Here is a 133,325-nt window from a genome sequence, read left to right as displayed (position 1 = left end):
TCTAGGTAAAACATGGTTACTAGGTGCCTAAGGTAATTCATGCCATCGTATTCCCAATTACTATGTATGGGTGTGAAAGCTGGACAATGAAGAAAGCTGACAGGAAGAAAGTAGACTCCTTTGAAATGTGGCGTTGGAGGAGTGTGTTACGGATACCGTGGACTGCCAAAAAAAAAAACAAATCAGTGGGTTAGAGATCAAATCGAGCCTGAACTGACCCTAGAAGCTAAAATGACTAAACTGAGGCTATCGTATTTTGGTCACATTATGAGAAGACAAGAGTCATTGGAAAAGGCAATCATGCTAGGAAAAGTTGGGGCAGCAGGAAAAGAGGAAGACCCAACAAGAGATGGATTGACTCAATAAAGGAAGCCACGGAAAAACTTCCGGTTGGGCAAGATGGCGGAGCGGCCGCACCTTTAGGAGCGGGTGTGAAATTCACCGTTGCTGTGGCTAAAAACACAATACTTTTAGCCCTGAGTCAGAGAATTTTCTCTGAATCTCAACTCTCTACGAGAGGAGGAACGTTGCTGCCCCCCAAAAAAGGGGTCTGGACGTCCCAGCAGGCGAAACTCAGGCAAGTCCTATAAAGCTCCGACCTCCCAACTGACTACCCCCCCAAACCTTTTCCCCTTCTTCCTTTCCCCTTTTGTCTTAACTAATACCCCTTTAGCTATCTGTATAAACAATAATAATATAGTCAGATTATTAAATGATAAGAGCTTACTAACTATTTCTTTTTCTTTATTTTCTGCGGCTGTGTGGCACTCCGGGGGAGGAGGAAGGCACTGGAGCTCAGCGACGAGGGAGCCAGCAGTGGCGGCGTGGCGGCGAGATTAGCGGCAGCTGAGGTAGCGGAGAAGCGGCGGGACCTGCGGAGGCAGCGGCGAAAAACAGCTGCGTTGTATTGAGAACGGTACCGCAGACCGACCGGCGGGAGAGAGAACCGGCCAAAGAGGGCGGAACGAGCAGCGAGGGACAAGCTGGGCAGAAAGAGACCCGCGAAGGGGGTTTCCGACGGCAGCTCAGAAGGGGACCCCTAACATAGAAGGGGAGCCCAGACGGACAACTAGCTGGGATACTTCCGAAGGCGAACTCGGGGACCAAGGCAAGCCAAGATAAACCGACTGTTTGGTAGCCCCTGTGACGTCAACTGGTGCTACTTAGGACTACATTCCCCAGAATTCATAGCTGCTTGCCTGAACAGAGTTAAACTGGGGGGCCAAAGTACTCGCATACTATCTATGGAGATATAACTGAGTTAATTAATACATTCTTAAGTTCATAGGGGGTGTCACAAATATCTAGAAGCTTTGGAAAATAAGGAGTATTGAATTTATTAATGCCAAATAAATTCAATTCATGTAAGCCAACTCCTATAAAAAAAAAAATCAAAATACTCATACTCTTGTGTTGAAATTAAGGTGCTGGTACTGAACTAATAATTGTAGGTGATCTGGCTGGAATATTTAAATAAGACTGACTAATATTTAACGAAATAATTAAGCATATAAAAACCATTAACTTGCCACTCTATAGTTGTGCATGTCTGGTAACTACACAGAGTTACAAACTAGAAGAAAAATATATAGGTACAATCTAATGAAAAAAAATAGAAAAACAGATAAAGCTGGAAATTTGACCTCAAGAAAAAATCTAGAAGAAGAGGAAAAGGAAGAAGAGATTGATAGTGCAGAAGAAGCAACAAATCACCACCCCCAACAGGAAAAAGCAAACATATCACAAAATAATATGGAGAAAGCACTGGAAAAATTGGCAGTCCAACTGACAGCGTTAACATCCCAATTAACCAGAACGGAACAAAAACTAGAAGCAAAAGTGGATCAAATAAATAGTAAAATGGATAAAGTAAATAAAGACCTAGAAAGACTGACCAAAGAATGTAATTTGGTCAAAACAGATGTGCGAACAGTGCAAATGGAGGTACAGACAGTTAAACAGGAGTTGGCAACTGGTCTCCAGGATATTAAGCAAAAAATAGAGGAGAATGCCAAGGATATACTGGACAACAGGGAAGACATCAAAAAACTTAAAATCAAACAAATGAAGACAGAGAGAACACAACAGGAGCATAAAGCATGGACAGAGGAAGCAGAAAACAGACTAGCTACGATGGAAATGCAAGCAAGAGAGAACAACTTGCGTTTCCAACATGTATCTGAAGATATGCCCCAAGAGAACTTAGAAGAAAGCATGACCCAACTACTCACTACTTATCTTGAGGTTGATGAAGAAGCGGTCGAGATTAGGGAAATCTATAGAGTTAATTCCAAATATGCAACCTCTAAAAAACTCCCACGGGAAATCTTAATAAAATTTGCAGACACACGGATAAAAGAGGATATACTGAACAAACAAAGAGATGATCCACTACTATATAAAGGAAAAGAGATACAGATCTTTCCGGACCTACCCTTTGTAGTAAGGAAAAAAAGACGTGAACTGGAATCCTTACGTAAATTGTTACGCGAACGGGAGATAAGGTATAGATGGGTGGGCCCGTACTTCTTAAGCGTTCAACTATCCACTGGCAGAATATTAATACGAACACTAGAAGAAGCACACGACTTAGAAGAAGAAATCAAAACAAAAACCAAAGGAAACAGCTCTAGAATGGATAGATCAAGTTCGCCACGGGAAAAGAAGAATTCCGCGACAAGTCAAGACGATCTGATGGATGAGGCGGCAGCCTTTAAATAAGAAGCAACATGACAAGTGGCTTAGAAATAATATCCATTAATATAAATGGTTTAAATACACCTCAAAAAAGAAATAAAACTTTTCATGCACTCTCTAAATATAAAGCGAACATAATATGCCTGCAAGAAACTCACATACAAAGAAGGTATAACTATTTACTAAATAACAAACGGCTTGGTACAGTATACACATCATCAGCGATAGAAAAGAAAAGGGGCATTGCTATCTATATTAGAGACCCCACTATTATTGGAAACTATAAAAGACACTCAAGGTAGGCAGTTAACACTTAAATTGCAGCTTCCAACAGGAGAAATAAAATTATTAACTTCTATATACGCACCGCTGACATCAAGAGAAAAATTTTTTACAGATCTTTTTTCGTCACTGGAAGAACAACTGGAGTACGAGATTATTATTATTGGGGACATGAATGGAGTCTTGGACACTAAGCTGGATAGATCAAAAAACCAAAAAAGTGGCAAACTCCCAAAGAAGGTAAAATTAAACATGAAACATTTCAACCTGGTGGATATTTGGAGAATTAAAAATCCTAATGTCAAAGACTATACATTTTACTCAGATAGACATAGAACATTCTCAAGAATTGATATGTGCTGGGCATCGACTAACTTAGTGAAAAATTTAGACTATGTTAAAATATTACCTCGGATCCTATCAGATCATAACCCAATACTAATAAAATGGCATCATCAAAAGAAGAAAATATTCAGATGGAGACTAAATGATGCATTACTGAACAAAGAGAGGGATCTCAACATAGGCCGTGAAGAACTTAGGGAATTCCTACTGAGAAACGAAACGCAAGGAATGAGCCAAGCAACAATCTGGGACTGTTCAAAGGCTTATATGAGAGGCATCTATATTTCACTAGGCTCAAAAAACAAAAAAGAGCGGGAAAAACGCCTGACGGATCTTCAAATCAACCTTGCCCAATTGGAACAAACTCACTTGCGAACAAATAGCAAAAAAATCCTAAAAGAGCTGAAAAAGACTAGACATGAAATCGATATACTCTATGCTGACGAAATGGCAAAAAAATTAAAATTTATAAAGCAAAAACATTTCGCTTATGCAAATAAACCGGGCAAACATCTGGCAGCTATGCTAAAAACAGAGAAATGGAAAAGAATAATACAGGCGGCAAAATTGAAAGGACAGATAACATATAAAGATGATGAAATTGCACAGTGCTTCTTGGATTACTTCGAGGAGCTATACAAAGAGAAAGGGCAAAAAGAACAAACGGAAGAAATAAAAACCTATATTCAGCAGAATCATTTAAATTATCTTTCCAAGGAGGATATATCCTGTCTAAATCAAGAAATCACCTTGGAAGAAGTAACACAGGCTATCAAGAAACTAAAGAGTGGAAAGGCACCAGGGCCCGATGGCTTTACGGCCTTATACTATAAATCACTCATGGAAGAAGTAGCGCCGACGTTAATGAAAGTTATGAATGAAATACATAAGAAAAAGAAAGTACCGGACTCCTGGAAAGAAGCATTTATAACACTTATCCCTAAAGAAGGAACAGATCGGATGCTTCCCTCTTCATATAGGCCAATATCATTACTTAACACAGACTACAAAATATTTACTACAATACTGGCACAAAGATTGTTAGCTCAGGCAGACAAGCTGATACACCCAGACCAGACTGGCTTTTTACCTAAACGACATATGGCGGACAATATCAGGTTTTTGATCAATGCACGAGAACTGGTAAAACACAGAAAAGAAAAAATGGCCTTTATCTTTGTGGACGCGGAAAAAGCCTTCGACAATATATCATGGAATTTCATGAGTCAGGTGATCCACATAATAAGCAAAGATGGTAATTTATTTAACTGGATATCTAGTATTTATGCCGAACAAAAGGCAAAACTAATAATTAATGGTACCCTGACTAAAGACTTCAATATCGAAAAAGGAACTAGGCAAGGCTGTCCTTTATCACCTCTACTTTTTAATCTAACATTAGAAGTATTGGCAAATAAAATCAGAACAAACCAGAAAATATCCGGTCTACAGGTCCAAGGAGAGGAATTTAAAATTAGAGCATACGCAGATGATGTTTTACTAACAATCTCACAACCAAAACCCAGTATTAAAGAACTTATGAAGGACATCCAAGCTTATGGACAATTGGCAGGTTATAAAATTAACAAGACTAAAACAAAAACTTTCTTAGAGCATCTATCAAAAGAGGAAGAATTGGAAATAACAAATACCTCAGGATTTATAAACTCAACAAAACCAATAAAATATCTGGGAATAAATATTCCAAAAAAATCCCAAGAGTTATATAATTATAACTATCAAAAGAATTGGAATAAGATCGAATATGACCTCCAAACATGGACTAAATTTAAAATTTCCTGGTTGGGCAGAATATCCTTAATCAAAATGAATGTACTCCCGAGATTCAATTTTTTATTTCAATTGATCCCCATTAAGATCTCCGAAAAGATATTAAAATCCTGGCAAAGACAAATTAATAGATTTATCTGGGACAAAAAGCGTCCCCGAATAAAATTCAAAATTATGACGGATGCAAAGAAGAGAGGGGGTATGTCTCTCCCAAATCTAAAGATTTACCATCAAGCGGCGACATTGGTGTGGGTTAAAGATTGGATTTTGCAAAATAATGAAAGAACCACCAAGTTAGAATTAGCAAACTTACAAGGTGGAGCACATCAACTATTATGGGGGAAAGACTGGAAGAAAAGACTAGAAGAAATGAAAGGCCATCCTATTGTAGAAAATATCGTGGAGGTGTGGCGAAAATTGAAACCCAGACTAAGTTTTGAAAAATCTTTGTTGATGGCACCATTTAACGCCTATGGATCAATAATTGAGAGGAAAATATACGGGACAATACAGTACCAGGACCTGATAAAAACAGATGGAGCTTTTAAGACATTAACTGAAATTCAAACTGACCACCCACAGATGCCCTGGCTGATATATTATCAACTAATCTCAAGATTTAAAGAGGATTGCTGGAACCGAGGAATTTTGCAAGGCAAAACAGATTTTGAACAACTGATAAGTAAGCCAACAGATCATTTATTAGGCAAAATTTATCGGTTGCTGCTGACATATGATACAGAAGATGAACAAATAAAAACATGCCAAATCAAGTGGATGGAAAATTTCAACGAGGTTATAACTACGGACGAATGGGAACAGTTATTCCGGGGAAATCTCAAATTCACTCTCAACTACGGAATTCAAGAAAATTGGCTAAAAATGTTACACAGATGGTACATCACCCCGAGTGACATTCAAAATATAAATAGCTCAACATCCGGTCAGTGTTGGAAATGTAGGAAAGCGAGAGGCACTTTTTATCATTGTTGGTGGACGTGCACGTTAGTGCAAAAATATTGGAAAAAGATTCATAAGAATATGGAAACTATAATTGGTCAACCTATTGTATATGATCCTAAACTCTTCCTTCTAAGCAAAGTACCAGACAGATATAGTAAAGATCATCAGACTATATTAAAATACTTAATAACGGCGGCAAGAATAGTCCTAGCATCACTGTGGAAAACAGAAAACATACCAAAAACCAAACTCTGGATCGACAAAGCATATGAATTTATAACAATGGCCCATTTAACAGAACTTTTACAGCCAGATACTCAAAAATCACATAAAGACAAATGGCAAACTTTCTATGAATTTATTAAAACCAAAAAAACAATAATATAATCTTCTAATATGAAAATAAAGCTAGTGATTAAATATAGCCTATTAAAAAAAATGAGAATATCCAACAGAAATACTTCAATTAAATATCTAAAATTTAACAAAGACAAACGATGCAATATTTAGGAATCTATTAAAACCAGAAAACAGTAAACAACTCGTTTAAATGTTATGAAAATGATACTGGTAATTATATTTGTTTGTATATCATCGTTTGTTTAAAAAATGATGACTATGTAAACTATATCAGGGGGTAAATGTACTTTCTTTTTGTTAATACTCTCCCTACCCTTCTCCCTTCCTGTTTACCCATGTATTTCCAAAACTAATAAAAAATATTTAAAAAAAATAAATAAAAATAAAGGAAGCCACAACCCTCAATTTGCAAGACCAGAGCAAGGCTGTCAAAGATAGGACGTTTTGGAGGATATTGATTCAAAGGGTCGCCATGAGTTGGAAGCGACTTGACGGCACTTAACACACACAAGCTCTGAAGATCAGATCTTTACACCATGGCCGAAGAAGTCTGCTTTCCACCCTCTCTTTTAAAATCTTGTATAATCAAGCCTGATGAACAGTCCTGGTGGGCTAATTTGGCTGGTCCAGCAGAAATGAGCAAGAGTCCAGTAGCACCTTAAAGACTAACAAAATTTCTGGCAGGGTATGAGCTTTCGTGAGTCACAGCTCACTTCATCAGATACCTGGCTCACCAAAGCTCATACCCTGCCAGAAATGTTGTTAGTCTTTAAGTTGCTGCTGGACTCTTGCTCATTTTTACAGTTATTGACAGACTAACATGGCCACCCATTGTGATCTATCTCCTTGGTTGGTCCAGTAAAAGGTATTCCATAGATTTTGTTCATCTTTGGGGGATTTAGCCTGGACTATCAACTTTTCCATGCTCAAAGATCATGTGCGAAACAGGCTTATGTATATTAGGGCTTCTGTGTCACATTACACACTAAGTGCATGGTGGAAGGCACCCCCCTCGCCGAGGAATTAGATTGCTGTCACAACAGAATATGAATTAGGCACATGAGACGCAGTCTATACCCACATGGAAATAAGTCACAGCTGTAGGGGATTATCTTCCTGACAAGTCCACTTAGGACCGCTGCATCACTGTATCAAGAGCATAAGCAAGGAGCCAAAGGGTCGTGCCACACTAAATTCATGCCCAGTACTTTACAGGAAATCTGAAATATCACGCATAAAATATAGTCCTTCGCGGGATCATAAAAATTCATAATCCAAGTACAAGTAAGTAAATCAGTTCACTGACAAGCTGCTCTAGCACAAGGGGGGGATGTTCCAGAGCCCGTTCTATTAATCCCCTTTGCCGCTATTTGGACAGAGTGGGATGCTTAGAACAAAATAAGAACATAAGAAAAGCCCTGCTAGATCAGACCAAGGTCCATCAAGTCCAGCAGTCTGTTCACACAGTGGCCAACCAGGTACCTCTAGGAAGCCCACAAACTAGACAACTGCAGCAGCATTGTCCTGCTTGTGTTCCACAGTACCTAATATAATAGGCATGCTCCTCTGATCCTGGAGAGAATAGGTATGCATCATGACTAGTATCCATCTTGACTAGTAGCCATGGATAGCCCCCTACTCCATGGGCTTGCTCTTCTATATGCTTCACAATTCTTTCTTTAATAATGCTTTCCATCAGTTTACCTAGAACAGACATTAAGCTAATTGGCCTGTAATTTCCTGGGTCCCCCTGGAAACTTTTTTATAAATGGGTGTTTCATTGGCCATTCTCCAGTCCTCTGGTACAGAAGCTGATCTAAGAGACATGTTACATATCAAGATAGTCAAGATAGGGAGGAGCACAGAGAATATGAGTGCTGAGAGAGAGAGGAAGGGTGCCATAGTACATCTGGGGACAGCTGACAGAAGAAGAGGGGAAGGGCTGTGGCTCAGTGGTAAAGCATTTGCTTGGCATGCAGAAGGTCCCAAATTCAATCCCTGGCATCTCCAGTTAAAGGGATTAGGCAAGGAGGTGATGTGAAAGACCTCTCTGCCTGAGACCCTGGAGAGCTGCTGCCAGTCTGAGTAGACAATACTGACTTTGATGGACCAAGGGTTTGATTCAGTATAAGGCAGTTCCATGTGTGTTCAAGAGGAAGAGTTGGTTTTTATACTCTGATTTTCTCTACCTTTAAGGAGTCTCAAACTGGTTTATACTCACCTTCCCTTCCTCTCCCCACAACAAACACTTTGTGAGGCCAGTGGGGCTGAGAGAGTTTGGAGAGAACTGTGACTAGCCCAAGGTCACCCAGCAGGCTTCATGTGGAGGAGTGGGGAAACCAACCCGGTTCACCAGAGTAGAGTCCGCTGCTCATGTGGAGGAGAGGGGCATCAAACCTGGTTCTCCAGATTAGAGTCCACCACTCTTAGCCACCACTCTTAACACCACACTGGCATGTGACAGGAAGTCTGCATTATACAAGAAAGATTCACTTTTGTAAAAAAATGGCAGCACTAGCTAACAGTTCATGGGATGCTGGCATGGGGATGGGAGCTTTTGAGCTGTGCATGGACTTGTATCTCTTGCTTTGAAATCTGAAGAAAGTGGGACTGAAGTGGAAAGGAACAGGCATCCTGAGCTGTAAACAGACCCTGCAGAGAATAAAGCAGCCTGCTGCCAGGATGCAGGATTAACACATTCTGCCCTCCACGGCCAGCATTCTTGCCTGGTATCTATTTTGATTCTCCAGCTTCCAAACAAGGTACCGGCATGCTCTCAAGGAACAAGAGGTGGGGCTGGTCACGATCAAAAACAATCACACAGGGAACAATGAACAGAGCAGTGCAATATTTAGCGTCAGTAAAGGTCCTTCGTTCAGGACAATCAAAAGCGCCTGGCGGAAAGGGCCGTAGATAACGCGGTTATGCCGAGTACCTCATGTGTGATGTTCATTAGAACATTTCAGAAAGCTACAACCAAGCCAAGAGCAGCCAAATAAGATCTGCACAGAGTTTGTTTCCCTTCTGCTTGGAGGTGTTGGCCTCTGATTACACCCAGGCTGGAGCCTTTTGACAAAGGGGGAGCTCTCTCGCCAGGCTAACCTGTGGTCTGCATGGGCCAGACCAGTGGATCTAGGACCAGCCCAAGCTGGGGTTTAGTGCATTGCCCCCCGCTTGATTTAAATTGCATTTTGTTTCAATTACTTAGAAGGTATTTTGGAATTTTATATGACGTTAGCCACCCTGAGCCTGGTTCTGCCAGGGGAAGGCAGGATGTAAATAATTTTTTTTAAAAATTATATATATTTTTTAAAGTTTATATTTTATTTATATGGAGAGCCAGAGTGGTGTAGTGGTTAAGAGCGGTGGTTTGGAGCAGTGGACTCTGATCTAGAGAACCGGGTTTGATTCCCCACTCCTCCACAGGAGAGGCGGAGGCTAATCTGGTGAACTGGATTGGTTTCCCCACTCCCACACACGGAGCCTGCTGGGTGACCTTGGGCTAGTCACAGTTCTCTTAGAGCTCTCTCAGCCCCACCTACCTCACAGGGTGTCTGTTGTGGGGAAGGTGATTGTAAGCTGGTCTGGTTCTCCTTAAAAAGATAGAGTCGGCATATAAAAACCAACTCTTCTTCAAATAGCTTACACATGTACAGGCAGGTTGTACATGCATTCACTGTAACATGTGAACAGGGCTGACCTGGGAGTGTTCCCTTACTTAGCAATTAGGTATGATGCTGACAGACCTGTGTACCACAGCACAGATTGTAGAGATTTCCTATCAGATGAGGGGGCCTTTTAAAGCTGTAGCACAGGCTACAGCTTGGTTGCTTTCCCCACTCCTTGGGCTAGTCACAGCTCTCTGAAAATTCTCAGCCCCACTTACCTCACACAGTGTCTGCTGTGGGGAGGGGAAGGGGAGATAATTGTAAGCCGGTTTGATTCTTCCTTAAGTGGTAGAGAAAGTCGGCATATAAAAACCATGTCTTCTTCTAAGCCACTTGGGGTCGTAAAATGAGATAAAATAAAATATCTACCTCCTCCAGCAGGGAGGTATCCCAGTTTACCAATATGTATGTGTGTGTGTGTGTGGGGAGTAGTTTGAGGAGGAAAAGAGCAGAATGCAAGCTCCAGGCAGAAGCAGAAGCCGACCATCTCTTTCCATTAACCCCCACCCCGCTGCTCTTTTCCTAGCTATCACTTCTCTTCACCTAGAACGCTTTGAAATAAAAAAGGTCTTTTATTTAAAAGCACATTTGAGGGCACTTGTGTTTTGCCAACAGCCATTCACGCAGCTGTACAAACTGCACTTCGTCCAGGGGCCCGGCTGCGCAATGTTCTTTGCTCTTTTGTCCCCTTTTCCTTTCGCTTGTCTTGCAAGGCTGGGTAATTTTAGTCATCCCGGATGCCTCTGCAGAATAAATGAGGCCGCGTTTTCCTCCTCCTCGCAGCCTCCCCATTTTGCGACTACATCGTTTGACTCAGAAGAAACCTCCTCGGGGCACACTGTCAAGAGCTGCCTCTTACTCCATGGCTGGCTTGAAGGCGGCGGCCCCTGATTTAGGCAGGCGGTTCAACGCGAGGGCGGTCTAGTTTACACAAAGCAGCAGAGGAACTCTGTTCAATTAGCCGCACATATGAATTGAGATCAATCTCATTATAGTCAAACAATCCGCTTTAGGTCTCATTCCCCAATTTGGCATACGCTGGTTTAAAGCAGCAGAAGACGAAGTGAGGCTGGTCCGTGCTGATGCCTAAGAACATAACATACTGTGTGAAGATTAAATCATCACTTTCTCCAGTTATCTTGTCTTTGATGGATAGGCCCATATGCTTCAAAGACACTGACAGCATAATGTATTGCAATCCTCTGCAGCACCAACCTTATGGAAGGAGGAGGAGTAGGAGAAGTTGGTTTTTATATGCTGACTTTCTCTACCACTTAACGGAGACTCAAACCGGCTTACAATCACCTTCCTTCCCCCTCCCCACAACAGACACCCTGTGAGGTAGGTGAGGCTGAGAGTGATTGCCCCAAGGTCACCCAGCTGGCTTCGTGTGTAGGAGGGGGGAAACAAATCCAGTTCACCAGATTAGCCTCTGCCGCTCATGTGGAGGAGTGGGGAATCAAACCCGGTTCTCCAGATCAGAGTCTATCACTTCTAACCACTACACCACGCTGACTCTGGTATTAATGGACACTTCAAAATGTGAAGAAGAGTTGGTTTTTATACCCCGATTTTCTGTACTTTTAAGGAGTCTCAGACTGGTTTATAATCACCTTCCCTTCCTCTCCCCACAACAGACACCTTGTGAGGTTGGTGGGGTTGAGAGAGTGGAGGCCTTTAGCAAGTACTTGTACATATGCAGACATATAGACAACGAAACAAGTAAGTGACCAGCCCCCGCCCCACACCCCTACTCTAAGTCACCGATCATTTTCAAATCTGTTCATCTGATTCAGTATCTGGCCGCTAAGAAGTCAGGCTTCGCTGTTGGCATCATATGCTTTCTGGCCTGCGGCTTCATATGTACATTAGATGGCCTCCCCCGACCCCTGCTTTCTGGGACATGGAACCTCCTCTAACGTGACTGACTATTTCTTTGGGCGTTCCCACAAATATCCTTCGGGTCCAGCAAACCAGCACTTCATCCAGAGTACAAGCAGAAAACAGCAAAAAAGAGCTAACAAACTTTCTGTGCACAGGGACAATGGTCACAAGCTTAGCTGAAGGGTGCATATCCCAAAGTACCTAGCCTACCTGAAGGAGACTGAAGATGACTCATTCATGATCAGTTCAGAGAAAGTTGGAAAACTTCGCTTCGTTACCTCTTTTTATTTGGAAGGACTGATTCTTGAGCCTCTGAAGAGAGCCAAAACAAGTAAACGCTGAAGCAAACATTCTTGTCAGTTGCCAAGCTTGTAGCTGATTAACTCCTGAATGCCTTTTCCCCAGCCAGCAGTTCCAAGCCCATTCTAAGAGCAGATCCATTTATTACAGCAGCCTTCTATTTAGTGCATTGTAACTAAACCGAGAAAGTGAATGATGCATCAGTTACCAGTGACCGGCCTCGTTGCCGGACTGCTTTTTGGAATTCAGAATACTCTGAATGGTAATAAAAGCTCTGACCTGTGGCAGCTGGATTTTATACTGGACTTTATTGGAAAAAAGGTATAAAACAGAAATTCATAAAATTTAAAACAGCAAAATTATGCCGCAAAGCTCCAGTTATCACAAATAATGTTGCCTAAATTGCAGTCTGAATAAACACTATTTGCTAAGATTCTTTTAAAACCTAAGGCAAGGATGCATAGCAATTTCTTAGAAGAACACAGTGATGAATTTTCCTTTGAATGCTGAGGGGGGGAAACATGCAGCCACTTACCACACAACACCCTGGCTGGTGCGAGCAACTTTTATTGGACTCTTGTAGCCAAGTACACAAGGAGCATTAAAATCCTTGGGCTCGAGAACATAATCAGTTCTCTTCATGGCGCACCATGCATCCCGCCCAGTTTCCTTTGTGCTGCCTTCCCACGGGCACCCGTGGAAATCCTAACAGAAAGGCCGACTGGTAAAGGCTGGGAAACATTCGAAGTGCGAGAGCAGGCACATGACTTGCTTACCTCTGCAATATAGCTCCAATTTGCACACTCTTAAGAGGTAACCTGGAACCCAGCCATTCAGACAAACACACCAGTGTGTTCAGTTTCAAATAACAAAGGCAAGATTGCTTAAATTAAAAAGGAATGCTACAGTATATTACTTTGTCAAATCATTTTTCTACAGTTGTCTTAGTGTTATAAACAGCAACCAGAGTTTTTTCTTCTTCTTCAATTTAACGGTCATTTCAACATACAAAGCTTACCTCTTTACCCACTCCAAAGAATGTAATATACTTGAATAAATCCCAGGAGTTCTATATATGTTCGAGTTGGGAAGACCCGCCTTACTATACTTTGAAAGGAATGACATGATCCAGCTACATGAATGATTAAATGTTACCATAAATTCATCTTTGGTTACACTATAAAATTTTAAAGCAGGATTTGTTACTTTAAAAGTCAGCTAGAAAAAAGTGACAAATCTAAACAGCATTTCCATACTAAAATTAACCCATTTGCAGAATTTAAAAGTTGTATTGTCATGCTTCACAGACCTGATTACCCTCCCTTTTACCCTAAAGGATTCTATCAACATATTAAAGTAAATTAATTTTAACGAAACACATTGAATATCGGAAGAAAATGAGGGGCAACCCAGATTTCTCCTGTCTAAATGCTCTCCATCGCTTTGAATTCGCTGAGCGCTTGCACCGGGTTCACGTGCTTCTTCTGGGAGGCCCGCTTGATCTTGGTCTGTGTCTCGTCTTGCTTCTCGCGCTTGACCAGTGGCTTCTTCTCGGGCGCCTTCATCTTCCAAGACACTGCTGGTAGGTTCAGAGATGCCATCCCTTGTGACTTCTGGTACTTGGTGGACGCCACATAGGAGGCCTTCACGGTTTGTACCACGGCGTTCATCAGGTTCTTTGCCGCCTGTATCAACGACATGGCGCTATCCACCTAAAACCAGATAAGTGGAAGAGGGCTTTGTTTTAGAGAGTGCCTGTGTGACACGGCTTATACAAAAAAAACCTGGATGCAGAACAGAAGAGGAAGAAGAGTTGGTTTTTATATGCTGACTGTCTCTACCACTTAAGGAAGAATCGAACTGGCTTACAGTCACCTTCCTTTCCCCTCCCCACAACAGACACCCTGTGAGGTAGGTGAGGCTGAAAGAGTGTGACTAAGGTCATCCAGCATTTTTGGGAATACCACCACCATGTGCTTTGCCCACTTATACTTATTATTGGACAACTCCTCGTCTTTCTAGAGCCTTCTGTTTAGCTAGAGTGAATGCTAGCCCCTCTATGGCTATGAAAGGCAGAATTTTGAACATACCATACCCAGACAGGACCTGTCCTTGCTCTTCTGGCTCTCTTGATTCATTAGCTCATGCCCTTTTGGAATGCCGCTTTTATGAGGAACTTAGATCCCGACCCGTTATATCTCTCCCTTTTTAACATATAAATCTAATGCCTCTGTGTCTGACATAATGGCTTTTTTATATTAAGTGACAGGGATCCCAAGGCTACATTGTCAGTGGCAAGATTTATTTCAGTCCTTATATCCTTCAAACATTAGATTTAAAATTATGCTGCTCAAGATCAATGGATTAAGGAGCTTCTAAGGGATAAAGGAAAGGCTTCGTGTGTAAGAGGGCTTCACGTGTAAGAGTGGGGAAACAAATCCAGTTCACCAGATTAGCCTCTGCCGCTCATGTGCAGGAGTGGGGAATAAAATAACCGTTTGCAGCAATTGCAAGAGCGGCAAAATAGGATTTCTCTAAGCATTTCAGGATTTCATGTCTTTGTTATTTATAGTCCGCCTTTATCACAGTTACAATATTGTTCGCACCCCAGATACGACCAGTTCTCCACCAAGGTTCTGCACTTCTGCCTTCACTTTGCTGCAGATGTTCAGCTGATGGCAATACAAAGCAATACGCTGTAGGTAAGCCAGCAGGTCCTGCTTGCAAGCAGAATCTGGACACTGAAAAGAGAAAAAAAAAAGTGCTTAATTCTGAGAAGTTTGAAATGTGATTAGTGTTTTACTCGTAGCTCAAATCTCACTAGACAGAAATAATCCTAGGCAAGATCCGCCATAGTATTTTCCAACACGACATTGAGTATGCTTCGCTTACGAGACACATACATATGATTTAAAGCCTGTCACCCAACTTGTTCCAACAAGCTGTCATTCAAGAGAAGGTTGGTTTTTATACCCCGCTTTTCTCTAACATTAAGGATCAGAACAAACTACGCTAACAAAGAAGAAACAGAAGAGTTGGTTTTTATATGCCGACTTTCTCTTCCACTTAAGGAAGAATCAAACTGGCTTACAATCACCTTCCTTTCCCCTCCCCACAACAGATATTCTGTGAGGTAGGTGGGGCTGAGAGAGCTCAAAGAGAGCTGTGACTAGCCCAAGATCACCCAGCTGGATTCATATGGAGGAGTGGGGAAACCAACCCGGTTCACCAGATTAGAGTGCACCGCTCATGTGGCGGGGTGGGGAATCAAACCCGGTTCTCCAGATCACAGTTCCCCACTCTTAACCACTATGCCACACTGGTGTAGAGCATGATAGCATGGAGAGCTTACATCTTTAACCAAATAATCACTCATACGCCCATCCACCCTCAGTCTGTGAAATCTCTGCCTGCTCAGGCCCACTGTGGCAGCAGGGCAGATTGGCCAATGGCATCAACAAGCAAGGCAGGCAGAGGTCAGAAGCTGAGGAAAATACAAGACGTGACAGGCCTTGAAGACACTGAAACAGGCAGCCTGACGAATGCGCATTAAAAAAAATTCTATGCCAAGTTTGAAGTAGCTTACAAATGAAATAACATGCCATAATAAAACTGACCGCATAACGTGACAGCTGAACCTCACGAGAGCTGAAGTACAGCACAAGAACCGAGAACAAAAACGGTAACAAGAAGAAGAGTTGGTTTTTATATGCCAACTTTCTCTACCACTTAAGGCAGACTCAAACCGGCTTACAATCCCCTTCCCTTCCCTTCCCTTCAACAAGACACCCTGTGAGGTAGGTGAGGCTGAGAGAGCTCTAAGAGCTGTGACTAGCCCAAGGTCACCCAGCTGGCTTCATGTGGAGGAGTGGGGAAACCAACCTGGTTCACCAGATTAGCCTCTGCCGCTAATGTGGAGGAGTGGAGAATCAAACCCGGTTCTCAAGATTAGAGTCCACTGCTCCACAACACCGCTCTTAACCACTACACCACGCTGGTAAGATCAGTAAATAGCAGCAAAACCATCAAATCACAGCAACTTCACCACCAAACAATGAAAAAGGCGGCTGGTCACCTCTGACCTGTTTGCATGAGGCAGAAGCAGGCGACATTCACAGCTTCTCGTTCGTCCATATTTGCCCTAAGAAATTCTTGCTGTAGAATTAACAAGTGAACATTCGGCTTGATTTTCTCAGGGACTAGGGAAACAGCCTAAGCTACCTCACAGGTTTGTTGTGAGAATAAAACAGGGCTGGGGAGAGCCATGTATGGTGTCTTGAGTGCCTTGGAAAAGGGGTGGGATAAAAACGAGAGACATAACTGATCGGCAGTGGGATCAATGTTGTCAAAAGCCGATGCAGGGATGTGACAATGAATTCAGATGACACTGGAAACGATAGTCAATAGAAGAACCCAGTCCTTAAGACACCACGGAGCAAATCTCTTATGGCCCTGTAGCTAAAGTATTAAATATGCCTTCAACTTTCCCCAGAATGTGCCAATGGGAGGCCTGAGAAGGTAACTTGATCAATGCTGCGTATTACTAGGTTCCATGTGGCCAAGTTCTTCCAGAGCATTTTGAAGAGGCAAACACTGAATAGCTTCCCCCTTTGGAGCAATTTTCTACCTCTTTTTAAGAGAAGAATTTGCACTGAAACAGAGTTTCACACTGTTTAACAAAGACCCCCCCAAAAAAAAAATCTATTATGCCCTAGAAATTAGCCAAATCATCAGTTATGAGGGTATTATCCTGCATGCTGATTGCGGCCCATTGTTCTAAAATAGGGGGAAGGAAGCTTTAATACAAATTTCAGAGAGTACAAAGATCAATGGAACCGGCAGGGCCCACTTCAGCAGCTCTTAACTGGAGAGCCACATGGTGGGAGGGGAAAGGCAGAGAATGGACGAGCTGCACAGACAGACTCTCCTGTTCCAGCTCATCTAGCTACAAAATATGTATGCCCTTACTTTTGAGGACAGCATGCATGTGCTGCGGAAAGAAACAAATTTCGCAAGGAAAAGCATCAGAACAAACTACGGTAATGAAGAAGAATTGGTTTTTATATGCCGACTTTCTCTACCACTTAAGGGAGAATCAAACCGACTTACAATCACCTTCCCTTCCCCTCTCCATAACAGTCACCCTGTGAGGTAGGTGGGACTGAGAGAGCTCTAAGAGCTGTGACTAGCCCAAGGTCACCCAGCTGGCTTCATGTGGAGGAGTGGGGAAACCAACCCGGTTCACTAGATTAGCATCAGCCACTCATGTGGAGGGGTGGGGAATCAAACCCGGTTCTCCAGATCAGACTCCTTCGCTCCAAACCACCGCTCCTAACCACTACACCACGCTGACTCTCAAAGGGACAGAGTACTAAATTAATTACATTCTTAGAAAGGGTGAAGTATTTGTCTAATAGCTGAGAAAGTGCCTTAAACTGCAAAGTGAAAGATTGATTTAATATACTTAATTTGCAACCCGCTTTTCTCCCCAGTAAGGACATGAAGTGGTTTACATTGTTTTCCCCATCTCCCTTTTCATACTCACAAACACCCTGTGAGGTAGGTTAGGCTTGATACTGTGTGACTGGCCCAAGGTGACCCAGCAGGCTTTCTCGGCAAAGTCGGAATTTGAACCTGGGGCTCCCAAATCCTAGTCTCGGCACTCTAGCCACCATACCCCACTGGCCACTTTTATTTGGGCCCTCTGTCAGAGATAGCTACTGGGTTCAAAACGTTGACAACACTGTTAGTGGTAGGGTCAATGTCTAATTCCACTATGGATCAAAAGCATATACATAAGAACATAAGAAAGGCCGTGCTGGATCAGACCAAGGCCCATCAAGTCCAGCAGTCTGTTCACACAGTGGCCAACCAGGTGCCTCTAGGAAGCCCACCAGCAAGACGAGTGTAGCAGCATTGTCCTGCCTGTGTTCCAAAGCACCTAATATAATAGGGATGCTCCTATAATCCTGGAGAGAGTAGGTATGCATCATGACTAGCATCCATTTTGACTAGTAGCCACAAATACCCCTCTCCTCCATGAACATGTCCACTCCCCTCTTAAAGCCTTCCAAATTGGAAATTTAGCACCCCATGACTGCTTCCCCCACGTCATCTTTCACATGGTCAGCCTATGCCAAGGGGGAAAAAAATGGAGGGGGGGCAAATTAAACTCAACCAAAATGTTGAATCCAAACCGAAAGGGTTGAGCTGAAGAACGTTAAAATCACAAATATATAAATTTTAATATGGTGCACAGTAAAGTTAAAAACACAGGGCCTATACAGTAGGCTAGTAATTCACAATAAATAAATACATAAAACACATACACAGCTGATGTATAACCATACAATGACCAAAGTAGGACCAAATTAGGTTCTAGTTTGTTCCTACTTTGGTCCTTGTATGGTTGTACATCAACTGTGTATGTGTTTTATGTATTTATTTATTGTGAATTACTAGGCTACTATATAGGCCTGTGTTTTTAACTTTACTGTGCAGCCTATGCCAAACCCTTGTTCTGTAAGCAACTGGGAGGTCTGCCCATGCAGGACTTGATGGCACATGTATTTTTCCACCTCAGATCTGAGTGCCTACAGAGTTAGAGACTGAGAAGCTGAAAAAGCACAGAAAAACTGACAGATCACGGTGGGCAGCCCTGTTTGTCTGTCTGTGGCAGTAGAAAAGAGCAAGAAGCCAGTAGCACCTTAAAGGCTAACAAAATTTCTGGCAGGGTGTGAGCTTTCGTGAGCCACAGCTCACTTCTTCCGAAAAAACTTATGACCACTGACAACAAGTGGCGAACATCCTTTAAAAAGGGAGGGGGGGGGACACCCCAGCTGCTACAAACTGGGAACACCTGTAAACTGATGAGAAAAAAAAGGCAAAGTGAAAGCAAGTGACTTTATGAGTGCCGGGGCCTCTTCCCTCAGAAATGGCAACTTTCTGCAGCAAAAAGGGAGCCTCGCGGAAAATTCAAAGCAATACTAGGAAAGACGTCCGCGTATACAACGCTTATTGAGAAGAATAAGGAATGGGGAATTTTATTTGGGAAGAGGCCATATGAAAAGTGGATAGCTGCAAAATTATCTTCTGTGAACCAACAACCCGAAATGACAACCCGAAACGACTTGCAACACCAGTAATTGTCCATCCTATCTTGTCAATTTCTTTTATTAAAGAATCAAAATTTTAGCATCTCATTCACATCAAGGAAAAACACACATCCAGCACTACAAACGGCGTGTAATAAAATACTGTATTTTTCGCTCCATAAGACGCACCTAGTTTTTAGAGGAGGAAAACAAGTTTTTAGAGGAGGCTTTAAAGCAGAGTCCCTGGAAGCCGGGCGGGGGGTCTTGAAAGTTCTCCACGCTGCCATCCCAGGCAGCACAGAGCACTTTCAAGACCCCCCCCCGCCCGGCTTCCAGGGAGTCTTCTGGACTCCAGCGCGGGGAGAGGGGGGAGGTTAAACTGCTCTGCAGGCAGCGCAGAGCAGTTTAAATACCCCCCGCCCGGCTTCCAGGGAGTCCCTGGAAGCCGGGCGGGGGGGTCTTGAAAGTTCTCCATGCTGTCTGCCCAGGCAGCGCAGAGCAGTTTAACCTCCGCACCCCCCCCCCCCCCCGCGCTTCCTGGTCCCGAGCCTCGGGACCGGGAAGCGCGGGGGGAGGTTAAACTGCTCTGCGCTGCCTGCCCAGGCAGCACAGAGCAGTTTAAAGACCCACCGCCCCCCTTCCCGGGAAGCGGGGCGGTAGGGGTTTAAACTGCTCTGAGCTGCCTAGGCAGTTTTGCCCTTCTCCCCGGGGCCGGATTCACACACATTCGCTCCATAAGACGCACAGACATTTCCCCTCACTTTTGAGGAGGAAAAAAGTGCATCTTATGGAGCGAAAAATACGGTATACACGTTACTGTGCCATCCGATTAATTAAGGGAACTCATAAGGAATCAAGCTGAAGCAAGCACTTCCCTCTTTGTTAAGTAAGTAAGCTTAAAAGTGAATTTCCTTGATTTTCTCTAGCCAGTCATGGATATTTAGGGTTATATACTGCTTCCAGAATCCAGTAAAGACAATTCTGGCTGCTGAAATTAGGTAAAGTAAAATTACCCAAAACCTCTTAGGAAATCTTCAGTACAGAAGTTGTACTGAAGTCTTGTAAAAATCCATCATGACTTACATGATCTGCAATTGTCCGCCCTAGCTTGTCCATTCTTGACCCAGCTTCTGCAATTTTCTTTGCTGCACTAATAACATCGGATGTATTCTTTAATGGCCCTTTACCCCTGCAAAAAGAAAACGGCGTTAGTCTTCTGGAGTCGAAAACCGCAAACCAGATATATTTTTCCTAGCCAACTATTTCCCTGTTGTATAGCGGTTATATTTAGATTGTACAGGAGCCAAGCTACACACAACACTTAGGATTCATGTCTGGATCCCCAAGCACATAATTTAGCAGCAAGAAGCAGCTGCTAGGTTGCGGGGAGGGGAGGAAAAGAGAAAAAGAATATGGATTAAAGTTTCAACATGGGGGGTTTACTCCTTCCCCCCACCCATTTTAAGGCTCAGGAAGGAAAAAGGACAGGGTAGGAGCTATGGCTCAGTGGTAGAGCATCTGCTTGGCATGCAGAATGTCCCAGGTTCAATCCCTGGCATCTCCAGTTAAAGGGACTAGGCAAGTAGGTGATGTGAAAGACCTCTCTGCCTGAGACTAGAGTGAACACACAAGGAGTGGGCACTGCGGTATATAGCCAGAGACAAAATGGAACCTTTCTGGCATCCATCTTTGTGACAGACTCCAGAGCTGACCGGGTAAGCCCAGTCTTGTCTGCCTGCCTGCTTCCCTTCAGGTGCGACATGGAGCAATGAGACAGAAACACACCTTGTTCAGAATATGTTTAGCTTTCTCCTGCAGCTGGTAAGGAAACCGTGGTAATCTTCTCAAATAATTAGGGAAACTGGAATCTTTACTCAACATGGCCAGATATCCAGAAAACAAACACATCAAGCTGCACAATAGCCAGGAACCAAACCCCTCTGAATCATCCCCTCCTTCCTGAGAAACATCTCCCTTCATCTAGAAATCTATAGCAGAACTTGATCAAGAAGAACCTAAGTATTGTTTCCATCTCCTGTCTTTTCTCACTACTAAGCTGATAAAAGAGCAATCAAGCCTTTGTCCACCAATAATGTTTGGTTACTGGTAACTTCACAGCGCCCCAGGACACATTTCAGGTAGAAATATCTCCCCTTTAGCCATGGCGAAGTGAGAGCATTTTCTTGGATCCAAAACGTGCACCCTGTTCTTGTGTGTACAGCTCCTTTTGCTTTCCTTTGGGAAACGCTGGTCGCTCCTTACTACACGCAACTGCCTTCTCTTGAACATTAACCCTCTGATTTGTAACTATATTTTTTCCTCTTAGCCCTGTGTCCAACCCCACCCTACCTTTTATTTTCTAGTTCTTGAATATATTGGGTTTTGTGTGTTTTTCTGTGTGTGTTTCAAAGTTGCTTTATGATAAAAACCAATTAATCATTACAATACATCTCCTCTTTATTAAAGGTTTTCCACAGGGATTTGATCTATGTATACAAAGGGGAAATATTCCGATTACCTCTGCCTCTTGCAAAATATAGTCTCCTCAGCTAATTCTCCAACCAAAAAGGGAGACTAGGGTAACAAAGGCTTGTATTTCTTGAACTGCAACACTCCAGCCCCACCCCCACCCACTGAAACGACACCCACTTCTGAAACTTAAAGGAGTTTTCAGAATAGCTTGATGTGGCATGGGGATGTAAGTGGAAGGGATTCTGCCTGCACGTGCCCAAGCCCTTGATTACACTTAAAGTGGCACCTCTGCCACAAACCTATAAAAAACCAAAATTCAGATAATCATCTTGAATGAGACTGACTAAATCACTGCAATATGCACCGTAAAACACTTTATATTTAAATTTCTGAGTGCAATCAAAACCTTGCAGGGTTTTCTACTCTGTTCTAGCTTTAAAACTACCTAAATTTTAGTTCAGAATGAGAACACAGGCAGGATAATGCTGGTGCAGTTGTCTTGTTTGTGGGTTTCCTAGAGGGACCTGTTTGGCCACTGTGTGAACAGACTGCTGGACTTGATGGGCCTTGGTCTAATCCAGCAGGGCTTTCCTTATGTTCTTACAGACCAACCAGCTACTGTGCACAGTTTTCCACTAGTTCCTTGGAGGATGCATGCAAACTGCAATTAATAGGTATGGGCAGTCACACACACTTGAATCTTTAGAAGATGTAGGGATTTCAAATCACTTTATATTTAGGTTAAGTATTCCACTAATGGACATGCAAGGCAGACAGTTCCTGACAAGACTGAGTGGCTGTTAAAAGTAATACTAATCAGCATCAGTCAACAGCATCCAGTAAGGACCAGTGCCATCTAAAACGACCTCATTGGACAAGTTACCCCTGAAGTGCTGGCTTAAAGAGAACGGCCATGAAGAATCCTTACCTGGTGAAGTCTGTCATCTCCATCATAATCATGCACATTTGTTTTGCCAGAACAATAATGTCATTACCGCTGTCATCCCATTTGGAAACTTCTGCATCCAGTTTACTCTTTTCTTCCTGGAAGCTGGCTACCTGTTCAGCAATTTTTGCTTTCTGCTCTTGAGGGAGCTGAGCCATGATAGCCTGGAATGAAGAGTTGCTCCATGTAATTCTAGCCATTCGTCAGCGGGGATTCTTTTCAAGGCATATTTTGCACCAGCCAATCTTATTCATGGAGGTAGGATTAAATTATACCTGAAGGGCTGATGAGACTATTTCATCCCACTTTGATCTAAAGCTTGTGACTATGGTGAATTACCTAGTAACACTGTAAGTAAACACTGTGTGTGTGTTAAGTGCCGTCAAGTCGCTTCTGACTCACGGCGACCCTATGAATGAAAGTCCTCCAAAATGTCCTATCTTTGACAGCCTTTCTCAGATCTTGCAAATTGAAGCTGTGGCTTCCTTTATTGAGTCAATCCATCTCTTGTTGGGTCTTCCTCTCAGTAAACACTACTGAGAAATAAAGCCCTTGGTAAAAAGGCTGATTTCTGAAGCAGTGCAGTGAGAAAAATTGCCACAATCCCAAAAAAAGGTTTGCTTTCTTTTCCTCTTTTCTACTGTAAAGAATAGTGGCTTTCACAGCAAATTATGTACTATTTCAAATTGTTACAGAGTTCATAGAACAGTTATCATGCAGCCCTTCAGGCAGATAAACGAAGTGGACAAGTTTAAGCATTTGTTTATTGCACAAAGGCACCTATTATTCAGGGGACCCAAAGTTTTTAAAGTTAAGGTACACCCTGTTTAGGTCAGCGTGTATCATACTGGTCTGTAAATCGCCAAAACTCAGGGGGCTCAAGCGAAGATCTTAAATTTACTGGAGCAGCCAACACAGATGGGTGAGGCTGTAACTACCATCCTCTGTTGGTTAAACAACCTTATGGTTAAAGATGAACTGGTGTGACCAGAAAGGTGGGGGGCGGGAGAGGCGGATTGACTGAAGCTGAGCAGTAGGACACCTGCTTTGTAACTCATGCTATCATTTAAGATCATACTGATGATGCAACTTCTGCTGTGGGTCTTTAAAAGAAAAAGCAATGGAGAGAAGGAAAAGGGGACCACAAAAGGAAGCCCAACATATGGTAAGGAAGTAGGTCCCTTCTTTTCAAGTCAGGGCTGAAGGCACAGTGTCTATAAGCAGACGATGATTCAATGTTTCACACTGGGAGGAGAGTCCAAAAGGTATAGCGAATGTAGAAGAGGACTGCGGTTTCTTCAGATTTGAGAAACTAATGCTCAATTGGTAAAGATCTATATTTAAATAATCCCCAGTATAGACGTTTCTACTTCTTAAAATGAAAAGTAGTCTGCTGATTTTATTGTGATTTTTGTGTAGTTCAACATTGTGTAGTTCAACATTTTAAATGAATTTCACTAGTAGCGATCAGAATTGCTTGTCTTACCCTTGCACTTTGGCCAGCAATGAGTTGATCATCTTCCGTCTGAACGCTTGTTCTGCTTCGAACATCGAAGTCTTCCGTCTCAAAGTCCGAGTCATCCAATTCTTCGGGAGTCTGAGAAAGCAAAATTTAAACACAAATCAAACCCAAGATCAGTAAAAGGGAACACTCATCTCCAGAATTAGGTTTACTTTGGAATGCAATTCAAACTTTCAACTAAACAAAACTGGGGATTTGTATTTGTAGCTAGCTGCTGAAAGGAGGTAATTTGCTGGTAAATCTGATGGAAAATTGGGATGTAGGGTTTTAACTAACCAACTGACCATCAGCAGTAAGAGGTGTGGAGTTTAGATTTGGGGAAAACGATGAATTAATCTACAAAGGTTTGTATAGCAACCATGCATTTCTGTCAACCACACCCCCAAAGGGAATTTTTGGGTTTCCTCAAGCCAGTACTGGAGAATTCTGGTCTTTTACTGTAGAACAGGCTACAACAGGAACACAGCACTCAGAATACCATTAGCTTTTCAAGTACAGGCAAGAGTTTAAGCAACTGTGGGGATTAACGCATGGGCAGAATGTTCTTGGTTCGTTCCTCCCTTATCTCACAATATTTTAATCCGAGACTGGATAGTCAAACACATGACAGTAGTTCATCCCACTATAAGTCCGAAGCAAGTAGCTGCTGGAGGCTCCCCATGAGTTTGAGCCACCCATATAAAGTGGGATAGTAGGGGAGTGACTGCCGTGTCATTGCCCAAGGATTGGCTGAGGGGTTATCCAATCAAAGGCCGATTGTCCCTTTTTTTTCCCTTGGGACACCAGCGTTCCGGTATACTATCGTGACGGTGTTAAGCACCCCCCTACAGGGCTGGTCGGGGGGGGGCGGCGTCTGTCTGGCCTGGAGGGTCGGGGCTTGAGGCGCCTCTTCAGCCTCAGACCAGTCCGAGGGAGAGTCTGAGCTTTCCTCTCCCTTGGAGGCTACCCGGGTGGCTCTATGCTCAGTCAGCCTGGGTCACAGCCTGCTTCCTTCCTGGCTACAGCTCTCCTCTGGCCTTTTATACTCTTCAGGCCAGAGAAGCTCCACCCCTTCCACCCTCTGCCCTCCTTCCGGAAGTCCATAAAAGGAGCTCTCCTTCCCCTTCACGTCACTTCCCTTCCTATCCAGCAGCGCGGCTCACACCTGCCCCGCCCTTGCTCATCCGCAGCTCAGCTGTTTGTCGGGGCTGGAAGCTTGAACAAAAGGAGGTTAGTAGCGGGCTAGTCGTGTGATTACACGCACGCCGGCATTCTGGTAATGTAGCGAAATGAAAAAAAAGTAGCAGTTTAGCACAGAAAAGATCGCTAGAAACCAGGGATTGCTTAACCCGTTTTTTTTTTTTTTTGGCTTAATTCGCGCCTAAGGTGGGTCCGATGCGCAGCCCTTGGATGGTCGTGCGTTTAGACCACGGGAATTCACTACTTTTAAGGCACAAAGGCAAGACAAATTGGCCATGCGTTAAATCCCTGTGTGTTTTATTTGGACTTCGGTCTATTATGACCGCTCAGAAATCGGAAGTTGACAGAAATAGAGCCAAGTACAATGCAACAACTGCTTCGCTTGGAATTATAGCCGAATGGGAGGGATCTACAGGCATAACTTGGAGATATTGCAGGTTCGGTTTCAGACCACTGCAATAAAGCGAATATCGCAATAAAGCAAGTCACGTGAATTTTTTGGTTTCCTGGTGCATATAAAAGTTATGTTTACACTATACTGTAGTCTGTAGTGTGCAATAGCATTATGTTTAAAAAAATGTACATACTTTTTAATTAAAAATACTTTATTGCTACAAATCACCATAACAGATATACTAATAAGGAAAAAGTTTGAAATATTGCGAGAATTACCAAAATGCGACACAGAGACACGAAGTGAGACTTGCTTGACGCAAGGTTGCCACAAATCTTCAATTTGTAAAAATGTAGTATCTGCGAAGCGCAATAAAGCAACGCGCAAACAGAACGAAGTATGCCTGTATATCATTCTTTATGCAGGGGTGGGGAATCAACATTAGGGGGAAAAATTCATGCTAAAATACAAAACAACCCTCAGAGTCCTTGATGAAAATGCATGAGAGTTCACATTCTGGAAAGTAAATATTATTGTGTCCCAGCCGTCAAATTAATCTCACAGCCATCTTTTTACCTAGAGCCATATTTCAATATACAAGAAAAAAGGAAAGATTGGTCCTCAGCTGCCCTGTAGTTAATCTAGGAAGAATACTTAAGGCAGGGGTTCCTCAACATGGTGCCCATGGGTTCCATGGTGCCTGCCAACACTTTTCCTGGCAACTGCTAAGTGTTTTTAGGAAGTGGGTGGGGCCAGGTAGGGCTTTTGCCCAGCAAGGCTTCTGATTGGCTGTGCAGATTTTTTTTAAAAAATGTTGCCTCGGCAGCAGCTGCCACCACAACACAATGATCTACACTGTGTCACTGAAGTTAAGCTGTGGCAATCATGTTGTGGCTGACTCTGCCTCCTGCGGCAACCATTTTGTCGCTGCGCCCACCATGACATGTCAGAATTCCAAATGTAAATCAATCAACCAATCAAATGTGCCCGTAGGCTCAAAAAGGTTGGGGACCCATCTTAAGGTATTTCATTGTAGCAGGTATTTTTTATTATGTACTTGTTTAATTCAAAGTGCACACCAACTGCAGAATATTCTTATGCTTCATGTTCCAATATTTAATTTTACTTTGATGTTGATCCTTTCTACCACTTTACTGATATGGGCTTTCACCTTCAGCTGAAGAAAATTAAGAGGCACTTAGACTTTAACAGCTGACGCGTTCATGAAAAATCTGAGTAAACACTACCAAATGCAAACAAAACATTTGGCTTTTGAGTTTTGCTTGCCAAAGTGCTAGATCTAATCTCATTTTAGAAGGCTCTCTTCATTCAGCATTTTCTCCTTGTGAAGCAGGGAATCTTCTGCTCTCCAGCACAAGAGTCACTAAGTGCTGCTTGATCGCCTTTGATGCCTGTCCATATTTTGTCAACCCCGAAATCATTACCATAATATTTATATCCCACTCTTAAAGAATCAAAGAAACTTATAAGAAGCAAGACATTAGAACAATTGTAAAACTAGACAAAACTCTTGCTGAAATCGGAGGAAGCATGCAAACTTCTAAAAAAGGAAGGCCAAAAGAATGACATGGTGAACGCTCTTCCCAAGGAAGCCTTGCCTAACACACAGGGACCAGAGAGACTTTTCTCTACTCTCTAGCTCAATGCATGCCTGAAGGTTGGCATTAGGAAAACCCTCACAGATGTTAAGAGGCAAGAGGGTCTGAACAGGAGAAAAGGGATTCCTTAGGTTTACTCTGCCAAGGTATTTATGGATTGTTAAACTCAAGACCTTTGGTCAAAGGAGGTAGTAAATAAATGGAAATGGACTAGCTTTCGGTATTTATGGATTTACAGCACCTTAAACTGGGCTCGACAATCAGCAACAACTCAATATTGTTCAAAGCCTCATGATGCCTTTTTTGGGTTCCCATAAAGGGTCAAGGCAGCATTCTATAGAACAGCTGCGACTTCTGAACACTCAAGGACAGCCCCAATTGAAACACAGGATAGTAGTCAATCCTCAGTGATGGAAAGCAGATGAACTAAAATCCTTCAGCTAGCAAATGAACTGCTTCAGCTCTGAGATACTGTAGATTGTCTGCAGCGATTAGGGAATAATTCCTTTCAGATTTTTTTTTTAAATGTTGGGGTTTGTAATATTGGTGGATCACTCTCAGTTACTAGGATATGATGGCTACCTTCACAAAGCTCTATATTAAAGCCAGCAGTATTAAGGGATAATTGCTCAACTTTATGCTTATGTGTCAAGGAAGGGGGCAGGGAAATCACCATATAAGCCTTTCAGGTTTCAGGATAACAGTTCCTTACTCATGCAGTGCTAAGGGGCCTTTACAGGGCACCACTCCTGGGGGGCAGGGGAGGAGGCAGACAGCTGTTAGAGAGGCAGACAGAGAAGGGTCCCCTGCTCCTTCCTTTGCCAGTTTCTCAACTCTCTGCGCTGCAATGCAGATTCCCCGGCACTTTTCCTTGGGTAAGAGATGTGAGGAAGGCCTAAGGAACCTCAATCTCACACCCTTGCATAGCTACTAAGGGGAGGCAACTGGAAAGCTGCTCGCTTCCCTTCAGTTTTACTGCCAGCAGGAAGAGTCATATGAACACATGAAGCTGCGTTATGCTGAATCAGACACTTGGTCCATCAAAGTCAGCCTTGTCTACCCAGACCGGCAGCGGCTCTCCAGGGTTTCAGGCAGAGGTCTTTCACATCACCTACTTGCCTGGTCCCTTTAACTGGAGATGCCGGGGATTGAACCTGGGACCTTCTGCACGCCAAGCATATGCTCTGCCACTGAGCCACAGCCCCTCCCCTTATGTCTCGCCTTATGCCTGCTCTCTGTCCTCATGCTGTCTGAATTCTACGGCAGCGTGAAGATAGCAGACATGCACAGTCCAGTCTGGTACCCCCCCCCCTTTGGGGGGTAGAGGAATGCAAGTTAGCTCATTCATGGCAGTCACAATGTTAAGAAATAATATTCTTCTGCATGACTGGGGCTTCAGCAGCAGAGGGGACAGGCACCTTACAATTAGAGGGTAAAAGAAGGAACCTGCAGTAGAAGGTTGCGGATTGTTTTTAATTTGCTCTTTATGTAGCCCCTCAGTTCACGTTGGGCTGAATTTATGGAGCAAATGAGGAGCAAGCAAAACACAACAGATTTACACTCACAGACCAGATTTTCAGCGCTTGTGGATTTAAGGGCCCATATTGCTGTTTCTGAAGTGGGGAAGCCACAGGATGCCTCTCAAAACTCTCAAATTCAGCCTCAGAGAAGAAGAGTTGGTTTTTATACCCCGCTTTTCTCTACAAAAGGAGTCTCAAAGTGGCTTACAATCGCCTTCCCTTCCCCTCCTAACAGCAGACACCTTGTGAGGTAGGAAAGGCTGAGAGAGTTCAGAGAGAACTGTGCCTAGCCCAAGGGCACCCAGCAGACTTCATGGGGAGAAATGGGGAATCGAACCCAGTTCTCCAGCTTAGAGTCCACTGCTCATGTGGAGTGAGGAATCAAACCCAGAAAATCCTGCACTGGGCTTGAAGAGTAGGAAAGAGCTTGCTCTTTATCAACCTACCACTGTCTGCAATGGGCTGGTTTTTAGGGCTCCAGGTTTCAAAAGTGATGCTGCTATTTTCTCACCTTGGAATCAGAATCAGATTTATTAATACAGCATACACCAGTCGATCTCACCTCAGTAAAAGCAACTCAGATCCTCGGTCTTCAGGTTAATAAGGAGTCTGGGGGTGATCCGGGTGGAGGGGAGAGAGGGTTAAGCAGCCTCACCGGTAAATTTGTCAAGGCTGAATGAAAGGAGGCAGCTTGGAGCTGCCCTTCCTTTTGGAGGTGAATAGGACACAGTAAGCAGAACCTTTCCTGTCCTCTGCTGATGGCCCCATGGTGCTGCTTGGGGGAGCCGAGCACTTCTGTATTCAAAGGAGCGACAACTGCTCAACTGCAGACAGAAGCATGGACTAATGAGCCTCATCTGATACAATAATCAAGAGCGCCGTGGCTTGCACAGATTTGTGCACAGATTTATTATTTAGTGTTGTGTGCCTTTTAATAAAACATGTGTTGGTTTTTGTAAAAAAATAAAAAGAGAATAAATAAATAAAAAGAGAATGCAGTTTCAAGCAAGTAGGGGCTCGCTCGCTTACTCTGATCATCAACACAGCTTTTCTGATGTCACGAATCCCATCATACACCAACCGAGAAGCATCGATAAATTCATTTTCGTCCATTGGCTGAGCAGGGTCAGAACTCAGCGCTTCCACAGCAGCTTCGACTTGCTCGGTAAAACGTGGCATAACTGAGGAACACACAAAACACACAGAATTTCTAGAAACCAGAACAATGAATTTTTCAAAAAGGCAAGGGGGTTCTGTTGCCTCACTACATTGTAAACAAGCCTAAGCATCAATTGGCATAGTATTCAATCCGTGCGCTCCTCACTAGAATTAAAGAATTATTAATAGATGTTAAACCGAAATATTCTGCAGCGTATACTGTGCAGAAGAGAAGAAGAAGAGTTGGTTTTTTATATGCAGACTTTCTCTACCACTTAAGGGTGACTAAAACCGGCTTACAATCACCTTCCCTTCCCCACAACTGACACCCTGTGAGGTAGGGGGGGCTGAGTGTGTGACTAGCCCAAGGTCACCCAGCTGGCTTCACGTGTAGAAATGGGGAAACAAATCCAGCTCACCAGATTAGCCTCTGCCGTACATGTGAAGGAGTGGGGAATCAAACCCGGTTCCTCCAGATTAGAGTCCACCGCTCCAAACCACCGCTCTTAACCACTACACCACACTGGCTCTCAAATCATCTCTGCAGAAAGAATCCAGGAATTCTGGGCAGGCTGTACAAGTCACCTGTGTTTAACTATTGGTAACGCTGTCATTTGATGGTGTAATCAATGGTGAGTTCAATTAAATTGGAAACCTATCGATGTGCTGTTGACCAATTTGGCAACCTGGGCAGAGACTGCATAAGAATCTTACACGGGTTGCACCAGGAATACCCCAGAGCTGAAGGAACATCGGGATTTATCACAATTATCTTGCAGAATGGAACAGGGTAGGTCTTATCTGCGCAAAGTTTTTGCTTAATGTTCCCTAAAGACTCTGGAACCAAGCACTGAACTGACAACAACCTTTAAAAAATGGTTAAGAAAATGGCATGCTTAACACATTTAATTTATGCAGTTAAGTTTATGACACCCTTTACAACGTAATGGCCGCTGCACAAAGATGCATCAGCACGTTCTTGTAAGTTGAAGCTTACAACTGACACAAACACAGTGGTCGAGTGGAATTCAGCAGTTGGCACCAACAACAAATTATTCTGAACTAGGGTACTGATTTTATGATTAATTCATCTTAATTCAAGGTCAGAGTGAACTAAGTGCCCACGGTGGCTTTCTGTGAAGACTGAGCGGTGAAACAGACCTTTCTAATATGCCTTTACATTATGCTGATAAATGACTGGCGCTGGTTGGCATTTGATAGTCCAACAGTGCAGGCTCACTTCAAGGCCGGAGAAGTAGAAGTGCACATTAAAATACACATTTTTAAGGCACCATTGGAAAGCCACACTTTTCTCCTTCTAGACAGAAAAAACTGTTCGAACAGAACACTTGTTATACGCTGTCTCTGCAAGTCAGTCACATCCTGATGATTTTATTTCCTGTATTTCGAATGGGAAACGCTAACGTCAGATTAAAGCCAGATTTCAAGCTAATATTCTGGGGGAAATACATTGAATGTAAGCTGACAAATCTTGACACTAATACACCCTAAATACTGAGAATTTCTGTGTGCCCGCAGTACCTACTAATGCAGACACCATAGTGGCATTTAAAAAGGCTAAAAACAGAGAAGCTGGATGAAAGAGTTTACCTGTGTTTGACAGCAGCTTGGTGGCTTCTAGAACCTTCTCTGTGTAGACCCCAGGTTCATAATTATCCATTTCAGAAGTGACAACATGAATTACCCTGGCTGCGCGGCCTCGAATTGCACCTGCAGTGCGATCCAAGCCATCAACATCTTTTTCTTGAAGAGCAATGACACACTTGTTTACATCTTCCAGGATATGATTCTCTGGGGGTAAAAGAAGGAATTTAGAAAGTAACATTTTTGCCCTGATGTCTACAGCAATGTGAGCATACGTTAGATACACTACTTTGAAGCATTAATATAAGAAAAATGGTTGAGACCGTCAAAAGCCACACGCACTCGATGTCACGCAATGAGCACGAACCCAATCGATTAAAGAGTTCCCGTTCATAAAGAATTCCTTTACTTCCATTTTTCATCCACAGATGAATGTAACCATCTACCAGTTCAAAGTCTTTGATATGATGAGTGGATATAAAAATATGACAGTGGACCAATCAATGTTACAAAATGTTTTATAGATCAATCTGGCAACCGAGTACCGCAGTCCAATCTAATACCTGAACACATACTTAATAACGATTTCATTAGACCAGAACACTGATCTTGCTGCATTTTTTCCACTGGAGAACCCAAGGAGCTTTGCAGATGGAGATACTCGAGTTCCTATTGGTAACGTGTCCCTATTCTTCAGGCAGCTATGACCATTTCATGCTTTACCGTATGTTTTTTCAGGCACTTCAATGTGACAGCGAAGATGTTAAATATTAGCTTGGAAGAGTAATGCTTTTTTATGTAAAAAATTGGATTTTTATTGCAGGAAAGATGTTCCCATCCTGTTGTTTTCTAAGGTTTGGCATGAGCTCCTAATATTTTATTCATAATTCATTAAAACATTTATACCCCCAACTATCCCTTGTAGCTCAGAGCAACTTATAATTCCAAACAAAACACACACACGCACAAAAACCAAAATACAAAAACACAGTAAATCCCCCACAAATGCTTGAAGTTTAAACAGCATTAAACGCAAATGAAACAGTGCTATAGTGATATGATTAATCATAAGTTTGGAATTGTTAAACAGTTAGGCTAACGTATAATGTACTTATAATCTAAAGGGAATAATTTATGACAACTTCAGAAAAGAATATAAATGAGGTAAATCTTCTTTTTGTTAGATTTAAAAAGTGTGCTTTTGTACCGAAACCCCTAGAAGCGAGAAAAACAGAGTTTCACTTACCTGTAACTGTTGTTCATCTGGTGGTCTTCTATGCAGGCACACATTGGGACTGCGCAGGCGCAGGCCAGCCACGGATAAGATTTGTCAGCTTCTAGCAAAATCAAAAGTGAGAGTGCTCCCCCCCCTCGGGGCATGCAGCCTTCCCGCCCAAACGGTCACATGACCCAGGGGGAGGGAGCACTCTCCCCTCCAGTTCTCCCACCTGCCGCCAAGGAACCACTCCCAGTGAAGGAGAAGGTCCCACAGCAGGGAAGGAGGGAGGGATGTGTGCCTGCATAGAAGACCACCAGATGAACAACAGTTACAGGATAGGAAGTTACATATCTCCTGTACTAGTAGGTTGGGGCAGGCGAGGTAGAGCATACCAGGGCTCGATATGGAGGCAGTGTTTCAAATTCTATAAAGTATCCAACCTTTATTACTTTCAGAACCCAAACATCGTCGATGATTGCAAACCAAGCATCATAAAACGCAGACAAACGGTCTGTAAAGCAAACAGGAACCTCTAGTCATGCCTGTTTAGGCTTATTGGGAAGTCCAGGAGACATCCTGGGGCCCTTACAGGGCCTAGGCCTATTCGGAAATTTTCTATCCTGCTGGACATTAGGGAAGGAGGAACGGAAGTGGGTTTGCTGGTGGAAAGCACCCTGGAACCTGTAGGGGCGGGAAGTCCGATTGGCTTGTCGGCCAAAATATCTGGGCTTAAAGACGGGTACATGAGGTGTGATACCCAGGGACTTAGCATTTGTTTTGTTTTTCTTGAGGCGGTCGAGGAAGGTGTCGGTTTGATCACTAAAAAGTGAGGTACCCTCGAAGGGCAAATCCTCGATCCATGACCTAGTGTCATATGGTAGGGCGGACTGTCTGAGCCATGCATGCCTTCTAATGACTATGGCGGAGGCAATGGACTTACTAGATGAATCTGCAACATGGCGTGCCGCCGTGAGTTGCTTCGGGAGCGGTAAGATCGACTTTGATGGACGGGCGGGTGGTGGGATGTGGATCGACTCCGACTTTGATGGATGGACAGGCGGTGGGATGTGGATCGACTCCGATGGACGGGCAATGGGATCTGGATAGACTGCGATGGACGGACAGGCGATGGGATCGAGATCGACTTCGGTGGACGGACGGGCGGTGGGATCTGGATCGACGTCGATGGGAAGAAGCACGACTCCGTGATCGGTGTTGGGAGTCTCGGTCGGGGTCGAGTTGGTGATGAGTTGACCCCTGCTTCGATACCGCAGGACTCTTAGCGGTCGAAGTGTGTTGAGAGCCTTGGCGAGTTTCACCAGGAGACTGCATAGTATCACTGCCATCTTGGCCCACTGTGACCGCAGACCCATATCCAGTCTTGATGCAGAGTTTTGAAGGGGATTTCTCCGGCGGTAAAGGCACATCCTTGTACAGATGAAGGAGGTGCTGGCTGAAGAGCTCTTTCTCTTCTTGGGCCCTGCTCGGGATAGGAGCCGAGGGGGTAGCCAGGGAATGAGGAGGCAAGTCCTTGATAGTGATCGGCTGCTGTCCTGCGATGTCGGAGGCAAGAGACGCCAAAGGATGAGGCGACTTAGCCGGGGATCGGCGCCGAGGGGAACGTGAGGCTAACCGGCGCCGAGGCGACCTCAAACGAGACTGGAGCCGAGAAGAACCGCTGCCGCGGTTATCTTGCGACCCTGGGGCGATGAACTTAGCTGGTTTAATAACTTGCGAGGTAGGAGCCTTGGTAGATTTGTCCCGTTTGGACATCCCTCCCACACCCCAGCGAGGATTTTTTGTCGAGGGGCCTGGATCATCTACCTGATCTTCAGGATCCTGGGAACATTTGGACGGGCCTGCTCCTGTTTCCGGGCGGAGAGACTCCTTGTAGAGATGAGACAGTAGACGAGACGAGTAACCTTTCAAGGCCTTCGTCGTAGGTTTGGTGCAGCTTTTGCAAGTGGAAGAAATATGACCTTCTCCCAGACAAAGAAGACAATCTTGATGAGTGTCTGTCTTCGCCATTTTCGTACCGCTTGTACCACAGTTTTTGAAAAGAGGAGCCTTTTTAGACTCCATTGCTAGAGCAGAAGCTAAACACGTTCTCTCCCCGTGGTGGCAGAAAGAGAACTGGAGGGGAGAGTGCTCCCTCCCCCTGGGTCATGTGACCATTTGGGCGGGAAGGCTGCATGACCCGAGGGGAGGGGAGCACTCTCACTTTTGATTTTGCTAGAAGCTGACAAATCTTATCCGTGGCTGGCCTGCGCCTGCACAGTCCCAATGTGGGACTGCATAGAAGCCATGCAGATGAACAGTGTATGCCTGTAATCGTCATGTTTTTTTATGTGGAAATGTCAATAAAATATTTTAAAAGAAACAGCGCTATAGTGCATTCTGAAAACGTCTAAAGTTGATGTTCCCCTCCTCTCCCCTCGTCCTTGACAAGAAAACCTATTTCGAAATACTCCAATAAAGGCCAAGAATATACTACAGACAGACTCTGGACAGGCCTTGATTCAAGATCTCTCCCCCTTTCCCAAATGCTGTTTTGCAGGGAACCGATTCCTCAGACATGATTAGCTATATATAACATACCAGAAAGCAAGTTTAGTTTTTTTTAAAAAACAAACAAAAAAACAGCAACCAGCCAACCAACCTAAAAAGATCAGAATACTTACCATAGGGGTTGTCAAGGTAAAACCCACAGGACAAAGTAAGACCCAAGTTAGCCCTAGGCAGCTGTCACATGTTCTGCCTACTAGCCTGTTGTCAGCAGAACGCTTTTGCAAGCTGGATACAGCATGCAAGCCTGTGCGGCCTATCCAAGTTCACAAGGCCTCTATATAATTCAGATGACTTTGGACAAACATTTTGCAAGTAAATTCCAATGAACAAGAGAAATGTCAACCCCTCTAGCTACAGCCCATCGTTTTGAGAACCAGGGCACAGAGTACTTGATCCTACAAAGTTTCCATTATGTGTATCGCAACACACTCTTCCTGTGGCCAAGCTATGTGGGAGATATTCTTCCAGCAGCACTTTCCCCTTAGGCTGTCAACTCCCTCTTTTCTTTCAAGACCTCTGGGCAAAATCCCTGAGCTGCCAAAACAAAAGAACTTGTTGAGGGTGTTAAACGAAGAAGTCAGTGGCACTAAAGAGACTGTGCTGTGAATTGTATGTGTGGCAGAGTGCTTGCCTCTGCAGAGAGGACAGAGAAAGAGGAAATCTGGTAACATGTGGCATTATGCTGCCTTGCTGGCTTCCCCTCCCACAATGGTTCCTGTGTTCATATACGGAAAAGAATAGCAAAAAGCAGCTAGGTAGCATGTGTTGCAGTAAGTGGCGTGGCCATGACGACAATGGAAGGCAAGAATCACCCAAGGTGCAGCAATCCACAAGTACTTTGGCCACAAGGGGGAAAAAGTGTACGTCATAACTTGAAGCATGGCATGTTGTATGTAGATAGGTTCAGAAATGTTCATGTCGCATTTTACAATGGTGGCACTCAATCCTGCCCACTCCCGCAAATATGAGAATTTCCACACAGGAAAAAGTTAACTGTGTATAAAGCGGCCCTAGACAGCTCCCGCTCTCTCCTCGGTTCTCTCTTACAGCATGCGTGTGCGCAATTAAGCTCAGAGCATCCTGGCCATGCGTACGAAATTACTGCACTTCTGCTGACAGTTCTCAACACTGACAACTTGCTAGGAAACTCAGAGCATCCATAGCAAAAAATACAACCCTAAAAGGTTTCCTAAATATAGTTATCTATCATTAGCTGGGAGTGAAACGAAGAGAATACTCGTTCAGAGTATTTTTCAGCAAAGAATAGTCCCAGTTAAGCGTAACATTAAATCAAGTCCAATGAGACCAAGTCCTATGAGGAAAGGTTGAAGGAGCTGGGTATGTCTAGCCTGAAGAGGAGAAGACTGAGAGGTGATATGATAACCATCTTCAAGTACTTGAAGGGCTGTCATATACAGGAGGGTGACGAGTTGTTTTCTGTTGCCCCAGAAGGTCGGACCAGAACCAATGGGTTGAGATGAACGTACTTCCTAGACTGAATTTTTTATTTCAATTTTTGCCGATTGATATTCCAGACAGAACAATAGAAAGTTGGCAAAAACAAATCAACCAATTTGTTTGGAATGGGAAGAAACCGAGAATTAGATTTAAAGTGTTACAAGACGAAAAGAAAAGAGGAGGACTAGCATTACCTAATATTAAATTATATTACCATGCCGCCTGTCTAACTTGGATTACAGAATGGATAAAATACCCTAAAGCCAGACATGTTATTCTAGAACGAGTAGACCTTGGACAAGGTTTTCACAAAGTTCTGTGGGACTCCACATCTAAAACTCAAAAGGACAAAGTACCAGAAGATTGCGATGTTAAATTAGCGCTATTGAAAGTATGGAAAAAATATAAAAAGAGAATAAGTCCTTCTCCACCATCCATAATGTCGCCAGTCGAAGCTTATCATGATAACGTTAAATTAAAACCGGGTGTCCATCTTACTTACAATCAAATGATTGAGCCCACAGGAGAAATTAAGACCCTGACCAATCTTCAAGAAAAATTTCAAAAATTGAACTGGCTGACTTATTTACAACTGAGGTCTAATTTACAAAAAGACTGCTTCTATCCCCAGCCATTTCGTGAATTAACAGAATTTGAGCAGATAACATCTAAAAACGATTCACACGTACTAGGAAAAATCTACAAGCTTCTTTTGAAATACGAAACGGAAGAAGAACAAGTGAAAACTAATATGATAAAATGGATGCAAAACTTTGGAGAAATGATTAATATGGACTTATGGGGAAAACTTTGTACTTCTGAAATGAAATATACCGTGTCCCAAGAAGTGAAAGAGAATTGGTAGAAAACATTTTACAGATGGTATCTAACTCCTAATATGCTCTCTCAGATGACTACTCCCAGAAAAAGAGGTGCCTGCTGGAAATGTCAAGACACGGACGGTTCCTATTTTCATGTTTGGTGGACATGCCCAAAGTTACAAACTTATTGGAAAAGAATTCATCAAGAACTTCAGCTGATGTTAAATATTAAGATGACATTTGATCCTAAATTCTATCTACTCAGCATTGTGCCACCAGACTTGTCTTCGAAATTTCAGGACGTTTTTAAATATGCTACTACTGCAGCTAGAACGGTTCTTGCAAGAACCTGGAAACAAACTCACATTCCCGAAATTGAAGATTGGAAAGAAAAACTATTGGAATATGCTAGTATGGCTAAGATGACTTTCGAGATAAACTTAAAATCTAGTGAATCCACAGAACAATTTGACGATAAGTGGGTGTCATTCTATACTTACATGAACCTTGGCTAACTGAACGAAATACGTTGGTTTTGTATTATCTAACTTGTTTTAAACAACTGTTAAGTAAATTTTAGACCTTCATACAATAGAATATCAATATAAGTAGAATAATGAATGTCACTTTGTAACAACTTTTTTACTGTAAGAAAATATTTCATAATATACAACTGAGCTTATTTGTTTTTTTTCTTTTTGTCTTTTTTTAACACTGTATTGTTTTATACTTATTATGTATTATCCCTCCCCCTTTTTTTCCTGTACCCCTTCAGGACCAATGGGTTGAAATTAAATCAAAAGAGGTTCCGTCTAGACACGAGGAAGAATTTTCTAACAGAGCCATTCCTCAGTGGAACAGACTTCCTTGGGAGGTGGTAAACTCTCCTTCCATGGAGGTTTTTAAGAAGAGACTAGATGGCCATCAGTCAGCAATGCTGATTCTATGACCTTAAGCAGATGATGAGAGGGAGGGCATCTTGGCCATCTTCTGGGCGTGGAGTAGGGGTCACTGGGTGTGTGTGTGGGGAGGTAGTTGTGAATTTCCTGCATTGTGCAGGGGGGTTGGACTAGATGACCCTGGTGGTTCCTTCCAACTCTATGATTCTATGATTCTCAACGAGGCGCCAAGTGTAGGCCAATGGAGAATGACTACTGGGCCAAAGGAACACACACAGAAATGGGCAACATGACGGGACTGAAGCCAAAAGTGATCTAGCCAAAGTCTGGGGCTCCAATAAGGGTTCTGCACAGAGCAAGAATTTGAACTCCTGCCATCGCTGATTCTTCTTAGTATGAGGCCACACACTATCTTCCTTGCCATTATCTCCCCCAAAGTGCATGCAATAGCCAGGCACTTTAAAGACCGAAAACAGAACCCTAGCTGCTGGCTACAGCATAAAATACATAATTCAAGACGCAGCCTGTAAGGAAACAACATGCAAATTAAAGTTCGGCAGAAGCTAGATCTACTATTCATTTATCCAAAACAATTTGTGTCAGCGAATAAGCGAAGTAGTAGAAACAGATTTGCTTCCCGAGAATCTGAAGGAAAAAGCATCTGTACATTAAAGTCAACTCATTTTACAAAACCAATTATCACTCACCACGGCTGACCATAATGAGCCTCGCCGTATTGCAGCATGGATACCAGATGCAAAAAGAAAAACGCCAACCCAAAGCCCCATTACCTGATACTGCCAGGAAGTCATCAATGGAAGTGATGTCATCCACTGCGTCTGTCAACACACGGACTTGCTTTTCCCACTGCTCTTTAAACAACTCCATGTTTTCTTGAGCCAGCTTGCTCTGTGGCTTGGCGGCCAAAGCTAAGGCTGCATTAATTACCTGTAATGCAAGACAAGGTTCTTAAGTAGTTATCAGTTAATTTTGTGATGTACATTTTTATGAAACCAAGACAATTAATTAGCAAAGCTGAAGGCGGAAGAAGAGCGGATTGCCTAAGGTCCCTATAGGCAAGATTCAAGCAGGGGGCTTATTGACTGTAGCAGCATTTCTTGCTATACCAGATCTCAAGATTTTTAAAAAAGGAAGGAGAGACCAGAGATTTTTTTTTCAATCTTAATCTGAATTTTTTAAACTCTACCTTCAGATAATACCTCGGTGTTTGCTGTTTTGCAATTTACATTGTTGCCTGCTGTCTTTAAGAAATCCCCAAGGGTAACAAAAGATGACAGAAGACATATTGCCACTGCAAGTAACGCACAAGAACACTGTGATTAACCACGTTAATGACTTCAAGATTATGACAGCCTTTAAACGTTTGGTAGAAGCTTGAGTTTTTTCATAAACTGCAACTCAACAGCCACCTTTTAAGCTCTCGTATCAGGAACTGCCAGAGTTCATGCTTGAAAGAAATGACATCTCCAGTCTTACACACCAGTAATGTCAGTGTACCTCAAGTTTTTAAGTTACACCAGGTAGCTAGTGTCTTTCATGTGAAAAAGCAGCTAACACACCCCACTGATCTGACCATAGCTGTGTACAATATCAATAGACGCAAGTTTCTCACAGAAGACAAAAGCATAGAAATGACGCACAAATTAATTCGCTTGTAATTTACCTGAGGACAGAGTGCTTCAAGTTGGTTTGCTGACATGTGAACTAATTTCACACCTTCTTCGTTATTTGAGATGGAACAGGCCAAGTTAGCAACCTACACATAAAAGGAAAGGAGTTTTAGGAAAATAAACCTGTCTGAACTATGCTTCTGGAATAAAAACAACAACAATCCTGTACATTTATTGCTTCCGGTAGTTTTTCACAAGGAAACTAATGCAGTTTACATCTCTCTCCCAATAAGCAACATCAATTCTCAAGGCAATAAAATTAAAAAAGAATAATTTATTTAGGGAGCAGGCTTAAAGCTCTCATTTATTATAATTAAGTGGTAGCCTCCAAACAAATGGCCAGAGGCATTGTTAGCAACACTTCACTGAGCAGAAAGTTTTTTTTTACATATACGTTATGCTGGGCACACATTTGTAAAAGACAGTTGTTAAAGAAACTGATCACCATCTGACAGTGAAACCACTGTGAATCCTTTCCCTGAAAGTCATCATGACATTACTTCTCATGCGCAAGCCAGTTCAGTGAGCTAATCGAAACAGAACACACACACACAAAGCTAAAACTGCATCCAGACCTCCAGTCTATTGCTTCACTTAACCATTTGGCCTCTCAAAAGCACAGCCTGGTGCGGGAACATCCCTCCACTCATGTGCGAAGCAGTTTTTTGTGCATCCAAGAATTCTACAAAACACATTACGCTGCTGCCAACTGGTGCGGAAAAAGATGACAACTGGACGCTTCCAGAGATTTGCTGGGAGCCTTACAGTGTGAGCCAGAGACAAGTCCTTCCATTTGCTTTCTGGGAGTGTAATGAAAGGGCACACAAAGCGACGTTATTTTTTAAGTGAAAACGTTCTATATTTTGAAACTCGTTCTGAGAAGAGGGGTTTATAAAATGGCTTATAGTTATTAACTGACAGGTGAATGACAGCTTGTTATTTAAAGCCTACATTTGAGAGTAGAAATGTGTAAAATCAGTACAAAAAAGACAAGAACGCTGTGTTCTATCCCAGAGCAGGGGTGGGGGGGAAGTCTCCTTTCAGTAGAAGTTTCCCAAGTGGTGCCAAAACTCTGGTGAGTAAAACTAGGTGGTTTTTCTAAAGATTTCTCTCATCTATTAAAAAAGAAAAGCAATACTCTTCATTGCCTTCTTGAAAAACATGGGGCAGGAGCCTAGCTTTTCTGTTAACACTCCATTATTTTTGCTGTGGAGGCTCCTGGCTTCCTAGTTTAAACTGTGCTTATCTCAGGAACTTAAGAAATCACTACTGCTTTTAAATATCTTTTGGCATGCATATTCCTGTATCTATGCCCTCATAGGTATCACATTGTACAGACAGGATATTTTTTTCTGTGATGGAAATGTATCTGGGACCATGCCCCGTTCCACAGCTACGTAGCTCATAAATAATTTTAATGTTAAGGTATAAATTAATACATATTTATGTTCATTTAAGCTTACTTGAAGAAGGGTGTAATAAACATTATCAACTGAACAACTGTTACAAACACCATTAACATCACCTAAAATGGATAGGTCTGCACACCTAAAAAAAATCAAGGTTTGTTAAGATAAGGGTTAAAATATACCAGCCCACAGAATGACAATGTAATGGTAACTTCTTTTTTTAAGAGCAAACTGGGCCTAAATAATAGAAATCTGACATAGTAATGGTGTTTCACTTGTTGTTTGCCCTTTTTATCCAGAGGTCAAACATGAACCAAGAACTACATGTGACATTTTTCTTCACTTATATTTGAACGAAAGCTTTGTTAAACTTCAGAACACATTTGATTAACAGAGATTACTATTTTAATTCATTTATGTCAACTGTACATTGGAAAAGGAAAGGAAAATATTAATGTTTAAGAATCCTGTTAAGTGGAATCACTTAAAAATGGAAGGTTACATACTATTAAGTGATAACACCTTTGCAGCCAACTGCCTTATTTGAGCAGATGATGCACTTAAGGGAGAATAGTTGAGGAGCTAAGGATAGCAGCTTCTCAAATGCAAAAAAATCATGTTCTTAGAACATAAAATATCATCTGGCTAATGATGTATCGCAATAGGGGATCAGAAAGTTTTAAAACCCCACCTGACAACCCAAGTAAGAGGCAAATTGCAATGGTTACCAGAACAGAACATGTTTTCATAACAATGAAGAGGTTTCATCAAGAACAGGCCACTTTTCTCTTAGCCAAAACAAGCAAAAATAATTCTGTAAATAAGATTTACCAGACCTCCTAGCTATTGATAAGGCACTGCCCCATATCTCTGATCTATTGATCTCTGCCCCATATTTCACAAGTTTCCAACCCTAATAATTGCTGGGGGTGGGGGAGTAAAACCAGGAAAATGTTCAGGTAAGCAGATACTTGCCCATTCCACCAGGAAATGGGGCACTATACAGGACAAAGGGGCCTCTGTGGAGATCTCTCATTTCCCAATTAAAGGGCTATTTTGTGGCAGAGAAGGCAGCAGAGTACCAGCTTCTTTGGGCCTTGCCAACACGCAGATCAGGGGTGTCAAACTCATTTGTTACGAGGGCCGGAAGTGACATGTCATTTGGTTGGTGCTGGGCCTTACCTCACCAGCCCAGATCGGGACTGGGGGGGTGGTAGTTGCTTCAGCTGGCTCGTGGGCAAGATAAAAGCTCTCAAGGGGCCAGATGCGGCTCCTGGGATGTATGTTTGACACTGTGACTTAGATTCTTCAGTTTGAGAGGCTGAATCTCCCTTAGAAAAGTTGTTCAACTAGTCATGGATGGCCTCTCCACATATTTTCAGGCCTCCCAAGCAGGTGGACTGGGGAGAGTACCCCTGACGAAGCTAACCATCCTTTCTATGTATTATTGGCATTCTGAAAGGCATAAAGATTCTTCACTATTTGTATGTCAGGGCTCAGGTGTAGAACAGAAAGCTGCACATTTGTAGAGGGGCAGAGCTGCCAAATTTCATGGCCACTTTACAATTGGCAAAAGAGCCAATTTACATAACCATGTCCAGAACACTGTTCTATGAGACAAACACTGACAGAGTAACCACGACGGTTTCTATTACAGCATAGAAGTGACAGGTTTGCCTTTACGTGGTTACCCAGCTAATGCAGAACAAGGATCTCTGAGTTTAGAAAGATTTCTTGCAGTGCGTAGAAAAGAACAGATTAATTCTAAATTCAATTATCAAGGCAGGGGTTTTTTCTGCGCCAACTCTGTAACCTATCTCCAAGAAGCTTCCCTTCTCTACCCTAAGAGGCACAGATGGCCTCAGGCTGCCTACTGGAACTGCCAGGATTTGGATGAACAAGTTTATATTTACCCTCGAGTGACAATCCTGCCAGATACAATAGTCACAAACTCACCCGTACAACTACTTCCTGAGCACTCTTTGCCACAACTTGAGTTAATGTGCTGGTGACAAATCAAAGAGCTGGGTAGTTCTTTCTAGAAGGCTGTCCATTCTAAATGCGGATCAAGTCTGAAATCTTGCTTTTGAAATTAATTAACGATGGCACCAGAGGAAGAAATTAGGTTGATGTCTCAACTGAAGCATTCTTTACTCTGTAAGGAAGTTTACTTGCAGAGAGCAAGCACAAGTCTCTTATTTGAGATAAGAATCAGTGGTAGACAGTTTCTGGGCCAGAGTTCCTGTCCATAATTTTCTTCAGTTTGCTTCATGAATACTTTAATTTCCCAGCCAACAGATCATTAAAAAAAAAAACAATTTGCTAACTGTCAACACCACTGCTCCTGACTATAATGACTGTAAAACTTCGGATGATTTAAAAAAAATTGCTTCAGGAAGCAAACCGTATATTCCAGATCCAAGGGTATGTTTGAAAGGCACACGAAACAGCAACCGCACTAAAGCTCAGTAGGTCTGAAAATGGCCGGTGCTTGGAGGGGAGACCCCATGGAAACCCTGTGTGTGTTAGGTACCATCAAGTCGCTTCTGACTCCTGGCGACCCTATGAATCAATGTCCTCCAAAATGCCCTATTCTTAACAGCCTTGCTCAGATCTTGCAAACTGAGGGCCGTGGCTTCCTTTATTGAGTCAATCCATCTCTTATTGGGTCTTCCTCTTTTCCTGCTCCCCTCAACTTTTCCTAGCATGATTGTCTTTTCCAGTGACTCTGGTCTTCTCATAACGAAGTACTATAGCCTCAGTTTAGTCATGTTAGCTTCTAGGGTCAGTTCCAGCTTGATTTGATCTATAAGCCACTGGTTTGTTTTTTTGGCAGTCCACGATATCTGTTAACACTCTCCTCCAACACCATATTTCAAAGGAATCTACTTTCTTCCTAACAGCTATGGAAAGTGATAGACACTTTCTGGGCCAGAATTCCTGTCCATAATTTTCTTCAGTTTGTTTCACGAATACTTTAATTTCCCAACCAACAGATCATTAAAAAAACAATTTTGTGACTGTCAACACCACTGCTCCTGACTACAATGACTGTAAAACTTCGGATGATAAAAAAAAATTGCTTCAGGAAGCAAACCGTATATTCCAGATCCAAGGGTACGTTTGAAAGGTACACGAAACAGCAACTGCACTGAAGCTCAGTAGGTCTGAAAATGGCCTGTGCTTGGAGGGGAGACCCCCATGGAAGCCCTACACCCCTCCCCCCATTATGGAACCCAACATGGCAAAACACAGGTTATAAATGAAATAAATACTGCTTCCTAGTCAGTTTATTTCAACACTATAAACCAACAGCTACTGCAGGAGTTTTTTTTTTTTTTTTAAAGGGCAGGTTACCTCCTCTGCACCCCTTCAGAAGACCCAGCCTTCTCCATTTTCTTTTCTAAAAGCCTTCAACTTCAATATATTGACTTAAGGTCAACCATACGCTTCTCCCCTCCCCCAAGAAAACGGAGCCTTGACTACTTACCGTGAGGGCACCTTCTCTTCTGAGGCAAAGGGCATCTTGTAGCTGTGGGTTGTTGTCACGCCATATCCAGGAGGCAGGACCAAATCTAAATATCCTGTCGCCCCTAGAGGGACAGCAGCCCCTGGAACTCAGTCACAGGCTTGCCTAGTTCTTAGACAGGAATAAACCAGGTATAACAGGACAAACTGTAATATCAATCAACGAAACAGGAAGGAACTTTCCTATTATTTAACTGACAGGTATTAAGACCATAACTAAGGTCTAAAACTGACTGTTTTCCTGAACGAGTGGTCCATAGTATGTAGAAAACTTCACCCGGGTGGGCAAGATGCCCTTCGCCTCAGAAGAGAAGGAGCCCTCACGGTAAGTAGTCAAGGCTCCGTTCTCCTCTGAGGCTCGGGCATCTTGTAGCTGTGGGACCTAAAAGAGCTCCCATCAGGGTGGGTTACATGCTCTCTCCCACTACATGCTGCAGCACTCTGCGACCGAATGCTGCTTGCGCAGACGACCACGTACTGATCTTGTAATGCTTGACAAAGGTTGAGATGTTGGACCATGTGGCCGCCCCACAAATCTCTTCAACTGGGGATTGCTTGTCAAAAACTGCAGTTGTCGAAGCGCTGCGGAGCGAATGGGCCGTGATACCCTGTGGGACAGGCACCCTGGAGGCTTTGTAGGCCTCTGCTATGGTGTTCTTTATGCCATAACTAATGGATGCCGTCGACATTCTAAGCCCCTGTTAGGGTTAGCAATGTTAATAAATAGGTAGTCCGTTTTTCTCAAATCCGCTGTTCTACTGATGAAAATCCGCAAGGCCCTACGCAGATCCAAAGAGTGCCACGCTCACTCCGTTGGGCAAGAAGGTTTCGGGCAGAATGAAGGAAATGTCCTGAGCCCGATGAAGAGGCGAGTTAACTTTCGGAACGAAGGTGGGGTCTGGTCTTAAGACCACCTTGTCCTTGTGGAACATACAGAGTCCCTGACGAATGGAAAGAGCTCGCAACTCCAAAACGCGTCGTGCCGAAGTGATGGCCACCAGGAATAGAACCTTCATTCTAAGCAGTTTCAGAGGAACTGTTCGAAGGGGCTCGAAGGGTTCCTTTGTTAGGGCCTTGAGCACGATGTTAAGATCCCATGTTGGGAAACGGTGAACGACAGGGGGACGAACCTGAGAGATTCCCTTCAGAAAAGAGATGATGTGTCGATGTTCTGAGATCGCCGCTCCCTCTAGCAAAGGGATCACGGTGGCTATTGCCGCAACCTGATGACGCAGGGTAGAGGATGATAGGTTTTGCCGAACTCCTTCCTGCAGAAAAGCCAAGATGTTGCAGAGTCCTGGCTGTAAAGGGTCGAATTTCTTTCAGCGTGCCCACCTTACGAATGCCTTCCAAGAAGCAGAGTATATTTGACGTGTCACGGGTCTGCGCGCCTCCAGTATGGTGTTCACCACCTCCTTTGAGTACCCCAGTTTGACGAGGCTCATCCTTTCATGTGCCAGACGGTCAAACAAAACCACTGGGGGTTAGGATGGACTAATGGCCCCTGACGAAGGATCCCCCATTCTGACGGAATCCGCCATGGCTCCTGAATTGCCAGTTGACGTAGTGCGGCAAACCATGGTCTGCAAGGCCAAAAAGGAACTACTAGGAGGACCTCTGCCCTCTCCACTTGAATCTTGTGGATGACTTTTGGTAGAATCGGGAGGGGTGGGAAGGCATATAGTAAAGTCTTCGGCCAAGGATTGAGAAGGGCGTCTACTTTCTCGGCCCTTGGGTGGAAGTATCTCGAGTAAAATCTTGGCAGTTTGGAGTTGTCTGATGAGGCGAACAGATCGACCTCTGGAAGACCAAATCTTTGAGTAATGAGATGAAAGGAGTCTTGATCTAAGGACCACTCCCCTTCGTCCACCCACTGCCGACTCAGCCAGTCGGCTTCCACGTTGAGGGCGCCCTTTATATGTTCCACCCTTAGGGACAGGACCCTGACCTGAGCCCAACTGAATATCCTGATTGCCTCTTGATGCAACGCCGTCGATCTTGTGCCCTCCTGTTTGTTCAGGTGGGCCTTGGTTGTTGCATTGTCCGTCCTGACAAGGACATGATGATCGCGTAGATCCGACGAGAAGAAAAGAAGTGCCAGTCGCACGGCTCTTAATTCGAGTAGGCTGATGTGCTGTGTCATCTCCTGTGAGGACCATCGACCCTGGGCGATCTGACCATTGAGGGTGGCCCCCCCAACCCTCCAAGCTGGCGTCTGTGTATAGCTGAAGCGGATCCTCGTGCAAATACTGGGTCGCTTTGCTCAGGATGTCTCTGTTCGCCCACCAACGTATGCTCTTGCGAACCCTGAGAGGTAAGGTAATCGTCTTGTCTCTTTTCCTTCCTATGTCCCTTGTGGGCGAAGGAGCCATTGCAGCGGTCTGGAGTGGAACCTGGACCAGGGTACCACTGCTATGCAAGAGATCATATGTCCCAGTAGTTTTGCCAATGACATTAACCTGGCTCGCTTGGCTCTGGCAGTCAATGAGGCCAGGATGGAAATCTTCTCTATTCGCTCCTGGGTCAGAGATATCGTATTTGTCCGTGAATCTATATGGACCCCCAGATGTACTATTGTTTGTGAGGGAATAAGGGAGCTCTTCTCGAAGTTCACCAGATACCCATGTGCCTGCAGCGTTTGAAGCATTTTTGGTGGTATGAGCCCTGGACTGATCCCTGGATTGAGCACAGATCAGAATGTCGTCCAGGTACGAGTGTACCTGGATGGACTCCTGTCTGAGGATGGCGATCACTGTCACCAGGGTCTTTGTAAATACCCAGGGGGCAGAAGCTAACCCGAAGGGGAGGGCCCTGAACTGATAATGGTCTTGACCATGAGTAAAACGAAGGAACCTCCTGTGGGAATGGTGGATAGGGATGTGGAGGTAAGCCTCTGTCAAATCCACTGCCGTCATGAAGGTCTGGGGCTGGAGGGACTCTACAATAGATCTTAGTGTTTCCATACAAAAGTGCTTGCGCTTCATCCTCCTGTTTATGTACTTTAAATTGAGGATGGCCCTCCAGTCCCCATTTTTCTTCGGGACAGTGAAGAAGATGGAGTAAACTCCCAGTCCCCTTTCCGGTGAGGGAACCTTCTCCACGGCTTTGATATGTAATAGATGGTGGATGGCCCTGATGGTTCTGGCCCTTTTCCCTTCCTTTAGGGGGATGGGGGATGAAAGGAAACGGTCCCGAGGACGGGAAGAGAACTCCAGGAAGTATCCCTGAGATATTATTTAGGATACCCATGAGTCCGGTTTGGAACTGGCCCATGTGAGACTGAATGCCTGAAGTCTCCCCCCCACTCCCAACAGGGTGGCGTCACTGGGAGTTGTTGTTCTTAGGGAACTTATCCCCTTTGTCGGGTCTGGATGACCCATCTCTGGAATTTCCCTCCTCTCCGAAAGGATCTATTAGGGTTCCAGGAACTTTTTCTGTAATCCGGTCGGTATCTGGGAGACACTTTGGAGGAGCGAAAGGAAGGATAGGAAGAGGCTCTAGACTCCTTCCTCAGTTGCCTTGGGAGCACATGCTTCTTGTCCCTGGTCTCAATCAATATGCCATCTTTCCTCCAAAAAGGCATCCCTCCTTAATGGGATAGCCCATGAGGATGGTTTCAGATCTAAAGTCGGCTGGCCAGGCCCTGAGCCATAATGCCCTTCGAATGGAGGTGGTGGAAGCTATGGACCTGGCTGTAAAAGACATTGTGTAAAAGACAGGGAGGCATCCGCCATAAGTGTGATGGCGCTCAATACTCTTTCCAGCCCTCCTACCAACCGGTGGTTATCTGCTGGTACCAACTGGATGAGTTTCTTGACCCATAAATACGACACCCTTGCGAAGATGGACGTGGTGGCGCTGGCCTGGATGGCCAGTGCCGAAGCTTCGTGGGCTTTCCTTGCCAGGTGGTCTGTCTTCCTGTCCAACTGGTCACGGATGGACGCCACTCCATCCTCAGGTATCAAACCAGGCGCCTGAAGGTCTGCCACTGGGGCATCTACTAAGTGGACCTTCAGCATCTGCATAGCATGGGGCGCCATGCTGTAATGTTTCTTTACATGGGCTGGCACTTGTTTATTGGAGGATGGGTTGTCCCATTCATCCGTTAGGGCCCTGATGAAGAACTCTAGAAAAGGAACCAGGTTGCTCTGGGCCCTTTTCCTAGGGAAGCACTCTTTTACTCCCTGTTTAAACTTAGTTTTGGGCTCCTCAGAGGATTGCAACTCCTCATTAAGGTCTAGGGCCAGCATAGCCTTGGATAACAGACCCTGAAAATCCTCCCCCGAGAATAACCTAGGCTGTTGATCGTCAGGGCGGGGAGTCTCCTCGTCTGAATCGAACTCCCCTTCCTCGCATTCTTCCCCCTCAGACTTCTGATCCGAAGAAAGGGAGTCCTGATGGCTGGAGGAGAGAGATCTAGTTTGAGAGGCTCCTTGTGCTTGAGCCTTCATAGAAGCCTTAGTTGGCCATGAGCCGGAGGCTTCCCCTTTAGAGGGACCCCCAGAATTAGTAGCACTCCCCTCCTCCCCCAATGTCTGGGACTGGGAGGTGGAAGGAGATCCCACAGTATTCCCCCAGAGGAACTGAGGCAATCGCATCTGATACGCCTGAAAGGCTTGCCATTGCCTCTGCAAGGCGATATTCACTATATCGTTAGCCTGCTCGGCCGTTAAAACCCGCCCTGCCAACATTCCTAGTGTGGGAAAGGGGTTGGCAAAAAACTGAGCGGCCACCACCTGCTCCGTCGGAATAAAGCGGCCCCCTGCAGGATCTAAGGAAAAGGCGGGGGGATTTGGCGCGAACTGTAGCGCTGCTCGTTCCGCGAAGGGGGGGTACGTTACCACCTCCCGTCGGGATTCCGTCCCTAGCCTCGGGATCCAGGGTCGCGGGCAAGGCTGTGTCCATTGGTTTGGCTCTCGAATAGATAACGGGTCCCTTCCAGCTGGCTTTCGGCCCCGTGGTAGTTTTGCCGGCGCCGCGCCTCCTCCGCTTGGCGCCAGAGAGGCTTGTCGCGGCTTTCCGTGTCTTTTTTAGCTTCGGCTGAGTGGCGGTCTCTCGGGCGCTCTGCTGTTCACCGGCAATCTGTTCTGCCACCAAGGGTCCGCTCTTGTGGCCCTTAGACGGACCGCTGTCCTCCTGGGCGAATTGGACCAGCCCCACTGTGTAATCCTCCTTGGAGAGGAGGTCATCCTCTTTCCTCAAAATGGCGTCCGCCATATTCCGATCCTCTTCCCCAATCCCCCGGGGGACTAAAGGGAAGGGACAGACACCGGGGAGATTGGGACGGGTAGGAGGGAAACGGTTAAAGTGGATACAGGGAAGAAACGAAGGGAAAGAACAAACAGAACTCTATCCTACTCCTAAACTAATTGGAGCTGTGGAAATCACTGCTCTCCCGTTAGGCAGGACTAAAAGACTGAGTTCCAGGGGCTGCTGTCCCGCTAGGGGTGACAGGATATTTAGATTTAGTCCTGCCTCCTGGATATGGCGTGACAACAACCCACAGATACAAGATGCCCGAGCCTCAGAGGAGAACAATTTTAAAATGGTTTTAAAAGCCAAGAACTTTACAGTCATTTATCTTGGCAATTAGCAATTATTTCTACAGGGGCTCCCTAAAAATTCTACCACAGCAGTGAACACAGAGCGTTTAAGTTTTCTGCTGGTTTGCTGGGCACTTTTTGTATAATGAGCAGTTCAATAGTTTTTGTTGTTTGATTACTCCCTCAACATCTCAGCCACATATGTTAATCGCCTCCACTGAAAAGCACGTGTGATTTGACACTGGTTGATATGGAAGGTTCATGGATCTGTGACAGCGCATTTACACATGCAAGTCATCACTTGATGCTTACCAACAATTGAATGATAGCTAGCGTGGTGTAGTGGTGAGTGTGTTAGACTTCTGAGAGGCCCAGGTTTCTGGTGGACCCTTGGCCCAGTAACACCCATAACACCTCACCTACCTCACAGGGTTGTTGTGAGGATACAATGAATAAGATAGGCTGCTTTGGGTCCCCATGGAGAAGGCAGGGTATACATGAAGTAAATACAATAAGCAGATATGCGGTGATTAGGCCAAGACAAATTTCTTGCTTTGAAAGAGCTATGATTTCAGATAGCTATGAACTCCATAACAGTAAAGCTCTTTTTATAATTGGTGCTTTAAAAAGCAGCACGTGGCTGTGGTAAAGCAGTGTGAAATCCTGCATTACTGTGAACAAAACGCTAGGCTAAATTCTATGCTTGAATGTTCCATTTCTCATCAATTGAAATAAATACCTTGTAGAAGAGCTAAGAAACCTGATGATATGGACATTTCTAACGTTATTTATTCTGGTCCACAAGTGCTCATGCCTAGAACATTCTATTCATTGGCACGTACCATTTAGTTGTTTTTATCTTCAGCATTTATTCTGTCACATTTCCAAACGTTACAATTTTGGGGGGGTTTAGTTTCCCATTAAACGTAAGTAGTGAATCAGAACAAAATTAGGGCTCAGTGTATTGTACAGCTTATTTCTAGAGAACTGACAATAAAGTTAAAGCAGATTTTAGAAACCAAGGCCCCAGAGGCAAGGTGGTGTCATGGCATTTTTTTAAAAAAATCAAGCAAAGTTAAGAAAGCACCACAAGCTGAGGGTGCTTGGGAATTGTAATTTTCTTCAGAGGCTATTAAAAAAACAAACGCTACAGCTGCCAGGTGACCAGATTTCCTAAGCTTTTGGACAGAGATAAAAAAAGAAAGCAATAGGCTGCTGGAAACTACAGTCTGCCTTGGAAAATGCTATGGGATAGCAAAATGTAGAACACAGGCTTTTAATGTTTTATATGCATCGGATACTCAACACAGCACTTGTCTTGGCACTTCTGGCAAAATGGCTTCCATGCTACAGCTGCTGCCTCTCTCTCACTCTCCCCTAAGACTTCAATTAAGTATACAACTTATCTTTTCTGCCTGCATTAACCATCCAGCCATTCTGACTACGGATATAAGAACTGTTGCAGTCCTGCCACACAGTTCAGTTACACAACAGAAGGTTTTCATGCATCTTACCATTTTTTTAATATATTCTATGAAGACGTGCTTCCATTTTCCCAGGCAGAATTTATAAATAGACAGTTCTACTCTGAACAGATACATAAAATTTTTGAATGCTTTTCAGAGAGAGATTACATAAATTCTGGTGTGTGTGGGGGGGCGGGGGGAGAGAAATTCTCTCTCCCTCAACACAACCAGTACTTGGATAATCTGATGAAATGCTTGGCAATAGGTTCGAGACAAATAGTATTTATTTGCACAATGCATAATTAACTTATGGAACTCACTGACACAAGATAGTACCTCTTGCCAAGTTGAGCTTATATCATATTACCTCAATCAGCTTGTTGGCATGTTCGCGGAAAACTTGTGCATACTCCTTGACTTCTTTCTCATTCCCATTCTTGGCAGCTTCAATCAAAACTAGAAGTGGTACATTTGTTTCCAGAAAGGAATCTGAAACATGGTCCATAACAGCTTTGCGGAGCTAAGAAAGGATAATAATTTTAAATCTCGTTGAGACAAGCAGCCAATTTCCATCCCTGCATAGTTAAATCGTGGAACCCCAGGATGTGGTGATGGCCGCCAATCTGGAAGGCTTTAAGAGGGGAGCAGACATGTTCATGGAGGAAAGGGCTATTCACGGCTACTGGTCAAAATGAATACTAGTCATGATGCATATCTATTCTCTCTAGTATCAGAGGAGAATACAAGGAGCCCCGTGGCACAGAGTGTAAGCTGCAGTCAAAAGCTGTGCTCACGATCTGAGTTCTATCCCAACAGAAGTCGGTTTCATGTAGCCAGCTCAAGGTTGACTCAGCCTTCCACCCTTCCGAGGTTGGTAAAATGAGTACCCAGCTTGCTGGGGGTAAAGTGCAGGTGACTGGGGAAGGCACTGGCAAACCACGCCGTAAACACAGTCTGCCTAGTAAACGTCGGGATGTGACGTCACCCCATGGGTCAGTAATGACCCGGTGCTTGCACAGGGGACTACCTTTACCTTTTATCAGAGGAGCATACCTATTATATTAGGTAATGTAGAACACAGGAATGATGCTGTTGCAGTCATTTTGTTTGTGGGCTTCCTAGAGGCACCTGGTTGGCCACTGTGTGAACAGACTGCTGGACATCATGGACCTTGGTCTGATCCAGCATGGCTTTCCTTATGTTCTTACATGTTAATAATAACCAGCCTTTTACTCTGCCAACTTTCCATCTCCACCAGCCTTTGTCTCGCTTCCTCCACCCTCCCCCAAGCAGCTGGCACTGCCGGATGGTAACAATTTGGAAGACACTCCCCTCAAATCAACACCACTGTACACGCTTCCGCCTCAGCCTCAAAAGTTCATTTAATGGAGATGGATTACAAATCCAGTTTTAAACGCCTGTCTCTCTGATATGGCCTCTTTTCACAAATAGGGGTCATTGCAGGGACACCATCCTTGCAAGCGGTAGTTTGGTAAAGTTCCTGATGGGGGATGGGAAAGCTCCTCAAATTCCCATCCTCAGGTAAGCTGAATCAGGTCACTGCCCCTCCCAGGCCTCTGAGACACACACCCCTCCCAGTCTTGCTTGACCAAGTTCTAGCCTGTTCCAGGCATTTTGCTTTCAGCTGCAACTGGCAGAACTACAGAGGCTAGTGGAACAGAACAGGAGAAATGAAACTCTATGTAGCGTAACTGTGTGCACTAGCATTTTATACATATTTAATACTATACCTGTCTACGCAGATCTCTTGTCTTTTTTGTCATTTTGTCTATGGCAGAATTTAAAGCATCGCTTCTTTCCTTGCGTCCAGCCTAGAAAATTAGATAAAAGAAAACTTACGTGAAATAATTTTTATGCTGCTTTTTCCACTCAGCCTCCAACACTGACCGACAATTTACCAACAATCATGGTATACTGTGCTTGCTGCAACAGCTTTGATCTCTGTACACATCGGCTATCATCTTCTACTTCAGGGACATCTCCACATGCACAACAGGCCACTACTGGAATCAGTAGGGAATGTAGTGTACGCAGGGGCCAAGAGTATGCACCACTAAGCAGCCGCTATCTGTAGCACGTGCTCTTGTCATAGTCTCAAACTTGTACCACGTATACTCATTTGGGCCCAACTTGGTTGGTAAGAAGCAACATTTTTAGAAGGCTGCACTGTGTTCCCCAAAATTCTCACAGCTTTCTTGTGCTTACGTTGTTATAAATACAGGAGTGACAGAGGAGGTATACAATAGCCTGAAGGAACAGTGATAAGGCACATATTTCTCTCTCCCCCTATGAAATCCATAGAAGAATGCAACACAAAGAGGTGGTGTGGCTATATATATAAACGAATTAACAGATTTAGAAAATGTAATGGGAAGTTAGGCGTAGTATTGTTATAGATAGAAATGCAAACCCGGCATTTGTAGTCCCTCCCCCCCCCCCGCCAAAAAATCACTCTGCTGAACCCAAGACACAAAAAAATTGGGATGCTTTATAACCCACACAGAATCTACAAGAGATCAGGCAACCTTTTATTTTTAGTTTTTTTTAAAAAAAAATCCTGCCTTTACCACAAGGGACCCAAAGTGGCTTACAACAAACTTAGCATACAAATTACATTAAGCATGACACAGTCAACATTACCAAAACCAACACTAACATATCAATACGCCCCATGATAAAAAGCTCACTACAGACAAATCATTCATCAAGAGAAAGAACCTTCATATCAACAAAATTCTCCACAAAATTGCTTTACATTTCTTTCTAAAAGCCATTTTTATTTTTTGCTGTAAAAGCCAGCTGACTTATGGCAACCCCATAGGGTTTTTAAAGCAAGAGACCTTCAGAGGTAGTCTCCTCTGAAGGGAGGACGGATTGGGGCTCAGTGGTAGAATCTCTGCTTGCCATGCAGAAGGTCCCAGGCTCAATCCCCAGCATCTCCAGTTAAAGGGACTAGGCAAGTAGATGATGTGAAAGACCTCTGCCTGAGAACCTGGAGAGCCGCTGCCGGTCTGAGTAGACAATACTGACTTTGATGGACCAAAGGTCTGATTCAGTATAAGGCAGCTTCATGTGGTTTGCCACTGCCTGCCTCCGCATCACGCCCCTGGTATTCCTTGGAGGTCTTCCATCCAAATACTAGCCAGGGTCAGGGCTGAGAGTGTGTGCCTGGTCCAAGGTCACCCAGCAAGTTTCCATGGCAGAGTGGGGATTCGAACCTGGGCTTCCCAGGTCCAAGTCTGACACTTTAACCACTACACCACACTGGCTCCAAAGGCCAATAATGGCAACAACTAATAAAAGTAATCTCCTACTTCTCTTCTGGATCAACAGCTGGTTCACACAGGAACGGCGAGCCTAGGAATAAATTGACAAGTTGCTAACAGCCGTGTTTATCCAGAAGCAAAATACAAAAAGCCAACACAATCCATGGGAAACCTTTATCAGAAACAACCGACAACATGCAACAGCGTGCAAGATTTTGAAAAGCTCCCCAGAACTCTTCATCAGGCCAGATGACAACAAGAAGCCTTAAGATCAGGCCCTAAAACACCTGCCTCCATTCCCCCTCCTTTAAAAAAAATCCAGATACATGGAAATGTTTTGGAGAACTCAATAGCTTGCACACTGTTTTGTACTTTGGCTGATCTAATGAAAGTTATTGCATAGTTTTTGTGTTTGGATTTTTCCTTGAACCAAAGCAACTACCTGTGATCGCAGAATTATACTTACTGTTCTTAACGCTGAATTTGTGCCTCATTCACTCAGCATATTGGGCATAACTGATCCATCTGTATAAGAAGCTCAAACCTCCACAAGCTCAGCTACCCGACCCGCAGTATATGGGGGCACTGCTTCATTGTCACAGGCATATTTTTAAAACTATACTGTACATTAATGAAATTTAACTGGTTCACAGGATGTTCTTGATGAGTGGATAATTTCAGGAAGTAAAAGGTACAGCCTCTATAATGTGGAAAACAGATTCCCATCCCCAGGTTAAGTCTTCACCAGCCAGAAGGTGGAACCACAACGATACCAACAGCCTTACAGCTACATTTGAGAGAGACCACTCTGAAGTAACAGGGCATGGCTGACACTGCCATAAATCCTAACATACCGATAAGTGCAACAGACAGACTTGAAGATTTCAGTGAGTTTTTCTGGGTTGTTAAACCCTGTTCAGATCTTGTCAGCATATATTTTTATCCTGATGTATGTTATTTGCAGTTGCAATGAATTACGCTGAGAGAAATGAGGAGAGCCCAGATAGAAACAACTACTTTTCTACCAAACTACTGTTTGAATTCTGTGTCATTCTTCCTCAAGCCTTTGAATTTCTGTGATAATTCTCTTCTTGATCCCTAACAATCTGGCTTTTGATCTTCTCACTCTGTTGAAGCTGTTTTCTACCCAGATTTCAGATTCTCTGTGTTAAGATTTCAAAGCCTTTGATACCTTCATGGTGGTCCCTTTTCTCTGAGTTCTGAGGCTTTTGTTTTTGTCTTGGTTCCAGATTTATTATTTTTGTGCCTCCAACACTCTCCTCTTACCTTTTCTACTCAGTTGACATTGCTCAAGATTCGGTCTTGCCCTCAACTTCTCTGCATTATGCATTCATTGTCTGTGTAACTTATTCCTTTGGCTGTCAACAATATTTCTAGGCTGATGACCTTCAGCTTAGCTGTTCTTTGCTTGATCTCATTCATTTTAACTTTTCTGATGCTCTGTTTCTTCCTGGATGGCTACTCGGCCAGCTGATACTGAACCTGAACTCTCCTGATCGATGCCATTCATTCTTTTCCAGTTTATCCTTATATACTTCTGAAGCTTTCTTAAGATCAGAACACTGGTGTTTGATTCTTCCCCACATATTCACTTATTTACTAATCTTGCCAATTAAGTCTATAAAGTGACCCCTCCTTTTGATGGAAAAGTTGTTATTCGCTAATCATTTCTTGCACTGACTGTGGGAGCATAATCTCAATTTGAATAATATAGCATGGGTAGAAGTAAAATTCGAGGGGGGTCCACTGGGGAAACTGACTTCTTTCCCCTCCCTTTAACTAGCTCTTCTTCACAGACTTTGTGTAGACATGCAAGGTTCTGCACTTACACTGTTATAACTTAACCTGGTGATACCGGGTGAAGCGGGTCGCACCCTTAAGTCTTCTGGGAGAAGACAGAAGCCTCCAAGTGAAAACGACACAAATTAATCAATAAAATGCCTCTCTAGCACCAAATGGAGTACAACACAATTATATCCAACTAGATCATCAAGTCCAGTTCGTGATCACCTTATCACAAAAATTATATCAGAGCTAGAAAAATATAGAAAATGACATCTGGCATGATAAATGCATGGGTATCTTCACTATGAGGAACCACTGTATTTGGGGCTTTCTTTTTAGAAACAAAAAGAATAAGTAAGAGCAAATGTGTGTGCGGGTACATGTGTGATGCTTATAAAATGATGCAGAAAAATTTTCTGCCTCATGATTAGAACCTGAGATATAATAGCACGCCCCCAAATTTTAATGCATAATTATCCTATAGAACTCAAGTCACAGATTATTGCAATGGCAGAGACTGCTTTAGAAGATTAGATAAATTATCGAGAGTAAGCCAAGAGTAGACATCTGGTGGTAATAAACTGAACCTTCATAAGCAAACAGTCTCCCTCCCTGCCTCTGTTTACCAAGTGCTAGGGATGGCTGTCACTAGCATACCCTGTTTGTGAGCATCCCTAAAGCATTTGACAGTCCACTGTAACACAGTGCGAGGTTAACAAAAACTGTACTTCAGTCTCACCCAGAATGGCTTGTTCTTTAGAAGAGGTCATGACTGAGTTAAATACAGAAGGCTTCATCTGCTTCGGAGAGAAAAAAAAATCGGCTGTAGCTCAGTTCTGAACTCTTACACCTCAGCTTAAGGTAAGCATTCATATAACATTTCTGGAAAAACCTATAAGCATGCACAGCATTAGTAAGTCTATTCTTTAAGACTAAGCCCTGTTGATAAGGGCTTTACATTTCTCCAAAGTACCTAGAACAGTCTCTTGGGTGGGATTCAGCATTCTGCATCCAAGCAGTATTTAGAAGTGATTTCTATTGAAATGAATGGATCATGTTCCCAACTAAATATTTTAAAAATTAATTTAAGTGGTTTCATGTAAGCTGTCAGGAAAATGTGTCAAGCTTCAACTTAAGTGATCCAACAACTTGTAAATATTTCCTCTGATGCTTCTTATTCAGAATGAGGGGTGTGTGTGTGAAGGGGAGAGATATAGAGGGCTCTCTGTGGTTCTTCCTATCCAATGACTGCTCTGCTTGGTCCTTATTAGCAATTTCTCTGCTACAGAATGTTTGAACCACTCCTGCAGCCCAGGTGGAGCAAAAGAGCAGCCTTCCCTCCCTCATATAAAACAGCTGGAAGCAGCTGGGCCCTTTTTATTCATGCCCAAGCTGGAAATATTGTCTGTACGCCTGCCATCATCCATAGCCAACTGCTCCCCTACCCGGTCCAGGGTGCTGGGCTGAGGCTGTGTTTTGGCTCTGAAAGAGCATCTTCAAGGTCATCTTTTTCTGATCGGGAAGAACTGAGGCCTGTGGCTCGCTTTGCTGCTTCCAAGTGACTGGTTGCACATCTTTGCAGGGCCTTCCTACTCCATGGGTTGGGAATCTCAACGTCCCCCTCTGATGAACGTGCAGCGTCAGACACTTTGCCTGTAAAGCTGCATCTTGACAGTGCTCTTGCAGCTCAGGCTAGCAATGGGCTGGTGCCAAAGCAGCAGAATAAAAGGTAAGGAACAGCATTTTTTCTCTCTAAGAGCCAGATGGGGAGAGAAACAAGAGACTAGAAGAAAAGCAAGGGGAGACATGCATGGCGGGGTGTGTGTGTGTGGAATAGATTGTAACCAGACAGTTCTGCTGAAGAACCTAAATGGAGCTTTCAATCCCTGTTCTCACACTGTAGAGAGGCAGGAAGAGAACTGAAGGCACAGGGCACTCCCTAGTGGTGGAGATGGAAATTGCAATGTACTTCCTGCCTCCAGGAATGATGGGAAAAGGAAGACTTAGTTGTCAAGATGCCTTTCCCCTCAAGTCAGGATGGCGTACTTTCTCCTATTGTTGTTGTGCTTCTTGCTTCAAAAGGTAATGTCTACTGGATACAAAAAATCCACAGGTGTGTTTTGCCCTCCAAGGGTCTCCATCATGCCTGTCTAGGGTTGGGGCTATGAAGGAGCAGAGTTCGAGTCAATGCCCCCCTTCCAAACGAGACTGTGGTTACAACTGAACTGAGGTCCTTAAGTTGTAACCTTTGCTTCATTCTTGCTGTTTCCCTTTGGTGGCCATTCCCCATTATTTTGCCAAGGAAAAGCAAAGTGGCGCAAGGTTAATGACTATACCAAGAGCAACTATCCATGCATTTTTTAACTGCATTGTAAATAGAGTTTGTGTCAGTGCTTCATGCTTGCTGTGGAATATGTGAAGAAACTGTTATTCCTGTGTTTGTCTTACTTTAAACTTATTAGTAAGATGAACTAGTGCTTCTGGCTAAGCATATGATCTTGCCTAGCTTGGACCCTTAAGGCTCAGCTGCCCATTGTTTTTCATTCATTAGGTTAATTTTCTGTCCAGTCTACGTGTGTACACACTCACATAAACAATTATAACTCTGTTGGGTTGCCAACCTCCAGGTAGTAGCTGGAGATCTCCTGCTATTACAACTGATCTCCAGCCGATAGAAATCAGTTCACCTGGAGAAAATGGCAGCTTTGGCAATTGGACTCTATGGCATTGAAGTCCCTTCCCTTCTCAAACCTGCCGTCCTCAGAGTCCGCCCCAAAAACCTCCCACCGGTGGCGAAGAGGGACCTGGAAACCCTTTAACTCTAGGACTCAGTTGCCAGAAAAAAAGGTATGTTCTTTGAGTCTCATCATCTCATTCATCCTAATTCTTACAGATTTTTTCTTTGGAGGCATGCCATGTGTTCCCCACCGCTAAGGTTTGAATGACAGGGCCTTCTCAGCAGTGACACTGAATTCACGCAACTTCATCCCCAGGGAAACTCCCTCTGCCCCAACACTACAGTGACCTTTAGATGCCAAACAAAAGACAGCTTTATTCCAAAGGTGTCTTGCGTTAGGTACACTTTATGGTGCAAAAGCTTTTGATTCGGTTACATCACAAGTTCAAACTCTGCAACAAAGGACACCATGGGAGCATGGTAAATTTCTAATTTCACACGTTCTTACACCTTGCCGTCTTTGGTTAAATTTCACAGGATTCAAATCTAAGTGCTCTGCACCCCTTTTATCGTTTTGCTCATTTGAGGAACTTGGAAACAGAAACAAAGCCTCAGTGTTCTGAAACATTTTGACAGCATTTGGTGGAAAATCTTTGTACCTGGTTAAGCATCCCTCAAGTGGTCCAGCAATAAATACATTTCCCTCCTTGTTCATTTTAACTAGATCTATAAATGTATGGACCCCCCCTTTTTTACAGTGCCAATGACCTGGAAGGTTTTTTTTTTAACATCCTTCTCCTATACACACAGATTACATTCTCATGTGTAAGAAGAATCAAATAAAACCACTGTCATCACCACACGATAACAAAACCATTACTCTGACTACAGTTCACAAATGAGATGTACGGGCTGCAGAAACACCCACAGCCTGTAAACGCAGTCCTGCAAAGTCATTCCCATCCCAAGGAAGCCAGAGGAAAAATTCCTACAATTAGTTTTTTCCCTCTTAGTGGTAGTCTAATATCACAGTTCACAATATGCACCACGGTGCATCCAACTGCAAAGCTTCTGGAAAACCCAAACAAAAGAAACGTCACAGGATGACGTCAGCCTATATACAGTTGTGTGGTCGCAGCGCATAAGCAATCGCATTCCCGGACCGTACCCCTGAAAGCTTTCAGCAAATGCATTCAAGCGTCTACGGAAGCTCCTCTCGCAGCAATAAGCCACCCATCTGCCATCAACAAGTTAAAGACAAAAAAGCCATAGCTGTGGAAAGCGTTGCCAATTAAACAGCTGCACCGTATACAAAAAGGAGAACTTCGATCCAGCACTGATTTGGGAATTATTGGACCCCTTACTGGAAGTCAAGGAAATGAATTTAAAAGGAATATCCGAGAGAAGGGATGTCAAGTCATTTTTACTCTAATACCGGAGGACAGTAGAAAACAGTAAATTATTCAAAGGTTGTCTACATTAGAGCTTTTAACAGACTCACTGCGCTGAGTCTAATACTACGACTGAATGCAACCTCCAACGTCCTCAAAAGAATGGGTAAGTTCATCCCTTTTGATTTGTTGTCCTGTTTGCAGCCAATCTTCCTTATAATTCAGAAATACTAATTTAGGTTATCAATACAGTTTAAATCCTCGACCTTTTGTTTTTTAAGTGTAAAGACCTGAAACATTTTAATGCATGTCGTGATCTGCAGCAATCTTTCTCCTTTTATGTTGTGAGCATACATTAATCTGATAAGAATATCCTATTTTGTTGTTTCCCCGAATTATATTCTGCAGGCTTACATTTCAAGTGGCCATTAGGGGCTCCTATGCTGGCAGCAATATATGCAATGAGCGTTGTTTTTAAAATGCTGCCTGCCTTGGGCACGGCTTGTCCGCCAAAATGCCGTTGCGAGAAGCTGCTCTTTTACTGTGACTCTCAGGGGTTTCACTCAGTGCCAAACACCACTGACAAGGGCTGTTTAGGGTTGTCACTGAGGCACAATTTCATTACGGAACTCGAAGGGGATCAGTTTGCAAGCTTCAGTCAACTCACTTGGCTCCATTTAGATCATAATCAAATTGACACAGTAAGAGAAGATGCTTTTCAAGGACTGTATAAACTCAAGGAGTTGATTTTGAGTTCAAACAAAATCTCTTATTTGCCAAATGCAACTTTTACCCAACTGCTTAACCTGCAACATTTGGACCTCTCTTTCAATCAGTTGTCCGCTTTGCACCCCGAGCTGTTCTATGGCCTTCGCAAACTGCAAACCTTGAGTTTACGTTCCAATTCCCTGAGGACTATGCCGGTCCGCCTCTTTTCAGACTGCCGTAGTTTGGATTTTTTGGATCTGAGCACAAATCGCTTGCGAAGTTTGGCACGCAATGGATTTGCAGGATTAATCAAACTGAGGGAGCTTCACCTAGAGCACAACCAGCTGACAAAGATTAACTTTGCTCATTTCCTACGGCTAAGCAATCTGCACATGCTCTTCTTGCAGGGGAATAAAATTAGCAACTTGACATGCGGGATGGAATGGACCTGGGGCACCTTAGAGAAGCTAGACTTGACTGGAAATGAGATCAAAGCCATTGACATGACCGTTTTTGAAACCATGCCTAACCTTAAAGTACTTCTAATGGATAACAACAAGCTAACCACCCTGGACTCCAAGGTTTTATATTCACTTACAGACTTATCTACCGTGGGCCTCTCCAACAACCCCTGGGAATGCAGCCCCAAAATATGTTCGTTAGCCACGTGGCTCAGTGGCTTCCGAGGTCGGTGGGAGCACTCCATACTTTGTCATAGTCCAAACCATACCCAGGGAGAGGATATTCTAGATGCAGTTTATGGTTTTCAGCTTTGCTGGAATTTATCAAGTGTTGTTACGCCAGCTGCTACAAGTTACCGAGCTCCAACGACTGAATACACAAAAAGAATAAGCTCCTCAAATTTCCATGTGGGAGACAAGGAAATTTCAACTACCACAGGCGTAGCCCTGACCACAGAAGAGCAGCTACCTGAACCAAACAATGCCATCTTCACCCAGCAGGTAATTACAGGAACAATGGCTTTATTATTTTCTTTCTTTTTTATCATTTTTGTAGTGTTCATCTCCAGGAAATGCTGCCCTCCCACATTAAGAAAAATTAGGCAGTGCTCAATGATTCAAAGCCACAGGCAACTGCGATCTCAAACACGACTTCATATGTCAAACATGTCAGACCAAGGACCGTATAATGAGTATGAACCCACCCATGAAGGACCCTTCATCATCATTAATGGCTATGGACAGTGCAAATGTCAGCAGCTACCATATAAAGAATGTGAAGTGTAATAGCTACAGGTAATGAAAAAAACCAGATGCTTAATTTTAAATTGCAGGGACCCTATACACAAAATCTGATTTTTACAAATGTTGGCAAAGCCTAGATTTCCCCCCCCCAGACTACTTGATTGTTTTGAGTGATGCAGTATATTCTTTTAATAAACCCATAATATGTTCAGTGTTAAAGAAGCGATGTTTGCATTAAATTTACCCTCCTGATGTTTGGAAGTCTGAATATGCTCAACCCAAAATATGTAAGCTGCTTCATGTTATGTAACTGTATGTATAAAGATTTTATTCTCAAACCTCCAGACTTAAATTCAGAGTAGTCTACAGAAGAGGACTTAGGTGTATGTATAGGACCCAGTGATGGAAGGACATTTTACCAGCTACGGTGCACCAGTTATCATCCCCAACATATCAGTTGATTCAGATTTATTTGTAGGAAGTTTAACGGGATTTTTGTTTGCTTTTCAAAAGATGAAACTCAGATTTACGATCTTCAAATGGAAAGGCACTGGAGTAGAATTTTTCAATATACTGAAGCATGGAAAAAGATTTCCTAGCTCCGTACTGAGAGTTCAGCTTACCTTTATGTGTTCTAGATTAAAAATGTAGCTGTTAATATTTCTGAATAAACCAGGATTATACTCCTTGTTTTTTTTTTTTTTTAAATCAACCTTGTTCTGTAGATACATGTAGATTACAGTCTGGTCCAGAAGATTATTAAACATACTTCCAGCTTATCAGGTCTGCTTTGACTTAATAGGATATGTTTCAGACTAACGTATACTTAAATTAAAAAAACCAAAAAGTATAGTTGAACAAAAATTGTAAGCACAGCTAACACCCCCCCTCCCCACAGCTGCTGGACAATTTATCTAGACCAGAGAACTATTTTGTGAACTACTGGTTTCTCCAGAGACCAAAATTAGCCCTTGCAGTACAAACTCATGCACCACTGTGAAATCTCAATCCTAGAAGATGTATACACTATCCTGAATCCATTATTCAGAAGGGAGGCTTCAGCAGCAACAAACTGGAAGCATACCTTACTGAAACAGAATATGCTGGGGGCTATACCTTGTGAATGGTACGGATATTTTAAAATTCAAAGGAGGTTTTCCAAAGCTGATAGTTTTTGGGGAAATGCTGTTTTACTTGCCATTGATAGAATGTTAACAAACGTTGTTTATGGTTAGAATACAATGACTGGAAAACAAAAAATGGTTAATGTCTGGACAAAAATAACTTAGATTGTGTTGTGGGATTATATCTGAAAGATATAGATGCACAGTATACCTACCACATGGGGGAGAGAAAGCATTTAATGCAACTGCTCAAAATCATGATTACCAAAGCTACCAAAGCTATAAAATTAGGAAGAAAGTGTACATATGTAGATCTTCAAGTATCATGCAAAGTTCTGATGCAACAAACATTTCCAAGTACATGCTGAGGGAAAGAAACCTTGGGGCTTGGACACTGTAAGTCAGTATAGTGTTAATTGTGTGTTGTACTATGCTGCAAAAATTTCAAGCTAATTATTGGCTCAAAATTCATTTTTGCATATGTAACCTCTCCTAGTGACATATTTGGATGAACATTGCAATGCTTTAACATGAATGAGTAGTTTGGAGATGTGCCAACGAGTCAAAGCCCCATCACCCATAAGCTCCACTTTTCATACTGGGCACTATCTTAACCTAACACAAAGATCCACAACAGAATTATTTTTCTATTGCTGTTTAAGTCACTGAACTGTTTGGGTGAAACCAGTTGGATCAATATCCACAAATCTCTCTCGTAGTAAGCCATTATTTTTAGCCATATACAGTACCTTCTATGCATCTGGATAAGGGGAATTCTCTGCATCTAACACACTGCATTCACTATGAAGCCACAGTTTGGCTTATGTTAACGTTAAATGACTGTGTACATAGGCTACCTTTGGTAGTTTATTCAATTTGAGAAAGATTAAATATTCTTCACAACAAACTCTTGTGAATATCTGTGGTTCAGCTTCTCCCTTCCCCACCATATGCAGAGAGCTTTCATGTCTTGCTGAGCACCAGAGGTTGAATAGAACAATACAAATGCATATGCAGGTGGACTGATGTGAATACACCACAAACTGCATAGCAGGACCAAAGTTCAAAGGAAAGTACTTCCCACCCTTCTATGGTTAACAGATTCATGCAGTTCTACCAGGCTTAATAGCAACCTGCCAGTTCTCTACATGTAAACTGGAAAACACTAATCCCAGATTTAAACCCTTCAGAGCCATTTGCAAAACACGATCATTGATTCCACCCATTTAGCATCCTGTAGGATATTCCCAAATAAATACTGTTCAACACTGTATTGCCAGTCCCCCCCCCCACATCTGTAACAAGCCCTTACAGCTGTATACAGAACGCACTCCCCAAGTCTTACTGGACATCTCGGGTATGCCATGGTTTGCAGTCCTAAATTAAATTCAGGCAGGGATCCACAAAGTTTGGCTTGGCTTACTTATTACTAATATGTGGCCACCACCAGTCACTACCTCAGGATGGCTTCCCTAGCATATGCCAAGCGTTTGCACTAAGCATCAGTAGTGCACTGCTGTTACTACTCCCCTCACTGCAGAAGTCGTGCAGCAAAGGAGATCTTTGCAATGTACGGGTCACGATGCTTGCCGCTGGCTTATGGAACTCTCAATGTAGTTTGGCATGCTCTTTATCTTCCCCTTCAGCAATTTTCGGGGTCTGTACATAACCCTATTGTCTGTCTGCAATGTCAAACAACCCCCTTTCCCCCTGAATTGCTACCTGCAGCCAGCTGGGCAACAGCCTCCCTCTGACATTTATTTCTGTGCTCATTGCCAGCTCACGATTCATAAATTTGACTTTACATAGTAAAGCCCTAGCTATAAGACATTTGGCTGCTTTTACCAAATGGTATACTAACTAGCCAGTACAGGCGAGTAATAGTAATCTTGAGCATAACGACACCACTTGCATGCTAAATCGAAGACAGCCACCAAAACAAAGTTCAGCAACAGTGCTGTATACAGCACGACAAGCACCCTAGGAATAACCCATCTAATAGTTTATATTTGTTACAATTCTAAGTTTTATTTCCTTTTATTTGTCCCTTATGGAAAAGGAATATTGTGTGGCATATTGCTGTTGAAACGAGTTTACATTCGGATGAGTAGTAGCAGAGATGCCAAGAGCATTATATTGGTCAACAGAAGGAGTACTATGAGGGCTGATTTAAATATGCATATTCACTTGTTAACTATAGTATTAAGAAATTACTTGCATTTTTAATGAGTCCTCATAGCTATAATGTTCCTATCACCCGATCGCAAATTCTTTATGTGCAGACAGTGTATCTGTATACATTTGTCCAAGGCTAACCAAATGTGGCCTGACCTGGATAGCCCAGGATAGCCTGATTTTGTGAGATTGTGGAAGTTAAGAAGGGTCGGCTCTGGTCAGTATTTGGACAAGAGACCACCTAGGAATACCAGGGTCATGATGCAGAGGCAGGTAATGGCAAACTACCTCTGAATATTTCTTGTCCTGAAAACCCCACAGGTCATCATAAGTCAGATGTGACTTGATGGGTGGGGGGACCAACAACCCAAATGTGACGTTATTGCTCAACATTGCATCACATTGACAACACTGATAAGTTATCAACAAGAACACTGATAAGCGATCAGGAGCTGTGAATACCTGTGAACCAACCTTAAGAGCCACAGAACTTCATGCATCTGGAGCCCCCCCCCCCCCCGGACACCTCCCAAAGCACTGCCACTAACCCACAGTTCCTGACTTTGGTAAAACAGGACTTTTGTTATGAACCACCAAGTAAAAACAGCAAGAGAACAAGTTTAGCACTTCAGCACCTTCCATATTTGGTATTTAAGGCTATTTCTTACACAGCTGATACAGAATGTAGCGTGTCTGCTTATTTCTGAAAATGCCCAACAAATTCCAAACCAAATGAATTGCTATCACCAGTTAAGAAGGCCAGAGTCCCTGCAAGAACGTTTCAGAACTAAATCTGTTTCTTGTAATGGGACTAACAAGACTATGAGGTTGAATATGCTCAAACATTACAATTCTTTACACTGCAAGAGCAGATATGTGGAGTTTGCTTTTGGTTAGAGGAGTATGTTGTTGGAACAATACTGAATACTTTGGAATTATACTGATACTGCAGTAATCACTGTTCTGGCAAATACTATTCTAAAGGGTTATAGAGGTTTAGAGTTCTCATTATCCAACATAATGCAAATTCATGCCCGCCAAGAATGGCAAAATAGCCACATGCATGATGTAAACTTCTGAACATCTGTCTCTTGTACTTCCAGTTCAACATTCTGTGATAACGAGAACATTTTTCTGGAACTTTTCCACACATGCTGAGAATTATTAACAAGACATTCCAAATGACTTGTGTTAGTAATGTTTCAAGATGCATTTTCTGGTGGAGAAAGATTCATAAGTACGGTGTAAAAAAAACATTAAAATGTGCATACTGTAAAATAGAAGTTGCCTTTTTTTGGGTACCCTTTCAAACAGGAGAAACATCCTTCAAAACAGATGTCAGGACAGCTCTCTTGTACTTGCTCCTGTCAAACAGGCTACCTAGGAAAGGTCTCTTTGAAGCACAGCCAAGTCATTTTATTATTCAAATCAATATAGTACCTTCAATTATATTTCAGTGAAATGTTACTGATGAGCAAGTTCCTGATGGACTCGTGTACTATTTCTGTACTAAGGAAAAAGACAAGTAGAGGGAGCATCCGTAACATACGTCAGATTCTCTAAGATTTCAGAGACTAAACAGTTCCAAGCATATAAAGGAGTAATTTAGAAATATGGGCCAATGGTGTGTAGAGGAAGAATGCTTTCAATCACTAAAACGTTTTTTTTTTAACTGGAGTGTTTTTTTTTTATAGGAGAGCTGCCAATATTAAAAGCCAAAATGAAAGTAACTTGCTATTTCTACCTAATAATATACTTAGAGAATGTCCCAAGACACAACATAGGAATTCCTCTAAACCAAACGATTTTGATGAATGGATTCTAATCACATCGAAAGATTACTGTTTGATACTAAAGGGAAAGAGACAAAAAACTGCTCTAGTAACTGAAAGATATTTCTGTTAATTGTAGCCTTATAAAGCATATGAAAAATTGAATGAGGGTTTTATTTAGAAAACGAGCATATGTAGGACTACAGCTTAATATCTTTAGCTCATGAATACCACAAAATCAAGTAGTAAGATTTGAGTAGTCAGTCAGGAGCTTACTGGAATCGACTGAAGATGCTATAGTTCTTTTCAATTTGTGAGAAAATACATTTGGCATTTTGTTGTTAAACAGAGGACTTTTTTTGCAGAATTTGTGTGGTTACAAATTTTAGCAGAGAGATATAACAGCCATTGTGAGGAGCCTGACCTACACCAGCCTTGATTGCTATAGTCAGCTTGATATTAGTGTCTTCTTTAAGAGTGCAATATACTTTTGGGAAACAGCTGGCAACAAAGAATTGATGGATGATTATTTGTTTGATAAAAGACCAAAAATCAGATTTAGCTTTTTAAAAAACCTGTCTTAAGATTTTAGCTCTAAATCTCTTTTTAAATGAAAATATGAACTGAATGTAAACAATCACTTAAAACTAAAAATCTAAAATTACGAATTCCTTATGAAAGTCTGCTTTTCTATGTGGTAGAAACACTGTTAGAAAACATTGACTTCATAAAGCACAATGGTTCCATCCGTTTATGTTCAAGGTTCAAGTTTATTGCCTAGAGCCAAAGGCCGTTTACAAGTAGACTAATACATTTGATATACTGGGCCACAAACTAGCAAATCACTATTGGTATAACCCATTAATTCATTTGGTGACTTTTTACTTCTGTTTTATGCTTAAGAACTACGTAATCTCTACAACTGGCTCCGTATTTTAAAAATCTTTTCAGTATGTTTAAAAGTGGACATTTATTTCCCATCTCATGGCAAACAGTACCACCATTAATTGCTGATACTGCTTGTTATGGGTTTACATTATCTACTTCTGAGGAATGTGACAAGGCAGTTCTATGATGAAGGAAGAACTCAACACAAAAGGAACAGGGGAAAAAAGGCTCTTCTTTCAACCAGCACCTGTCAGGGCTGCAGACTGTAAAAGGAGATCCTACAGGGGTCATGTTCATCAAATTACATAAAAATAAGCAATGTAGTATGCATCACTTTCTAAAAACAGTAAATTTAAGAAAACTTAGCATACCCCAAAGGATGTATGAAGAGACTATTTTAATCCAATGATTTAAGGCTGTAACAAAAATTAGTCTGTGCTTTGACTGATGAAGCGTCTAAATGGAAATTTTTTTTATTTCAGTCATAGTTTAAATCACAATTCACCCTGCAGCAAGAAATGCCAACCCAACAGTAACATGCATGTGTCATCTAGCCAACAAAACATCCATTCCTTTCTACTCTGCCCAATAGCTACCCATTTACCTTTAAGGACCCTTAAGAATGATGAAGTGTTTTTGAAATTTTAAGACCAGCCTTTGAAAAGTAGAAGATATTCCTTGTATAACCACTAATTTCCCCCCTAATGGCCTATATGCTAATTCAGCTTATTAACACTGGGCTTTTCTGATTAACTTTTCAAAAGCCCCATCTCCCGCGAGGCAATAAATTGGTTATCACCACAAGGAGTGGGTTGCCTGGTATGGACTATTAAGAAAGTCTCCAGTTGCCTAGGAGATTTGACTAATCTCTTCTGGGCTAGGCAGAAATACTTCTGTTATAGAGTGGATTGTGCTCCTATTTCTTTCATAGCCCATGGCCTGCTGTCTACTAGGCACTTGGACCTAGTTTTATCAATAGTCTCCAAGAAGATAGGCAGTTGAAGCATGTGTATTGCCCACCTTTTTGACCAACATGGTATACAACGATTTCTTTAGCTAGACTTTTAAAAATAACAAACTGGATTCCAAGACCAGTTTCATAACAAAATGTATGATCAGTCACACCCTGAACAGTTTCACGATGTGAATTTCTGCTTTTGTCTATATGCAGAAACAGGCTCAATTATATGCTACTGGTAAACAGATAGCTTGGTTTTACAGGAATACAATAAACACCCAGAGGGCAAACAAAAACCTGGTGTGCCCATTTGGAATGGCGGCAAATTAAGCTATGTTGTCCCTGCATCACCTGTTTACACTGAATTCCCAGTCGTAATTATCTGAAAACCCCGTAGTTCAACAACATTACAAGTCTAAACCTGAAACAAATCCTAAATAAGCAACTCGAGACACTGAAGCGGCAACAGCTGTCTCAATGCAGCCCCCCATATTGTTAGGAAAGCTGGTCCCAGGCGGGACTTTAGGAGCAGCCACTCATCATTCAGACAAAAGGGGAACCTGACACACATACCAGCCCCAGGTAATCTGTTTGCCATTGGCAAGACACACATGCTGACACTAGTCACTTTCATACTTGGTGCAACTATCCTCCAAAGGCTCTTCTCATCTGCCTCACCAGTACTCTGGAAACTATTGCAGCAGAACCTTCTGTTTTACATTCCAATGTCTTCTGAACTCTAAATGTGCAAATGAAATCTCAGTGGTCTTGTGTGCTTCAACCACAGTAGAATACTGTGCGCACAACATGCTCTCTGCTATAGTATTTTTTTTCTTGACAGCATCTCTTCAAAATCAGTGCCCAGAACCTACTGTATTATCCAAACTTACTGTATTATTATTTCCCTTCTCATGTTGAAATACCATGCTTCACTGCAGTCTTACAAAACAAATGAGCTCTTGCTCCCCAAAGCCACCAACCCAAGCTAGTCTCCAGCCCCCACTCCACATACACACAATAAAAAGAAAGAGCGACAACTACCAGAAACACAGCATATTGCTAATAAAGCTCTCCCATTCACTGAAAATTTATAATAAGCCTAGTTGCATTCCTTAGCTGGGCAAACAGCAGGTTCTACTGGAATTAAATAATTTCTTTCTTGTAAGGAGGGAGAAAGCACAGTTGGATTGCCTAGTCACTTGGAGACAGCTCTTTACATGTACAACTAGGTAAAGGATGGGGGGTTTTTTGGGGGGAAGAAGCCTGGTACATCACCTTTGGGGGGGAAGAAGCCTGGTACAGCACCTGAAACTCTTAAGAATATGCCCAAAGCTTTAGTAGCGCACCAAGGCCTAGGTATGGAGAGCTGAACATGATAACGTATTAGCTTCTGGGTGCTGCCAAATATATGTCATTCCTTTCAAATATACACAGCACAGTGCTCATGAAATAAGTTGTTATAGGCTAAGCTTATTCATGGAATAGATTTCTGGAGAAGTTAAATCCTGTTGATCTAGGACGCCCCATTTTGAGGGAGATTAATGAATTCTTAAATTGGTTAAGACCTGCTTAGAGTCAGCATACCTACCACAGCAGAATTTAGTCCCTAGTAATGGAAATTTTGGCAAGTGCATGTCAGCAGTTCAACACTAAGGACAAACCCTAGACCACATCTGCATTGCAGGCTAGCTAGCTTCTGTTCTGAAGACCAATGGTTGACCGATGGAGAGCCAGCGTGGTGTAGTGGTTAAGAGCGGTGGTTTGAAGCAGTGGACTAATCTGGAGAGCTGAGTTTGATTCCCCACTCCCCCACATGAGCGGTGGACGCTAATCTGGTGAACCAGGTAGGCTTCCACGCTCCTACACATGAAGCCAGCTGGGTGACCTTGGGCTAGTCAGAGCTCTCTCAGCCCCACCTACCTCGCAGGGTGTCTGTTGTGGGGAGGGGGAGGGAAGGTGATTGTAAGCTGGTTTGATTCTTCCTTAAGTGGTAGAAAAATTCGGCATATAAAAACCAACTCTTCTTCTTGCTTCCATATGACAAGTGCACTGAGCATCTGCATCTATTGGGCTATGAACTGGTGAGATGATGAGAATTGGTGGAGCCCTAGATTTCTTTCTGGGCGGAGAGAGAGAAGTTAAAGAAATCTAGAAAGTATAAGTTTTTGGAAAACCTCTTTACATATGCTGCAAGCCAGCCCTTCCTTGAGGTTTGAGTGGGTAAATTCCAAGCTTGCTACATTCTCAAGGAGTTTAATTCAGAGTTCTGTATTGTGTTTCACACTTACCCTTAAGTTGTACTAAACTAAGCAAAACCACTATGAAGTGAAGCATTACCATATAGTACCAATTCTACAATAAGCCTTCCCTACCCATATGCGTTACAATTTAACTAGCAAAAACATCAGCCTTGCCTGGATCCAAAGAACCAACACCAACCAGCTCTGTCCAAGCTGGAGGTCTGGACCTCTCAAAAATATTCCCCCCGACCAAAAAAAAGTTACACACCAAATTATTTTTGAAATTGAGGGGACTATGTTCAACTGTTACAGTCTGATATTCTAAGTAAGTAAAATTCTATGGGACATGCTCACTCCCAGAGCAGCCTTTTTGAGTATGGCCATTCTATTGTTAAAAGCTGTGTTAATTACAAATGCCTAAGTGAATGTTTGATAAAAACCATTTGATTTTTACTTCCTCAGAAAGGGAATCAACACAAATACCTTCAGGTATTATCAGCTGTCTGACAAGCAACAAATCTGTGTCACATTCACATAACATCTAGCATGCATTTGCTAGGGATTTACCAGCTGGCATTTTAAGGTGTTTAATCCAGATATTTTACTTTGTTTTGGAAGTCTTTGCACCACTCCCTTGAATGCGATTTTACTGTGTTTATTTTTCTGGGTGTGAGAAGTATTAATATCTGAAAATTGTATTCACCTCACTGAGACTTGTTATAGGTGAACAAAAGTCAACAACTTCCCCATGAATTGAGTGACTATATTGGCCAGGCTCCAAAAACAGCTGTACGGGCTGCCGTATAGATCCTGGCTTACAGTGGTAGGGAATTAGCTCATATGATATGATAGCTCAAGCCTGCCTCCTGAACCACTAATTGTGAACACAGAAAAAATTCTGACAAGTGTCTTTTAAAGAAACAAGCTCCTGTGATGTCAGCATTTACAGTGTTTCATATTTATACTAAATATAAAGAGCCAGCATGGTTTAGTGGTTAGGAGCGGCAGACTAATCTGGAGACCCAGGTTTGATTCCCCACTCCTCCACATGAAGCCAGCTGGGTGACCTTGGGCCAGTCACAGATCTCTCAGAACTCTCTCAGCCCCACCTAACTCACAAGGTGCCAGTTGTGGGCAGAGGGGAGGGAAGGCGATTTGGAGAGGAAGTGAATGTGATTGTAAGCCGCTTTGAGGCTCCTTACAGTAGAGAAAAAGCAGGGTCTAAAACCAACTCCTCTTATTCTTCTAAACTACTATTAACTGTAGACTGTAAGCTCTACGGGGTGTAAGGACCCTTTTTGCCCCGGCTACTTTTTAAAAAATATCTAATTCCGAAGGGTGGCCCTACAACGAGGCCACCCAGGGCTAAGCTAGATGAAAAAGTGGAGGAAAATTGGAGCTAATACCCTCTTAGCCTCGGTAGCCAATGATGCTACACAAAAAACCTGGCTGATATCGTGGGTCGCTCAGCAAAGCAAGATGCCATACCCCCAAAAAAAACCTTAGAAAAGGAAGGGATTAGCTGAGGTGGGGGAAGAGAAGAGACAAGTGGCTCAGTGGTAGAGCATCTGCTTAGCATGCAGAAGGTCCCAGGTTAGATCCCTGGCACCTCCAGTTAAAGGAACCAGGCAAGTAGGTGATGTGAAAGACCTCTGCCTGAGACCCTGAAGAGCCGCTGCTGGTCTGAGTAGACAATACTGACTTTGATAGACCGAGGGACTGATTCAGTAGAAGGCAGCTTCATGTGCTCATGTGACAGATGGTTAAACTGGGAACATGACAATAAGTAGGGGGCAGGAGGGTCTTGAGCAGTGGTTTGGGTCTGAAAGCGTAGGCCCGAAACACTTGAGTTCACTTGGCCAGCTACACACTATATAATGCAGGATCAAGGGAGGGCGAATAGGGTTTCTCTTCCCCCATGAGGCACTGCAGGTTCCCCGCTTATAAAGAAAGGTTCTCGGTGGAGACCATTGTTTATTCTCCACCACTGTAACAACCATGTACTTCTACCCTGTACTCCTTAAAATTACAATCTTGCAGCACCTTCAATCTGAAAGGGAGAATTATTATTTGGGAGTTAACCATAAGCCCCTACTGAGTCCAAGTTTGATGGAATCCATACGGTTCTTTGATACTAACAGCAGCTTCTTGCTAGAACCTTCCTTTTTAAAATTCTTCTGTTTAAGTACTGCAACCTTTAAGTCTATTATTGTGCAAAGGAGCTGAAGTGCTCTCCCACTGGTTTTTGAGCATCTCCATTTCTAATAAGCCTCCTTTCAGGTTTATGTACACTATTCAGATTCATCCTACTTCACCAATTCTTCCACAGTTGGGAGTGGTCCCTACCTACTGAGAACCATTTACTCTTGACTAGATCTCATTTTCATCTGTACTCTGCAATGCAGCATACCTAGGTTGTAAGAAACTGGGGCTTCTGAGGTCTTTTGTAATAAACCCTCCCCCTAACAACCCAACCATCTGACAAAGAGGTTTCTGGTTTACAGAAGCGTATGCCAAAATAAATTTGCCTTCAAGGTACTGCAAGACTTATTTTGGCTACAGCAGACCAACCAAGTTCTTTCCTGGAATCTGCACTTCCTTTTTAGCTGTTGTCCCACAACAGGGTCTATTCTCTTATCCTATAAATGCCAACTTCCTAGAAGCATTCTGGTGAGGAACTGTGGTGAAAGCTTTTTGAAATGCGGTTGAGTAATAACCTTTATGTACTTGAGAATGAAATTGTGTCAGGGACTTCTCTGAAAGCTGGTTATTCCTCAGCAAGGACTGTAACAGTGTATTTGACAACTCTAGCCTTAGTAGTGTATTCTACCCTTTTACCCAAGATTGCAATTCGATGGCTCAATAATTTCCTGGAGCTCTCCACCTCCTCAAAATTCAGTTTTTAAAACTGTTTTCTAGTGGCCTGCCTCACAGCCAATAAGAGGCTATAAGCTATACTTCACAGTTAAGTTACGCAGTTTCATATTTTATTTTAAGCATTTGTACGCTGCCTTTCCACCCAACTAGAAGTTGATTTGTTCTCTTTGGAAATTTACTTCTAAAATGTGCCATCGCCTCTACCTGATCTGGTTTATCAAAAGTACCTTCGCCCCCAACAAGTGCTATTTTTAACTGTTCTCTTTCAGTACCTCTTCTACACAGGGCATGTTAACAGGCTTCCTGCCCTTCAGGCTGGCTGGCTTACTGCCTGTCATTAATTTTTATCTCTGCAATTTCATCCTTAAGTTTGTTCTCTAATTGCATTAACTTACATCTGCTCTGCCAAGGAATTTGTGCTCTTTTTTTTCCATTTGAGGAAGACTTCCGTTGTCGCTTTTTTAAGGGAAGACTTCTTACCTTATATTCATGTGGCATTACAATTTGCTACGAGCCGATCGCAACAATTCCTTCTGGGCACGTAAGCCTTCCAAACATCCTCCTCAAGCTGTTCTGTGACACAGATATGAGCTGGCAGGTAAGGTTTTAATCTTGCAAGGCCAGGAGTCAGGCAACGATGAAAGGATTGTAAGGCAGAGGGAATACGCATGTAGGCAGCAGCGGCAAAAGGAGGGGGCTTACGGCATACACGGTAGTCTGCCAGGTGCCCAGCTGCTCAAAAACCACTGGATTAGAATATTCAGCTGTCTTTTCTGTAGATATGGCCATGTTCATTATTTTTTTTTAAACATGTGATGCAGCTATTCCGGAACAAATTTTTTTTAAATGTCATGCTGTAAGTTTTTTACACGTTGTATCAGGACAACACGAAGAGTGGCTCAACGTAGAAGTCTAGAATGTGTTAACAAGTTATATTGACATTTCTGATGTTTTCAAACAGTTTATTATTTCTCGTGCCTCCTACAAAGCAAAGTTTAATTTCTCACGCAGGAAGCCATGATTTAGGACTCTGGTTCGAAGTATACTATCAGTTCTTAAAAATGTGAGACTGTACAATACCCCAGCACTCATGGATGTGATTCAAGTATATTCTCAGTGGTACAGAGTGCTGAAAAGAGGGCGAAGTACTATTTATGCTAAGGGTCAGAGTAGAAAAGCAAGGAATTTTAACACCGCTCCCTGTATCTTCCCTTCCCTCCCCTGTATCTTCATTACCTTAAACAATTTATAAATATGTGGAAGCGATACACATTAAACTGGAAGTCTGAGCTTTAAATGAAAATCTCTACAGTATGCAAATACCCCAAATGCTAGTCAAACAGGTAACAACTGGATTATGAAGCTCCTGTGCCTAAGAGCAAGATTACAAAACTTCTTGCGAGCCTTTGTATTACGCTTCACCTTTCCTTTTCAAACTTAGTAATGGCTTACGTGCCAACCTTGCTTCTGTGCTCTTCCATACCTGCTAACATTAAGGAGTCATAGACATAAGAGTGCTGAATTTTGGATACGCAAGTTCAGTCCAAAAGTTACCATGCAGTTACTATGGGGCACAGGACAAGCCTCTCTCAATCTCAGTTCCCCTACTTTAAAAAAGAGTATTTTACCTACCTCAAAGGATTGTGGGAGTGAAAGTGCAAAGCTTTTTATTGTTGGTATACCCCAGAGGCACAGTACCTGTACTGATTTTGTCCTCCTCTCCCTCTTCATCTTCATGCTTCCCCCCTTCTTCCTCCATTTTCTTCACCCATTTACAACTCTTTTAGCTTTTTCCCTTCTCCCTTTGGTCTCTGTCTCCTGCCACCAGCCATTCTAACCCAGTCATGAACACCTCTTACAAATGGCAACTGTTTTATGCTTATGATTTCTGATGCCTTATCCTACACATCGTAGACAGCAGACCTCTCAATTACAGCTGGATAAAAAAGGAAGACGCTGAACGGCTGCTTGAGCTCCTAGTGCAGAACGTTCCTGGACAACTGCTCCAGAGAGCCGTCTTATACCTTCACTTTCTTTGGGAGGAGATAAACACTGCAAAGAGCAATTGCAGATTGACAGCTGCAAGAAGCAACAGCAGTCCTCTGAACAAAGTGCTCTCTCTTAGGGGCTGCAGCAACATCTGTTCAGCCATTAGCAGCTCCTTCCCGCAATGCAAACAGCAATAAAGCAAACCAGAGCTGTGGCACAGTTGTCCACTGCACTTACATCCATTGTTCTGCAGATCTGCTATTTAGGCTTCCTGAAGCTTCTTACCTTCTTCAGTGACAGGCAGAAATCTCTTCCCCTTCCCCTGGCCATGAGACTCAATTTGCACAGCATTAGCCATTTCTTCTAATACATTAGTTTACGAAATATTTTAAGGTCCCCTTCTCTTTTTCTCTTAAAAGGAGGGTGGAGAGGCAAGAAAAGTTTGCTCTAGTACAGTGGTTGTGACCCTTAGGTGGGTCATGGAGTCCCACCTTCTGGACTTCAAAACCCTAAACCACCAGTTTTGTTTTGCTGTTTTTTGGAAGAGCCTGCTCTTAGTGAGCGTGCACGGAGGACAAGCCATGCCTCTTTGCACGCTGAAATAGCAGGATGGTAAGGCCTGGATGGCCCAAGTTAGCCTGACCCCGACAGATCTCAGAAGCTAAGCAGGCTTGGCCCTGGTTAGTAGTAGTAGTAATTAGTAATAATAATTTATTTACAGTTATTAGCCAGATAAAACAGAGACAGACCTTACAAAGAGTAAATTTACAATCCAAGTCTAATCTCAATATAAAATACTGGGTCATACATTTTCTGAATTAGATCGGGGGAATACTCTGAGGCGACATTCCTTAAGTACAACCGTGCAATATTTAGCCACCTGAGAGGTAACTGGGGAATTATCACCCAACAAAAACCTTTTTGTCCAATCACCCTCTCCTCCAGTGCCCATTTTCCAGATGAGGGGTTCACTAATTTTGGAACAGGCTGTCTTGTAAAAAGCGCATCTTAAAAAGACATGTTCAGCAGTCTCCAGTTCCCCTGCATAACAAGGGCACAGTCCCTGGTTAGTAATAGGATGGTAGCCCTCCAAGGAAAACCAGGGCTGTGCCAAGGAAGGCAACGGCAAGCCATCTCTGTTAGCCTCTTGCCTTGAAAACCCTACAGGGTCGCCATAAGTCAGCTGCGACTTAATGGCACTTTACACACACACAAGGCAATATCACTCATTGGCTGCAGGGGATTCTTCCAAGGCACTGTTTCTCTTGGCTTATTCCTCAGTATGGTACATCTCATGGATGTGCTACCCATGGTTATAGCTTTGATGCCAGTAATGTCATGAATCTTGCTGCCATGCTTCCTGCCATGTTTGCAGTTTAGTGGGTCCCAATCCACAAAGACCACTGATCTAGCAGACACTAGTTCTCCCCTCTCCATTAGATTGTTGGTTTTCAAGCTAAAGCTGTCATATTCTCTTTCAAACCTGTTCTTCCCACCCACTTGTATGGTTTTAATACAGGATGCTTATTGTTCATCAGGCCATTTTTTTTTTGGGGGGGGGAATGGCAAACTTCCTATAAAACATTTCAGATACCCAGTCTCCCAAGAATGATGACAAGTAGCTGCTTAATTCAGCTGGTTCTCAGGCAGAATGTTTGTCTTGTCTTTCACAGACAAGAGCCGGCTTCTTTGCGTCACAGGATTATCATAGTACTACATAAACTGTTGACATTCCACTGCTAGACGCTCATTGCATTTAAGAGCAATTTCAGTCCCCTGCCTCAAACAGAACAGCAGTTATACAATGACAGAATGTGGAAGTCACCTTTACACATGATTTAAGCTTTGCATTTTCAAGGCTGCAGTTGCTCGACCCTACAACACTTCCATAAACTTTGATGGAGATATCACAACAATGTAAGGCGAAAAAACACTTCAAAATTTTAACACTGCTGAGAAGAACCTAGCAATTACTTTATTTAAAATATGTCTAATCCATACAACACTGAAAAATCCCCAAGAAAGCTTATGAAACATATCAATAAAACAGAAAACAATGACTAATTGAGAGCAACAGGTAGTAGTATCTCAAATCACAAAAGCAGAGGAGAGAATATACAGTAAAACAAGGAATAAAACAGCAACAGAATTAGTAGTGGTAGTGCTGCGGGGAGGACTACAACTCAAGAGAACACTTGTGCGTATGTGTAGGGGAGTTCATCCAGTGTCTAAAGCTTAAGCTTGCCACCAATCAAAGTCATGTAGGGAAGGAGCTGAAGTCAAGGTGCCACCACAAACAAGGCACTCCCCTCTGGCTGCCACCCACTTTACCTCTGAAGTCGGTGGTACAGAGAGCAGAGTTTCTACAGAAGACATTAGCTGACAGGCAGTTATGAAAACCTAAATGTAATTTTATACAGTGAATACATCAATTTAGGTTGCATTAAAAAAAGGATTGTTGACACATTGATTTCTTCTCTCTGTCCCAACTACTGCCACATCTAACGGAAGACGCAGGCTGCAAAGTTTAGACTGAAGGTGAAGGCTTGGAAAGCAAGCCATTATGAGCTTTAAAGTAGCAGGTTTTGTTTAGAAGGCGAAAAAAGAACGGACAAGGGAAAATGCTATCATTAAACTAAAAGGGAACAGCAGCCACGATCCCAGGCTGCAGTCAAGCAGATTTAAATTTAGAAAAGTTCTCTGTCTAAGGGCAATTTAGGCAACAGAATAAAGGCACCCAGAGACGTTTTTAGTACTAAAATCCACTCTACCCACTGACAAACCCTTAAGTGGTCTACAGTAAGGTAGACAGTGTGTGTGTGTGTGTGTGTGTTTTAATTAACACAACCAAAAGGAAGAACAAGATACTAATGGATTCACTATTTCAATTATATTTGTAGGCATTCTGTATTTAAATTCCAGTCATACCGTTTCATAGCTTCTTCTTGAAACCCCACAGACGCACACTCTAAAACTTAATTTAGAAAAGAAAACAAACACACGTGCACACTTTGGTTACTTACATTCCCCATGTATTCTGAAAGGAGATCTTGCAAGGCCTGTCGCACAGCATTACATTCGGCAACTATGCGCTCCCGTCGATCATCGCGTGTGCAAGACGAATCAGCCATCAGGGCTGCACCGCTAATGATGCTCTCCAGGCGCTCTTCCAGGGAAGGCCTAAAACGCTCCTCGCTGAAGTTCAAAGGATCCACAATAATTTGTTTCTGGTGAAGAGAAAAGGGAGTTTCAACGCTTAGTAAGTAATCCACTACTCTGCACCAGCGTGATGAATGTTACCTCAGAACTCCCAGGGAACATTAACAGTTGTAACAGCCGTGCTTTGACAAGTGCAAGGCTGGCATATTTATATCAAGCCATACCCAGAATTATTCAGTTTCACCTAATTAATCAACAGAAGGTCCACCATAACAATAAGAATCCTAATGGACACAAACATTTTGCATTTTATTCAAGGAAGAGCTTCTACATTTAGAGGGTTCTAGGCACCCATATTTGGAACATTATGCAGGCTGAGTATCTCTTATCCGGACATCTGATTCCAGACTGATCCAAAAACTGGATTGATCCAAAAACCGGACCTTTTGAGCTGGCAAGCAGTCATTACTCACAGGACCTCAGCAGCGTTATTGTTGGTTCAATGTACACAAAATTATTTAAAAGTTTGTTTAAAAGTACATTCAGGCTATGTGTATATATAAAACATAAATGAATTTCGTGTTTAGATTTGGGTCCCATCTCCAAGATATCTCATTATGTATAAGCAAAAGCTCCAAAATAATCCAAAATATGGAAAGATCCGAAATATGGACCACTTCTGGTTCCAAGCAGTCTGGATAAGGGATAAGCAACCTGTACCACTAACTCTACTCCTTCAGGAACATCAGAGTTTTGACTGAGTACGCACCAGCACAGTTCATACCAAATTTAAGATGCCTCAGTGATTCCCCTTCTTTTAAAAAATGGCTCCCTGAAAAGACTCGTTTCAGGGAAGACAGCTATGGTTAGTTAATGCAATATTTTTTTAGGTGCTTTATGTTACTTTTACAGGTTTACTGAAAAATGCAGCCATGCCTGATTTCCTGAACAGTAGGTTTTCAGAAGGTAGCTGGTACTACATACCCTCTAATGCAGGGGTGTCAAACATAAGGCCCGCGGACCAGATCTGGCCCCCTCAGAGCTCTTATCCGGCCCGCGAACCAACCAAGGCAGACACCCCCCTAGGGTTGCCAGGTGCCTGGTGGTGGCAGACAAACCCCCACCAATTCACCCCCCTGCTTGCTGACCAGCTGAGGGTCAGTGGGCACATGTGCACGCGCACCTACACGCTGTGGCACAGCACTTCCGGTTTACAACCGGAAGCCCCACATCACGAGGGGCCTTATACCACTCAAACTATGAGTTTGAGTGGTAAAGGGCCCCTTGCGATGTGGCACTTTCGGGTGTAAACGCATCGCAGGGGGCCTTTTACCATTCAAACTCCTAGTTTGAGTGGTAAAAGGCCCCTTGCAATGCGTTTATACCCGGAAGCCCCGCATCGCAAGGGGCCTTTTATCACTCAAAAGGGGAGTTTGAGTGGTAAAAGGGCCCTCGCGATGCGGTGCTTCTGGGTGTAAACCACAAGTGATGCGGCAACGTGCGATCCCATCAGCTCTGCCCCAGAAGCCTCCTGCCAGAGGAGAGGGGTGATCTGGCAACCCTAACCCCCCCCTCTCGATCTGGACTGGTGAGGCATGGCCCGGCCAAGTGACATTTATGTTATATCTGGCCCTTGTAACAATCGAGTTTGACACCCCTGCTCTAATGCTTATGTACATACTACAGTCACACTAACAGGCATAACCCATGACACCAGGATGTGGTGATGGCTGCCAGCTTGGAGGGCTTTAAGAGGGGAGTGGACATATTCATGGAGGAGAGGGGTATTCATGGCTATTAGTTAGAATGGATACTGGTCATGCTGCATACCTATTCTCTCTAGTATCAGAGGAGCATGCCTATTATTTTGGGTGCGGTGGAACACAGGCAGGATGGTGCTGCTGCAGTCGTCTTGTTTGTGGCTTCCTAAAGGCACCTGGTTGGCCACTGTGTGAACAGACTGCTGGACTTGATGGGCCTTGGTCTGATCCAGCAGGGCCTTTCTTATGTTCTTAACACTGCCCAATAAAGCCTTGCCTTTTTTTTAAGAGACTGTTTCAACAGTCACACACCTTCATTCAAGCCAATACATTTCAGCTGTCCCCTCCTCAGCTAGTTTGCTAATTCATGCAGGAGAGATCTCAATGGAAATATGAAAGGGGAAGATAAATGCCCATGAACTTTTTACCTACTATGCACTCACCAGATATTCCCCCCTCCCCGATCAACCCAACAGCGTCTCTGAAGCAGTCCAAGACAGTAGCCTGTGTTGTCTTTGCAACATCATCAGCCAATCCCATCATTTATCTCAGAGCAATGTGCCTGCTTCCCATTACACAGTGTTGACCAACAAGCATTTCAGTGCTGCCAATTCAAAATGCCCAGCAGCCAGCACAGCTTACGCGCATGCATGGAGGGAAGGAGGCATTTTGAGAGTTCGTCTGAAGTGCAAAGTCTCAGGGGAAACTAGCACAGGCTATTAATCTCATTTATTTATAAAACTCAGTGTTTCTGACATGAAATACTCAAGGATATTTACAATAGAGCCATGGTGTTGCTGTAATAGTAATAATAATGTCATCAGGCAAACACACTCATTCAAATGACCCCCCCCCCAAAAGGGGTATTCTAATGTAGAATCTGAAAACTGGCCTTTATTGCCACATATAAAATCAAGCAAAGAGTTGGCCTTCTTAGGGAGGTTGCTCTACAGATGCAGGGCCACTGAGACAGCCTGCCCAGAGCTTACACAAGATCAACAGAGAAAATGACCCACAGCAGACCCACAAGGCTCCTCCAGTAGAGTTTCACAACTGGATTCATACCTATTTACTTGGTCCCTCCCCCAATTTACACTTGTAATGCTTCATAGTGTAAGATGGTACCACATATATGCCCGGTCATTTAAGAGCTTTTAAAAGCAATACCAGTTCCTTGAAGCAGGCTTGGAAAAACTGGCAGCCCTGAATAGAAAATAACGGCTGCCATTGAAACCAAACAAGGAAAGGAGTGCTATGGATGGGGAGGGCCCAGCTCAGACCCCCATTCTGCCATAACGTTTTGTTGGCTGATCTTGGATTGGTCAGCCTAACCTATCTTGTGGTGTTGTTCTCAGGATAAAATGGAAGGAGGCCATGCGTTGCCCTGAGCTCCTTGGAGAACAGACAGGATGACAAATCTGTTTCTCCAGGGAGTTCACTTAAAAGACTAAAACCCAACCTTTGCAAAAATAAGTTTATGCAAAGATTCACATATCCCCAGGCCGTGATCCCATTCATTTTATTGGTGAAGGGGAAAAGTGCCAAGGGAATGGGAAAGAAAGAGGAAGTAGATGCTTCAGAAAGGAGCACTGCAGGAAACAAATGACACAAATGAGGACGGAGGGATATATGGGCCAACACTCATACATCTAATGTCAACATTTCAGCTATTTGATGGGTCTTCTCATTAGTTTGGGCACAAGCTAAGAAAAGGCTGTTACCTGTCAACTGCAAACCTGCTTTACCAATATGGGGAACTGCTGTGATGTCACAGAATATCGACAATAATTCTAACTGCCAACAGAATGCAGGGGAAATTGAGTAGCTTCTTTATTGGAAAGTAAATTGGTTGGGGAAAATGCTTTACATGAGGACAAGAGCTCTTTGCAGTTGCCCTGGAAGAAGTGAGCAGGGCTGTTAAAAAGATTTGTTGAGCTTAGTTTATTCATCTCCCATCCCCCTCAAGGAGTGTGCATAAAATCCTCTACTACATGGCAGCCTCTCCAAGCTCTAAGGAAGCATTCTGAAGTCCTCCCAAACCTTGAGAAACTTGGGGGGAAAAACCTTGTAAAATATTGTAAGAGGCAAAAGTGAAAGGTTTTAAAACAGTGTTAAGAAAACACTAACAGCCGTTTCACACCACTGCAAATCTTAGATCCAATATGTAATTAATAAAAATGTAATTAATATAAAATAATATTCAAAGGCAATATTCTAGTGATCATAGCATTACTGCTGCCTTTAACTGGATTACTAAATAATGAACACTCCTAAGACCAATGTTCAAACATCGCAGAATATGGACAAATATATGGGTCCAGGAGAGTAGGCAGGAGGTCTCTGAAGCACACATGGAACAAATACATATACGAGTTGGAAGTTCCAAGTTCATAAAATCTTTCCACCGAGCTCAAAATGGAAGTTCATAAACAAGAGCTGTGGATCTTTCAGTTTGGAGATATATTTATTATTCTCCACCTCAACATGGATTTTACGAGAGCTAATTTTATTAGTGTGGTATTTGTAGCCTAATCCCATACATGATTAGTCAGAAGTAAGCTCCACTGAATTCATTCCCAGGTAACTGCAGAGTTATGGTAGACTACTGAACCAAGCATCCAAATTGATTGCTGCTTTGTAAGCTTCTCTCCTAAAATGTCTATGTAGAAACAGATGTTGAAGTCTGCATACTGTTTCTACACCCAGGTAAACAAAGCCTTCTTTTTATTTGCTACCACACTGGTGGTCTCTACCTGCAAAATATTTTTTCTAGCCAAGCCCCCTCCCCCCAAGAAGGAGAAGAAGAGGATGTATCTGGGTATCTTATAGCATACCAGCTGCAGCTCCATGACAAATGCCAGTTACATTATGAACTGTTCCTATTCAAATGAAGGCATTTATACCTTCAAATTTCATAAATCTACTGAAGTACAAATTTGTGCTAAAGTTGCATACTATATTTCATGTTCTTAATGTAGTAAAAAAATTACAGTTGATTACAAGTTGGCACAGATAGCCCTAGCTTGTTTAGAAGGTTCACCTGGTTCCCCTACCTGAAGCTTAGGGATGGAAGGGTGGCAGGAGGAGGGGGGGGGAAGAGACAGAGGCAGTATGTAAGCAGGGAATATTTGGTGTGGGAAGTGAAGAGCCCAAGACTAGGTTAAGTAATGGGACTGAACAGCAGATTGAAGAAGGTGTTAAGGTTCAAGGTAGGAATCTGTCTTCCTTCCCTTCTGTTACTGTTAAAAGCGCCATGTAGGCTGGCAGCAATATACCAGTAATGGGTGGTGGCAGCAAATGCCTGAAGGATTGAAAGCACAAGAAACAGGAGGAAGGAGGAAATTATCAGGGAATGATGCTAGAGGAAAACCTCAAACTGCGGACCGTTGGGCAGGAATTTGTGGGGAAGCAGGAAGAGTCCTAGGCAGGCTATGAAGGTGAGCAGACAGGCATGCTCAGGTTTTAAGCTTGCCTTAATCTCTGGCCCAAATCTGCACTTTCCAAGGAAGGGGAGAGGCCTTGTTTGACAACTCATGACTGCTCTGGGGAGTGATGTAAGCCTCTGCCCTCCTAAGCCTTTTTGTGAGGGGGGGAAGCCAGAAAGAAATTTTTATTGTTTCCCAACTATTGAAGTTCAGCGCAGTATCAGACAGAATCCCCATCTTTCTCCAGTCTCAGGAAACAGACAGGGAATCTGAAAGAAGTGCACTCGTCACAACCCTTCAGGTAAGAGGGGACTTTGGAAGCTGTGCTGAAAGAAATCTGGGAGTCTTGAGGAAATTCTAGAAGGCAGCAGAAGCCTATGCAAAAGCAGCACAGAGTTAAGTCTAGGGGAACAGAAAACACACTCACAGACCTGAGGGCCAAGAGTGGCTATTGGCAGGCTGCCTGGTGTACATGGAATTTTTGATTGTAGGTCCTTTCAGAATAAAACTGTGTTAAATACATTGTACAGGCCCCTATCCAAACACACTTCCATTAATGTAAAAAATGCAGTCTTCCCAAGACAAGGGACATTCCTTGCCTAAAGCAAAACATCAGTCCAGCCATCTATAAATTCTCAGATGCTTTAATCGGTATTTTAATATTTTGTACTTACAAGGAGCACCTTTTGACAGTGGAACCTCAAGGTCTGTAATAAACCCAGAGATGTTTTCATATTGACACCATAAATAAAGGGCCGTCTCACAAAGTGATCGACAGACATCTGAACCGGCTGTCCTTTAGAAGGTTTAAATATTTATTATGCACATTTTTTCCCTTGCGAAATTCAGTACTTACATCAAAGTTGTTAAGGGCGTATGCCAACTCTCCCCCACCACCGTGCTGCTGAACTGAGTCCTCTGAAGCGGTCGCTTGGGCTGCATTAGAGATTCCCGTAACTGCCTGCTGCAGTTGCTTGTAGATCAAGTCCCTGTTGGCTTTGTAAGCGGCTACGTCGGGATGCTGCAGGCATGCTTGAGAAGCGGTGTACAGTATAGGGATGTTTTTCTGAAGAATTCCTCTGGCTGCAGCCATCTGATCACGATGACCTATATGTTTTAATTCCTGCAGGGAATACGTTCAAAGTAAAAGTATTTTGCCTGGTGAAATAAAGGGTCAGACTCCCATGCAACTAAATGCTGCACACCGCTAACTTTTAGAGGTCTAGCAGAAGGTTCTATATTGCCTCCAAAACAGTCAAGTTGAAAGCTAGAGTCCTGAAAGCTCAGCTTTCAGTACCAAAAACACAGAACACCAGAAAGGAAAAATAAATAAGCAGAAGCTTAGTTAGTTTCACCAAGAGCTTTTTGTAGTCTGGCAACAATACCTCAAAATACTCCTTTATGTGCCTCTTCTGGTCTTAAATCTCAATACCATGACATTTTCTACATATGCTCCAAATCATATGGTTCCCTAGTCCTTGACACCAACACACTAACAAGTTCAGACTCTGCATCCTAACTAATCAGTGAAATACAGTTATGAAAACTGATGCTGGAGGGAGGAACAGGAGTGGTACAGGCTTAGTCTTCTGTTGAGAAAAACAGGAATTCTCTAGAGATGTGCACTTTAAGATAGTGAATATTATTTGGATTTTGGGAAGGGCATAAATACTGGCACAGGTGCAAGTGGTACCGCTGTAGAATTTGGCTTTTTTTTTTTGGGGGGGGGAGGGATTCTGGAATCATATGAGTTCCATTATTCTCTATGGGGCACTATTTCTCAGCTGACATGGTGCTCCTCTTTCTCCGGCCTGTTTTCCTCTGCTGATCAAAGGCTTCTTTCTTCAGGCAACTTTTCCTCAGCTGCCTTTTCAGCTCTTTTTGTTGCTTCCGCCACCACTGCTGGATTTTTATTCTTCGCACACAACTGGGTTGGCTCCAGCACAAAATTTCTGCTTGCACTGGGGCTCTCGCACAAGTGGAAATACAAGGCAGGCAACAGTACCTGCTTGCTCTAAGCCAAACTTACTGTATTTCCTCCTCGTGTTGACTGAATGCGCAAAGGGAGACCAGGCAGAAGCATGCTGGCCCCACCATGGCCTCCGCTGGCTTGTGAGAATGGCATCTATGTGCAGAGGTAGTGTCCACATGAATGCTTCTTCCCCATGATGGGGATGCTGTTTTCCAGTGTTGCCAATCATGGGGGAGGGAGAGTTGACGCGGACACGGCCTCTGCAGGTAGATGCCATGCTTACAAGCTGGCGATCATGTGGAGGTGGGGCCAGCACACTTGTGCCCGCTTCCCTCCTCCACATGCTCAGTCAATGAGCAAAGGGGTCATTGGGTACAGGGCTCATGTCTCAGGCCCCCACATCACTGTCCACTAACAGCAGCACCTTCTCAGTCGTTCTGTCCCTTACAATCACTGAAAACCTCAGAAAACACTCCCTTGGTAACAGTAACTAGGGATCAACTCTACTGTTTGGCAGACTGCCAAAAGTCCCATATACTTTATTGCAATATTTCCCTCTCAGAAGTAGAACCACCTCCTTTCACACATGCTGAATGATGCAGATGATCGCTAAAGTGGATGGAAAGTGCAAGTAGATTTTGCTGTTTCGCATGTAATGGCACGCAAAGTGGATTGAAAGTGGACTGGAAGTGCAATATTCAATGTGTGTGAAAATGTCTAAATTTTACAACTTGTTTAATATTAAGCTTTAGTCTTCAATATAGATTTGCATTCTATATTTGGTAACTTCCCACATGTTATTTGCTCTTCGCCATAATTCCCAGACTTATTATTCACTAATGGACAGTTTGCCCACATGTTGTCTCTAGTTAACTCGTGCTTTAAGGCCAAAGTTCCTGCTAACCATATAGATCACACTTTAGATGGCCATTAAGAACAGGATAAAAATTGTCAGATTTATCAATAGTCCCCATTTTATAATATTGGCCAAAATGGATTTTGTCCAAACATAATGAGCCAGTTTGAAAAAAGATGCAAAATTTGTACTATACCTGTTGTCTCTTGCCTGCCATTATATTAAGTTTATCCACCTCTGGTTTAAGGGCTTTGTACTGTATTCCTAAATCCTGTTCAGTACCAGCATTTCTGAGTTTCAGGATGCCGTCTTCTACCTAGAAAATTAAGCCAGGTTTTAAACTGTGTAGAAAATGGGGAGATGTTACAGTTTAATAAAGATTCTGGAAAAAGTGCTCACACAGTACAATGTACTGTTACCCCCTCTCCCCAGAGGCATGTTAGTTTGGTGGAAAGTACTGATTGCGAAGGACACAGATTTCCAAAAGCCATTAACATTTTTAAGGCATACAGCAGTAGAAATTGGGTTGAAACCTAAAGAACAGAGCAAGTTCATAGAAAGGTTTTTGCCACTACTTCCTTCCCACTGTGGTTCCCTATATACACTCCTGAAATATATTCAGGGGATCAAGACGACATTGTAGGCTGCGGCACAAGGGAACCAAACCAGAGTGAGGAATCAACAGGAACTGGCTCTGCGTCACATAACAGGGCACGTGTGGTTCTTGAGAGTCTGCCATGGAAAAGGGAAGCCGACAAAAATCCCATAACTTTTCCATAGGATCTGGCCCACCTTTAGCAAGGTTGTTAATGCATCATGTACAAATTACAGACTAAATGTTATTGATGAACAAAAAGCTCTCTTTGTGTTTTTTTGGTGAAACCTGACAGCCAAGAGACATTAAAGATGGCGTCATACCCTGAGGAGTGCAACAGTCCTGTTGGATCAGACCAAGACATCCCATTTCAACAGTAGACTGACACTTCTAGGGAGCCCATAAACAGGGTTTGATTCCCCTCTCCTCCACATGAGCGGTGGACACTCATCTGGTGAACTGGATTTGTTTCCCTGAATGACCTTGGGCTAATCACAGCTCTTAGAGCTCTCTCAGCCCCACCTACCTCACAGGGAGGGGAAGGGAAGGTGATGTAAGCCAGTCTGATTTTCCCTTAAGTAGTAGAGAAAGTCAGCATATAAAAACCAACTCTTCTTCTTCGAGGAATGAAGGCAGCAGCCCCAGCCCACTTCAAAATCCTGCATCCCTTCTACAATATAACCACCAAGAGCATCACAGACAGGAAATGAAAGATGAGCTTCCACTTACAACTTTAAGCTGAACAAGTAGCTTGTACACATCTGCCATGTCGGCCAAAATGAGCAGCCGGGTAACTGCCGACAAGAGGGCACGGGCAGCTCTCACCATGTTCCCTCGTTTCACAGACGAACACGGGTCATCAGCAAATTCTCCAGAGGCACTCTTCATTAAGTCTCCTGCGTACACACCAAGTTAGCAAGGAAGTGGTTACTGGATACAGTTATTATGAGAACTTGAAGAAAATTACGTTTATATTCCTATTAAGAACATAAGAAAGGCCATGCTGGATCACGCCAAGGTCCAGCAAGTTCAGAGCCTGAGGGGGGCAGGGTTTGGAATGCCATAGAATCCAATTGCCAAAATGGCCATTTTCTCCAGGAGAACTCTATTGGCTGGAGATCAGTTGTAATAGCAGGAGATCTCCAGCTAGTACCTGGAGGTTGGAAACCCTACTTGTAATTCCAGGAGATGTCCATAAGAACATAAAAAAGACCATGCAGGATCAGACCAAGATCCATCAAGTCCAGCAGTCTGTTTACATAGTGGCCAGCCAGGTGCCTCCAGGAAGCCCACAAACAAGACGACTGCAGCAGCATTGTCTTGCCTGTGTTCCAAAGCACCTAATACAATAGGAATGCTCCTCTGATCCTGGAGAGATTAGGTATGCATCATAACAGGTATCCATTTGAAATAGTAGCCATGAATAGCCCTTTCCTCCATTAACAAGTCCACTCCTCTTAAAACCTTCCAAGTCAGCAGCCATCACCACATCCTGGAGCAGTGAGTTAGATGATGATGATAATATTTATTAATATTCCCATCCTCCCCCTGCTAAAGCAGGGCTTAGGACGGTTCACAACACAAGAATAAAAATACATCAATAATTTTTTAAGATCAATAGCAATAAATGTAAATTGGATAAAAACATAACGTAACAACAACTCTTAACAGGATAGCACCTAATCCCCACTGTTAAACTGCTAATCCCCACTGCTACATGATGTTATAAACAGTATGTCGGGGAGGTAAACATACACAACTTGATTAAAAATGGAGAAGGGTTGTTTGAGAAGGGCTGGATTGGAAATTAACTGGAACAGGAGGAGAAAGCAGGGGAGGTTGAGGATCCAGGACAGACGATGTTATCGCCATAGATGTAAAACCGTCACTGTCCTCAACCACAGGCCTGGGGGAACATCTCTGTCTTGCAGGCCCTTCAGAACTGGGAAAGGACCGTTAGGGCCCGGGTCTCTTTGGATAGAGTTCCACCAGGCAGGGGCCACAGCCAAAAAAGCTGTGGCCCTAGTCGAGGACAGCTGGATGGTCTGCTTTGGACAACCAAGAGATTGTCCGAAGCAGAGCTCAAGGCTCTCTGGGGGGGTATAACAGAAGAGGCGGCCCAGCAAATATGAGGGTCCCAGACAGTTTAGGGGCTTTGATGGTAAGCTCCAATACCTTGAGCCTGATCTGGAGTTCGATCTGAAGCTAATGCAACTGGCGGAGGACAGGTTGAATGTGTGCCCTCCAAGGAGTTCCTGTTAGGATCTGCACAGCTGCATTCTGGACCAACTGTAATCTCCAGAGCCGCTTCAAAGGTAGCCCTGCGTAGAGTGAGTTACAGTAGTCCAATCTGGAGGTGACCATTGCATGGATCACGGGGGCTAGGTCAGGACAGGTAGGGTATAAGTTACCTGGCCCGGCGAAGATGGAAGAATGCCGACCTGGCAGCATTGGTGGCCTGGGTCTCCAAAGAATGGGAGGCGTCCAGAAGCACCCCCATACTCCTGAGGGAGGCAGATGGTGTTAACTGTACTCTGTCAAGGGTTGGCAGTGAGTTCGCCTGATCTGATGCACTCCTGCCCAGCCACAGCACCTTAATCTTTGGCAGATTTAATTTCAGGTGGCTCTGCTCTAATCATCCCACCACAGCCCCCAAGCATTTAGCCATAACATCTGGGATGATGTCTGGCCAACCACCCATCAACAGAAAGAACTGGGTGTCATCTGCACACTGCTGACATTCCAGCCTCAACTTCCAAAACAGTTGGACGAGGGGGTGCATATAGATGTTAAATAACACTGGGGAGAGAAGTACCAATAAAGATACCAATTTTGATTTTTACATTTGGAGAAAGTGTTAAGAACTGATTTAAGTTAGAATATTAAGAGATGGTTCGCACAAGCAAGAAAATGAAATGGCAGAGCATTTAGGTGGTAAAGTAAACTATACTAGGAGGATCCCCTCAAAACCGAGAACAGCAACATAAGAGAGCAGGCAGAAGCTCTCTCCCTACCCTACTAGTTTTTTATTTGAATGGAACAGCTAGATTTGAGTCCAGTAGCATCTCAGAGACCAACAAGATTTTTGGGGTATAAGGTTTCACGAGTTAATGCTCCCTTTGTCAGATACTAGAATTTAAATGGCTTTTATGTAAAGGAATATTCAAAGCTAAAATCCACCACCTGCAGACTGACAGTACAAGTCCATTCCACTCCATTCCACCACTTCAGGGCTCTGCCACCTCATTACCACCTTATTTCCCTGCATGTGTCAATCAGGCCTCAGACCTTTAAAAGCACAGGACCTAGATAGCACTGTCATATTTAATATTCTTCCAATTTCATGTTCACTTCTGCTTTAGGGATTCAAGTTATTAAACTAATTCCCATTACAATCACTGGTATAACCAAGCTCGGTAGCAATAACGTTCAATTGTATCATATCCAATTTGGGATCCTTCAATTGCCATAAATATTTCCTCTGAGGCCATTATGTAAATATTTGTATTGCCTGAAAATGCACATCTCCATACAGACTTAGTCTAACCCTACGAAAATATGAAAAAAAAGATATGCACTGGGTTTTTTTCACTTTCTAGACTGAAAGACCAACATTTCTTCCAAATAAAGAGATGGTCAGGCTTCTCTCGGATTCCACCTTAAAACAGAGCTATTTGAGGATAAGAAGCCCAAAAGTTTGTTTTAGTTGGAACAGGAATCAAAGCTCACAGAAAGCTCAGAACATCACTGGATGAACTATGGTATATAAGGAATGCTTTGGGGTTCTAGGTCCCTCCCACAGACTCCACCTGCCCTCTACCAACCCAGTGCAATATATCTGCTGCATTGCTGAAAAATAACGTGGTAGTGACAGATGAAGGAAAATGCTGTTCTTCCATCTCATTCTCTGCTTTTAGGGAAAAAGAGGATGTTCTGGGAATTATGTCCAAAACCTATGATATACAAAACCTATTATATCAACTATGAGGTGCTTTGGGCACTACAGTTCCCAGAATGCATAGAGAAAGTGAAGGAATAAAGACTAAAGGAAGACTCTACAAGCATTCTCTTCCCTTCTGGCTACTTCTCACTGTCACCACATCACTCCCCAACAGTGACAACAAATAAAAGCTCAGAGCCTCAGAAAACAATCTGGAAGGTAGTTTGGATGGGAGACCTCCAAGGAATACCAGGGTTGTGACGTGGAGGCCAGCAATGACAAACCACCTCTGAATGCCTCTTGCCTTGAAAACCCTTCACATCACACATTGACACACACACACACACACACACACACACACACAGGGAAGCTCATCTCACTTTAAAGATGGGTTTTCCAGCTTCTAAAGCAACTGCTCTGAGCCAAAGGACTACGAACTTGAAAGATGACTGAAACCAGCCAATTCATGTTCTAGAAGCTTGGGGATTAAGAACATTGGGAAGAGTCTTCAACAATTTAAGACAATTTTTAAATCATAGTAAGATTTCCACAGGTCATAATACCTTGTTTGCGCACATCTTCCACAGCAGCCACCAACTCTTCTTTAAGAAACTGGCTCTCTTTTGCAATTTTGTCTCCTTTCTCCAAGAAGTTCTCTGTGGCTTGCTCAACTGATGCGGCTAAAACATGTGCCTTTTTAGAGCGGCCTCTCTTCTTGTTAGAAGGGCCCTTGTTACTAGTATTGACGAGTGTCGTAACCTAGGGGGGAAAAACCACGAACATTTTTCACGCATATGAGAGAAGTTCCTGACTAACCACCCGTATCAGCATCTTTCATAACGCAGAGCTTACTGTTTAATTAAAATTTCAGTCAAGGGCTTAGACAGTTTTCACAAACAGATTTGAAAAAAGTGTGATCGTTCAATGCATCCTTAGAGTTTTAGGTTTCATAATAAACTAGAGATATTCATTTGCCAATTATTCAATTTATTAAGTTTGAAAGCAAGTGCTGAGACAATGGAATCTTCACATCACACATTGACACAGCTGGATAAGCAAGTGCCGACGAGCAGCCTTATCTTTCTGGAGCAGGAGACAGAGGACTTGGCTGTACTGTACAGCTAACTGTATTCTATGCAAATCCTGTTTTCATTTCTCAGTCTTGCACCATAATCTCGGTCTTCCCTTTTGCTATCCATTTCTTATTCCCTTTGTTCTACAAGTTATAATCTACTTGCACAACTCTGCCTCTTTGGTTGTACTCAACCTTTTAACGTGGTATTTTTCTCCCACTTTCACACTGCTTTTTAAAAAAATTCTTAGAAGTAACTTCTTTCATGCTTTTCCTTGCTTTCACCTGATCCAGCATCCCAGTAATTTCGCATGAAAAGCCTATTTATGCTTCATACATTTCATGAGCATAAGTGCATACTAATTATTTGATATGCCTGTTCAACCTGCTGATCTACAACTAAAGAGCCCTTTGTACTACCTAACAGGTTATATTACACCTGTGATAAGCACAAGGCAGATCCTACCACTGACCAACGAGACAAATGCAAGAAACACCATTAGGCTCCCAATGCGACACTGTGGAGCCAAAACAATAAATAAAAAGGTAGCTTTTTTACCTGTGTGACAAGGGGTTCTAACAACCTCTCCACTGCCAGTGTTCTTATCTCCAGGCTTTTGGGATCCCATTTGAAGTTAACGTTTCCTGCGTTAATGGCAGTCATCTCTGAGGAGACAGAAGTATCCGGTTATTTCACTCTCACTATCACAACCTTCCGTGTAGCACAATGCTAAGCCTGTTAATTAAGACATCAGTCTCAGTTCCACAAGGCTTACTCCCCCCAAAAAGGTAAGTATGGGGATTGCAGCCTCTGACTGAAAGGGTTAAGGCTGATTACTGCTTTTCCCTGCAAGAGTAACAGAAGCAAAAAACAGTTCCCCCTTATATACATTAAACAGCAATTGGGTGACTCCTGGAACCAGCAAAGTGTGAAGGGGAGCAAATCTGCACAGCTGAACATGTAAGTTGATCAATGGGATGTCAGCTAATTGAGGGTCATGCTTGAACAGCAGGATGGACCTGAAGGGAACCCTAAGTCTTTCAAGTTATACAACTGAAACCACACGGCAGCAACCAAAGCCTAGGGTGCTTAGCCAACACTCTGGTTCCCATTTATAACAGAAAAAAATGAACACCTACATGTAGCAAGCCCCCGCCCCCCTCACAGTCCCTAGAGCTCCAGCATCTTTCTGAGGATTCAGGACAGGGCACCTAGGCTCCCAACCCTCCTTCCAGCAATACAATTTTTACATCATGACTCAAAAGTACAATTATCATGAATATTGGGGTTTGTGGTGAGGATTAAATGGAGGAGGAAAAAATGTCATAAGAAAAAAAGAACATAAGAAAGGTTGTGCTGGATTAGACCAAGGCCCGTCAATTCCAGCAGTCTGTTCACACAATGGCCAACCAGGTGCTTCTTGGAAGCCCACAAACAAGACAACTGCAGCAGCACCATCCTGCCTGTGCTCCACAGCACCTAATATATTCGGCATGCCCCTCTGATCCTGGAGAGAATAGGCATGTATCATGACTAGTATCCATTTTAACTAGTAGCCATGAATACCACTCTCCTCCATGAACATGTCCACTCCCTCTTAAAGCCTTCCAAATTGAGATAAAATATTCCAAATAAACAAATGAAAACAGCCAATATTACAACCTACTCCTATATCTATATTAAATTAAGAAAACCAAATATACAGCAAAAGCCAACAGATGTATCAGTGTTTTAGTACTGACTACCATGAAGCTCTCATCTTGTGAGGTGATCTAATTATGATCTCTGACCTACATAAGGACCCGCCCTCCGGTATCCTCTGAGGTGGAGAAATAGTCCCCCCACCCAATATCCTTCTGCTGTAGAAAGAAATAAAACTTCTAAAGCCACAGCTAGCATGAATACTTCAAAGATAAGCCACGTGAGACAGTCAGGCGAGAGCTCCATTCTCAGATCTCAGCAGTCATGTGTTTCTAGCTATCATGGTTATCAATATGCTTTCAAATCTATCAAGAACCTGTCCCAGTGAAATCAAAGACATCAAGTACTGATTTTGAGTATGTCTCAATATAAAACTGCACAAGTGATAGAGGTACTGCAATTTGTATAAATGTAATTGAGAATTAGAACAAATGTTCCATCTCAAATTGCAACTAACCACAGTTATCAGGAGACCCTCACAAGGCAAAAGCCAGATCTTCTAGAGCAGGGATTCCCAAACTTTTTCAGCATGTGGGAACCTTTGGAATTCTGACACAGGGTGGTAGGTGCAACCACAAAACGGCCACCACAGAAGGTGGAGCCACAAACACAGAAAGGAAGACAAAGTACAAAGGAGACATGATTTAAAAAATACACTGGGGGAGAGAGCAAATAAAACCAATGCATTGGTAGCAACTGCTGGTGAAATGTTATTTTAATTGGCACAGCCGATCAGATCCCCAGTGGCCAAGCAAAAGATCTGCTGGAAAGAATCCCATCTGGCACCACCCACTTTCTAAAAAGTCTTGGTGAGCACCACGAAAAGTGTTAGCGGGCACCATAGTGCCCACAGGCACCATGTTTGGGGACCCCTCAGTTAGAGGACCTCTTACCAAATCATGAGTCAAACTAGCCTGGAGAGAAACTGCCCCCCTCCCTCAGCAACATTCCATCAAACATACCATCAAAGGAGGACACCAACATCCAGGAGGTGGATGATCAGATGAGAAGATATTGTACCACTACCTCTAAACCCGTTCCCTGGTAGCATAGGATTTTACCACAGGAAAGCTGCTCTCCAACAGCTGTGTTTTCAACCTACTAGAGTTGCACAGGAACACAAACATGAGAACAAATATGCAGCACTTTTTGATTATGACTACCTTGCCATTTACATCATGAAAACAAGTATTCTATTTCCACTATAGAAACTAACATACCAGGCTAATCCACCACATTCATGGCTTGCTTATGGCTCCCAGAATGTGGAGTGGAATGTTTTCCGGGTGGGGGGCTGGGAGAGAATTTTCCATTTCTAAAGATTATTGTTTCAGAAAATTAACAACGGATGGATGCCATTTTCAATATATATATTTGACAAGCAGGGCAATTTCAAAATTGTAATTAGTGTTTTTCAGTTGATTATCCCTGGGAATTATGTAGAAGAGTACACTGATGTTTTACTGTTTTGCAACTGAAGGGTAGGCGATAAAACCAAATACACAGAATACCGTATACACCCGCGTATAAGCCGAGGTGCCTAATTTCTCCCCCAAAATGGGGGAAAATTAGGCACCCGCGTATAAGCCGAGGGTAGGCTTATAACCCCTCCCCCCCCGCAGGCTTACCTGACCGGGCTCCTGGCGGCGGGAAGCAGCGGGGGCGGCCTTCCTGCAGCTGCAGGAGGCCCCCCCAGGCCGCTCCTGGCGGCGGGAAGTGGTGCGGGCCAGGCGGGGGGGGGGGGGCCGGAGCGGCCTCCCTGCGGCCGCAGCGGACCTCTGGAGGCCGCTCCCAGCCAGGAAAAGGCGGCGGGGGGCGGCGGCGCGGCCTCCCTGCGGCCGCAGGGGGCCTCTGGAGGCCGCTCCCGGCCAGGAAAAGGCGGCAGGGGTGGCTGAGTGGCCTCCCTGCGGCCGCAGGGGGCCTCTGGAGGCTGCTCCTGGCCAGGGAAAGGCGGCGGCGGTAAGTTCCCCCCTCCCTCCCCTCCCGTATTGACCCGCGTATAAGCCGAGCTTGGCTTTTTCAGCCCTTTTTTTGGGCTGAAAAACTCGGTTTATACACGAGTATATACGATAATCCAAATTACAAAACAATTAATGAATTCACTTATGAATTCACTTAATGAGGTGCCACAGCAACCTCCGTGGACAAGAGCTAAAATTCAGAATGATACGGCAAACAAGGGTTCGTGGGGGGAGAGAGAGACCTGAGATCAATATTCAAGAAAACAGTTTATTCTGGCAGCTGCGACCCAGAGCACTCTACCGAGTAAAAATCTCTGAGCCCCGATCATACCAAGGAAGGGATATTTATCCAAATTCAAAATATGACAACCCATCAACCTTCAGGGTAGGCTGATAGCACTCCATACATAGAGGCGGCGCAGTACAGTTCAGTTCTATCCAATTTCTCCTATCAATGTTTATAGTTCACTCTGACTCTCCATGACTCTTAACCCACTTCCTTAGCACACAGACATACAGGGATATTCTGCCCAGCAACAAGCCATTCCCTGGCTGTCCTAATACATTTTACAGAAAGGAAAAGAGATTATTACAAATTGCTAAATCAGTGGATCTTCCATAGTCAGGGGAAGTCTACCTGCTGTCACAAGATGAAATAGATGAGTGGACAACCATGCCCGCAGGGTTATTATTTGCAGCTCTTTGGGTGTTTTACAATTAGTGTTTAAGTTTTCAACCTTTCAGTTTGTTTAAGTTCATACAATGTAAAGGAAGAACGTGCCATACTGTCTTCTTTTTTAATATTCAAAAAAACAATTCCCACATAAAATTTTGAATTTGTCTGAATAAAAAACCTTCGAACCACTCTTTCTTAATCATATACTGGTTGCTAATGAGACATAAAATTAACATTTCTCTTGCTTTCTACTTCCTTCCTGCCAACTTGACACAGCATCTCCATCCTGTCCTTGAGAGTCCTGTACAAGCTCTCCCCAGAGCTCACATTTTATCCTGGCCCCTCCTTCCCTCTACTTCCTGTCTACTCTGGCCTTTTCCTCAGGCCATTGTCTCCTCCAATTCTTCCCTTGGGTTCTCTCAGTCTGCTGCCCATTCTACCCGTCTTTCAGTCACCTCGCCTTTGGGCTCTTGTCATATTATTCCCAGTATGCTGAGCAAGTGAGCAATGTATTATCCGCAAAACCTTAAAAAAACAGGAAAGATTATAATCTACCCAGAACTTCCTCCACAGATTACACAACGAAACCAGCCTTAGAAGAAAACTGTTGCTGAAAAGAAGTAATTGCCCACTGATGTCATATAATTCCATTCTGGAGGCTCAAACTTTTGTTCTCCTATGCCGCTTCCATTCCAGTCACAGTGAGCGGCTACAGAACACAAACCAGATACTGAACACAGCAATGCATCAGTTTTGGCATGAGGCCTAGATGACAATTAAACTACTGCATTAATAGAAGTACTGTCCTTGTCTGGCAGACTACATACCAGACATTAATCATCCAACAGAGAGATCCTTGACTACACAGCACACACTAGGCAGAGTCCTCGACAAACAAAAACAAAAGCAGCCAGCACTCTCACATTGCTACACATAAAGCCAAGTGCAATGGGTAGAATAGTGACCGATTCCATATTAAAAACAGCTACTGGGGGAAGGAGGGAAAGAAAACACTACTAGTTATTCTTGCTAGACAGCACGTGCAGTAGCTCACTAAAAGTTACGACATTTTATCTATTTATGATAACAGTTTGTTACCTATTCCTCCCATTTGCCCAGACAGAATAAGAACACAGGACTGCTTCATTGAGCAAGCTTTTGTAAGAATGCCACTGAAAATTTTCCCTTGGACTAGCATGTCCATTAGGAACCAGGTGTATAAAGAGGACAATTTTATCATTAATTACTGCAGTTTGGCATTTATATAAAAAGAAACTGGCTCCTAGCACCTCACCATTTTCCTCTGTAGTTACAGCACTAGATAAAATCCAAAATTATCAGCTTCAGCCGGTAAAAAAATGGGAATGCTATAATCTAGACACATTCAAAAATCTAATTAGGAATAATCTCATGATTAACTTGGATTCAGTTACCTGCTGAAGCAGTTGTAAGGTACATTTTTTCAAGTATCTTCAAACTAAAACTTTTTTGGGGAAAAGCCACGAATTACAGAAGCATTCAGAATTAAAAAATGTCATTAGGGGAAATCACTTTCGTTTATTGACAAAAACTGTTAATATCCTTCGTAATGTTGATGTGGTAAATAAGCAAAGTTTTCAGATTAAGTGGGAAAGGGATTTGGGCCGGACTATTTCCAGTGAAGTCTTGATGTCCATAATGACATCTGACTCTAATTTTACTGTATCTTCCCAGTTTAAGGAAAACTTCCTGAAGATGTTACATCAGTGGTATCTCACCTTGCATAAATGAGCAAGAATCTACGGTAATTCATCCAATATATGTTGGTATTGTAAATCACAGAGAACAAGTTTCCATCACATGTAGTGGACCTGCCCATGAGCAAAAAAATTACTGGAAAGCTTGCTCAGGCATAATGGTAGCTGGCTTTGGATTAGACTCCTCTCTGTCAATCAAGGCTCTTTTGCTCAACTATGTCTCTAAGGTTTTGAAAACTTTAGTGATGCATCTTATCATAGCAGCTAGAACTGTGCTTGCAAGACACTGGAAACAAGAACCAGCCCCCCTCAATTCAAGAATGGGCTCAAAAATGTTTAGGAACCTATCAATTGATAAAATTAACTGATTTGAGGAATGGGAAGGATCTAAGCAGACTGAGTTGATTTGGAAACCTGTGTTACCGAAGTTTTATCACTATATTTAATAAGCTTTGGGGGGCTGGTTTTGGTTATGCTGTTATTATTTAAATTTATTTACAGTTCTAAGAAAGTAGTAACACCTTTTTAAAAGGGGGGGGGGAGAGGACTGTGTTTCAGAGAACCAGATAATTCATAGTGGGAATGGGATACCAAGATAATGCATAAAAGTATTGGATTATTAAAGGCTGCAATCTTAAACATTCCCGTCTAAACTAAAGGCAATTTCACGCATGCCAAATAATGCACTTTCAATCCACTTTCAATGCACTTTGAAGCTGGATTTTACTGTGTGAACTGGCAAAATCCACTTGCAAAGATTGTTGAAGTGTACTGAAAGTGGATTGAAAGTGCATTATTTGGCATATGTGAAAGCCCAAGTTAATTCTATGGGATTTAGTCAAAGCTGATGTTGATCAAGGTAAGGCTCACATTACTTCATGGCTTGATATTCGCAAACCTAACATTGTGAGAGATGCTCAAAACAGAAAGGCATGAGTGACGTTTGTGCGTTCTGCCACTGCTACCCCCCCCCAAAACCCAACCACTAAGGAGACACTACACAAAAAAGAAACTGCAGTGGTTCACGTCACTTCTATGGACAGCCCTACAGTCTCAGAAGTTCTCCAGCACTACAGCAGGAATAACCACCTGCAGTGAAAACAAAACTAAAGAATTACATTCTTTCAAATGAAGGTAAAGCTACTGATATGTTAAAAGATCTGCCCAAAATAAAAAAGAAAGCTACCGGAAAGAGCAAGACAATGTAAAGTGCTGGGCTGGAAAAATCCGTGGCCACTGGTTGTCCAGGAGCCTAGAGATGAGGAATATGAAACTTGGTCAAAGACTGGAGAAAAGAATGAAGATAGCTTTCCCTGCCCTAGTATCTTGCTTGCAACAGCCACCCAGAACACTTCAACTAACTCTGTGCTAGGCAATTTCAATCTATAATTTAGAATGGAATGTTTGTGATGTCTTAATCATCACAATCTGACCACCTATTCAAAGTAGATCTCCCCAACATCAATGATGTGGGTTTTCCAGCAAAAAAAGTTCTGGAAATTTTTCCAATTCAGATATGTAAATTTAAATATTTAATATCAGGAAAAGAAGGCAGAAACACAGGTACAAGCACATGGTTTTGTCCATTGTTTATATCCTACCATCTAACACAGCACAACAGCCCTGACAACAATAAACAGAGTATTTACGTATGTGGGCCAGAAAATTTTCCATGGGAAAATATAGCACTGGAAAACTTTCCACCCCACATGACTGCCTAACATCCCTCTTCCTACACTTAATGTAACAGTTGCACACAGAAATAAGTAAGCCAAAGAAACTTGAGACATTTGTAATTATCATTCTACATTTTGCAAAGTTCACTGTGGCGTTACAAAAGTAGTTGAGCTAAACAAAGTATTATTTTCTGATTTCGGACAATTTATCAGGTAAATACCGGTATGCTCGAACTAGTAACATATCTTGCTTTCCAATCTTATCCATCAAGGTCCAAGTGAACTATGCATACCATTTTCACTGTCAGGTGGTTAGGGCATTGGACAGTGCAGAGAAGATAATGTTTTTCTGAACAAAGAGCAAGAACCAAACCTTCAAAGACTAAAAAAAAACCCAACACATAAAGCTAAAAGAAGTACTGTATTTTCCGGCGTACAAGACGACTGGGCGTATAAGACGACCCCCCCATTTTTACAGTTAAAATATAGAGTTTGGGATTGTCCCGAGTCCGCGGCCTGGGGCCGGCCTTCGGGACTGCGCCCCAACCCCGAGGCCACCCCCGGTCCTCCTGGGGCGGCTCAATCCCCGGGGAAACAACACCACTTACCGGGGCGGGAGAAAGAGGGGGCGGGGGCGGCTGGACGAGCTGGCAGCGCGCCTGGAGGCGGGGCTGGCGGGAGGAACAGGAGGAGGCCGGGGGCTGACCTCCCGGCATGGAAGAGTGTGTGCCGACCCGGAGCGACGGGATGTGGCTCTCGGGGAGTCGGCGAGGGGAGAAGGGAGTGGGGAAGAAGAGGGGGATGGGGGCGAGAGTAAGGGCCCTCGAGAAGGGCGAGGGGAGGACTGAGCCGACGGCCCATGGAGGGCGGAGCTAAAGGAGGGTTTGGAGGGGAGGGAAGCCCATAAAGACAGAAGCTGAAGCGGAGGCCGGGGAGGAAAGGGGGCATGTTGGGTGTGCTAGGCGGCAGCCAAAACACCCTGTGCCGGGAGAAGAGAGTGGCCACCCCAGGCCCGGCCAGCCGCATGCCTGCCTTGCGCTGCCGCTGGAGCACAGCCGAGCACTTCCCTCTGTGCACCCCGGCGCACCTGTCTCCGACTCTGAGCTGGGCAGTGAGCGCCCTCGCCGGGCTCGCCTCCCCTCCCTCCTCTGCCGGACATGGACAGAGCGGAGGCAGCTCCCCAGGCAGATTCTCCAGTCCGGCTCGGAATTCAGCATCCGGCGTATAAGACGACACCCGGCGTATTAGACGACCCCCGACTTTTGAGAAGATTTTCCTGGGTTAAAAAGTAGTCTTATACGCCAGAAAATACAGTAGTTATTTATGTTAAACTGCCGAGAAAAGTCAAGAGATTTGGCAAGACAAAGGAGCAAGAGAGAAGAGGGCTCCAAGACTGGTAGTACTTTTGTCTATTAAAACTTGTTTCTTTCCAAGAACAAAAGAAAAAGCTAAAATTAATACAGAAGCTAATTTGGAAACTTATTATCACTCTGATAACACTAGCAGGCAGCCACATGGTCAATATTTACCAAGGAAGTGCTGCACCTTCCTAGAAGCTGGTGATGCTGCCATCATTCAGATGAACCATACAGTTTCTTCTGGTATGTGGTACTTCCGGTACAGCTTCAACAACATATGAATCTAACCTGACTTCTAGTGAAATAGTTGTCTATTTCACATGAGTTACAATCCTCAGGTACTATGATAAATCAGTCCAAATCAAAGTCTACAGACAGTGGTTCCTTCCTGGAATCTTTTCTCAAACACTTTGCTCTGAGTATGAGCACAAATAACTTTAAACGCAGAAGCTGCTGCTGAATCTGACGTTCCTAGCATTCGGATGGCACATGAGTGTCTTTCACAATGTGTCTTCGCATACATCAACACTCTATATAGCCCTTCAGATCCCACCTAGCATATTAAAAACATTTAAGTCAAATCCTGTATTAGCACTGTACTTATTTTATAGAAGTAGCATATTGCAAGCAAGAGTTTGCCGCATTTGAGTAACCAAATGGGGTTTAATCATTCAGCTGACTCTATGGAATGGCTATACGCTCACCTGGTGGCCTTGTACCTTAATTTACCTCACCACATTCTTATGCAGCACAGGCTATTTGGTAACTGACCCAAAGTTGTCAGGGGGAAGGCCCTTTAAACTCCACAGAATTTACTTCCAAGCAAGCATGAATGAGACTGGGCTATGATGATGTCACTCGTTCCAACAAAAAGTTAACATGTTAACAGGGAGACAAAGATCTATGCTGAAGCAATGGAAATCATCTCACCCACTAGAAGACAAACTGGATTTATTAATTTGGGGATGTCTGGATGTTCAGTGATAGCCACAAATACAAACTAAGCCGGGTAGACTTTAGGCAGCTTGAGGCGGGGCATTAATAACATGGCTTAAATAACCGTGATTCATTAACATCAAAGACTGTACCACCCAATGGGTAAGTTTATGCTATCAGGTTTATATTGAAAGATGTATGGGGAAGACAGAAGGCCTTTATACCTGGATTTTCTACTGACTACGCACAAAACCATGATGTCTTGTAAAAATGAACGAACAGCGCGAAGGAATACACAAGGCAGCTTATCGCATCTACCCAATTAGGCTCTTAATGAACACTGAGTCAACTTCCAAAGTCGCAGCAAACATTTCCCCAGTACAACTAAGCCTCGGGAGACTTCCACAAAAGTTTACACTAGCTTCTTTTCTGTTTTAAACGGGCCGACCGGCCTTCTAAAACAACTTTTTTGTCACTTTAAAGAAAAGCTTTGTGACGGCTGGAAGGAGCTGCAGAGCCCAGCGACTGTGCTACCCCCCCACCCCTACTAAAAAGCATTTTACACACTAGCGTTCCACCATTGAACACACCCACATTTTCACCAGGGGAAAAAAAATCTTGCTGGTGACAGCCATGCCTCCTTTTTTATTTCTAAACAGAGGCTAGGGGGGACCACAGAGGAGAAAGCGCGAAGGGGGCCAGAAAAATAACTTTTTAAAAGGGGTGGGGAGACAAGCCACTATCTTCAAAACTCCCGGAGATCTTCAAAACCGGCAAAAACGGATTTTACTAATTTAGTTAGTGAGTTATAGAAACAAGTTTATTTACTTTTATATTATTATTATAAATAACCACTAGAACTGTTTAGACACTTCTGCGGAAGTCAGGCGAAGGGTCACTTTTTAAGGCGGGCGGAGGGTCAAAAGGGTATTTAGGTTTTGTTGACTTTTATAACTTTGTATAATCATAATTGACACTCTTGTATTTTATTTTTTCTTGTTATTATTGTATTTTTGTTTTACATTATAAAAATAAAAAAAATCATATATATATATATATATATATATATATATATATATATATATATATATATATATATATATATATATATTAAAAACACCTCCTGGAGATGAAAGAAAAAGCAGATTCTCTCTCTCTCTGGTGTTCCCCCCCCCCCTCCCCGCCATAGGAATTCACAAGTCCCTGGAATGAGGACACCGCCCAGAGCAGGAAGGGACGGGAGGGGGGGAGAGAGGAAGGCCTCAAGCGCTGGGGGGGGGGTGAGGTGGAGAAAAAAGACGGTTAATCCCCCCGAGAACGGCTAACCCCTCCCCCTGGGAGAGGGGGGAACGGTGAAAGGGGGGGGCAGCGCCAAGCCCAGCTCCGGTTTGTTTCCTCCCACTGCCGGGACGGGCCGCGACGCGCCTCAAAACTTTCTAACTCGACGAGAGGAGGCCCAAACCCCAACCGAGGAAGAGGGAACCCCCCCACACACACATCCTTCCCCTCCCGTGAAAAGTTACCTGCCGCTCCTCTTCCTCCTCCTCCTCGCTCGGCGCTTTCGACGTCCGGTCGGCGAATCCCCCAGAGCGCGAGGCGACCGTTTCCGCAGCTCTTTTCCTCTTTCCGCTTCGGGGCTCGCCTCCGCCGCGCCCTGTCCCACACCAAACCGGAGCGCCTCTGAGGAAAGCCGGATCAGAGAGCGGGGTGTGTGGGGGGGAAGGGAAGTCGACTCTTCCGGGCACCTCCCGCGGCAGCCCTTCCTGGCTCGCTCTTCCGTACACCGCCCCCTGCTCGCCGCCGGCTCTTCCCAGCACCGCCCTCGGCTCGCCGCCGGCTCTTCTGTTCGCGGCCGGCTCTTGCCCCCACCGCTCACTGACGGCTGTTCCCAGCACCGCCCTCTACTCACCGCCGGCTCTTCCTGGCACCACTCACTGCTGACTCTTGCGCTCACTGGCGGCTCTTCCCAGCACCGCCCTCTGCTCACCGCCGGCTCTTGCCCCCTCCGCTGACGGCTGTTCTTAGCACCGCCCTCTGCTCAGTTCACGGCCGGCTCTTGCGCCCTCCGCTCACAGAGGGCGGTTCCGAGCACCGCCCTCTGCTCACCGCCGGCTCTTGCCCCTCCGCTGAAAGCTGTTCTTAGCACCGCCCTCTGCTCCTCTGTTCACTGCCAGCTCTTGCGCCCTCCGCACACAGATGGCTGTTCCGAGCACCGCCCTCTGCTCGCCGCCGGCTCTGGCCTCCTCCGCTGACGGCTGTTCTTAGCACCGCCCTCTGCTCGGTTCACTGCCGGCTCTTGCGCCCTCCGCTCACAGATGGCTGTTCCGAGCACCGCCCTCTGCTCACCGCCGGCTCTTGCCCCCTCCGCTGACGGCTGTTCTTAGCACCGCCCTCTGCTCCTCTGTTCACTGCCAGCTCTTGTGCCCTCCGCTCACAGATGGCTGTTCCGAGCACCGCCCTCAGCGCACCGCCGGCTCTTCCCAGCACCGCCCTCTGACGATTCCCGGAACTCCCCCGACAACAGTGCTAAACAGAAGGAGCCCGCACAGGTAAAGAGCAGCTGCCTCCCCCGCGGCATCTAACGGGGAAAGGAAGCATTAGTTTGCAAGGCAGGCTGCTGCTGGCGCGACAGGGGGCGGAGTGAGGGGGAGGTGAATGAATTAGGGAAAGAGTTTCAGGTGAAAGTGTAGTGAGATCACGGTCACGTGGGTAAAGCTTAGGTTTCTTTTGCAAGGGATTTTTTTTTTGCACACACACACACACAGAGAGAGAGAGAGAGAGAGAGAGAGAGAGGGTGTGTACTTTAGATACCGCTCACCTGTATATTCTTCCATATATGGTTGGATCTTGTGGGCCGTTGAAGGCATTTGAGACATGATGGAATTTAGAGTTGCTAACTCTGGGTTGGGAAATTCCTGGAGATTTGGGTGCAGTGGGTGGATGGGTTGGAGCTTGGGGAGGGGAGAGGGCTCAGTGGTGCCGTAGAGTCGGGCTCTCTGAATGTGTCATTTCCTCCGTGGAAACTAATCTCCATAATCTGGAGGCCGGTTGTACCTGGGAGAATACCAGGTTCCCCCTGGCGGTTGGCAACCCCAGCTCTCCCTGTCCGTGAATTTTAGCTTTTGTTTCATAATTCACATTCAGCCCTTTTATAGAATGCTTTGCTCTGTCTCCTAGCATTGTTAGGGTCTAATATCGCCATTGATTTCCATGAACTAAGACTGGAATAAGAGAGCACAGGGCTGCACTGTAATATAATTATTATACTAGGAAGGGGTGGAGCAATCTCAACCTGGTATGGGTGGTATGAGAAACAGTGTAAATAAGGATAACCAGGGCCCTGTTGCACCTTAGAGCCTTGCAAGATTGTATTCCAGCACAAACTTATTCTGATTTGTCATAACATATTAGTAGAATGGTTGTTAACACAAGGAGGCCTGGCTCCTCTAGGAGATGGTGGAACCCAGAAGAGAAGCCACAGGGTATATTTCACTGACATTTCAAACAGAAGTAAGCTGAGGTAGCCATTGAAGAAGAAGAGTTGGTTTTTTTATGCCGACTTTCTCTACCACTTAAGGGAGAATCAAACTAGCTTACAATCAGCTCCCTGCCCCCTCCCCACAACAGACACCCTGTGAGGTAGGTGGGCTGAGAGAGCTCTAACAGAGCTGTGACTTGCCTAAGGTCACCCAGCTGTCTTCATGTGAAGGCGTGCGGAAACCAATCCAGTTCACCAGATTAGCTTCTGCCGCTCATGTGGAGGAGTGGAGAATCAAACCCGCTTCTCCAGATCAGACTCCACTGCTCCAAACCACCGCTCATAACCACTACACCCTCCGAGAATCTCCTTTTCTCATTCATAGAATCATGGAGTTGGAAGGGACCAGCAGGGTCATCTAGTCCAACCCCCTGCACAATACAGGAAATTCACAGCTACCCCCAGTGACCATGCCCAGAAGATGGCCTGTTCCTCCTCCTGGCCTCATGACTCAACCATGACAGAATTATGACTCGCAGTTTGAAAGCCTCTGCTCTAAAGATCATTTAGAAACTTCAGAAGGTTCAGCCGGGTTGATGCCTAGAACTCGATGATCTGAACAGATCTTCCCAGAGCTCAGAGACCTTCATCGGCTTCCACTCTGAATGCTTGAAGCTGCCTCATACTGAATTAGACCATTCTTCTGTTTTTTAGGCACAATTCCAAGGGCTGATTTTCGTCCGCAAAGTCCTAAATGGTTTAGGTACCTAAAGGACTGCCAGCTCCCATATGAACCTGCCCAATCTCTGATGTCATCTTCTGAGGCCCTGCTCTAGGCGCCACACCATATTCGACAGCTGTGATCACCTGTGAGCCAAACATATGAACTGTCCACCATCTTCCTAGAATGGCTGTCAAGCAATTTTGCAATTACACAGTAGCTGTAGCGGTTGAGTTTTGTTTCCTTGAGGTGGTGGTGGAGTTTCACTTTCCTTGCCTTGTCAGGGCTTTTGCATCTATGCAGTAGGTGAAATGGTTCTATCTAGGGTCATGGAGGGTTGGGTCAAGTAGTTAAGTGACATTAGGGGGGAACTCCACCTCCCATGAAGCTGTGTGTAAATGCACAGGCATGAAATAATGGCAGTAACAGGGACTCAATGAACTCCAAACAGTAAAACGGGGTGGGGGTGGGGGGAAGTGTTGCTAACTGCTTTGCTCATTGTATATTTATATGACTGGCTGCCAAACATTGTGCAGCAAAAAGAGGTTTGGGGTGTGGGTTGTGTGAGAGTGTGCATATGTATGGCTGCCAACTCGGTGGAGAAATTACTGGAGATTTTGGGATCGAGCTCGTGGAGGGCTAGGAAAAGTTGAGGGCAGCAGGAAAAGAGGAAGACCCAACAAGAGATGGATTGACTCTATGAAGGAAGCCACAGCCCTCAATGTGCAAGATCTGAGCAAGGCTGTTAAGGATAGGACTTTTTGGCGGACATTGATTTATAGGATTGCCATGAGTCGGGAGCGACTTGACGGCACTTAGCACACACAAGGGAGGCCAGATTTGGGGTGTGGAGGGTCTTCAACAGAGCATAATACCACAGAGCAGGGGTGTCAAACTCATTTGTTAAGAGGGCCGGATATGACATAAATGTCACTTTGTACAAATTCCCTACACACACAGAGTTCTCTCTGAAAGAGGAAAGCAGCCAGGCAGCAACAGGGGCTTCTCCCCTGCCAGAACCAACAGTTGCTGTCTGGAGTGCTCAGCTGTTCTACTCACGAGCAAGAGCAGCGTTTCTACTCGACTCATGACAGAGGGTCCTTGCCACAGTCCATGATGCCTCCGCCAGTAAGCAGAAACAAGGAAGCCCTGCCCCCCCACCCCTTTCCAAGAACTGGAGCTCCTCTCGTCCTGGGAAACCAAGCTCCACATGGGATAAAAGAAAGCCGGCCAACTGCACACGCTGTAAAGGAAAGTGCAGTTTGGCAAGCTCTCCTTTTAAAAGCAGGCTGCAACCCAGAGGGAACTCTCTCCCTCTGCTGACAAGAAGCCTACACCGCTCCCTGTCCCCCAGCTGGCTCAATAGGGTTGCCAGGTCCCTCTTCACCATTGGCGGGAGGTTTTGGGGGCAGAGCCTGAGGAGGGCAGGGTTTGAGAAGGGGAGGGACTTCAGTGCCATAGAGTCCAATGGCCAAAGCGGCCATTTTCTCCAGGTGATCTTACCTCTATCGGCTGGAGATCAGTTGTAACAGCAGGAGATCTCCAGCTACTACCTGGGGGTCGGCAACCCTATGGCTCAAGGTCATGCTTGATTGGCCAGCTGGGTTTTGAGCAAGGAGCCTCAGCCAGTAAAAACTAAGCTGATCTGTCCTTCACCCCAGCAGCCTCCAGCCTTTTCCCCAGGTGCTTGTGGGCTGGATAAGAGCTCTCAAGGGGCCTGATCAGGCATGAGGGCCGTATGTTTGACACCCCTGCTATGCAGTCCACCCTCCAGAGCTGCCATTTTCTCCAGGGGAGCTCATCTCTGTAGTGTGGAAATCAGTTGTAATGCCAAGAGTTCTTAAGGCCCCTTCTGGAGGTTGACATCCCTATGCATGTGTAATGCAGCAGAACTTGGACTACAAATATGTCTCTCCTAAATTATCTTTTCCCGACTGCAGAGTTGGGGCGCGGGGTGGGGGTGGGGATTCAAATCAATAAATGACAGCACCCTTGTGGCTCATCAAGCAATTATGAAATTGCTTCAGAAAGAAAGCATTCAAGGTTTTATAGTTCTTTTATCATAAACCCAACAACTTTGCAACTACAGGTAAAATTGAATTATAATGGCTATGAACGTAGTAACATTTGCAGAGTCAGGGTCTTCAGTGCCCTTTAGAAAGGGCATTCTGAACAAAGGCAAGTCCTAGCAAATAGAGCCCAGTAACACAAGGAAAAGAGTAAGTCCGAAAGGTTAACATAAAGCCGTGCAGGGCTCAGCGGGCTAGCATCTGCTTGGCGTGCAGAAGTTCCCTGGTTCAATCCCTGGCATCTCCAGTTAAAGGGACTAGGCAAGTAGGTGATGTGAAAGACCTCTCTACCTGAGGCCCTGGAGAGCTGCTGCCGGTCTGAGTAGACAATGCTGATTTTGATGGACCAAGGGTCTGGTTCAGTATAAGGCAGCATCATGTATTCATGTGATCTGCTTGGCGTGCAGAAGTTCCCTGGTTCAATCCCTGGCATCTCCAGTTAAAGGGACTAGGCAAGTAGGTGATGTGAAAGACCTCTCTACCTGAGGCCCTGGAGAGCTGCTGCCGGTCTGAGTAGACAATGCTGACTTTGATGGACCAAGGGTCTGATTCAGTATAAGGCAGCTTGATGTGTGTTCATGTGTCCTTCCCCATATGCTCTTTCAATGGTTCATTCTTCTGCTCCTGCTGCTCTTGATGCTTTATTTCGCTGGCCTGGGCCTGCAAAGAATTGGTAGCTCCCCCAGTTCAGCTCTAGGCCTTCCCTCTCCTTCTGCAGGCCAGACTGACTGAGGGTGGTTGACTTGCTTTTTAAAAAGTTCGTGCTCTGGTATGTGTGTTTTTTTCCAACCTTTCATGCTGCTGTTCTGTGAAAGTTTTACCTTTTCTATAAGCTGATGTGTGTGAACTTTTTGAGTGCAAATGCATGGCATACATTTTAAAAATAAATTCAGAGGAGAAAAATCAGACCAAGGGATATTTGTAAGTCTCTGCTTAAAAATGGGGGACCGAAGTTGAATCTCCAAATGGCTATCAAATATCCACCCCATCTGGAAAGCTGAAACTGCTATCTATTTATTCTAAGACAAACTGAATATGATAGCTGCCCAAGACATGGAAGGCAAAAATGCAAATACGATCTTGGGCTGTATCAACAGAAGTATACTGTCCAGATCACGTGAAGTGATGGTATCGGTTTACTCTAGTTAGACCTCACCTAGAGGGCACCGCAATTTAAGAAAGATGTAGACAAGCTGGAACGTGTTCAGAGGAGGGCAACAAAGATGGTGAGGGGTCTGGAGACCAAGACCTATGAGGAAAGGTTGAAGGAGCTGGGTATGTTTAGCTTGAAGAGGAGAAGACTGAGAGGGGATATGATAACCATCTTCAAGTACTTGAAGGGCTGTCATATAGAGGATGGTGCCGAGTTGTTTTCTGTTGCCCCAGAAGGTTGGACCAGAACCAATGGGTTGAAATTAAATCAAAAGAGTTTCCGTCTAGACATTAGGAAGAATTTTCTAACAGAGCGGTTCCTCAGTGGAATAGGCTTCCTCGGGAGGTGGTAAGCTCTCCTTCCCTGGAGGTTTTTAAGCAGAGGCTTGATGGCCATCTGTCAGCAATGCTGATTCTATGATCTTAGGCAGATGATGAGAGGGAGGGCATCTTGACCATCTTCTGGACATGGAGTAGGGGTCACTGGGGGTGTATGGAAGAGGTAGTTGTGAATTTCCTACATTGTGCAGGGGGTTGGGCTAGATGATCCTGGTGGTCCCTTCCAACTCTATGATTCTAGGTTTTTAATATCTGACCTTCAAAATAAGTTTACCTTAGCAAATATTACCTAAGCTGCATATTGGACAGAATTTTTAACTGTGAGGGTTCTGTTGACTCTACACCTTGGAATCGGCTTGGATTTGGGGGAAGTAGCACATCAAAAGTATCTGTCAAGAACCCCTAGTCCAAGAGATTCTCTGGATAGGCCAGCAACACACAAAACTACAAAACCCTGGGATATGAGTCCTCACACCTTAGTAGCTGCCACCAGCCCCTTTTCACTACCGAATAGCCAGTAGCCAAGGGGCAAGCTTCCAGCCTTCCTGGGATTATGAGTCCTCACACCTTAGTAGCTGCCACCAGCCCCTTTTCACTACCGAATAGCCAGTAGCCAAGGGGCAAGCTTCCAGCCTTCCTGGGATTAAAACCAAGAAAGTCACCCCTGCAAGGTAGACCACTTGCAGCATGAGTTTCATGAAACAATTAACCTGGTAGGTGACCTAGGTACTGAAATTAGATTGAAGCCACCTGAAGACAAAACACCACAAGATACAATTAAAGTGACTTATTAAAATTGTGCAGGAATATTATTAAGAACAGTGAGCAGTGAGGATTAAAATAAAGGCTAAAGCAAAAGGACAAACTACCCAGTAATAGAATTCGTTCAGTTTTACCAGATGTTACCCTTTCCCGCTGAAATCCTCCAGCATTCAAAATCCACTCTTTCCAAGATACAGCGTGGACAGACAGCATATCTGACCCATAAAGCTGGCACTAAATCAAAAAGTCCAAAGTGGATCAAGGAGCCATGAATCAGGCACCAAGGGCAAAAACTGACTGAAAATGCTGAACTTTGTGGCCAAGGGTCTGAGTTGGCCTGAGCTCATTTCATGAATCAGATCTGTGGCTGGTGATGTCAATTAACTACGTTACCCTGTTACTAGCCATGTGATGGGGGGGGGGTGTCAGAGTGAGATGGGGTGGTGGCAGCTTAGTGGCAGCTAAGCCCACCCAGTTTTCACAGGTGTGGAGGCTCATGAGTTCATCTTCGCTAATTGGTAGGGTTGCCAACCTCCAGGTGCTAGCTGGAGATCTCCTGCTATTACAACTGACCTCCAGCCGATAGAGATCAGTTCACCTGGAGAAAATGGCCGCTTTGGCAATTGGACTCTATGGCATCGAAGCCCCTCCCCAGACCCCGCCCTCTTCAGCTCCGCCCCAAAAAACTTTCTGCCGGTGGCGAAGAGGGATCTGGCAACCCTACTAACTGGATGGAATGTGGCTTCACTGTTCTCAGCCTTGGAGACTTAGAGGGGATTCATTTTCAGGACAGAAACCACCTCCTTCCAGCACCTTGACTCTTATCTCAGTTGCAAAAGGTCACAGCTTGCTGGAGCTCAAGCCACAGCACAGTTATTTTCCAGCTTAAACTTTTCTATTGTAGGCCTGAAGTCTGAACCAATGTGTGAGAGAACAAGAAACTGCATTAAGGGGCTCAGTTTGTTGACAGTATCCATGCTGGCGGAATGCACGTTTTAATTTACTTGCGTGTCTGCCTATCTGTCTATCTACCCTCATGTTCACATTTACCATATGTAACGCTATACAAAGCTCCCTGGTATATTGGCACCCACACGTTTTGCATACCGTTCCCCCGCTCCATCCTTAAAGTGCAACTGTTTATATACCGTCAGGTTTACCATCTGTAAGACTTCTCGGATCGTCATTAACGATTCGCTTTTAGAAGATGGAGCAGTGTGCAACCCTGTGCAGAGCGACTCCAGTCTAAGCCTAGTGATTTCAATGGGCTAAGGCTGGAGTAACTCCACAAAGGATTGCACCAGCAGCCCCCTTTTCTCCCATGCCTTGCGAATGCTGTTGAGTGTCAGTGAATACGTTTAAGATCATCCCTTGATATTCATCCCATCAGCAATCACCAACGTTGCACCCACCAATATGGTTCCTGGTGTCTGCTTTGCTGCCCCTGCTTTCTCACCCCTCCCACACGTCTTCCTTTTCCCTCTCCAAGTTCCTTTCTTCTCTCTGTCCTCCTTAAGGTGCCCTGTTCACGCCTCCGCCTTTCTTTTTTTTCTTTTTTTATATAATTGTTTTATTTATATAATTGGAGGGTACAAAAAGGAAAAAAAGGGAAGGGGTAAACGTTATTTTTATAAAAACAATACAGTATTATAAAATATTTCTGAGTAAAACATAATTACAGAGTATCTTTAATTTGTTAAGCTTGAGTCTGATTGATTTCTAGTCTTTAAAAATTTATATTCTACTTAGCAGTTGATTAGGGTATTAGCTAACCTTTTATGTAAGTATAAAAAGACGCCCACTTCTCCTTAAATTGCTCAATAGGTTCACTAGGTTTAGGATTTAATTCAAAAGTCATTTTGGCCATACTTGCATATTCCAAAAGTTTATCTTTCCAGGCATCAATTTCAGGTATGTGAGTTTGTTTCCAGGTTCTTGCTAACACTGTTCTGGCAGCTGTTGTAGCATATTTGAAAACGTCATGCGATTTCGAAGGTAAGTTTGGCGGCACTATACTGAGTAGATAAAATTTGGGATCAAGTGTAAACTTCATATCTAACATCAACTGTAATTCTCGATGAATTCTTTTCCAGTATAGTTGTAATTTTGGACATGTCCACCAGACATGGAAGTAAGAACCGTCTGTCACTTGACATTTCCAACATGCACCTTTTTCCCCTGGAATTGTCATCTGGGAAAGCATATTTGGAGTCAGATACCATCTGTAAAAAGTTTTATACCAATTTTCTTTCACTTCTTGACAGACAGTATATTTCAATTCAGTAGTGCAAAGTTTTTCCCATATGTCCATATTGATCATTTCTCCAAAATTTTGCATCCACTTTATCATATTTGTTTTCACTTGTTCTTCTTATGTATCGTATTTCAGGAGGAGCTTATAAATTTTCCCTAATACGTGTGAATCGTTTTTAAATATAAACTGCTCAAATTCTGTTAATTCGCGAAATGGTTGAGGGTATAGACCAGTGATGGCGAACCTTTTAGAGACCGAGTGCCCAAACTGCAACCCAAAACCCACTTATTTATCGCCGAGTGCCAATGCGGCAATTTAACCTGAATACTGAGGTTTTAGTTTAGAACAGGGGTGGGGAACCTTTTTTCTGCCAAGGGCCATTTGCATATTTATAACATCGTTCGGGGGCCATACCGGGCGTAGATCTCCTTGTGTGTGTGTGTGGGGGGAAGCTAGGGTTGACAGGTCCTCTTCACCACTGGCGGGAGGTTTTGGGGGTGAAGCCTGAGGAAGGCGGGGTTTGGGGAGGAAGACTGCACAGCCATAGAGCCCAATGGCCAAAGTGGCCATTTTCTCCAGGGGAACTGATCTCTATTGGCTGGAGATCAGTTGTAATAGCAGGAGATCTCCAGCCACCACCTGGAGGTTGGCAACCTTAGGGGAGGCAATGCAGAGAAGGCTTGGAGGGTGTCTCAGCTCCCCCAGGTCTTCCCCCTCCTCCCAGGTGGGAAGGCAGCCAGCGGTGGGCCCAGGCAACCAAGGTGCCAGGGGGGCGCAGCTTGCAGCCTGCGGTCGATCTGCAAGGAAGGAAAGAAGGAAGGAAGGAAGGAAAGAAGGAAGGAAGGAAAGAAAGAAGGAAGGAAGGAAGGACAGAAAGAAGGAAAGAAAGGGAAGAAGGAAGGAAGGAAAGAAGCAAGGAAAGAAGGAAGGAAGGAAAGAATGAAGGACAGAAAGAAGGAAGGAAGGAATGAAGGACAGAAAGAAGGAAGGAAGGAATGAAGGACAGAAAGAAGGAAAGGAGGAAGGAAGGGAAGAAAGGACAGAAAGAAGGAAGGAATGAAGGACAGAAAGAAGGAAGGAATGAAGGACAGAAAGAAGGAAGGAAAGAAGGACGGAAAGGAGGAAGGAAGGGAAGAAAGAAGGACAGATAGAAGGAAGGAAGGAAGGACAGAAAGAAGGAAGGAAGGAAAGAATGAAGGACAGAAAGAAGGCAGAAAGGAAGCATGGAAAGGAGAGAGGGGGGGAGGGGGGGAGGGAGAGGGGGGAGGGAGGGAGAGGGGGGAGGGAGGGAGAGAGAGGGAAAGAGAGAAGGGGAAAGAGAAAGAGAAGGGGAAAAGAAAGAGAAGGGGAAAGAGAAAGAGAAGGGGAAGGGGAAAGAGAAAGAGAAGGGGAAAGAGAAAGAGAAGGGGAAGGGGAAGGAGAAAGAGAAGGGGAAAGAGAAAGAGAAGGGGAAGGGGAAAGAGAAAGAGAAGGGGAAGGGGAAAGAGAAAGAGAAGGGGAAGGGGAAAGAGAAGGGGAAGGGGAAAGAGAAAGAGAAAGAGAAGGGAAAAGAGAAAGAGAAAGAGAAGGGGAAAGAGAAAGAGAAAGAGAAGGGGAAGGGGAAAGAGAAAGAGAAGGGGAAGGGGAAAGAGAAGGGGAAAGAGAAGGGGAAAGAGAAGGGGAAAGAGAAGGGGAAAGAGAAGAGAAAGAATAGGAGAGTGACTGAAAAAGGAAGAAAAGAGAGAAAAGCCTTCACACACACACACACAGCCGGCTCCCTGCGACCGGGCTTCAGCCTTCCCACCTCTCCCCCCCCCCACCCCCAAGTCCACAAAAGTCCTCCACCTGATCGGCTCCCACGCGGATGCTCCGGCCCCGGGAGGGAGCGATTGGCTCTTTCCTCTTCTCCCTCCCTCCCTCTGCGGCGGCCGAGAGAGGTTTCAACCCCTGTGCCGCGCAGCGTGCAGGGACGCTTCGCCTTCCCGGCTTGGGGGAAGCGTCTTCCTCCCTCCCGCCTCCCGCCTCCTCTTGCCGATGGCGAGAGGGGGTTTAAAGGGGCCGCAGCGTTCCTGCACGCTGCGGCTTCAGAAAGGGCCGTGCTGCACTGCGTTTCTCTGGCAGCTGCAGCGGAGCCCAGTCTGGGCCAGGAGCCTTCTTACTCCTCCTCCCAGAGGCTCCGGGGGCTGCTTGGGCGCAAGTCCCGCCGGCCGCCACCGCAGCACGCCCCCCCCCACCGCACGGGCCGCTCCCGCTCCCCGGCTCCGCTTCACAGGCCCTCGGCTGGGTTGCGCGCTGGGCAGAACCGGGGCGGCGGCGGCGGCTCCTCTTGGCCGAGCGGGGGAGGCGCCGCAGGTGGCGGCCCGGCCTTCAGGGGCCTTTTGCAGCGGGCGGGCGGGCAGGCGGGCCCTGAGGGCGACTGCTGCCGGCTCGCCCGCTGTCCCCGCCCCCAATCCGTAGTCGCTGTGGACCGCCCGTGGCGCGGGGCCAGGCAAAGCCGCGCCTCGACCCCTCGTTTCCAGCCCGGGAAGGGAAGGGGAAGGAAGGCTGCTTCCCCGGGGGCTGAGTGGAGGCGACCGGGCGCGTGCCGGCAGAGAGGGCTACGCGTGCCAGTGTCGGCACGCGTGCCATAGGTTCGCCAACACGGGTATAGACAGTCTTTTTGCAGATTGGACCTCAATTGTAGATAAGTTAACCAGTTCAGCTTTTGAAATTTTTCTTGAAGTTTGATCATAGTCTTAATTTCTCCCGTAGATTCTATCATATCATTGTAAGTGAAGTGGACACCCGGTTTCAGTTTAACATTGTCGTGATAAGCTTCGGTTGGAGACATTGTGGATGGCGGAGAAGGGCTTATTCTCTTTTTGTATCTTTTCCACACTTTCAATAACGCTGTTTTAACATCACAATCTTCTAGTACTTTGTTTTTTTGAATTTTGGTTTTGGAATCCCACAAAACTTTATGGAAACCTTGTCCCAAATCCGCCCGCTCTAAATTAACATACCGGCTTTTGGGATGTTTTATCCATTCTGTTATCCAAGTTAAACAGGCAGCATGGTAGTATAATTTAAGATTAGGCAATGCCAGCCCTCCTCTTTTCTTTTCGTCTTGAAGGACTTTGAATCTAACTCTCGGTTTTTTTCCATTCCAAACAAATCGGTTGACTTGTTTTTGCCAGTTTTCTAGTGTCCTATCGGGGATGTCAATCGGCAAAAATTTAAATAAAAAATTTAGTCTGGGAAGCACATTCATCTTTATTGTAGATATCCTTCCTATCCATGAGATGTTCATTTTTGACCATAAGCTCAGATCTTTTTCTATTTCTCCCCAAATTTTCAAGTAATTTGACCTTATAAGTGTATTATTTTGTGAAGATATGTTGACACCCAAATATTTCACTGATTCTTTGGTAATTCGACATCCGATGATATCTTCAATATGCTTATCTTCATCTGTTGTTAAGTTGAAAGTCAAAATTTTCATCTTCGTTTTGTTAAGTTTATAACCGGAATATTTTGCATATTCAATGAGGTGATTGTAAACATGTGGAAGTGTTTGTTCAGGATTTTGGCAGATTAGGACAACGTCGTCTGCATAGCTTTTGATTTTGTGTTCTTCATTTTCTATTGTTAAACCTTTAATTTTTGGGTCGTTTCTTATATAATTTGAAAGGACCTCCATTGATAAGTCGAATAGAAGTGGAGAAAGAGGACAGCCTTGTCTTGTACCTTTTGTAATGTTAAATTCTGTCGACAGCGAACCGTTGATCAATAAACGAGCTCTCTGAACCGAATATATCATGTTGAAGACTTTAAGAAAAGTTTCTCCACAATCCATTTGTTGTAATGTTTTAGAAATGAAGTGCCAGGAAACGTTATCGAAAGCTTTTTCTGCATCTAAAAATATCATTGCGGTTTTTAATGATTTTGACTTTACATGTTTAATTGCACTAAGAACCAGTCTCACATTATCTCTCATTAATCTCTTTGGGATGAAACCTGTTTGATCTGGATGTACCAAGTTACCAATGTATTTTTGAAATCTTTTGGTGATTATAGAGACAAAAATTTTATAGTCAATGTTCAGTAATGATATTGGTCTATAAGCTTGAGGAAGATATTGATCTGCAGCTTCTTTTGGAATCAGAGAAATATGTGCTTCCTGCCATGACAGAGGGATCTTACCGTGTTCAATTACCCCGTTGTAAAACGCCTCCGCCTTTCTGTTTAACCCAGGGGCGTCAAACATAAGGCCCGGGGCCCCGGATTCGGCTCCTTGAGAGCTTTTATTCAGCCTGCGAGCCATCCAACCGCCCCGCCCACACTCCCGAGGTATCAATGATCACAGACTGTTAAAGAAAATACTGTTAGAGTGTTATTATGTTAAGTACATTTGTATTTTAATTTAAAAATATTAATTAAAAAATAATATCATTAATTGGCTTTGCCTGTGTCTTTTATAAAGTTTGTATCTCCAGTACCTAGGGTTGCCAGGTCCCTCTTTGCCACCGGCAGGATGTTTTTGGGGCAGAGCCTGAGGAGGGCAGGGTTTGGGGTGGGGAGGGACTTCAACGCCATAGAGTCCAATGGCCAAAGCAGCCATTTTCGCCAGGCGAGCTGATCTCTATCGGCTGGAAATTAGTTGCAATAGCAGGAGATCTCCAGCTAGTACCTGGAGGTTGGGAGAAAAAATCGACACCACTGTACAAGAACCTGGAGATTTGGAAATTAATACAGGAGCGAAAACAATTTAAGCAACGTGCAAAAAAATTTATAAGCTACTACATGAATATAAAGACAACACAGGAAAAAATGTACACAAAAGACCTACAAAAAATGTACACAAAAGACCTGGAGGTTGGCAACCCTACCGGTACCTGGCATTAAATTTTATGGTACACATGGCCTGGCCTGACGAAGTGACATTGATGTCGTATCCGGCCCTTGTAACAAATGAGCTCGACACCCCTGGTTTAACCTATTGCCTTCCTTCTGTCCTTTTCTTTCTTTCTTGAGGTGCAATGTTTCCCTATGAGAGTAAACAGTGAATTTACATCCGTGGTGTTATAGACGGAGATACTAAAAGGATCTGAGTTTTATTCCTAGAAACACAGTCTTCACGAGAGGAGGTGTGCATCCTATTTCTGAGCCTTCAAATATCACCTTCCTTTACGTTTACCGCAATCTTGGTGCCTTCTCTCTGTTCTGTTGTAATGGATCCCCCCCACTCCCTGGCGTCTGCCAGCTGGCAAAAAGATATACTTAGGTGCCTTAAGGAGCAGCAGCTTGTGGCTCCATCTCTAACACTGGGTGTGTTTTGTAATTATTGTTTGAATAACCGCTAAAGCCTGTATACTGTTTTTGCTTCATAAATATACCAAATGGTACGGTTTTAGATGCTAACTGCTGAGTTATGCATAATGCGTCCCGTGTTCTTAAAATGGTAGATAATGTTAAGGCTTGACGGGAAAGTTGTTATTAAACAGGTGTAGATTGCCCTACCCCCCATATTTAGGTGGGTTTTTCCTGGGGGATAGGACTCCCATGGCCTCCCATGGAAATAGGCTACATTTGTTTGCGCCTGCAGGCCAGTGTGTCAGAATCCTAATACTAGGACGCGGGGTCATCTGCTGAAGCTAGAGGGTGAGAGATTCAAAACAGATAAATGGAAGTATTTCTTAACACAATGCATAGTTAAATTGTGGAACTCCCTGCCCCAGGATGTGGAGATGGCTATCAACTTGGAAGGTTTTAAGAGGGGAGTGGGCATGTTCATGGAGAAGAGGGGTATTCATGGCTGCTAGTAAAAAATGGATACTAGTCATGATGCATACCTATTCTCTCCAGGGTCAGAGGAGCATGCCTATTATATGAGGTGCTTATATTAGGCAGATCATGAGAGGGAGGGCATCTTGGTCATCTTCTGGGCATGGAGTAGGGGTCACTGGGAGTATGTGGGGAGGTAGTTGTGAATTTCCTGCATTGGGCAGGGGGTTGTACTAGATGACCCTGGTGGTCCCTTCCAACTCTATGATTCTATGGGACTGGTTTAGATGTATTGTTGACAGGTCGCTTGCCTTCCAGATGGCTCAGTGGGGTTTAACGTCAAGCCTAGGTTGTTGTCTCTTCCCTCACACAACTCGAATAAGCCATGAAATTGGAAGGGCATGTTCAGTTACTCTAGTCCCTTCCCCAGCAGGTTTCTGACACCTAAAACTCCCCACCACATACACAGCTGCTTCTACAATCTTTCCTATCCTAGAAAGAATTTTCCACCTGCAAGTTGTTCCGTTACTGAGCTGACCTTGTAGCTGGAAAGTTTTTATAATGCTGAGCTTAAATTTGCCTCTCCTTGGCTGCTATGCTATTTTTCTGACCTCTTTAAATATTTGAAACTATTAGAGTGTTATTCAATGTGTCTTCACCTCAGTCTCCTTTCGTATGGTTTGAATTTGCCCATCTCCTTCAGACTTTGTATTCATTGGCTGTTACCACACTTGTATTCCCAGCGATGTATTAAGAGTTTGAAAACTTTATAAAAAATAACTGTTCGTACTTTGTTTGGCCCCTTTAGCTGTGAAGACGTCTTCCAACCATTTATAAGCCGTGGTATTACAACATTTTCAAACTCTTAATACATCGCTGGGAATACAAAGTGCGGTAACCCCCATTAAGGGCCCCAGATCTTCCACTGTCAATGTCCTTCTTGAATAGTGGTGCAGAGGACAGGATGCAGTTCTTCCAAAAGGGGCCTTGACCGCAGTCTTCATTGGATAGTTCCTGGGGTGCAGTTGAAGGGGCCTATGACACCTCTACACATGAACACATATGAATCTGCCTTATACTGAATCAGACCCCTGGTTCATCAAAGTCAGTACTGTCTACTCAGACCGGCAGCGGCTCTCCAGGGTCTCTGCCCTGTGACAGTCTGGAACCTCTGATTCAAAGCTTCCCATTGTCCTCAAACTCCTGCCCAATACGTGACTCACTTTAATATCTCCAGTTTTTGTAATCCTGAATTATAATCCAATCAAAAACTGCCCTTCCTGCTGCCGTTTAGTCAGTTCTATAGTTTTCTCTTGATTACTCTCAAGTACTCCTTTATCCTCTGTCGTAATCTTTTGTTTCCTGAAAAGAACCCGTTTTATGCTATGGGCCATAAACTGTATAACTAGCCTGACTTTAGAGCCAGGAAAGAGTCTGGGCTGTTACCGCACTAGGTATTCCCAGCAATGTATCAAGAGTTTGGAAATGTTATAAAAAATTCTGTTCGCACTTTCAGTGTATTCCCACCGATTTATTAAGAGTTTGAAATTGTTGTAAAAAATACTGTTCGCACTTACTTTGGCCCCTTTAGCTGTGAAGACGTCTTCCAACCATTTTTTAGCTGTGGTATCCAAAAGCCCTTTTAAAGCGATGTTTTTTATAACATTTTCAAACTCTTGATACATCACTGGGAATACATAATGCGGTAACCCCTGATCCTGGATACCAGCTGAACTGTAGCAGACTCCCCATGCCCACTGGATCCCTTCTTCTTCCATCTGATTTCTTTGCAGAATAGGACAGGTAATCTTTGCTTTCCCCCTGATCTACCCCCCTTTCCCAATATTATATGAATTAATATAATTAATCAATATAATTAAAACATGTAGCTGGTTGAGGCCAGTTACAGCTTCCTATATATGATTGCTGGCCTCCCAACCCTCACCGTTGTTGTATCTTAATCCATCTGCTCGCCTAGTTAAAACTTTGTACACCTAGAGGCACCTAAGCAGTTTTAGGATAATTGGTTTTTTGTATAACTTTAGGACTATTTTAAATGCTGTTTTAATGGTTTTATTGATTAAATGGGTTTTACTCTCTTGTAAACCTCTCTGAGCCTGGTTTTGGCCGGGAAGAGCGGGGTATTAAATTGAAACAATAACAACAACAATATATTACTTGGTATAAGGAATGTATTTGTGCCTTGGTTTAGTATGCCTAGTATTTGCTTAGGACATTATTTATTTGTTTGTTTGTTTGTTTGTTTGTTTGTTTTCTAGCCTACCCTCAATCCCCAGCCAGGCTGAACTCAGGGCGGGTTACAACAAATCATTACAATAAAACAGTTAAAATCTAACATCTCTAAGAAGAAGAGGAGGAGTAGGAGTTTCTTTTTATATGCCAACTTTCTCTACCACTTGAGGAAGAATCCAACTGGCTTACAATCACCTTCCCTTGCCCTCCTCAAAACAGACACCCTGTGAGGTAGGTGGGGCTGAGAGAGCTGTAAGAGAACTGTGTCTAGCCCAAGGTCACCCAGCTGGCTTCTTGTGAAGGAATGGGGAAAACAACCTGGTTCACCAGATTAGCATCCGCTGCTCATGTGGAGGAGTAGGGAATTGAACCCAGTTCTCCAGATCAGAGTCCACCACTCCAAACCACCGCTCTTAGCCACTACTAGTAGAAATAGAAGAATGAGCAGAGTGAGAGAGAGATCTGGAGAGAGCGTAGTAAAAGAAAATGGGGAAATCCTTAAAACCAATTGAATTTCTCTGAAAGTGAATGCCGAACTAGTAACTGTCTGTGAAATCAGTGTGAAAGGAATGCCTCTTTAAAACATATGCCTGTTTCAATCTCAGAATTAAGTGCTAGTCTAAAACAAATGGTCTCTTTTTTCCCCCTCCCACGCTTTATTTTAATTTTAGCAAGAGCACAATAAAAACCCAGCATGACAACAGATCAATATAACCACAATGAAAACAATAATTATAAAACAAAGGAAAAATATACAACACTCTGCTGTTGAGTCGTTATTTAACAAACAGTTTAATCTAACAAAACAACCACAATAATCAATATACCTAATTCTCAACACAACCCTATCTACGGATACTTAAATTCAGAGACTAGCGCAAAGAACAAACAAGACAGGTATTTCTACAAACCTGAGAAAAGCTCCAGGTTTGCAGAAAATCTGAAATCTATACATACACAAATGCACGCACATTGGGGAGGGGGTTAAAGTTCCCAAAATAATAGAAGCAGCATTTTTACTTTTAAGAAGCGAATGTCCTCTGAGCTCTCACTGGCTATTGCAAGGGTTGCTAGGCAACCACAATATTCTTGGCCTTCAAGCCTTGGTTTTTATCAGTAAAAGGTGGGAAGAGGGCTTTTCCTAGGACTATTTTGGCCTCCCAGGTTACCCCTGCTCCCTTCCCTCTTGCCCTGGAGGGAGGACTCCTTGTGGTCAGGCCCATTGGCAACCACCAGATGAATCACCATCACACGACTTGTGCAACTCACCTAGGTGTGGGAGTGGCTATTGGATGACTTGACACAACTCACCAGCACCCAGCTCAGTCGGGCCCTGCAGTGGCCACTGAATAACTCACCCAAGTGACTTGCTATTGTGCCAGACTTTTCCCAGGGAGAGGCTGCCAGGGGGGAAGAAGGAGGAAAAGTTGAGACTTGGATCTGGGAAACCCAGGTTAAAATGCCCATTTTGCCATGGAAGCTTTATGGGTGACTTTGGGTGACCCGTTTACTCTCAGCCAACCCTACCTGAAAGGGTTGTGAGGATATCATGCAGCAGAGGAGAATGATGTAAGCTGCTTTCGGTCCATGTTGAGAAAAGTGGGGTTCAAATGAAGTAAATAAATAGTAAATAAAGCTGAGTAATGGTGGGAGCAGACAAAAGAAATGTTGGTTGGTGAGTTGGAAAGAGAGAAGCAAGGGGAGAGGATATTGGGAATGTAAGGAGGAGAGAAAAAAAGCAGTAGTGGGGGAGGGGATACAGGGGAGAAGAAACTGACCCCTGCAAATCCTTGTAAGTGTACTGCTTGTTACAGCTAATTCCAAACTTGACCAATAGATTATAAAATCACTAGAGCCACAAAATAGCACTAGGAACAGAAGGGGGGGTTCTCTACAAACTTGAAGAAGTCTAAGGTTTGCAGAAAAATATGAAAACTAAAAAACAGTACTCGTAGGTTATCCGGGATGTGTAACCGTGGTCTTGGTAAGAAAGACCAAGCCAGGATAACCTACGAGAACCAATGAACTCTGACCGTGAAAGCCTTCGACAATAAAAAACAGTACATTGGGGGATTAAAGCAATAATAATTTTTTATGTAGAGGTAAATTGAAAGAGATGTAAATAGATTAATGGTTGTTATAGCATCAATGAGCAATGACAGTAAGTACAAATACAGTAAAACAGTGTCAAGATGGCTTTGCAATATCCACACCTTTGCTGTGGCTCAGTGGTCGAGCATCTGCTTGGCATGCAGAAGGTCCCAGGTTCAGTCCCCGGCATCTCCAGTTAAAGGGACTAGGCAAGGAAAGACCTCTACCTGAGACCCTGGAGAGCCGCTACCAATCTGAGTAGACAATGCTGACTTTGATGGACCAAGTGTCTGACTCAGTATAAGGCAGCTTCATGTGTGTTCATACCTAGTTTACCTCCTTGAGCTGGAACCATCTTCCAATTAATGCCTCTGGCTTATATAAATGTGTCAATTTATATATTAAAAACAATGTCCAAAACTTTAGTTAACCACTGAGCCCCAGAAGGGACTTATTCGCATGCCAGTTACCAGGCAGGACAGCTTTCACTGCAGTTAACAAATAAATAGCTAGAGCTTTTTTACCTGTAGACAAGTGAAAATTTTCAAAGTTATTTTACAGAAGTACCAGTGTATCCTGTGGGGATGGGATATTCCCCATTTCATTAATTCTTTCCAAAACTAGATACCGGAAGACTGACTTCTCCCCCCCACAAAGCCCTGCCATAAATGAAAATAAGTATCTTTTTGAGCACACACTTTTCATCACCTGTCTTGTCCCTTTGGAAGAACATGTTTACGTCTGTGTTTTGTTAGACATCATCAGCTAATGACTTTGAATCACAGTTCCCCAAGATTTAGACAAATAGATTTAAAAGGGTGAGTAAACGAAATGTGTTTCCACTGATTGAGCATAATGCCTTTTCCTGCATGAATGCCTCATTTTTTAAATAAGCACATTACAGAAGATTTTGCAATTACAGAAGATCAAGACTTCATATCTGGTGGAGACCAATCTTGCTGAAGTATGCAGACCAATAAGTAATTGTAATTTGTAATTTATTGTTACGGCCATTGGCCAGCATAACAGACTATTAAGCTACCCATGGCTCAAATCTGGAGCAGGGAACTCATCATTCCCCTATTTATTAATCCGAATGAAATATTGGTCCCGGTTCTATATTCACAATCGCTACCCTGGTAGGGAATTCCCACTTTACTCATGGTTCTCTACAGTAGAGATCTGCAATATTAACAATCTTTAACCCTTCTAGTCTAAATTATAAATTTTAATCTAGCCCAAAATAGAAATATGCTTCCACGTTTCATATTTGATAAATATAGATGCTAATTTATCCTTCCCCCACTTCTATGCATATCTCCACGCTCTAATCAAGCTGATTGCATTTTGCATTGTACCTCTGCATCCTGATTTGAACTGGTCTTTCTTTGTCACACCCTTTCCACCTTCTGACCTGGATACAAAGTCTGACATTCACTCCGTTCGTATCTGATGAAGTGAGTTTTGGCTCCCAAAAGTTTATACCCTGGAAAGTTTTGTTGAAGAGGCTACAAGACTCGAATTGTGTTTCTTGTTTGATATTGGATTTCTTAAAAAGAGAGACTGCTGAGTTTTGAGTGCCACCCCTATGCTTGAGCAGCAACGGCAACAACGGGAGCAACAGCTGAATTCTCGGTGAATGCCACCTGACTCTGCTTGATCCAGCAACACTACACATGATTGGCATTTTGGAGAGACCTATAAGCTTAGAAGCGATGGTACATCTGAATGTTGATGCTAAGGCTGGAGGTGCCATTTTGGAAGAGGAGCCATTTGATTTTCTGCTTCTTTGTGTTGCCCCAACACACTGCCGACTTTTAAATTTTGCATTAATATAATAATAAAACCAGGATTTACACACTAACATCTCTATTGTCCTATCTTTTAAAAAACCCCCACCCGCCTGCTACTGGAGTGCTGGCAGGCAACTGGAGTTGGGAGTTGGGAGAGCTCCCTCCCCTAGCAACCCTGATATAGGATCTGACTCCAAGGTTGAATTCTGGGTAGATCAGGGTCTTTTATGCATGGCTGTTTCACTTGCTGTCACCCCTCCAGCGACTTTGGGTCTTTGTTTTGATTATGCATGCAGTTTCTGACCGTCAGAGGTTGCCTTGCTCTCCCCCTGCATTTCCCATGTCTCCCCCCCATTTTCAAATTCTAGATAAAATAGGTCTCTGAAAACGCAGGCAAGATGCGGGGAAACACAGGGGGAGAGGCGAGGTGACCTCCGATGCATAATCTACGCAAAGACCTGAAGTTGTCAGAGGGGTGACAGCGAGTGAAACAGCCAAGCATAAAAGACCTGGGCCTATCTAGTTATTTAACTGGGTGTACCAAACCTGGGATTTCATTTAACCTTTTAATTTTGCTGGGGTCTCGAAACTGAACCTTTCACTTGTGTTAGGTTAACAGGAAGAAAGATTTCAAAAATTAAATGTCAGGGTTTTTAAAATTTTAATCAAAATATCTACCTTAACATAATACAGTGTGTGGAGAGGGTAGACTAGAGTTATTGGCTCTGCATATATTTCCAGTTCTTGTTTTATGTTTGTGGCACATTGTATTAGTCTGGATTATGATAGATTGATAGCCGTAGCTTCATATCATCTGTGGGAGGAGATGCACAGAGTAATTTGTTTGTGCTGTCTCTCGCTCTCTCACACACACAAACCAATATGCAAGTAGCATGAGAAAGCTGCTCTTTTGGGGGCGGGGGGCAGAGCCCTTCTTCACGAGTGTATGCGAGTCTGTGCATGTGAATGTTTCTCGATATATCAAAAATAGCTTTTCTTTTATATTCAGAGAACAGGTGTCATAAAAAACACCTGTTCCAGTCCCCTTTTTGGAATGCAAGTTTTGTACCTTAACATTTTTGAGAGGTTTATTTTTTTGTAAGACAAAAGAACAAAGTCTTGACTTCAAACAGATTTTCTTAATAAAATTTCAGGAGACAAAAACACTGAAGAGAAAAAAAAACCCTTCTGAAATATAAAATAGCTGTCACCCTGTGGGAACGTGAATGAAGAAGACTTCAGAAAGTGAAGCACGCTATTTGAAATATCTCATTGACTAACACAGTTTGAGAGCCGGGAGTCAGAAAGAAAACGCTTTACTTTTTTTTTTTTTTAAAGGAAAGGATGTATAGTTAATGCAATTGAGGCAGACTTGAGTGGAGATCTTTGAATAGAAGATTTCCCCCCAAAGCTTTTCATGAAGAAACAGACTTATTCTATTGTTGGGAACTGACCTTCTATTTTTTAATAGTCCTAGATTTCTTGGTGCTTTTTCCGTGCAGTGCTTTTAGATGGCGTTTGATATAATAGTTTCTATAGACAATTCAGCTTGGCAATAGTGACTGGGTTTAATTAATATGTTTCATAACTCTGAAATGCTGGCAAACACACCAATTTCTGCTGCTTGTCTTCATTGTCTGACTGATGTCAAAGATGGCAAATGTGGGGAAATCCAGAATAAAGACCACAGATGTGTAATATAACCAGAAAAGGCAAAGTAGTGATATTTCTATCCACGTGCCACCTCTGACTTTCAAGCTGTATCATAAATCATCTTTCTTTTTCAGACAGAAGTTGCAGGAAGACGTGTCGGTCCATCAGAGAGAATCCAAAAGTAACAAGAGGGTATTACCATGGTTAGGACCAACTACACAGGGATCACCAAGGTGGTTGATGGGCACTTTTGGAATTTTGAGGGTGGGGAGTAGATGTCATCACAAAATGGCTGCCATAGGGTAGTGAAACCACTCACATAACATTGGGAGGTTGCAAGCCAAGCTTCTTCCTATGATGGAGGCAGATGTATCTGAACAGGTTCTCCCTGCAGACACAAAGATGATGCCTCCTGGGTTCTTCTGAAGCATCTTTTACTCCAGTAGGGTGGAGGAAAAGCAGGACTAGCTCTTGGCTTTGGGAAAGAAGCCGATGGGAACCCAGAAACAGCTTTCAAGTCACCTATGGGTGCTACATGCAGGATCACTGAGTTGTGTGTGTGTGTGAAGTGCCGTCAAGTGGCAGCCGACTTATGGCGACCCCTTTTGGGGGGTTTTCATGGCAAGAGACTAACAGAGGTGGTTTGCCAGTGCCTTCCTCTGCACAGCAACCCTGGTATTCCTTAGTGGTCTCCCACCCAAATACTAACCAGGGCTGACCCCCCTGCTTAGCTCCTGAGATCTGAGTTACACCGTCACAAAAGATGAGCTTGAAAGCTTGTTCACTGCTTTGTGATGTTTGCCATTGGTTGCAAACAAGATTGTACTGTTGTTTCTTGGATATTCTCTTCAAGACAGATGCCTTCATTTCAAGAGACATTTGAGTTCCATGATGTTACAAAACTGTGTTTCATTCAACCATCAGTCTTCTCTCTGACAGATTCCTGGGCATCTCCATCTTTGAGTTAGTGCTCCTATATGATGATGCTCTAAGGGCAGGATGGGCTTGAGTGTTCTACAGATTATTGACTATGGTCCAACAATGCATACTCAGAATTTTATTTACAGTTAACTAATGCTGCATCCATCGCAGTTTTTGCACTATAACAGTAGTTTGCTACTGGATTTTCCTGTGTGGACAAGACAATCCAGCTGCGAAAGACAGTAAAACAAAAGCACAATAAACAACGGTGAGTGGATGCATTTACTAATTACGTTGTATGTGGTCCTTCCTGAAAACCTAGTGTCCTGCTAGTTCTGATCAAGATGCACCTAGACCAACACTCTTAGCAAGAATGTCTGCAAGCCTTGGGAATTGACAGGACAATTATATAGACAGCAAAACTACCTGATTTGGAAGACCCTTATAGTCTCACAATGAATTTCTCCCTACGGCTTTGTGTAGAACGCACAGTGGAGTACGTTTTGACAAATGTCCTCAGTTGCCTTGTCTCTATACATAGAGAAATGACGATGTGTCAGAATTTCCTGGTATCTCGCCTCCAGAGATTAAGGACGCGTAATTTGGAATCAGAACACAAAGTCATACACATGTAGAGATTAAATTGTGAAAACAGCTCTCAAGGGTATAATAAGGCAGAGATATGTGGAAAATAAAAAAGCCCAACGGACTCCATGTCTTGATTAGAAAAGTAATCCCTCAGCCTAATTCTAATAAATGCTTTTGCCTGTTGTGGTCACCAGTGCCATCAATTTTGGGGAATGATGTCAAATCTCTACATTTTAAGTTAGCATTGGGATATCCAATTATATTTAGATTTATCTTTCTCTTGTTTCATTAAGCATTTCCCTGTGTACCGTCCGGGAGGGAAGGCAGCATGGTATAGCCCATTCTTGTCAGATCTTGGAAGCTAAGTAGGGTCAGTACTTGGAAGGGAGACCTCCAAGGAAGACTGCAGAGAAAGGCAATGGTAATACACCTCTGCTTCTCACTTGCCTTGAAAGCCCCTTGCTGGGGTTGCCATAAGTCAACAATGACTTGACAGCACTTTACACACACGCACAAAACATACTGTCAATTATTTTTCAAGAGTTTACAATCATACCTTAGAAATAACGTAAGAGCAGGAAGCTTCACAGACCCAAATCCCACATGCTGCTGGTGCGCCATGCAGGGCACTAAGGAAAGGGCTTTAAAATGTGTAATTTGTGTTTTTCCTATATTTATTTTATTTACTTTATTTATAGCCTGCCTTTCTCACTGAGACTCTGTAAGGAGAGATTCCCTCCCCCATCCAGTTAGAGGACCTGCACTAAACACGTTTAAAGGCTTTGCCTGTGCAAAACTGTTTAGCACCTGAGTTCTCCAGGATTCATCTTTCTAAAAGGTGATTAACAACCTTTAATTCTGATAATGCAGAAGCGTAAGAGGGTGAGTTCGATTCTTTGAACTATTAACCAGCAAACCAGACAGAACATCTGTGGAAACGTTTATCTTTTATTGAGAAAAGAAAATACTCTTTTTATTGAGCAAGACACCAAATCATAAAGATACTAAGGTGTTAAAAGAGACATATACCAACAGCAATAACTCTAATTTTAAGGGAAGCACACAGCAGCTTGTTTTTCAGCTTAACCAGGTCTGTTTGTATCTTTCCCCCCTCTTGCGGTTAGGGTTGCCAAGTCCCTCTTCACCAGGGGAAGCCAAGTCCCTCTTCTCCAGCAGGAGGTTTTTAGGGATGGACCTGAGAAGGGTGGGATTTGGGAGGGGAGGGACTTCAATGCCATAGAATCCAATTGCCAAAGTTGCCATTTTCTCCAGGTGAACTGATCTCTATCGGCTGGAGATCAGTTGTAATAGCAGGAGATCTCCAGCCACCACCTGGAGGTTCAATATGAAAGTTAGTCAAGCCTACTCAGCCACTATGGCAAAAATAAATAAGATGAGAACCAATAGTATAATATTATATATTTGGTTCTGTTATATCACAGAGCCTATATAAGGAATTTCTTAAGAAAATAATATATACAAATTTACAATTGTTGCTCCACAAAAGTTACTGAACATAAATAAAGTCTGCAATTTTACAACCTTGTTACTCCACAAGAATGACTTAAAGGACATATATTAACAAAGCAAGACAGGAATCCGGTATAAGTCCTGTTTCAAAAACAAATTTCCTCAGTTGGTAAGTATAAAATGTCCAGTTTTTTGTTGTTTATATTCTTTGTCTTTTCAGAGATGGTTGGTTCAGCGTCGCGTTGAGCTGATTGCCATATAAAGTTTTAGTACGACTTGAAGTATTTTTCAGCTATGCTTCCATAAGTTTTCTTAACATGCTGTAACTGAATGTACCTGTTGTGATCAAGTATGAAGTATATTTGTATATATTATTTTCTTAAGAAATTCCTTATATAGGCTCTGTGATATAACAGAACCAAATATATAGATATTATACTATTGGTTCTCATCTTATTTATTTTTGCCATAGTGACTGCGTAGGCTTGACGAACCACCTGGAGGTTGGCAACCCTACTTGGGGTCAATCTCAATGTGGCACTCCAAAACTAGAGTAGGGAAGTTTCTGAGGTCTCTGTTGGGATTCAAGCACCATGGCTTAGTGGTAGAGTCTCCTCAGCATGCAGAAGGTCCCAGGTTCAATCATCGGCATCTCCAGTTAAAGGGACTAGGCAAGTAGGTGATGTGAAAGATCCCTGCCTGAGACCGTGGAGAGCCGCTGCCAGTCTGAGTAGACAATACTGACTTTGATGGACCGAGGGTCTGATTCATTATAAGGCAGCTTCGTGTGTTCAAAACCCTTGACCTAAGGGAACTTGAGCCTTTTCAAAACACCCCTAGTGGGGGTTGGTTCCTGCTGACTTTGGATCATTCAACAATCCCCACTTTAATTTTCCAGGAGAAAAAAACTTTTGATTTTTAAAGGCATTCTACCAGTGCAAATTTTTAACAACTTGTTGCAGACCCCACTCATTACTTACAGAACACCTAAGAGAAATAAAGCAGTTCCATCACCTCGGCATATCAGGGGTCAGCCTGACGGGACGGGCCAAAGGTCTTAGCTTGGAAGATTGCCCACAATTCCTTCAGCAAGTCAACCAGGGATTTTTACATCGGCCCATGATAAGGACATAAGAAAAGCCATGCTGGATCAGACCAAGATCCATCAAGTCCAGCAGTCTGTTCACACAGTGGCCAACCAGGTGCCTCTAGGAAGCCCACAAACAAGATGACTACAGCAGCATTGTCCTGCCTGTGTTCCACAGCACCTAATATAATAGGCATGTTCCTCTGATCCTGGAGAGAATAGGGATGCATCATGACTAGAATCCATTTTTACTAGTAGCCATGGATAGCCCTCTCCTCCATGAACATGTCCACTCCCCTCTTCAAGCCTTCCCAGTTTCCCCTCTCGTCTTCCTTTTTATGGGGGGCAGAGCCCTTTCCCAGGACCATTAATACCTCCTAGTCCTTCTCTATACACATGGCTTGTGCAACAATTTCAGTGAGGATTTTATTTCTCCTCCCTGACAATCTACTGAAGGCCTTTTTTGTTTTAAAGAAAATCATATATTGCAAAAACTCTTAGCCAAAGTATATGAGTATATGGACTCTTTGTTGATCTTTTTGCTTTGAATTTTGACGTACCTAGTCACAGGCGAGCTTTTATGCTCTCCAGGTTGAATGTCCTGCCGACGGCTGAACTGAGGGGATGGTT

The 133,325-nt window shown here is 43.7% G+C and overlaps 2 protein-coding genes across 3 annotated transcripts; one reads left to right on the top strand and one right to left on the bottom strand.

The window, feature by feature from the left end:
• Positions 1-13,714: 13,714 nt before the first annotated feature.
• Positions 13,715-105,860, bottom strand: CTNNA1 (catenin alpha 1). The gene is made up of 18 exons (XM_056856050.1): positions 105,846-105,860; positions 94,837-94,943; positions 93,769-93,964; positions 89,995-90,161; positions 88,867-88,986; positions 86,699-86,965; positions 80,522-80,725; positions 54,153-54,233; positions 52,769-52,921; positions 40,449-40,541; positions 39,556-39,712; positions 31,806-32,006; positions 30,066-30,217; positions 24,289-24,399; positions 22,785-22,966; positions 20,468-20,573; positions 14,897-15,031; positions 13,715-14,002 (listed from the first exon to the last, which is right to left on the bottom strand). The coding sequence occupies exons 2-18, from the start codon at positions 94,939-94,941 to the stop codon at positions 13,715-13,717; spliced, it is 2,718 nt and encodes a 905-aa protein (XP_056712028.1). The 5' UTR covers positions 94,942-94,943; positions 105,846-105,860.
• LRRTM2 (leucine rich repeat transmembrane neuronal 2) lies at positions 61,540-63,553 on the top strand. Of its 2 annotated transcripts, none has more exons than XM_056856052.1 (2): positions 61,540-61,728; positions 62,399-63,553. In XM_056856052.1, exons 1-2 carry the CDS (start codon positions 61,699-61,701, stop codon positions 63,515-63,517), a joined length of 1,149 nt encoding a protein of 382 aa, XP_056712030.1. In that variant the 5' UTR covers positions 61,540-61,698; the 3' UTR covers positions 63,518-63,553. The 2 variants fall into 2 exon arrangements, with proteins under 2 accessions (XP_056712030.1, XP_056712029.1); XM_056856051.1 differs by having other exon boundaries at positions 61,971-63,553.
• Positions 105,861-133,325: the final 27,465 nt, after the last annotated feature.

The sequence above is a fragment of the Euleptes europaea genome, chromosome 10 (genome assembly GCF_029931775.1).
Source record: "Euleptes europaea isolate rEulEur1 chromosome 10, rEulEur1.hap1, whole genome shotgun sequence".
NCBI classification, from domain to species: domain Eukaryota; kingdom Metazoa; phylum Chordata; class Lepidosauria; order Squamata; family Sphaerodactylidae; genus Euleptes; species Euleptes europaea.
Note: the sequence above shows the minus strand (reverse complement) of the source record. Positions and strands in the feature narration are given on the sequence as shown.

Excerpts from the sequence above, each read along its gene's own strand:
- CTNNA1 (XM_056856050.1), bottom strand. The coding sequence starts at position 94,941 with ATGACTGCCATTAACGCAGGAAACGTTAACTTCAAATGGGATCCCAAA. Across the intron at positions 32,007-39,555 it reads TGACTTCCTGGCAGTATCAG|AGAATCATATCCTGGAAGAT; the intron begins GTAATGGGGCTT and ends TTTTACCCCCAG. Across the intron at positions 15,032-20,467 it reads GGCGGACAATTGCAGATCAT|TGTCCAGATTCTGCTTGCAA; the intron begins GTAAGTCATGAT and ends TTCTCTTTTCAG.